General features: G+C 41.0%; 2 protein-coding genes across 3 annotated transcripts; both read left to right on the top strand.

Moving 5' to 3' along the window:
- Positions 1-64,409: 64,409 nt before the first annotated feature.
- fktn (fukutin) lies at positions 64,410-98,141 on the top strand. 2 transcript variants are annotated; one of them, XM_072258050.1, is made up of 10 exons: positions 64,410-64,466; positions 67,651-67,784; positions 76,077-76,136; positions 77,329-77,526; positions 79,722-79,987; positions 83,603-83,735; positions 87,926-88,055; positions 90,135-90,268; positions 92,245-92,369; positions 95,518-98,141. In XM_072258050.1, exons 2-10 carry the CDS (start codon positions 67,680-67,682, stop codon positions 95,729-95,731), a joined length of 1,365 nt encoding a protein of 454 aa, XP_072114151.1. In that variant the 5' UTR covers positions 64,410-64,466; positions 67,651-67,679; the 3' UTR covers positions 95,732-98,141. The 2 variants fall into 2 exon arrangements, with proteins under 2 accessions (XP_072114151.1, XP_072114150.1); XM_072258049.1 differs by having other exon boundaries at positions 79,710-79,987.
- A 9,512-nt stretch (positions 98,142-107,653) lies between these two features.
- LOC140198351 (T-cell acute lymphocytic leukemia protein 1-like) lies at positions 107,654-114,527 on the top strand. The gene is made up of 2 exons (XM_072259451.1): positions 107,654-107,864; positions 114,355-114,527. Exons 1-2 carry the CDS (start codon positions 107,654-107,656, stop codon positions 114,525-114,527), a joined length of 384 nt encoding a protein of 127 aa, XP_072115552.1.
- Positions 114,528-132,773: the final 18,246 nt, after the last annotated feature.

Genomic DNA, 132,773 nt, shown 5'->3' with positions numbered 1-132,773 from the left:
ATTAACTGAAATTTATCTAATGGGAAATCCTCCGGTTATTTCTTTGTAGATAGAAACATAGAAACATAGAAAATAGGTGCAGGAGTAGGCCATTCGGCCCTTCGAGCCTGCACCGCCATTTATTATGATCATGGCTGATCATCCAACTCAGAACCCCGCCCCAGCCTTCCCTCCATACCCCCTGACCCCCGTAGCCACAAGGGCCATATCTAACTCCCTCTTAAGTATAGCCAATGAACTGGCCTCAACTGTTTCCTGTGGCAGAGAATTCCACAGATTCACCACTCTCTGTGTGAAGAAGTTTTTCCTAATCTCGGTCCTAAAAGGCTTCCCCTCTATCCTCAAACTGTGGCCCCTCGTTCTGGACTTCCCCAACATCGGGAATAATCTTCCTGCATCTAGCCTGTCCAATCCCTTTAGGATCTTATACGTTTCAATCAGATCCCCCCTCAATCTTCTAAATTCCAACGAGTACAAGCCCAGTTCATCCAGTCTTTCTTCATATGAAAGTCCTGCCATCCCAGGAATCAATCTGGTGAACCTTCTTTGTACTCCTTCTATGGCAAGGATGTCTTTCCTCAGATTAGGGGACCAAAACTGCACACAATACTCCAGGTGTGGTCTCACCAAGGCCTTGTACAACTGCAGTAGTACCTCCCTGCTCCTGTACTCGAATCCTCTCGCTATAAATGCCAGCATACCATTCGCCTTTTTTCACCGCCTGCTGTACTTGCATGCCCACTTTCAATGACTGGTGTATAATGACACCCAGGTCTCGTTGCACCTCCCCTTTTCCTAATAGGCCACCATTCAGATAATAATCTGTTTTCCTATTTTTGCCACCGAAGTGGATAACTTCACATTTATCCACATTAAATTGCATCTGCCATGAACTTGCCCACTCACCCAACCTATCCAAGTCACCCTGCATCCTTCTAGCATCCTCCTCACTGCCGCCCAGCTTCGTGTCATCCGCAAACTTGGAGATGCTGCATTTAATTCCCTCATCCAAGTCATTAATATATATTGTAAACAACTGGGGTCCCAGCACTGAGCCTTGCGGTACCCCACTAGTCACCGCCTGCCATTCTGAAAAGGTCCCGTTTATTCCCACTCTTTGCTTCCTGTCTGCTAACCAATGCTCCACCCACACCAATACCTTACCCCCAATACTGTGTGCTTTAAGTTTGCACACTAATCTCCTGTGTGGGACCTTGTCAAAAGCCTTTTGAAAATCCAAATATACCACATCCACTGGTTCTCCCCTATCCACTGTACTAGTTACATCCTCAAAAAATTCTATGAGATTCGTCAGACATGATTTTCCTTTCACAAATCCATGCTGACTTTGTCTGATCATTTCACCGCTTTCCAAATGTGCTGTTATCACATCCTTGATAACTGACTCCAGCAGTTTCCCCACCACCGACGTTAGGCTAACCGGTCTATAATTCCCCGGTTTCTCTCTCCCTCCTTTTTTAAAAAGTGGAGTTACATTAGCCACCCTCCAATCCTCAGGAACTAGTCCAGAATCTAACGAGTTTTGAAAAATTATCACTAATGCATCCACTATTTCTTGGGCTACTTCCTTAAGCACTCTAGGATGCAGACCACCTGGCCCTGGGGATTTATCTGCCTTCAATCCCTTCAATTTACCTAACACCACTTCCCTACTAACATGTATTTCGCTCAGTTCCTCCATCTCACTGGACCCTCTGTCCCCTACTATTTCTGGAAGATTATTTATGTCCTCCTTAGTGAAGACAGAACCAAAGTAATTATTCAATTGGTCTGCCATGTCCTTGTTTCCCATAATCAATTCACCCGTTTCTGTCTGCAGGGAACCTACATTTGTCTTTACCAGTCTTTTCCTTTTTACATATCTATAAAAGCTTTTACAGTCCGTTTTTATGTTTCCTGCCAGTTTTCTCTCATAATCTTTTTTCCCCTTCCTAATTAAGCCCTTTGTCCTCCTCTGCTGAACTCTGAATTTCTCCCAGTCCTCAGGTGAGCCACTTTCTCTGGCCAATTTGTATGCTGCTTCTCTGGAATTGATACTATCCCTAATTTCTCTTGTCAGCCACGGGTGCACTACCTTCCTTGATTTATTCTTTTGCCAAACTGGGATGAACAATTGTTGTAGTTCATCCATGCAACCTTTAAATGCTTGCCATTGCATATCCACCATCAATCCTTTAAGTGTCATTTGCCAGTCTATCTTAGCTAATTCACGTCTCATACCTTCAAAGTTACCTCTCTTTAAGTTCAGAACCTTTGTTTCTGAATTAACTGTGTCACTCTCCATCTTAATGAAAAATTCCACCATATTATGGTCACTCTTCCCAAGGGGCCTCTCACGACAAGATTGCTAATTAACCCTTCCTCATTGCTCAAAACCCAGTCCAGAATAGCCTGCTCTCTAGTTGGTTCCTCGACATGTTGGTTCAAAAAACCATCCCGCATACATTCCAAGAAATCCTCTTCCTCAGCACCTTTACCAATTTGGTTCACCCAATCTACATGTAGATTGAAGTCACCCATTATAACTGCTGTTCCTTTATTGCACACATTTCTAATTTCCTGTTTAATACCATCTCCGACCTCACTACTACTGTTAGGTGGCCTGTACACCCACCAGCGTCTTCTGCCCCTTAGTGTTACGCAGCTCTACCCATATCGATTCCACATCTTCCCGGCTTATGTCCTTCCTTTCTATTGCGTTAATATCTTCTTTAACCAGCAACGCCACCCCACCTCCCCTTCCTTCATGTCTATCCCTCCTGAATATTGAATATCCCTGAACGTTGAGCTCCCATCCCTGGTCACCCTGGAGCCATGTCTCTGTGATCCCAACTATATCATAATCATTAATAACAATCTGCACTTTCAATTCATCCACCTTATTACGAATGCTCCTTGCATTGACACACAAAGCCTTCAGGCGCTCTTTTACAACTCTCTTAGCCCTTATACAATTATGCTGAAAAGTGGCCCTTTTTAATGCTTGCCCTGGATTTGTCGGCCTGCCACTTTTACTTTTCTCCTTACTACTTTTTGCTTCTACCCTCACTTTACACCCCTCTGTCTCTCTGCACTGGTTCCCATCCCCCTGTTGTGAACTAACCTCCTCACACCTAGCCTCTTTAATTTGATTCCCACCCCCCAACCATTCTAGTTTAAAGTCACCTCAGTAGCCCCCGCTAATCTCCCCGCCAGGATATTGGTCCCCCTAGGATTCAAGTGTAACCCGTTCTTTTTGTACAGGTCACGCCTGCGCCAAAAGAGGTCCCAATGATCCAAAAACTTGAATCCCTGCCCCCTGCTCCAATCCCTCAGCCACACATTTATCCTCCACCTCATCGCATTCCTGCTCTCACCTAGGTATTTCCAACATTTTCTTCTTTTGTTTCAGGTTTCTGGCATCTTCTGTATTTAACCACTTGCAGATGTCACTTGGAATTGAACTGAAAACCTCAAACTGCTCTGCTGAGGTTCAGAATCATATTCTCTGAAATACCCTTTCAGTATCGCAGAAACTACCATTAGTTCTTTGATCAAGAAGTACGGGTGCCAAGTAACTGAGGCAAGTTCAGGAAGCCCATATTCTGACTGCATTTGCTGATCATTGATGCATACAACATTCTTCCCCTCTGTAGGAAGATAAACAAACTCACTACTCTACATTGTATTCTACAAGCTCAAAACATTCCAAATTCAAGGAGCTAAAAACAGAGAATGCAGAATTTACTTACCAGGTCATATGGTATTTCAACAAAAGGAGTTGCAGATACCAGAAATCAGGATCAAAACACGGAATGCTGTAAAAACTCAGTGGTCAAGCAACATCTGTGGACATAAATGGTGTGACTTGACATTTTGGATTGAACCTGGCATCAGCACTTGACTCCCAATGTACCACTGTATTGCTGCTGCAATGTAGAGGAATGCAACAACTAACATGCCCACAGCAGGCTCGCAGAAGCAGCAGGACAATAATGGTGGCAAGGCCTGCAGTTGTAGAAATTAATTCTTAGAACATTTTAGATTTTGTGCCATAAAGCAGATTGATTTTTGAATGTAAAGACCTCTTCTTCAACTGGGTGCCATGACTTTTTCCACATTGGTTCTTCGTGTTTATGTATCCTTCATGGGATATGGTCATCAATGGCACAGCCAGCATTTAATGCCCATTTCTAATTTCCATTTAACCCTTCGCTTGTCAAGCACATTAAGAATTCTGTAAGCTTCAATGAGATTAAATCTCAAGCTTATGAACTCAAGAATGTATAGGGCTTTAAGCCCAGTTGCTCTATCTAAAAAGTACAAACATTTCTAATGAATTTTGATTGCAAGTCTTCTGGATCCACCACACATGGCTTGCTCTGCTCTTTGGGGTGGCTGTGGCAGAAAGACATTAAGGGGAGGGAGGTGATCAGACTCAATGAACTTAGTTGTTATCAGAAGAAAGGAAATGTTTATGAGATAATTAATGGTGCATTATTCTATACATGTAGACTAACCCCCTTTATCACAGACACATTCACAGACAGACAGACAGACACACACACACATACACACACATAAACAACAGATTATAGTTTCAACCGTTAGCAAAACCCAAATCATAATTTATGTTTTTCTTGTGAATGCTGCTACAAGGAAGATTTTCATTGCACCCATGAATACATGAACTTGCGCATAGAACAATAAACTCGACTTTGACTTTGAAACACAGACGCACAAGTCCATGTAGAGCAGAGACAATCAGAGAGCAGAGCACTTATACATAATTGTATAAGGGCTAAGAGTGTTGTAAAAGCAAGCCTGAAGGCTTTGTGTATCAATGCAAGAAGCATTCGCAACAAGGTGGATGAATTGAGTGTGCAGATAGTTATTAATAATACGATATAGTTGGGTTCACAGAGACATGGCTCCAGGGTGACCAAGGATGGGAGCTCAACATTCAGGGATATTCAATATTCAGGAGGGATAGACATGAAAGTAAAGGAGGTGGGGTAGCATTGCTGGTTAGAGAGGAGATTAACGCAATAGAAAGGAAGGACATTAGCCTGGAGGATGTGGAATTGATATGGGTAGAGCTGCCTAACACTAAGGGGCAGAAAACGCTGGTGGGAGTTGTGTACAGGCTACCTAACAGTAGTAGTGAGGTTGGGGATGGCATTAAACAGGAAATTCGAAATGCGTGCAATAAAGGAACAGCAGTTATAATGGGTGACTTCAATCTACATACAGATTGGGTGAACCAAATTGGTAAAGGTGCTGAGGAAGAGGATTTCTTGCAATGTATGCGGGATGGTTTTCTGAATCAACATGTCGAGGAACCAACTAGAGAGCAGGCCATTCTAGACTGGGTATTGAGCAATGAGGAAGGGTTGGTTAGCAATCTCGTCGTGCGAGGCCCCTTGGGTAAGAGTGACCATAATATGGTGGAATTCTTTATTAAGATGGAGAGTGACATAGTTAATTCAGAAACAAAGGTTCTGAACTTAAAGAAGGGTAACTTTGAAGGTATGAGACGTGAATTAGCTAAGATAGACTGGCAAATGATACTTAAAGGGTTGACGGTGGATATGCAATGGTAAGCATTTAAAGATTCCATGGATGAACTACAAAAATTGTTCATCCCAGTTTGGCAAAAGAATAAACCAGGGAAGGTACTGCACCCGTGGCTGACAAGGGAAATTAGGGATAGTATCAATTTCAAAGAAGAAACATACAAATTAGCCAGAAAAAGCAGCACACCTGAGGACTGGGAGAAATTCAGAGTCCAGCAGAGGAAGACAAAGGGCTTAATTAGGAAAGGGAAAAAAGATTATGAGAGAAAGCTGGCAGGGAACATAAAAACTGACTGTAAAAGCTTTTATAGATATGTGAAAAGAAAAAGATTGGTTAAGACAAATATAGGTCCCTTACAGTCAGAAACAGGTGAATTGATCATGGGGAACAATGACATGGCAGACCAATTGAATAATTACTTTGGTTCTGTCTTCACTAAGGAGGACATAAATAATCTTCCGGAAATAGTAGGGGACCGAGGGTCTAGTGAGATGGAGGAACTGAGGGAAATACATGTTAGTAGGGAAGTGGTGTTAGGTAAATTGAAGGGATTAAAGGCAGATAAATCCCTAGGGCCAGATGGCCTGCATCCCAGAGTGCTTAAGGAAGTAGCCCAAGAAATAGTGGATGCATTAGTGATAATTTTTCAAAACTCTTTAGATTCTGGATTAGTTCCTGAGGATTGGAGGGTAGCTAATGTAACCCCGCTCTTTAAAAAAGGAGGGAGAGAGAAACCGGGGAATTATAGACTGGTAAACCTGACAATGGTGGTGGGGAAAATGCTAGAGTCAGTTATCAAAGATGTGATAACAGCACATTTGGAAAGCGGTGAAATCATTGGACAAAGTCAGCATGGATTTGTGAAAGGAAAACCATGTCTGACGAATCTCATGGAATTTTTTGAGGATGTAACTAGTAGAGTGGATAGGGGAGAACCAGTGGATGTGGTATATTTGGATTTTCAAAAGGCTTTTGACAAGGTCCCACACAGGAGATTAGTGTGAAAATTTAAAGCACATGGTATTGGAGGTATGGTATTGATGTGGATAGAGGGTTGGCAGACAGGAAGCAAAGAGTGGGAATAAACGGGACCTTTTCAGAATGGCAGGCAGTGATTAGTGGGGTACCGCAAGGCTCAGTGCTGGGACCCCAGTTACTTACAATATATATTAATGACTTGGACGAGGGAATTAAATGCAGCATCTCCAAGTTTGCGGATGACACCAAGCTGGGCGACAGTGTTCGCTGGGAGGAGGATGCTAAGAGGATGCAGGGTGGCTTGGATAGGTTAGGTGAGTGGGCAAGTTCATGGCAGATGCAATTTAATGTGGATAAATGTGAGGTTCTCCACTTTGGTGGCAAGAACAGGAAAACGGATTATTATCTGAATGGTGGCCTATTAGGAAAAGGGGAGGTGCAACGAGACCTGGGTGTCATTGTACACCAGTCATTGAAAGTGGGCATGCAGGTACAGCAGGCGGTGAAAAAGGCAAATGGTATGCTGGCATTCATAGCGAGAGGACTCGAGTACAGGAGCAGGGAGGTACTACTGCAGTTGTACAAGGCCTTGGTGAGACCACACCTGGAATATTGTGTGCAGTTTTGGTCACCTGATCTGAGGAAAGACATTCTTGCCATAGAGGGAGTACAAAGAATGTTCACCAGATTGATTCCTGGTATGGCAGGACTTTCATATGAAGAAAGACTGGATCAACTAGTCTTATACTCGCTGGAATTTAGAAGATTGAGGGGGGATCTTATTGAAACGTATAAAATTCTAAAGAGATTGGACAGGCTAGATGCAGGAAGATTGTTCCCGATGTTGGGGAAGTCCAGAACGAGGGGTCACAGCTTAAGGATAAAGGGGAAGCCTTTTAAGAATGAGATGAGGAAAAACTTCTTCACACAGAGAGTCGTGAATCTGTGGAATTCTCTGCCACAGGAAACAGCTGAGGCCAGTTCATTGTCTATATTTAAGAGGGGGTTAGATATGTGGCTAAAGGGATCAGGGGTTATGGAGAGAAGGCAGGTACTGGGTTCTGAGTTGGATGATCAGCCATGATCATACTGAATGGCGGTGCAGGCTCGAAGGGCCGAATGGCCTACTCCTGCACCTATTTTCTATGGTTCTATGTTTCTGTGTTTCTATCAGAAACCGTAATAATAAAGAGAGAAATAGGCTAATAACAGACACACACACATCTATGCACAGAGATAAATACACAAAAGGAGAAACACGCTGACTCATAATACACAAACACAGAAATATTCTCAGAAACAGATCAACAAACTAATATGTAAGCATGCATACACCCATGCACACACACCCACACCACTGGTGACTGACATCAGTTTTCAGCACAGTCCTAATTGCAGAACTGATAAGAAGCAAATTTATAATAGAATTTATCCAAATTTGGAGCATATTAATATTATCCTTTAGATATCATACAGAAATATTTTATTTCCCATTCATATTCAGTGCTTGATGGTTCCTTCAAAGTGTGTGCATTGAGCAATCACCTGAAAACAAGCACTCACTTGCATAGAATTTTTGCTCTCAGTGGCCTTCAACAATGTGAACAGTGAAAAACCAAGAACTCTGATGTTGGTTAATGAAATTACATTGCCTTTAGATTAGATTAGATTGAACTTTATTATCATTGTGCCGAATACAGATATAAAGCCAATGAAATGCATTTAGCATCTGACCAGAAATGCAAAGAATAGTATTATTTACAAAATAACTGTGAATAAAAAAAGTGCTACAGCACAGAAATATTAAAGTACTGAGACAGTACAATACAGATGCAATACTGCTTAGTGCTGTGATGAGAGGTTCAGCAGTGTCACAGCCTCAGGGAAGAAGCTCTTCCTGTGCCTGCTGGTGCAAAAGCAGAGGCTCCTGTAGCACCTACTGGATGGGAGAAGAGTAAAAAATCTATGGTTAGGGTGAGATGCATCCCTGATAATGCTTTTTGCCCTGCCCAGGCAGCGTTTATGGTAGATGTTCTCAATGGTGGGCAATTGGGTGCCGATAATCCGCTGGGCAGTTTTCATTACATGCTGGAGTGCTGTTATTTTTTGTTGAGTGTCATGCCCTGACCAACGTATGACAGCAAATTCCTAACACAAGGAATTGCATATGGTGAATAAAGTTGATCCTTTTGATATCTCAGTAATGCTTTTCTATCCTAACCTAAGAACCCTTGATTTTCTTAATAATCAATAATCACCCTTTGTGTGAATACACTCAAAAGCTATGTTTCTGCTGCCCACTTGGGCAGAGAATTTTCACTACTCCATGAGTAAAGAAATTTCTCCTCGTATCTGCCTTGAATAGAACCATCACTCCTGCTTTTAGACACTTCAGCTGAGGGAAACTATCTCTGAATTTACCATGTCCAGCTCCTAAGTAACTTTGTACATTTTATGTTCCACAATCCACAAATGTTCCACAACTTTTCTGGGTTATTATCTCTCTTTTAAATGTCCTATTCTGAAGTATCCATCAGTGCCAAATCTAGTGTAATGAAATATTGTCGGATTAGGAAGAAACCTTATCTGTTTATCATTGGAAGCTGTTAGCTTTCTTCAATGGTCAAAGTAATGTAAATTCTTAGTAAGCTTACACGTTTTCCTTGTAGTGACGACTTTTCCAAAGTTATGAAGGAAATTTCAGGATTATGAACCAGAAACAATGAAAGAAGGCATTTCCAAGTGAGGGTGATGTGTAACTTTGAAGGGAGCGTGCTAGAGGAGGTGTTCAAAAATATATGCTGATTTTGTTTTACCTGGTGGCAGATATTATCAGATTGGGATGTACAGTATGTGATTTCCATGCTTGAGCTGTATCTTTAATAGGATGACACATTCTTGTATAAAAGTGCTGCATGGAGTGATTTAAGACGTACCAAAATGGCATCACAGGGACATTGTTGACATAACTTTGATTCTGAGCTAGTGAAAGGGATATTAAGACAGGTGACAAGGACTTAGTCAATGAAGGTGGTTTTTAGTTGCCATGGTTGCATAGCGGTTAGCACAATTCAGGACATTCTGGAGTTCAGAGTTCAGAGTTCAATTCCGATGCGTTCTGAAGGAGAATCTGTATGTCCTCCAGTGGAATGCATGGCTTTTCCCCAGGTACTCTGGTTTTCCCACACAGTCTAAAGATGTCCTGGGTGGGTTGATTGGTAATAGTAAGCTGTCCTATGAGTAGATTAGGGTCAATCAGGGTTATGTGGTTGCTGGGGCAACGTGGCTTGAAGAGCTGGAAGGCTCTATGCCATGCTGTTTCACTAAAGAAATAAAATACAGAACTTCATTTTTCATCGATTTTTATATTCTCTTACAACAAAGGAGGCCATTCAGCCCAATGAATCCAGGTCAGCAAGCCTATCGCTTCCATTCCCCACTTATTCCCCTGCTATCTTTCTCTCTCAAATGCCCAATAACTTTGTCCCAATTCTCCCATACTAGGGGCTAATTAGCATATTTACCATGTGTTTTAGGGTTGTGGGAGAGAATTAGAGTACCAGGAGAAAACACATGGAGAACTTGCACATCAGGTCACCAAAGCGGGATTATTTACTTTACCACTGTGCTATCCTACAAGGAGGATAAAGAGGCAGGGAACCAGAGTGGATTTGGCAGATACTTCCAGAGTTTAAGGCTTTGACAGCTGAAGGCATGGCTGCAATTGGTGGAGCAAAGAATATCAAGGACGTTCAAGATGTCAGCACTGAAGAAAGCAATCTTAAGCCACACGAATGAGCACCAGACTATTTCCGCTCCAGACAACATACATAAATTCCATACACACAAGTAGGCCAAACTTCTCCTGGGCTTTGATAAGTTGTAAAGGGAAATTCAAGAATTTTGTTCCCTGCGCTGCTTTCGAAGGTTTGAATATCACATTGAACCAGTATGAAGCAAAAGGTTTCTACTCCAGTTCCACTCCCTTTAAAATCAACTCTCCACTGGTAGCACAGGCTAAGTGGATTGACTTAATAATATTTGTTGGACCTAGAAACTCTTCAGGAAGATTACCTAGGCATTATAAGAGGTAAAAGGAGAAAATTCACAGCAGCAATACACATAATATTAAGCAGGTTAGGCTTCATTAACTGTTTCTCTTCCCACAGATACTGCATGACTGATTTAGATTCCCTAGCTTTGTCTGTTCCTATTTCACTTTTCAAAGTACTTACAGCCTTTTTGCTTTTAGATTAATAGAGGTTAGTCATCACTCAACAATTTCTAGCAATACACTGAAGCCCAACCTAGTGAAAGATTAATCCTATTGGAAAACACGTGGCTTTATTGAGAAGATTCCTTAACACTAATAAACTTGACAGGATGGGATATTAATGTAGTAAGTAAGAAGCTGAAAGCTATGCTGACAGTTGGTCCTTTAGAAAATATTGAATTGTATTGATTAGAAAGAAGTGTTCCATAAGGTTGCTCATGCATAGAGTCAGTCAAACTTCGCTAAGCATACAAAGAGCAAAAAGGCAGGTGCAGCCATCTCGTTCTGCATGGCTTGCTATCAAACAAGTACCACTCAACAAAACCTAACCTAACCCAACCCAGTCTTCCTCAACTGGCCCGAACACGCACCACTTATGAAAGATACAGTATATTTCCTTCTCCAGTTTCAGTATGAATCAATTAATTTTACATATCTTGTTTGACCAGATGATTTTAAAATTGCATTCCTTTTTTTAACATCATATGTTAGCTTGGATATTTGAATGGGGGTGGGTTGGAGGGGGGGCGTTGGAGGGACCTGCCAATTTCACTGATCCAAGTCTGGCCTAAAGAACATAGGATGTAGCAAGTTATAGAAAAAGAGTCTTTCCGTGCACCAGGTCTCTGGCAATCTGATCCATTTCAAATTTGAGAGTATTGTAAATGATGCTCATGATTAGGAGTCGGGTAAAGTACCATGGAACTGATTTAATGTTAGTCGGGTAATGTGAGTACAGCACACAGTCCTTTATCTTTTGTCAGGTTGGCTGGTTGGCATCCTCCTGTCTGGAAGGATAATTAGTGAACGTGATCATCATCACAAGCCTGGGTGGAAGGTATGGAGATCCTGAGATGCCCAGTCAAGATCCCCCTCTCGGCCTCACCAGCGTCGTCCAAAGGAAAGCTTATGAAGCAAAATGTTTGGCACCGGCTTGGCGACAGCAGCTGCCAGAAGGGTGCTCAATAACGTCCAGCCGCCTTAGGGGCTCCACTCCAGATCTGCTGCTTGGGTTTACTCCCTGAGGCTTTGTCTCTCCCAAGACTGCCCACAAGCAGTGGGGCTATTCACCCATTGCTGGGGATCTGGTTCTCAAACACCAGGGTGTGTCCACACACCAGTGGGCCCATGTGCTACGTGTGCAGGAGCCAGACCTCGGCCGCATCCTCTGTAATTCAGTCTGAGTCCAAAAGGAGTTCAGTTTCCGTGTGTCACCTGCGAGGAGGCACTACATGAGGCTTGCTGTTGGCGAGGCTATGTACTGGCAGGGAGAGACTTACACTTTCAGCTCTCTTTTTCGCAAAACTGCTGGCCAGCGTTGGAAGCTGAAAGTGAGAGTGACAAGCACTACCCTCTACACTACCACACTAGGCGCATCACAACAACCATTTTGACGCCTGCTTTGTCAGGTAGGTAGGCACACTTTTATCTCTTAAATTGGCATTTAGAATTAGGAGACTAAAGTAAAAATTTATCTACATTGGGAATCTTGTGCTGAAATGGAAATGCTTGGGCACCAGCTCTAATTATCTTTCACTTGCTAATTCTTACCCACAATTTTAGTAATGAACGGTGCACTTAAACATCACGCGTTTTTTTTGCTCAAATCCTGAAGAACTGTGAATAAGTTACAGAGATCTGCACAATAATTGGAATGAACATGTGCTGACTGAAGTCATACATACCATTAATGTCTTAAGAAGGAGAGTTTCGCAGCTGACAAACTCTGCTGCAACTCATTATGCACATTTGGTGGCATCTACTTTTGCACTGATACCATCCAGGGACCTTACTTCCACCCTCCTTAAGGAAGATAGTTTCATGGCAATCCGAGAGAGAAAATATTCACATCGTGTCCATCTTAAATGGCACTCTGTATTTTTTATCAGTGACATCTAGTTCTGGAATCTCCTAGAAAAGAATGTATCTTTTCATGTCCACCTTATCTAGACCCTTCATACTCTGAGATGTTTCAATCAAGTTGTGTCTCACTCTTTTAAATTACAGCCGATACATACAAGGATTATAACCTGAAAGGGTGGCCTGAGAGCAATGTCAGATGATCAATGACCTTACTGAATGGTGGAGCAGATCTGAAAAGCCAAGTGATCCACTCCTGAGGGCAGCTGAGTGGCGTAGAAGTATAGCTGCTGTCTCATAACTGCATCAACTTGGGTTCAATCCTCACGCCCTAGTGCTGTGAGGAATTTGCATGTTGTTCCTGTGATCTTATGGGTCTCCTCTAGCTTCTTCCCCCATCCCAAAATATGTGGGCTTGGTACGTTAAATGGTCAAATGGTCATTGTAAGTTGTCCTTGGAATTTAGAAGAGTGGTACAGTTTAGGTGTTGCGGTTGGTGTGTTGTGGGGGGGAGGGGAAGAGGGAAGCAAGGGGAGTTGAAGGGAATGTGGAAGCATAAAATGAGTTGGAGTATAATTAATGTAAAGATAGGTGTTCAATCGTTGTCAGAGACCTTGTGGGCTGAAAGACTATTTTCTGGGATCTCTTTCTTTATAGCTCTTTACATCCTACGCTCTTTAGGCCAGACTTTCTGAGGAATGCGTTTAACTCGGTCTAGGACAACCTTCTCTCTGAATGAGCAACCACGCATCAGTCTGGTTGCAACCACTGAGAACACTGAACACCAGCGGTAAACTAGGCAGAAGCAAGAGGCGCTAAAGTGATCATAGCTGTGACATGTTTAGCACGCTCACTTGCTTGGTTCTTGTACTCATTTGTTCAAGCAAACACAAAGGTGATCGGCAACAGAAATGTGGTACTATGAGAATTATGTCACTTTGGGGTTTACCTTTATATTCAATCATTCATTCAGGCGTAGATATCACTGGGAGGTCAACATTTAATGGTTACCATTAATTCCCATGGAAGATATTGAGGTCCCATCTTACTGACCCATTGTAAGTGGAGGAACTGTACTGAAGGACCACCTAGTTGGAACTGCCTATGTGTTTGTAAGCTGCTCATCGTCACTACCAAGGAATTAAAGAGGGACAGTGATATAATTCCAAGTCAAGATCGAATATGAAGTTGAGTCAAGCTTGTTGGTGTTAACAGATAAACTTGTGATTGTTGGCCTTTCTTCTTTAGATGATAGAGGCCCAGGTTTTTCAGTATTCTGCCAAAAAAGCCTCGAAGAATTGCTGATATCCACTTGGTAAATGCCAGACCTGCAACCATCAGGTTAATGATAGGCCACAGTCAGTGTGGATGGTGAAGAATAGAATTGCCCTTCATAGATCTTATTCAGTCCTGAGCGAATTCAAGCTTATTCAATATCACTGAAATTGTGTTTTATGAGTCAAGTCGGGAGCACTTATCCATGTGTTTACCTTCAGAGAGAGTACAGACCTTCTGAGTAACAACAGGTGCAGCACCAATGTTGCTTCTGAAGATGAGGACTCTGTATAGCTCCCAACTCAGACAGCTCCTAATTACGGTATTTGCTATTCTTCCATTCTAAACTTTAATCTGTCAGGGCTCCCTGCTCCCTTTGACCACAATATTTTGTAATCTCAACCAGTTTACATAATTACTTCCATTAGCACTTTGCATAGTCATCCACTTCACTGTACAGGATGGGGCGTGTATACAATCCCCACATTCTGGTTGCGGATGTCTTCAATCTCGTCCAGATGTGTTAAAGGGGAAGGAAACTGTGTCAACGTTCGGGATCGGGACAACATCAGGCTGAAGTTGTGTTTAAGGTATATGCAAAGGGAGCTGTCATCCTTTTACCCTCAAGCTTCACAATCAGAGGCTGTGGAGGGGAGAGGCAGGAAGTATGGGATGAGGCACGATCAGATTAGAGGCTGTGGAAGGGAGGTGCAGGCGTTCAACCCAAGATGCTGACACCTCCTTTCTCCTCACAGATGCTGCCTGGCCCATTGAATTCATCCAGGCGATGGTTTGTTAACCTGAGTGGCAAACTCAGGTGGCAAATCTGACACATGGTAGCCACCAGTAGTGTCATTATCTGCAAAAACTACAAGGAGGAAGGTTACCAGGCCAGGCACTGCCGGAAAAGTGACCTGCATGGGGAAATAGGGTCTACCCAGATAACATACTAGCACATAAAGTCAGATTTTCAAAAGTCATCCACAAAGGAAAACAGTTGTTCTTCTTCTCTCGCATAGAATACATCCAGCAGAAGAAAGGATAGTGAACACAGCAAGCTGCTAAAACCCAGCTGCCAACCACCAGCTTCTTGCCAAGTGACAGGGTCAATGGAAGACAAGGAAGCAGGTTCAAAGTTCAAAGTTAATTTATCATCAAAGTGTGTATGTGCTACCATATACTACCTTGAGATTTATTTTCTTGCAGGCATTTACAGGGGAAAAGTAAAAAGTACAATAGAATTTATTAAAAAACTATACATTAATAAAGATTGATAAACAGCCAATGTCAAAAAGAAGACAAACGGCAGATGAAAAATAAAACTGATTTAGAGCTAATACTGATTATAGGTGATGAAGAGGGGTAAAAAAAAAACTTGAAAAAGAGCCATCCAGCAATCCCAAGGTAAGTGGGAAATGCCCAGATAGATGAGAGATAATGAAGGTATATGAGGAAGCCAGCACCATAGACAAAGGGATGGAAAAGAAAAGATGCTGTAGCCTCGAATCTGTAAGCAAAGCAAAGAGTTCAGTATACTCCAGCTCTGTGAGTCAGGGAACAGCACAATATTGCTCTGCTGCAGAACAACCATGGCATGACAAGGTAGCCTAACAGTTAACGCAATGCTATTACAGCTCAGCACATTGGAGTTTGGAGTTCAATTCCGACACCATCTGTAAGGAGGATGCACATTCCTCCCCGTGAACACGTGGGTTTTCTCCGGGTTCTCCGGTTCCCTCCCACATTCCAAAAATGTACCGGTTAGTAGGTTAATTGATCATTGTAAATTGTCCTGTGATTAGGCTGATTAGGTTAAAATAGTTGGGTTGCTGGGCAGTGCTGCTCTTTGGGCCGGAAGAGTGGTTCCCTAAATAAATAAACAAACAAAGAAATAAACAGGAAGTGACAGAAGAGCACGGTACTCAACACGTCCCAGATCAGGGATTTGGGGCATAGCATAACATCCAACGTACCCTAGCTCCAGTGTCAAGGAGCTGCCCAGCATCCAGCACACTCCAGATCTGTGGGTCAGGGAACGGCAAAGCATTCAATGCATTTCAGATCCAGGAGTACTGGAGCGATGCCGTATACAATGCACCCTAGCTCTGGGAGTCCACTTGCATTGGGGACCTGGGAACAATGCACCCCAGCTACAGGATGCAAAGAACAACGACCTAGAACCTAGAAGATCAGAAGTACATAGAAGAGCCACCTGTGACTGAATCAAGCTGGTCTCCTCTCGGCAATGTTCCCAGCTCATTGCAGTAAAACTATCTCCCTGGGGGATTTCATGAGCTGTACCTCAGCCCAGCACAAGGGCTATGGTGTATGTGCATAACAGGGATGCTGACAGTGTATGATAACTTTGGACCTTAAATATACAAAACAATGGGTTTAAAGATCACATTGATTACAGGTCATCTCCATATAATGAATGGGCTCTGTTTTGACAGCCATTTTCAAGTCAATTTGATTCATGTCCAAAAATACACAAAAACCACTGATGTGGGAAACAGACCTCCAGAAACTTTTAATGAATGGCATAATATACACATAAGACTGATAAGAATGATTAAAATTGGAGAGAGAGTGAGAGTGTGTGTGTGTGTGTGAGAGAGAGAGAGAATGAGTGTGTGTGTGAGAGAGCGAGAGAGAGAAAGAGAGAGAGAGAGAGAGAGAGAGAGAGAGAGAGAAAACGAGAACACAGGCTATTGTTTATAACATTGAATACATGTATATTAATGGACAATTTCCATGGTTGTGCAGTGAGATATGCAGTGGCTATTGTTAGACGTTCTTAACTCGATGAAAGACACATTCAGGTCTGCATTATGCTCACCGTCTTCTGTTGTAAGAAGTTACCTACAAATGGGTTGCCAACTGGTACAGGACAACGTGCTGCAGGATAAACCTGGTACTGGAGAGCATTTAAAGGAAAAAGCCACTGTCTAGGGTCTTCCTATCACATGACACTGAGGAGCTGAACTCTTTATAACAACCTCTTCAGCTTAACAGTAACGAAAAGTTTGGGAAAGAAAAATTGGCTGCAAATGTAATAATCCACTTTGTACTGTGAATGAAGACAAAGCAATATGTCCCATATTGTATAACTGCATATTTTATCAATAGTTATTTTTTGGAGAATAAAACAAAGCGGGTTTTGCCATGGACATGCATCTCCACTTTATCTGATCTCAGACCCAAATAACAGTTGCATGTTTGTGATTTTTGTTCTCATCCTGGGAACCCTTGTGGATTTACCAAAATCTCTCGGTAGAGGTTCCATAAGATTAATTCTGGTTAGAAATACTGGGAATCAGCTGTTTTTTTGCAAAATACATAAGAATAATTTACAACTTAAACAGGCCAGACCATTAATGAGCAATAAATGGATCTTTATAGCAAAATGGGAGAGTTGGGGAGGGGAGGGGGGTTTGTTGCGGCTAAAAAACTTATTAATACCAGCATCATTTGGTTGATTAAATTTGTACCAGACAGAAAGAGGCTCAACAGCCTAACTAGTCTGTGCTGAACAAGGTGCTTTCCTGAGCTAGGCCCATTTGCCTGCATTTGGCCCACATCTCTCTAAAATTCAAAATTCAGAGTTTCATTTCTTGTCGTATGCACATGTACAATTGTGCAGAAGTGCAATGAAAAACTTACCTGTAGCAGCATCACAGATACATAGCATCAGAGACACAATATTTGCAAGATAAAAAAAAAACATACATTATACAAGAAAGGTTGCAAATTAGACAAAAAAAACAAAATCCACAGTAGTGCAAAGTGGTCATGATGTTGCTATATGGAGGTAGGATAGGGCAGGTTGGTTCAAGAACCATTTAGTTAAAGAGAAGTAGTTGTTCCTCAGCCTGATGGTGTAGGATTTCAGGTTTCTGTACCTCCTGCCTGATGGTAGGTGTGAGAGGTAGCTTGGCCCGGATGGTGGAGATCTTTGATAGTAGATGTTGCCTTTCTGAGGCAGGGCATTGCGAAGATACTTCCAATGGCAATGACCATGGAGAAAAACCTACCCTATCCATGAACCTGTCCAAACATCTCTTTTAAATGTTTTAATTGCACCTGGTTTTGTTACTTTTTCTGGTAGCTCATTCCTCAGGTATCCTTTGATGGAGACAGTCGTGAAAGCACAGAGGAACATCTGGAGAAATTTCTGAAACGCTGGTTCGCTGCCGCTGTTACTGGGCAATCGAGAATCTTCTGGAGGGAAGGCCCCAAAATCCCTGGCTTTGCCTGCTGCTGGCGACCGAGGCTGAGGTTGAATCGTTCGGATAGAGATGGTGCTTGGTACTCGGTGTCGGAGGGCTGATCGGAGGCTCAAAGTTTTCGGATGACTCAGTCGGACTGTGGTTGGGCATGGCAGGGAGAGTTTTCTTCCTTCTCCCGTCTGCGTGAGATGTGGGACTTTCGAGAGACTTTCAACTTTTTTACTGTGCCATGGCCTGTTCTTCATCAAGTTATGGTATTGTTGCACTGTTGTAACTATGTGTTATAATTATGTGGTTTTTGTTAGTTTTTCAGTCTTGGTCTGTCCTGTGTTTTTGTGATATCACACCGGAGGAATATTGTATCATTTCTTAATGCATGCATTACTAAATGACAATAAAAGAGGACTGTGTGTCCTCATAATCTAATCTAATCTAATAATCTAATCTAATCTTTCCTCTCTCACCTTAAACCTATACCCTCCAGGTTTTGACTTTTCTAGCCTGTAAAAAAAAATTGTGACCATCCATCTCATCTATGCCTCTCATAATCTCCATAAATTCAAACTTCAGCCTTCTTTACTCCACAAAGTACAAGCCCAGCCTAAAGTCTCTCTGTATAACTCAAGGCCTCTAGTCTCAGCAACATCTTTGTGAGTGTTTCCTCCACCCTCTCTAGGGTGATCAAAAATACACACAATATGTCTCACCAACATCATGAATAGAATCTGAAATACAGAAATGGACAGGAGAAACTTAGAAAAAGTTGCTCCTTGTGATAACGTTCCTGAATATGTCAGTGTGTGTTTCATTCAGAGCAACGCACACAAAATGCTGGAAGAACTCAGCAGGTCATGCAGCATCTATGGAAATGAATAGATAGTCAATGTTTCAGGCTGAGACCCTTCTGAAGGGAGAAGATGCCAGGTGGGGAGAGGGAAGGAGGCCAGCTAGAAGGTGATAGGTGAAGCCAGTTGGGTAGGAAAGGTCAAGGGCTGGAGAAGAAGGAATCTGATAGGAGAGGAGAGTGGAGCTGAGGAGAAAGGGAAGATGGAGGGGCCCAGGCAGAAGTAATAGCCAGGTGAGAAGAGTAAAAGGTCAGAGTGGGAAATAGAAGGTTGGGGGGGGCATTTGTTTACTAGAGGAGAAATCAATATTCATGCCATCAGGTTGGAAGCTACCCAGATGGAATATAAGGCATTGCTCCTCCATCCTGAGCGTGGCTCATCTTGGCTCAAGAGGAGGACACGGACTGACACATCGGAACGAGAAGGTGAAATATTTCATACAGAGTTTTACAGTATAAAAAGGGACCCTTTGGCCTACCACATCCATGCCAAACATGCTACCCATCTACGTACCAATATCATTCAATACTAACATAAGTTTTATTTATGTCTGGATAATTGCATTAGAGGACAATACCTGGTCATAGTGCATTGTTATTAGGTTCTGAAGTGATTATTGTAACAACGTTAACCTATAAGAAGGTTATAGGTTTCATTTGAAAAGAGCTAGACAGTCCCAAAACCTCTATGTCCTGTACATTTTTTTTGGTGTACACTATAACTCGTCTTTCAAGTAGGATTTAAGTCTCCCACTGAGGTGCTTACCTGATTTGGCCTCTCCACATGGGTGGCCTCTTCATTAAGTGGGTGGCCTTGCTGGTGGTGTCTGACCTGCTGTCTCCTATCTGGCTTTGTAAATGTGAGGCCACAAAGCTAATTGTCTCCGAGTTATCCGTAATGTACAGTCTAGTCTTACTTAAGTTTAAATCATTGAGTGAACTGGCTGTGTTAAGCATCTTTTGATCCCTGCAAATGTCCTTTTTTCAGTTGGCTTAACCACAAAGCCGTCTGCTGATGTTAACTTAGGCTTTTCTCCACGATCACTTCTTGCAAAGAAGCTCCATTAGCTGAGGCTTTGATCATTAATACGATCACACAGTATCAGTATATTTTCCAGTGGAAGTTTTAAAATTACTGCCTGAGGAACAAAGTTTACAGACTGCAGTGGTGCACAGTCGCTATCACTGAGGGCATTCAAATTAACAAACAAAATATTTTTGAAGGTACCCACTTGAATGTGGAATTTTTATACTTCCTTTCATTTTGAGTGCATTCTGACACTGGGATGCTGGTGGACCCAGAAAGAGACTGTAACTGTGCAGTTTCCCGAGCTCCATCTATTGGACATGAACCAGATTAGATTGAGTCCGCTTCAGCCACTCCTCTCATTTCAGAGGAGGGCAACAGCTCTGAGGGAAAGGAGAAAGATTCAAATTTTTTTTTATAACTGAGTTAACTATTGGATCATGTTTTCTTGATTGCTTTCTATTTAATTGCTCTATATTTTGTTATTATTCAATCTGGACCTCAGGGGAAAGTGTTAAATTGAAGAAGTCTAATTACCACAGTATTAGGCAAGGGTTAGGAGAGTAGGCTGGGAGCAGCTATTATTGGGTAAGTCCACACCTGACATGTGGGAGTTCTTTAAAAGTCAGCTGACGAAGATGAGAAATGCAATGCTTGGGAATCTTAAATGGTTTGCATATTTGGTAAAATAAGAAAAAGAAAACATATGCAAGGTATAGGAAGCAGAAGTCAGACAAGAACCTCAGAGAACACACATAACAGTTGCTGGTGAACACGGCAGGCCAGGCAGCATCTCTAGGAAGAGATACAGTCGACGTTTCGGGCCGAGACCCTTCGTCAGGACAAACTGAAAGAAGAGCTAGTAAGAGATTTGAAAGTGGGAGTGGGAGGGGGAGGGGGAGATCCAAAATGATAGGAGAAGACAGGAGGGGGAGGGATGGAGTCAAGAGCTGGACAGGTGATAGGCAAAGAGGATATGAGAGGATCATGGGACAGGAGGCCCAGGGAGAAGGAAAAGGGGGAGGGGGGAAAAGACCCAGAGGATGGGCAAGGGGTATAGTGAGAGGGACAGAGGGAGAAAAAGGAGAGACAGAAGAAGAATGTGTGTATATAAATAAATAACGGATGGGGTACGAGGGGGAGGTGGGGCATTAGCGGAAGTTAGAGAAGTCAATGTTCATACCATCAGGTTGGAGGCTACCCAGATGGAATATAAGGTGTTGTTCCTCCAACCTGAGTGTGGCTTCATCTTAACAGTAGAGGAGGCTGTGGATAGACATATCAGAATGGGAATGGGACGTGGAATTAAAATGTGTGGCCACTGGGAGATCCTGTTTTCTCTGGCGGAGAGAGCGTGGGTGTTCAGTGAAATGATCTCCCAGTCTGCGTCGGGTCTTGCCAATATATAGAAGGCTACATTGGGAGCACTGAATGCAGTATATCACCCTTGCCAACTCACAGGTGAAGTGTCGCCTCACCTGGAAGGACTCCTCTACTGTAAAGATGAAGCCACACTCAGGTTGGAGGAACAACACCTTGTATTCCGTCTGGGTAGCCTCCAACCTGATGGCATGAACATTGACTTCTCTAACTTCCGCTATTGCCCCACCTCCCCCTCGTACCCCATCCGTTATTTATTTTTATACACACATTCTTTTTCTCTCTCTCCTTTTTCTCCCTCTGTCCCTCTCACTGTACCCCTTGCCCATCCTCTGGGTCTTTACCCTCCTCCCCCTTTTCTTTCTCCCTAGGCTTCCTGTCCCATGATCCTCTCATATCCCTTTTGCCAATCAACTATCCAGCTCTTGGCTCCATCCCTCCCCTTCCTGTCTTCTCCTATCATTTTGGATCTCCCACTCCCCCTCCCACTTTCAAATCTCTTACTAGCTCTTCTTTCAGTTAGTCCTGATGAAGGGACTCGGCCCGAAACGTCGACTGTACCACTTTCTAGAGATGCTGCCTGGCCTGCTGCGTTCGCCAGCAACTTTTATGTGTGTTGCTTGAAATTCCAGCATCTGCTGATTTCCTCGTGTTTGCGTTTAACCTCAGGGAATCTAAAGAAAGCAGGAAAGAATTCAAACAAGGAATCAAGGAGGACTACAAAGGGGTCATAAAATGTCCTTGCTATGCGAAATCCCAAGGCTTTTTATACATATATTAAAAAAAACAAGAGGATAGCTAGTGGGATTGTTAGCTGATAACTAGCGTACATGGATTTAAGATAACAGACTAGGGAACTGGAGGCTGAGATGAGGAGAAGCTCCTTTTCACAATTTTGATTTCTATCAACTGAAATGAAGGGCATTAAAGAAAGAAAATGAAACATTTGTCCAACTCCTTACTCTTATGCATCCTGTTATAAATGTTTTCAATTGACATTACAGAAAGAAAATTAAATATTTTCCTACTTCTTACACTTACACATTCAGCTATAAGCACTTTCAATTGAATCGTTCTCTGTTTTCCTTTTTGTTTAATTAGACTAAGACTTCTCACTCATTTCTCTAAGATTTTCTCTAACATTTCTCTAAGAAGGAGAAGGAGAGAGGACATTTTATATAATTGGTTTGGACTGGATTTCTACCTGGAAGTGAAATTAGAAGAGCTAATTAGAAGAGCAAATTGCTGAAAATTTAAATATCAGTGTATCCACCAAGATATTAATGGATTTATATACATACGCAGTATTAGAAGTTGTTGAAATAGAAAAACACAACTTCATAAACATGTACTTTTAACATTAGCTTGGATCAAATTTAGTGAGAGATGACATAATCGTCATCCAGGTTGACTCAGGATTCAAAATCCTCTTCATTTTAGTTAAATGAAGGATTAGGATGCAAAAGGAATGTGCCAGTACTTTTAAAAAATAATTTTGCTTTAATGTTGATTTAAGTAGCATTTTCAGTAGGTTTTAGTTTTTTGAAAATATATTTTGAATAGACGATAAGATATAGGAGTAAAATTAGGTTATTTGGCCCATCGGATCGGCTCCGTCATTTCGTCATCGTTTATCTATTTCCCTCTCAGCTCCAATCTCCTGCCTTCTCCCTGTAATCTTTCACTCCCTGACTAATCAAGAATCTATCAACCTCTGTTTTAAACATACCCAATGACTTGGCCTGTGAAATCCAGAGATTCACCACTTGGTGGCTGAAGAAGTTCCTCCTCTTCTCCTTTTTAATATTTATTAATCTTAAACTTTTTTATTTTACTGAATTTTAATATTTTACAAATGTGGCCTATAAGACAGCGGTCCCCAACAACTGGGCTGCGGACTGGTGCTGGGCCACAAAGCATGCACTACCGGGCCGCGAAGAAACGATATGATTTGGCGATATGAGTCAGCCGTACCTTTCCTCATTCCCTGTCACGCCCACTGTTGAGCTTGAACGCGCACGAAGTCATTACTCACGCGTTATCCATGTCAGCGCAGGAAGGAGATCAACTCCTCGAGCTTGCAAATGACAGCGGGCTGAAAAGTATGTTTGACATACCATCTCTGCTGGCATTCTGGATCAAAGTCAAGGCTAAATATCCTGAGATAGCCACGAAAGCACTGAAAACGTTGCTTCCATTTCCAACATATCTCTGCAATGAATGCAACGAAAATTAAATTGCAGAATAGACTGGACATAAGGAACCCTCTTCGAGTATCGCTGTCTCCCATCACCCTTTGTTGGCACCGTCTTGTTGCAGGGAACCAGCCCAGGGCTCCCACTGATTCAGCGATATTAGTGTGTTGCAATGATTTTATATGTTCATACAAGGAAAATATGTGCCGTGTGTTTAATATCCAAACGTTACTTAAAATGTTATGATGTTATTGACTTATAAGTGATTTATATAACCATATAACAATTACAGCACGGAAACAGGCCATCTCGGCCCTTCTAATCTGTGCCGAACGCTACTCTCACCTAGTCCCATTGACCTGCACTCAGCCCATAACCCTCCGTTCCTTTCCTGTCCATATACCTATCCAATTTTTCTTTAAATGATAATATCGAACCTGCCTCTACCACTTCTGCTGGAAGTTCATTCAACACTTACTTCAAGCTCCCCTGTCCTCCCCTGATAATTGACTTATCACTATATTTATGCGAGGAAAATATGCACTGTGTGTTTAGTATTAAATTCATTAGACAAACCCTTTTAGAAACGAAAATGAGTGTATTAGCCACTTATCACCTATATTCTGGTCGTGATTAACACCTCCCCCCGAACAGAATCATCAAAAACGATTTGTAGAAAAAAATCGGCACGTACACGCATGCGCAGGTCACACACGTGCACACAGGTGTCCGCGCAAGGCTTCATGGTCATGGTAGTCTTTTTGGGGTAAACACAATGTATTTGACTGCTCCTCTTGTCTGTTGGCAACCCTACCCCTCCTCACTGCGCCCCCCCCCCCCCCGGGTCGGCCGGTCCGCAAGAATATTGTCAATAATAAACCGGTCCGTGGTACAAAAAAGGTTGGGGACCCCTTCTATAAGAGACCTTACTTAATGCAGCTTCCAAACCTTTCTGGATAATTTCCTAGGTAAGGCCTCCTCATTGCACCATCGGAGATCAAACTGCGGTCTAGACCTTGCTTTATGGTCCTGGATACTTTGCACCAACAAGACTGGCCCTCTGCATCCAGATCAGTGAGGCAGTTGACTGGAACAATTGGGTCTAGCCCAGTGCTTGCATTCACCAAAGTCAATCCTCAGAAAGTGAATTCATTTCATGAACCATGCACAAACCTTTCATTAACTGTGAATCAGAAATGATGAATTTCTTTAAATAAGCATGCCAGTTCTTGTAGATGACACACTATAGGATAACAAATGGTAAGGAAGCCAAAGCCATGAACACCTGTTGGGTGCAGTTTGAACGTGCATTGCACTTACTCAAAACCAGTTGTGCTTTGAAAGCTGAGGAAATGGAGTTAGTTGATCATCTACCACACAGATACAATGTACATGGTGCTGAGAGTTGTACTTCCTTCCCACTCACAGCTATCTCAAACATGAATGTGAGTGTTAAAGGTGCCTGACTGAGGCCTTGGTCTGAATTGTGCATGATCTAACCTCTGCCCATCCTCATCCTAATACTGTTAATGACCACATGTACCTTTTTTGGCACCGTGGATCCACTATTGTGAAGGCCTGGCTGTCTCTGTGTTTCCTTGAGACAGAGTGGGGTTGTGTGCAGCAACAAGGCCTCAGATAGTAGATCCTGAGGCCCTGCCATTGGACTGTCCTCTTGGCCTATTGACAGCTCACTGCTGTCAAAGGCCTTTGAACAATTTTATTTAACTGCTTCCAATGATCAGAGACATTTAAAAATAATCAAATGGATTTAAATAATTTTATAAAATATAAGATAATATTAAAAAGAGGTTATGTAAAAAAAAATAAAAAGCACAGCCTGGATTTGCCTACTTGAAGAAGGTTGGCAACTGCACTCAAATGGCTGAGGCTTTGCCATTACTCCAGCTATCCCTGTTGGACACGTGGCCAAGTGGTTAAGGCGTTCGTCTAGTTATCTCGAGGTTGCTATTTCGAGCCTCAGCTGTGGCAGCCTGTTTGTGCCCTTGAGCAAGGTACTTAATCACACATTGCTCTAGTCTGTGCGAGGAGTGGCGCCGCACACAGACTTCCAATCTGCGCCTTGTAAGGCACAAAAATGCCTGACGTAGGCTGACCCCAGCTATCCCTGGAATTAAAATGAGATATCAGTTGTAACATGCACCTGGCCCCTTAGTTTTGTTTTTGATCCAGACTGGAACTTGCAGGTAAAGACAGTACAGGTACACTTTACATGGGGGTTCTGTTCTGGGAAAAGAGTCCATATCTTGAATTTTCATAATGTGAAGTCATGTCACCTGCTCATGTGCCATGAAACATGATTTGAAAAAAATTCTAAATTTTGTGGGGTTTTTTTTCCAAATTAATTCTATGAAGGTGATTTTTATTTGGCATCTCAAATTTTTGGGTAGTAATTTGTGAAATTTGTGAAGGTGAATTTCTGTTACCTGAACAGCCATAATGTAAGGGTTGTCTCTAGTGGAGTGGGAACACATGCTCTAGCACCTAACCTCTAACTCATTTCTGTCATGAAAAAAGAAAATGCTTGAAATATTCAGCAAGTCAGGCAGATCTGTGGAAAGAAAAACAAAATTAATGCTTCATGTCAAAGACGTAATACCTCCCCTGAAAAAATGCATCTCTGAAGTGCAGGATATAAACTTGGGCATTGGAAAAATCCTGGAACTCAAGATGTTTAGGGTGAAGCGTAACGACCATTGGAGTCTCCAGGCTAGGCCATGACTTTAAAAGTGAAATCAATTAATCTTTCATCCACCTCCACCTTACAAAACGGGGATTCTAATTGAATCATTCTACTTTTTATTGGGCATGTATTATTCATCCTGTCTTGCTTAAAAAGCCAAAGAAATTTCAGTGTAAGCCACAATGAATAAGGAATTATTGCTGCAAGTCACTTGAAGCAATGAATTCAACAAAAATGTTTACTTGGAATATTCAGGATGAAAGGAGGAAACTTTGGCCATCCTTCTACATCCAGGAAGATGTAGAATCCTTGTGGGTAGAGTTAAGAAACTGCAAGGCTAAAAAGACCCTTATGGGAGTTATATACTAGCCTTCGAACAGTAGACATGATGTGGGATATAAATTACAGCTGGAAAAAGAAAAAACATGTAATAAGGGCAATGTTACAAAGTCATGGGGGAATTCAATATGCGGGTAAATTTGGAAAATCAGGTTGGCATTGGATCCCAAGAGAGGGAATTTGTAGAATGCCTATGAGATGGCTTTTTAGAGCAGCTTGTGATTAAGCTCGCTAGCAGAAAGGCAATTCTGGACTCGGTGTTGTGTAATGAACTAGATTTGATTAGGAAGTTTAAGGTAAAGGAACCCTGAGGAGGAAGTGATCATAGTATGATAGAATTCACACTGCAGTTTGAGAGGGAGAAGATAAGGTCAGATGTATCAGTATTACGGTCGATTAAAGGGAATTACAGAGACGTGAGCGGGGAGCTAGCCAAAGTTGATTGGAAGGGGATACTAGCAGAGATGACGGCAGAACAGCAATGGCTGAAGTTTCTAGGGGCAATTTGGAAGGCATAGGATAGATTCATCCCAAAGATGAAGAAGAATTCTAAAGGGAGAATGAGGCAATCATGGCAGATAAGGTAAGTAAAAGCAAAAGAGAGGGCATAAAACATAACAAAAATTAGTGGAAAGGTGCAGGATGCTTTTAAAAACCAAGAGAAAGCAACTAAAAAGACATATGAAGAAAAAAGATGAAATATGAAAGTAAACCAGCCAATAATATAAGAAAGGATACTAAAAGTTTTTTCAGATATACGGAGAGTAAAAAAGCAGCGAGAGTGGCTATCAGACTGCTGGAAAATGATGCTGGATAGGTAGTATTTGGGGATAAAGAAGTGGTAGATGAACTTATTTTGTATCTGCTTTTACTGTGTCTGTAGTCTGCCAAAAATATGAGAATATCAGGCTGCAGAAATTAGTATAGTAGATATTACTAAGGAGAAGGTGCTTGAGAAGCTGAAAGGTTATGGGGAGACGGCAGCAGAATGGAGTTGAGAGGGATAATAAATCAGATATTATGGTGGAGCAGATGTGTTGGGCCAAATGGCCTAATTCTACTCCAATGTCTAATGGTCTTATGTTCCAGTCAATGTCAATGCTTCAATCTTTGTATCTGATGCCATTAACAACTTAGTTTATTTTTTTCTTCCTCCTGAATCCCCTTAAATCAAACCCTGCCATCCATGGCATTGTGATTGTAAGTTGTACCTTCCCACCATTCTCTGTGTAAGTTTTCACCTGAATTCCTCATAGCCATTTCACATTGATCATACATTATAGAGATTGCACATTGAAGTTATGGAAAATGCTATATAAAAAAGATTTTATTATATGGATATACCATCTGCTTTTGCTCTTCTGCAGATATGGAAACATTTTAACTGTCGTATCTGCATAAAAATCTTGCATTATTGAAAATACCTTTATTAAGTCACTCCTTAGACAACCCTTTTCTAGAGAGCCAGGGCATACTGTATAGCTTTCCCTGACAGATATAATCTCTTCATTTTGGTACATCTACATCTTTTTCAATAAGTTTCAATAGGTACATTTAATGTCAGAGAAATGTATATAATATACTTCCTGAAATTCTTTTTCTTTGCAAACATCCATGAAAAAAGAATGAATGACAGTTGAACGTTAGAACCCCAAAGCCCCCCAGCTCCCCCTCCCACGCACAAGCAGCAGCAAGGCAATGACACCCCCCTCCACCCCCTCCACCAGCAAAAAAGCATCAGCGCTCCCCACTGTGCACTCAAGCATGCAGCAAAGCATCAATAAAGACAGGCTTGCAGTACCCCAAGGACTATCCATTCACCTGGTAATTCGACATACCACAGGTTCTGTCTCTGCCTAATAAGTGAGAAAGAGATGTTTCCGTTTCACAGCGAGGGGGGAGACATAACAAACAACCCACTGATTTATGATGTTAAAAGTCTGTTGCATTGCTTTTTCTGAGCTCTGCGCCAGAGAGTCGGCCCCAGAAAGGCTCAGGTCTCTGGACACACAGCCCACGGTAGCTAACCCGCTGCTCCCAATGTTCCATGAGTTTCTATAGATCATTTCTCTTATGTCAACTTGAAATGTGCACACACAGTTCTAGTTTTTCTTTTAAGTTCTACCCCTCTCAAATCCTGATCCTCAGTTTACTTATAGCTACAGCCCTATTACCCTGAGTCACACCTTATTAGTGGTTTGCATAATTGTGATCTCAGATCCCTTTCTTCTCTACCATACTGGGCTTCAAAATATTTAGATTGAAAACATAACTGTGTATCCCATCATTAATGAAAGCTTGCTACAGCGTTTCCACTTCATTAAAATTATTGTAAATCCAGGCAATTGTCAGAATGCATAAGGTTCTATATTGCTAAAGAAAGGAATGTTACAGGCTTATTAATGACATCGATTGCTGTGCAATGGTTTTATAGTAGTTTTCTCTTACAAGGTGTTGCATGAGCTTGATGTCTACAGGATTTCTAAAGGGCATTGTGGTTTGGTGAAACTGGTATTGATAAAACCAGTCCTTAGTTCAGTATTTACTTTGGCACAGCCTGAGTGATTCAACTGGCAAATGAAACAATTCCATTGCAAGACTGGATGATTCTCTTTACAGTGAATCTAAGTGATTATGTATCATAAAATGCAATGTAATTATTTTATGTGTTTAGATTTCATCCTCAGATGGTAACTATTTCTAAAACACAAGTTTTAAACAGTACACTTAAATATAACTTATTTTTATTGAGATATTATTTGGAAATTGTAGAGCATTTAATATTTCAGTAATATTTGAGTAATGTAAATATATTGCTTAAGTAAACATTCTTTGTTGTTCTACATGATTCATTATAGGTTATATGATGTATCAAGCACCTTTTCACTATGTCTTTTAACAAACAACAATTAACTTAGAATGGATCAATCATAAGTGCATTTATTTTACTTGCTGCAGGGAAGGGCTACCACTGCAGAAGAGCCAGTGATAGCTTTGAAAAACAGACAGCATAGTCTTTCTTATATACACACATGCTTTCTACCTGTACCAGTTCAAGGACAGTGTGCATTCTGTTTGTCTGCTAAATTAGTGTACTTGGCATTCTTCCAGTATCCGAATCCGCTTGTCTTTCTGCAGTTTATCACATACTCAAGGTCCATTGGCATAATGTTGCACAAACACTATTAGCAAAGCACTCTGGTACAATATGGGTTCCATTTTGTTACAAACAAAAGTGCTATTTTGTTAGTACAAATAAAGTACATTTCCACATTCCCTCCTTTTTGTCACTTCATGACAAACTATATTTAATCAAATATAGTAAATGTAGATATAAGCATATAGAGCAATGATGCGTTTTGAAGGCCGATCTCAAAATTCCCCTTTCATCCAAACACTTTAACAAGTGCCTATTCCTTTCCTTAAGCTCTCCTTCAGCTCTCCTTCATCCTGCTATTTTCTCACAAAAATCGTAAAAGAATAGCAGCCATTAGTATAACAGCAATAATTATACCATAGTACAGAATAGTTGCCCACCATCCTCCCAGCACCTCGAATGACCACCATCCACCTCCCGGAGTGTAGTGGCTGATACTGATCCACTACTTTCTTAATCTCTTTGGTAGCTTCTCCGATGTGATTTGCCAAGTTATATTTTCTGATTTGTCAGGTATGTAGGTACAGCATTCATGCTCTACCAGGGCCAAGTGGCCCCTTTTTTTGATAGAATAAAATCCAAAGCCATGCTGTAATTCTGTATAAACAGCTATCAGTTCTGTCAACAACTTGGTTAATGCTTGTTGGGTTTGATCAAAGCATATGCACTTTCATTCGCTATTTTCTCCAAAGCTGATGCCATATTAATCAGTTGCCGAGAAAATCTTGCAGTCCCATATCCTAGAAAGACAAGCGTCCAATCTCTCGGGCTCTATTACAGACCTTTGGTGCCACCGAACCAGAGAGTGGTGAGGTAGTGATACCAAGATAACAGCATCCCTTCGAGGGCCGCAACTCTCTCCACTTACCCTCTTACTGGGGGAACATGCCTGGCAGCCAAGGGTAGGCCCAGTAACCACATACCCAAAGAGTGCCATTCAGCAGATGGGGAGGCCTGAGATTTGTCAGTTTGGTACACGTACCTTTGCTGCTCCCTATATAGGTGCCCTTACCATTCCTGTTTCAGTGACATACCTGATCAATGCCTTCGGCTACTGCGTGAGCCATTTCATGTGGAGAATCTGGACTCCATACTTCTTGTGGTTGCACCAGTTACACTTAAAGGGGGGAACAGATTATCCATTAATGTAGTCATAACGGCAATCAGTGTCTGTCCTGTAACTGTTCAGGATTTTCAGTCCAGTTCCACTTGGTCCCGAGCTATTCCTGAATGTGTACACCAAACCCCTTTGGCTGGAATTAAAGGGAACCATCCACAGTGGGATTCCTTCTTCACTGTGGAGTGGAATATGGGTACAAATTCAACATGCCAAAATGTTCAATCATTGGTCATATTTGTAATCAAGTGAAAGGAAAGAGTTATGGGCAGGGGCACTGTTTATATGTGCCGAGGCACCGGTTAGTCCCAGCATCGCCAGTACAAGCAGGACGATCAGTGCAGTGTTGAGGGGTCGCATGTTATTGTTTGCTCATAAGTCTATTTACAGTGGAGGTGTGTATCTACGATGATTTCTCTCTTAACTAGATAGCTGTATTAGTCACCAGCATACCTGGAATGGTCCTTCAAACCAAGGTTGCAAATAATTCTTCCTCTTAAATACCCGGATAACCCGTAATCTCCAGGTTATATGTCATGAAACTTAATGTCAGCTGCTTATTGTTGCACTTCCTTCACCTGTTGATGATGCTTGGTCAAGGCTACACAATAGACCAATGTGCTTTCATCCAAAGTGTGTATGTCCATTTACTTAACTCCTAGAGGTGCATCAAATGGCCTGCACAATGGCCGTCCGTTATGACTTCGTAGGGGACAATCCAGTAGTCATATTGGCTGAGGACCTAATGCTCATAACAACCAAAGGTAATACCTGTTTCCATCTTAATCCAGTTACCTCACATATTTTACCAAGCGTGTTTTTAATCATTCCACTAAGCTTGCCAACTGTGGAAATGTTCGTCAGTCTGTAAGGCCTTACATACTTTTTTGTTACCTTCCCGGTAAAGTGGGTACCGTTGTCACAGGACAGGTTCCAAGGGATTCTGAACCTTGGGATGATTTCCTTCAATAAACATTTAGCTAACGTAACTGCAGCATTCTTTCTACAAAGAAATGCTTTAACCCAGTGTAAAAAAAACACAATAATGACGAACACATATTTACATCCTTCACACGGAGGTGATTCTATAAAATCCTTCGGCAAATGCACGAATTGTCCATATGAGATCTTTCCACCTTCACTCGTTTCCCTGGATTCTGTAAAATGCATATCATACATTGTTCACAAACTTGATTTACAGCTTGCGATAAACCAGGGGCATACCATGTTTGATCTATGCGGTCCATTAATATCCTCTTGCCCACATGTGTGAATTTGTGAGCACAGCAGTCAATCCCTTGTAACAATTCCACAGGGGCAACAGGCAATCCATCTGGGCGACACCAAAGGCCACTGGCAGTCCCCTGGCAATCGGATCCAGCTGGGTTCTAAAATAAGCAACAGGCCTTTTCTTATCGCTGTAGCCCTGGGTCAGTAAGGACAGCCTGCACAAACCCTTCCCTGTGGTGTACAGAGAATTGGAACTCTTTATTATATTCTGGTAGACCAAATGCAGGGACAGACAACATTGCAATTTTGATGTGTTTGAATGTGCCTCCATTTTCCTGTACTTCTACTCCCTGAAGACACTGAAGACTGCAGCACCAGTAGTGAGGACCGAGAAGGTATGAACAAGGGAAGCACAGGAGCGTCTACAGGACTGCTTTGAATTGGTGAATTCGACTGTCGTCAGGGATCCATCTTCGAACCTGGATGAGTATGCTGCAATTGTTACCGACTTCATTAAAACCTGTGTGGACAAGTGTGTGTCTACAAAGATTTACTGCACATTCCCAGACCAAAAGTCGTGAATGAACCAGGAGGTACGTCGTCTGCTGAAGACCAGATCTGTGGCATTCAAGTCTGGCAATCCAGGTCTGTAGAGCCAGGTATGATCTGTGCAGGGCTATTTCAAGGGCGAAGAGACAATTTCGAATGAGGTTGGAAGCGACATTGGATGCACAACAACTCTGGCAGGGCTTGAAAGACATTATTTCCTACAAAGTGAAAACCAATAGCATAAACGGCAGCGATGCTTCACTACCATATGAACTCAGCACCTTCTATGTACGCTTTGAAAGGGAGAATGCAACTACAACTGTGAAGATCCCTGCTGCACCTGATAACCCTGTGATCTCTGTCTCAGAGGCCGATGTTAGGCTGTCTTTAAAGAGAGAGAAAGAGAGAACCCTCGCAAGGCGGAAGGTCCCGGTGGAGTATCTGATAAGGCACTGAAAACCTGTGCCAACCAACTGGCGGGAGTATCCAAGGACATTTTCAACCTCTCACTGCTACAGACAGAAGTTCCCACTTGCTTCAAAAAGGCAACAATTATACCAGTGCCTAAGAAGGATAATGTGATCTGCCTTAATGACTATCGCCCAGTAGCATTTGCATCGACAGTGACGAAATGCTTTGAGAGTTAGTCATGACTAGACTGAACTCCTGCCCAGCAAGGACCTGGACCCATTGCAATTTGCCTACTGCCACAATAGGTCAACAGCAGATGCAATCTCAATGGCTCTCCATGCGGCTTTAGACCACTTGGACAACGTAAACACCTATGACAGGATGCTGTTCATCGACTATAGCTCAGCATATAATACCATCATTCCCAAAATCCTGATTGAGAAGTTGCAGAACCTGTGCCTCTGTACCTCCCTCTGCAATTGGATCCTTGACTTCCTAATCAGAAGTCCACAATCTATGCGGATTGGTGATAACATCTCCTCCTCACTGACTATCAACACTGGTGCACCTCAGGGGTGTGTGCTTAGCCCACTGCTCTACTCTCTATATACCCATGAGTGTGTGGCTAGGCATAGCTCAAATACCATCTATAAATTTGCTGGTGATACAACCATTGTTGGTAGAATTTCAGGTGGTGATGAGAGGGCATACAGGAGTGAGATATGCCAACTAGGGGAGTGGTGTCACAGCAACAACCTGGCACTCAACGTCAGTAAGATGAAAGAGCTGATTGTGGACTTCAGGAAGGGTAAGATGAAAGAACACATACCAATCCTTATAGAGGGATCAGAAGTAGAGAGAGTGAGCAGTTTCAAGTTCTTGGGTGTCAAGATCTCTGAGGATCTAACCTGGTCTCAACATTTTGATGCAGTTATAAAGAAGGCAAGACAGAGGCTATACTTTATTAGGAATTTGAAGAGATTTGGTATGTCAAGAAATACACTCAAAAACTTCTATAGCTGTACCATGGAGAGCATTCTGAAAGGCTGCATCACTGTCTGGTATGGGGAGGGGGGCTACTGCGCAGGACTGAAAGAAGCTGCAGAGGGTTGTAAATTTAGTCAGCTCCATCTTGGGTACTAGCCTACAAAGTACCCAGGACATCTTCAAGGAGTGGTGTCTCAGAAAGGCAGCGTCCATTATTAAGGACCTCCAGCACCCAGGGCATGCCCTTTTCTCACTGTTACCATCAGGTAGGAGGTACAGAAGCCTGAAGGTGCACACTCAGCGATTCAGGAACAGCTTCTTCCCCTCTGCCATCCGATTCCTAAATGGACATTGAACCCTTGGACACAACCTCAGTTTTTTAAAAGTATATAGTACTGTATTTCTGTTTCTTGCACGATTTTTGATCTGTTCAATGTGTGTATTCTGAATAAGATTTATTTATTTATTTATTTATCTATCTTCTATATTATGTATTGCATTGAACTGCTGCCAGTAAGTTAAAAAAATTCACGCCACATACCGGTGATAATAAACCTGATTCTGATTCTGATTTCTCAGAGGTCTAGACCAGTGGGTTTGTTGCTTTGCCAGTGAGATGTACTGGAGTGAACTGACTATGGCTGCATAATCTAAAATCCACTGTCTGCAATATCTTGCATCATCCAAAAAATGCTTCACTTCACAGTGTGTTTTGGGCCATGGTGCCTTGGTTATTCCTTGTTTTCACAAGACATCTCGGACAAGGTATGCCCTAAGTATATAATGAGTGATTGAACCTATTGCAGTTTCAGTTTGAAGAACTTATGTCCTTTTTTTTGTCTAGCTCACAAAGAGATAAGGGGAGTCTTGCTCACATGCCTCCTTGTCCAGGAAAGCCAATAAAAGGTCAACAACATACTGAATCAGGCTGACCCCTTAGGGAACTTCAAATTAGCAAGGTCTCTGTGGAGACATTGGGAGAAGATGGTAGGGTAGTGGCCTAGAGTAAGGCTAGAGAGCAGCCTTGAGGCAGCTTCATCCAAGCGTGCTGTCATCCTTTATAAATAAAGGCAAACGAGTACTGTGCGTCAGGATGGATGCGGATAGAAAAGAAGGCCTGGCACAAGCCCACCACAATATAAAATTTAGTGTCGCCAGGGATTGCTGACAAGACGGCAACAAGATTTACTTAGGAGCACCACATCATTGACAGCTCTCAGATCTTGCGCAAACCTCCAAGCTTTCCTTCCCGGTTTCCTAACTGGTAGAATAGGGGTGTTGCGATGGCTGGTAGCAGGTATAATAATTCCCTATTGCAGAAGGGATTCTTCAGCCTCTTCTGGGGAAGGAGAGTGCTGTGCCCTGCAGGGCAGTGGAGTGTTTGGGTTGATGGTCACTTTATGTGGATCAGCTGTGAGGAGATAACCCATTTCATTTGGCTGCAGGACCAAAAGTTGTGGTGGGACCTTGAAAAGTAAAGGATCCACATCAGCACTGACCAACAATCCTCCTTCAACTTCCTGTTTGCATGTTGTCTCTGCTCCTAATGTACAAGGGAGCAATAAAAGAAAGCCCATACTTCCTTCCAATCACCACGGACTACATCCAGTCATCTCCAGGACCTTCTATTGTGGCAGTCCTTGCAGACCAGGGGTTCATGGCCCACTCCATTAACGGTAAGGATCCATGGTATAAAAAAGGTTGGGAACCCCTGTCACCAATCTTTGACTATTGGTCGGAGGTCCGTTGCCGCCTTATCTCTGGAAACTGGTAGAGTTAGGTGGGTTCCCTGTTCTCTTGATCTTGTATCGTTGATTGAACCTCATGGGGAAGTCACGCTGCCACCATTATACCGGAATCACCCACATATATTTCAGAAGTCATAGAACAATTTCCTTACTAATATAAGGGTCCAATTTCTGCTGCATAAAATGGTCATTTCCAGCCAAGTCATGATAAGCCGTACAGAGAAGATAACAGTTCCACTTCGAGTTGTAGGTCTAAACAGAATCTGGAGAAATCTCCAAAGGCTTTCAAGGCACTCACATAAAAATGTTCCAAGCTCTTTGATAAGTGGGTGGTGAGTAACTGCCACTTCTACAAAATAGGCTGACTACTACTGAAATAGTATAATCCACAATGGTTTGCTGGTACAGTATACACACATTAAGTCCCTCAGGAGTATGGGTAATAGAAACTCACATTGTACACAATAAATTCCTTCTACATAACTTCACAGGCACATCCAGAGTAAGTAGAAAGGTATGACATAAATCCTGGTCTTCTATGCTAACCTCCACCACATGTCTGATTTTGGGACATTAATAGGCTGTCCCCCTATTCCAGTTTCAAACATATTATCCTTACTAGACCATGGAGTACAGTTATCCTATTTCATCATAGAATAGGTGGCTCCTGTGTCCTCCAGAAATGGCTTGTATTGTCCACTGACATTCAGGATTATGGGGGGTTCTTGAGAAGGTGAGGTAATAAGCACAGGTGGTCATGCTTGACCATTATGGGGCCCTTGGGGCCCACCAGGCTTCACAAAGGATTGTTGATTGTACAAATGGCACTGGGGAAATCTGAGGGCCATTTACACAAGGTGGATTCATCTGCCTGTAGGAGCCTGGACAGTCTCTCACCTAGTGTCTCACTTGCCCACATTTAAAACATTTCTTTCTCCCTGGCCTCTCCCAGGTGCTCAACCTCCACCTGTATAACCTCATCTTCCTCTTCTTTGGTCTGGTCTCTGTCCCTGATTCTGCTAGAAGGGTCTTTGTACAAGGACATGGCTTTTTCTTTTTTTCTATCCTCTAGACCTTTTAATACCGAGATCAGTTCTACCAGGGGTTTTGTTCTGGATCCTAAACAGGCTAGTTAGTGGGCAGATTGTGATTCGGGCTGAAGACCATTTATAATAATACAAACTGTAGGCCCTATAGGCTGCTCTTTCAGCAGTCTTGAATATTTTTGTGTTTTCTATATAATCTTCTGTAAATATTCTTCTACAGACTCCCCTCTATCTTGTTGTGTCTCCATAATCTTATTATGCCAATTAGCCTTTTTAGGAAAGGCAGCATGAAATGCATCGTACTGTTACGATGCTCTCAAAAGCCCTGAAATTAAACCTCATAAAATTCAAATTGGGGCCTAACCATGTCCTCATCAAGGTTTCCAAATCCATAGTACTAAGTTTGTGACACAAAACGAGAGTTTAAGTTTTTGAATAGCTTTTTCCAAACCTGTCTCCAGGTCAGTCAGTTCTTCTACCATTGCCCATTATTCTCCTGCTGTCCAAGGTCAATATACTCCCCTTGATTCCATATCCACCTGAGTGGGAAAATACCTTAAGGGGAACACTCCGAGTGTTCCTGGTTGTCCTTCTGGTCCTGACTCTGACCAGCGGTTGCTGCACTGCTTCTTAATTCCATACCAAACTGAGGCTTAGTGGGATGTGGGATGCAAACTTACTCTTTGGTGATCACTTCTCTGCTGGAGTTTCCCTGGGAGCAGGCAGTCACCAGAATCCTCCTTGGTCCACTCCCACACCTAAACATATGATTTTGGTGGACTTGCAAGTTCTGTTGAGCACCTTTTAGCTACATCTTACATCTAATAATGAACTCAGAGTGGATCAATCATAAATGCATTGATTTTAGTTGCTGTAAGGGAAGGTTACCACCACACAAGGGCCAGTGATTGCTTTGAAGAAACAGAAAGCAAAGTCACGCTTTTATATGCAAGTCTTAGCTAACCACGCCAGTTCAAGGACAGGGTGCATTCTGTTAGTCTGCTTAATTAGTGTACTTGGCATTCTTCCAGTAACTGAATCCACTTGTCTTTCTGCAGTTTATCACATACTCAAGGTCCATTGGCATAATGTTGCACAGACACTATTAGCAAAGCACTCTGGTACAATATGGGTTCCATTTTGTTACAAACAAAACTGTTATTTTGTTAGTACAAGTAAAATACATATCCACCTATGTACGAGGTATGTGAATGGCAGGAGATCAGAATGGCAATCAAGCTCCTAAAGGATGGTAAAGCTGCAGGACTTGATGGTATACCTCCAGAGGCACTCAAGAGCAGTATAGACATATCTACTGAAATGATGCACAACATCATAAAAAATGTCTAGGAAGCAGAAGAAGTACCCAAGAACTGGAGAACAGGACATCTGGTTAAAATCCCTAAGAAAGGAGATCTCCAGGAATGCAAAAACTACAGAGGGATAATATTGCTTTCAGTGCCAGGGAAAATTCTGAGCAGAATCATTTTAGAGAGATTGAAAAATGTAGTGGATGAGAAGCTTAGAGATGAACAAGCAGGATCTCGACAAAACAGATCTTGCACTGATCAGATTACAATTCTTAGGATTATCATTGAACAGTTGCTGGAATGGAACACATCACTGTACATTAATTTCGTAGATCATGAAAAAGCATTTGACAGCCTGGACAGGGAGACATTGTGGAAACTAATGAGGCATTTTGGGATTCCAGAGAAGTTAACTAACTTGGTAAAGATGATCTATGAAGATATGGAATGCAGAGTAATCCATATAGGTCAGTTGTCAGATACTTTCAAGGTGAACACTGGGGTATGACAGGGATGCTTACTGTACCCTTTTCTCTTTCTGCTAACGGTGGACTGGATTATGAAGCAAACAACAGATGGCAAGAAGGATGGAATACAGTGGACATTGTTCAGACAGCTAGATGATCTTGACTTTGCTGATGATTTGGCACTACTGACACACAGCCATGCTCAGATGCAAGAGAAAACAGATCTTCTAGACTCCAACAACAGGAATTCTGCAGATGCTGGAAATTCAAGCACCACACATCAAAGTTGCTGGCGAACGCAGCAGGCTAGGCAGCATCTCTAGGAAGTGATATAGTGCGACGTTTCAGGCCGAGACCCTTCGTCAGGACTTCGTCTTCTAGACTCCACATCGCAGAAAATAGGGCTACACATCCATGTAGGGAAAACAAAATTACTAAAAGTAAATGTATGAAACAACACAGTTATCCTGAGAAATGCTCCTCTAGAAGAAGTTGAGTCATTTGTCTATCTGGGAAGCATTGTCAACAAGGAAGGAGGTACAGATGAGGATGTAAAGACCAGGATCTAAAAAGCCAGAGGAGCCTTTATAATACTACGTCCAGTTTGGATGGCAAAAGAACTAAGGTTAAGAACCAAATTGAGAATCTTCAACTCAAATGTCAAATCTGTCCTCCTATATAGCTCTGAAACTTGGAGACTGACGTCAGAAGTAATCAGAAAAATCCACACCTTCATTAACAAATGCTTGCGTCAGATTTTGGGGCTAACATGGACAGATTATGTGAACAATACAGAATTATGGCAAAGGACCAACCAGACACCAATTGAGGCAGATATCAAGAGAAGGAAGTGGTGCTGGATAGGACACATTGAGGAAGCCCCTGAATAGTATCACCAGACAAGCTCTCACATGGAATCCACAGGGCAAGCGAAATCGAGGTAGGCCCAAGTCCACATAGAGAAGGGAAGTGTTAACCGACGCCAGGAGAGTGGGAATGACATGGTCACAGCTGGAGAGATATGCACAAGACAGGTTGATCTGGAAAGAGGTTGTTGATGGCCAATGCTCACTAGTGAGTTGAAAGGCAGAAAAAGAAGAAGAAGATGTGAATGGCATACGTCATTATGCCACTACATCCTATATGTGCATCCCTAAGAAACTAAGTGCACAAGCATCCCAGTTCTTGTGATTTTCTTCCAATTAGCTTCTGAAATTATAAAATATAACAGTCTCGATGAGGTAGTTTTAAAATGAACCTGAGATGACTACCCACCTGTTGAACTGCAGTGAATCATTGGAGTTAAAAAGAAGCGCAGCACTTTTCTCTTCAGGAAGGGGGAAAGAGGGACGTTTGAGTTAAAAAAAAACACAGCACGCCTTTCTTTGAAAGGGATGAGGAAATGGTTCAGTTTAAAAAAGACCGAAAATGGATGAAATTCAAGGGTTCATAAACAGTGAATACAGGGTGATAAGAAAATATATATATATATATAAATAAATAAGCAGAAATAAGCAGGATAAATGCATGGCTGAGGGATTGGAGCAGGGGCAGGGGGCAGGGATTCAGATTTCTGGTCATTAGGACCTCTTTTGGGGCAGGTGTGTCCTGTACAAAAAGGACGGGTTGCACTTGAATCCCAATATCCTGGTGGGGAGGTCTGCTAAGGCTATTGGGGGGAGTTTAAACTAGAACTGCTCGGGGTTGGGAACTGAACTGAAGAGACGGAGGAAGAGGCAGTTGGCTCACAAATAGAGAAAACTTGGAGACAGTGCGAGATGGAGGATAAGCAGGTGATAGAGAAGGGATGCGCTCAGGCTGATGGTTTGAGGTGTGTCTATTTTAATGCAGGGAGTATTATGAACAAAGCGGATGAGTTTAGAGCATGGATCAGTACTTCGAGCTATGATATTGTGGCCATTACAGAGAACTGGGTGGCTCAGGCACAGGAAGGTTACTTTGAGTGCCAGGCCTTAGATGTTTCAGAAAGGACAGAGAGGGAGGCAAAAGAGGTGGGAGCGTGGCACTGTTGATCAGAGATAGTGTCACGGCTGCAGAAAATGTGGAAGTCATGGAGGGATTGTCTACCGAGTCTCTGTGGGTGGAAGTTAGGAACAGGAAGGGACCAATAACTCTACTGAGTGCTTTTTATAGACTACCTGATAGTAACAAGGACATCGAGGAGCAGATAGGGAAACAGATTCTGGAAGTGTCTAATAATAACAGGGTTGTTGCGGTGGGAGATTTTAATTTCCCAAATATTGATTGGCATCTCCCTAGAGTGAGGGGCTTAGATGGGTGGAGTTTGCTTGGTGTGTTCAGGAAGGTTTCTTGACACAATATCTAGATAAGCCTACAAGAGGAGAGGCTGTACTTGATCTGGAATTGGGAAATGAACCTGGTCAGGTGTCAGATCTCTCAGTGGGAGAGCATTTTGGAGATAGCGATCACAATTCTATCAGCATTGGAGAGGGATAGGAACAGACAAGTTAGGAAAGTGTTTAATTGGGGTAAGGGGAAATATGAGGCTATCAGGCAGAACTTGGAAGCATAAATTGAAAACAGATGTTCTCAGGGAGATGTACAGAAGAAACGTAGCAAATGTTCAGGGGATATTTGCATGGAGTTCTGCATAGGTACGTTCCAATGAGACAGGGAAAGGATGGTAGGGTACAGGAACCGTGGTGTACAAACGCTGTTGAAAATCTAGTCAAGAAAAAAAGAAGAGCTTACGAAAGGTTCAAGAAAATAGGAAATGATAGAGATCTGGAAGATTATAAGGCTAGCAGGAAGGAGCTTAAGAATGAAATTAGGAGAGCCAGAAGGAGCAATGAGAAGGCCTTGGTGGACAGGATTAAGGAAAATCCCAAGACATTCTACAAGTATGTGAAGAGCAAGAGGATAAGATGTGAGAGAATAGGACCAATCACGTGTGACAGTGGAAAAGTGTGTATGGAACAGGAGGAGATAGCAGAGCTACTTAATAAATACTTTGCTTCAGTATTCACTATGGAAAAGAATCTTGGCGATTGTAGGGATGACTTATAACGGACTGAAAAGCTTGAACATATAGATATTAAGGAAGAGGATGTGCTGGAGTTTTTGGAAAGCATCAAGTTGGATAAACCACTGGGACTGGACGAAATGTACCCCAGGCTACTGTGGAAGGCGGGGGAGGAGTTTTCTGAGCCTCTGGCAATAATCTTTGCATCATCAATGGGGACAGAAGAGGTTCTGGAGGATTGGAGGGTTGCAGATGTTGTTCTCTTATTCAAGAAAGGGAGTAGAGCCAGCCCAGGAAGCTATAGACCAGTGAGTCTTACTTCAATGGTTGGTAAGTTGATGGAGAAGATCCTGAGAGGCAGGATTTAGGAACATTTGGAGAGGCATAATATGTTTAGGAATAGTCAGCATGGCTTTGTGAAAGGCAGGTCGTGCCTTACGAGCCTGATTGGATATTTTGAGGATGTGACTAGACACATTGATGATGGTAGAGCAGTAGATATAGTGAATATGGATTTTAGCAAGGCATTTGATAAGATACCCCAATGGGGACATTGCTTTGTGGATCCAGAAGTGGCTTGCCCACAGAAGGCAAAGAGTGGTTGTAGACAGGTCATATTCTGCATGGAGGTCAGTGACCAGTGGTTTGCCTTAGGGATCTGTTCTGGGACCACTACTCTTTGTGATTTTTATAAATGACCTGGATGAGGAAGTGGAGGGATGGGTTTGTAAATTTGCTGATGACACAACGGTTGGGGGTGTTGTGGATAGTGTGGAGGGCTGTGAGAGGTTACAGTGGGACATTAATAGGATGCAAAACTGGGCTGAGAAGTGGCAGATGGAGTTCAACCCAGATAAGTGTGAGGTGGTTCATTTTGGTAGGTCAAATATGATGACAGAATATAGTATTTATGGTAAGACCGTTGGCAGTGTGGAGGATCAGAGGGATCTTGGGGTCCGAGTCCATAGGTCGCTCAAAGCTGCTGCGCAGGTTGACTCTGTGGTTAAGAAGGCATATGGTGCATTGGCTTTCATCATCATGGGATTGAGTTTAAGAGCCGAGAGGTAATGTTGCAGCTATATAGGACCCTGGTCAGACTATACTTGGAGTATTGTGCTCAGTCCTAGTCGCCTTACTACAGGAAGGATGTGGAAACCATAGAAAGGGTGCAGAGGAGATTTACAAGGATGTTACCTGGGTTGAGGAGCATGCCTTATGAGAATAGGTTGAGTGAACTCGGCCTTTTCTTCTTGGAGCGACGGAGGACGAGAGATGACCTGATAGAGTTGTGTTGGATGATGAGAGGCCTTGATCGTGTGGATAGTTAGAGGCTTTTTCCCAGGGCTGAAATGGCTAGCATGAGAGGGCACAGTTTTAAGGTGTGTGGAAGTAGGTACAGAGGAGATGTCAGGAGTAAGTTTTTTAAGCAGAAAGTAGTGAGTGCGTGGAATAGGCTGCCGTCGACGGTGGTGGAGGTGGATATGATTGGATTTTTTAAGAGAGTCCTGGATGGATACATGGAGCTTAGAAAAATAAAGGGCTATGGGTAACCCTAGGTAATTTCTTAGGTAAGGACATGTTTGGTACAGCTTTGTGGACTGAAGGGCCTGTATTGTGCTGTAGGTTTTCTATGTTTCTAAATAGCTAGCTACATCAGAAAGATAGTCACATTCAATTGCACAACAGATTATACTGAATGAATTAAGCAGTACTTTGAAGCAAATGAAATAGTCAGTGATACTGGGTGCAATTGATGAAAGCATACAGTTTGCTTTGAAGTTTAACTACTCTAACCAAACTAGTCAAAATGAGCTTTGCTGAAGAGATTATCCAAGCATTGTCAGTTCAGTGATTGGCTTAATGATTCATTTAGTTTATCCAATCTTACAAGAAAGCATTCAGAAATGGCTCCTAACCAAAGCACAACTCACATTTAAAAGAGCAGTTGAAATTGCTGTATCAATGGGAACAGCAGCCAGAGATGCAACTGAGTTGCAGTCAGGAATAAAAGTGATCGTGAACAAAATCGCAGCATGTAAACGCAACCTACCTGGTGAAACAAATCGTGTTACCATTGTAGCGGGACTCACATACACCACCCAATGCAAGTTTAAATGTGAAACTTACAAGAAATGCAACAAAGTAGGACAGGTATAAAAAACATTGGGCAGACAAAAATAAATGACTGCACTAGGAAGAAAAAAAGATAAATGTCAAGTTCTTTCAAAAAGAGCACTAATCTGCATGCTGTTATTTGAACTCTGAGTTTAGAAGACATATTTAAAACTTGTGGCCAAGTCTGAACACTAGAATGTTGCATCTTATTAAACAGTTAAGCTACACCAGATAGCTTAACTTCAATGATCTACTAAGAAGAGACAAGCTATAAGTAGCACAAAATCTATGTAGACAGTATGTTTCAGGTTTTGATTTTTAAAGCTTTGCAGTTTAGTTGATCTCATATAAAGTCACAGTTAAAATGGTATAACTAGCTGCATTTCTCTGGAATAAGAGGCAGGAAAGTTAACGAGAGTTAACAATTACCCTTGGGCGAAGCCTGATATAAAAATACAAATTTGTGTATTTTTATTACAGTGGTCATCACAGGATTAACAAATCAACTCTTTGTGCTTATATAGTCAGCAGCTATGCACCCAGTAACCACACACAGATTATGCAATTTAGAAAGTACTAAGCAGTTATCAACAAGTGACCAAGTTGGCAAAGAACATTATTATTTTAAATACAAGAGTTTCTGCGGATACTGGAGATCCAAAGGAATAAGCACAAAATGCTGGAGGAAATCAGCAGCTCAAACCAGATCTTATGCCATCAACATTTCCTGCCTTAAATCACTTGCTTTTAAGTCCTATTGTGAAGATGCTCCAAATAAATTGTTACCTTTGTGACTAAAATCCAGGCAAAGATAAACAGACAGCCAGTGAATAATAAAACCTGGATATTACATCCTGTCCGCTCTAGTCCCACACATCTCTTTTAAAGCTCATTCTCAGGGAAGAAAGCAGGCTTACATCAAGAGGATTTTTGTCTTGAATAACATTCCGCACCTTTACAAAATCAACTCCTAGCTATAAGCATGCTTCATCTATTCTGAATTAGACACGTTTCAGCCTGGATTGCTGATTATAATTGCCGATAAATGAAGAATTCATAAATGCAGATTTCAATTTGAGGAAAGCCTACCAAACAAGGAGAAAATTGATTTTAATTGACTGTTATTTACTTTGGAACAGATTGATTCATGACACATCAAGAAGCAAGTGAAAGCTCATGTTTCTATGTCAAATGGAGCAGAGCATTTTTCTTGTTCTGGTGACTCAATTGCCCTGAAAATCTCCTTTTATTTTCAAGCCATTTGCTGCCAAAGAAAAATGTTCAATACCCTAATCATACTGAGTGAGGATGTTTGTGCATGAAGCAACATGACCTGAGCAAAGCACGATAAAGTTTGATCAGGTCTCTGTTCATCTGTACACTACTGGTTAAGTGACCAGATTCAATATCCTAAGGGCTGTATTGATGTTCGCTTGTAAAGATTGGATAAAGCTATAGTGACTTGTGGGGCTTTTTCAATTTCTACCTCAAATATGTTAATACAGTGTGCTAGAAATGACAGGCTGAATAAAGGCATCCACCTTCTAATACTCAACACCCCAGCTTCTCTTGCTTTAGTGCTGATGCACATTAAGCGTATGTGGAATTACAAAATGAGTCAAGAGCTACAGATCACAAACATGAGAAAGTCTGCGGATGCTGGAAATCCAGAGCAACACACACAAAATGCTGGAGGAACTCAGCAGGCCAGGCAGCACTCTGGAAATGAGTAAACAGTCGAGGTTTTGGGGCGATACCTTTCTTCAGGACTGAGAAGGAAGGGGGAGGATGCCAAAATAAAAAGGTGGGAGGAGGGGAAGGGGGCTAGCTGAAAGGTGATAGGTGAAGCCAAGTGGCTTCAAAATTCAAAAGGCTGGAGAAGAAGGAATTTGATAGCCGAGGAGAGTGGACCATTGGAGAAAAGGAAGGAGGATGGAGCCCAGTGTGAAAGTGATAGGCAGGTGGAAAAGAGGTAAAAGGTGAGAGTGGGGAATAGAGGGGGGGGGAATTGAAATTTTTTACTGGAAGGAGAAATCAATATTCATGCCATCAGGTTGGAGGGTACCAGATGGAATATAAGGTGTTACTCCTCCACCCCGAGGGTGGCCTCATCTTGCACAAGAGGAGGCCATGGACTGACATATTGGAACAGGAATGTGAATTAGAATTAAAATATTTGGCCACCAGGAAGTTCCTTTCGTAGTGGATGGAGCAGAGGTGCTCAACGAAGTGGTCCCCCAGCTTACAATGGGTCTCACCAATGTACATACATCGGGAGCACCAGACACAAAAGATAAACCCAGCAGATTCACAGGTGAAGTGTGCCTCACCAGGAAGGACCTTTTGGAGCCCTGAATGGAGGTGAGGGAGGAGGTGTATGGGCAGATGTTGCACTCAGACCACTTGCAGGGATAAGTGCCAGGAGGGAGATTAGTGGGGAGGGATGAATGGACAAGGGAATCACGGAGGGAGTGATCCCTGTGGGAAGCGGGAGGGGGGAGGTAAAGATATGTTTAGTGGTAGGGTCTCTTTGGAAACAGCAGAAGTTGCAGAGGATGATGAGTTGGATGTGGAAGCTGGACAAGAGGGAGGTATGGACAAGAGGAATTCTATCACTGTTAAGGTGGCAGGAAGATGAGTGTGGATGTTCAGGAAATAGAGATGTAGGTGAGGGCAGCATCAATAGTGGAGGGAAGAAAACCCAGTTCTTTGAAGAGGGAGGACATCTCTGATGTCTTGGAATGGAAAACTGTGTCCTGGGAACGGATGCGGTGTAGGCGAAAGAACTGAGAAAAGGAAATAGCATTTTTCCAGGAGATGGCATGGAGAAAGGTATAGTCAAGATAACTATGGGAATCAATAGGTTTATAAAAGATGTCAGTTGATAGCTTATTACCAGAGATGGAAACAGAGACATCAAGAAAGGGGAATCACGAGTTTCACTATTTGGAAAAGTTTCTGATAAACTCTGACTTCATGAGAAGCTCTCAGAATGCTAAGAAAACAGGTTACTGCTTATATGTTAATTGCCTATGTCTTCACTCTACCACATGATAAGTGTTCAGCTTGCTTAAAGTAAACTCAAAGTTAGACCTGCATTTCGGACTCCTGTATCTTCCTTTGAAGTAGCTGAATGTTTTGAAGTTAAAAAATATAACATTGGCAACGAGGTATTTTTAAAATGAATCTAAGATGGCTACCAATCTGTTAAAGTGCACCAAGATGTTTGAGAAAAATTGAAGCGAGGAACAGTCAAATTTTAAAAACAATAAAAGCAGCCTAGCATCTGTTCTTCAGAAGGGATGCCATAATTGATTTTTTAAAAAGAATGTCAGAAAACAGAAGAATACACAGCTTTGTAAAAAGTGAGTAGTGGGTGATAATAATAATCATTAAAAAAACAGAAATGGCTGGCTGCATCGGAAAGATTGACACATTTGATTACACAATAGGTAACTAGATTTTACATACTGAGCAAATTGAGCAGGATTTTGAAGCAAATGAAATGACCAATGAGAAACAACTATCAGTTTTGCTGAGTTCATTCGGTTTAAAGACATACAGCTTGCTTTGACATTTAACTGCTCCAACCAATTCATCAGAAATGAGCTTAGCTGCTATTGTAAAAGTAATGCAAGAACACTTAAGCCAAAGCCATTATTAACTGCAGAATGTTTTAGGCTTCATAAGCAGAATCAAAAAGAAGTAGGTGAACTGATAGGTCATTTAGTTTGTGGAATCTTACAAGAGAGCTTTCAAAAATGGCTCCTAACTGAAGCACAACTTACATTCAAAAGTGCAGTTGAAATCGCTGTTTCAAAGGAAACCACAGAGATACAATTAAATTACGGAAAGTGAGCGTGAACAAGATTGCAATGTCTAAACAGAAACCAGCCTGGCTGAACAATTTGTGTTATCATTGGAGCAGCTGCTCACATACACCAAACAAATGCAGGTTTAATGGTGAAATTTGCAGAAAATTCTTTTTAACATCATAAACCAGCAGGTTGTTGTTATGTCTCCCTCTCGCTGTGAAAATGGGGGACACCTCCCTCTCCCTTGACAGGGAGAGAGAGAACCTGTGGGTTGCCGAATGCCAGATGAATTGCGATTGCAAGGTCTGTGTCTTTGCTATCGCTTAGCTCACGCTTGTGCGGGTGCGCTTTTTGTTTTGCTGGTGGGGGGGAGGGGGGATTGTTGCTCGCCGCTGTTTACGCGTGGGAGGGGGGAGCTGGTGGGGCAACTTGGGTTTCTCACATTTAACTGTCATTCATTCTTTGGGGCATTTCTCTGTTTTCATGGATGCTTTGCGAAGAAAAAGCATTTCAGGATGTATATTGTATACATTTCTCTGACATTAAATTAAACCTTTGAACCTTTGAAAATGCAACAAAGTGGGACACATATAAAGAGCATGTCAGGCAGACAAAAGTAAGTGGACCGCACAGAGAAAAGATAAAAGTCAAGTTGCAGTTTCAAAAAGAGCACTAATCTGCATGCTGTTGATAAAACTCTGATCATGATGAGATTGAAACAGGACTGGGTACTCTTGAGATTCACAAGCTAACAATAGAAAATTAAACACAAAATACTCTGCAGACGCTGGGGCCAAAGCAACACTCACAACACGCTGGGGGAAACTCAGCAGGCCGGGCAGCATCCGTGGAAACGATCAGTCAACGTTTCGGGTTGGAACCCTTCATCAGAACTGAAGAGGGAAGGGGCAGAGGCCCAATAAAGAAGGTGGGGGGAGGGTGGGAAGGAGAAGACTGGTAGGTGCCAGGTGAAAAACCAGTAAGTAATAGAAAAGTAAAATGTCTTATGTCCGAAGTGAATGGTAAGTTTATTGATATGGAATTAGACACTGGTTTGGCTGTCCAAAATATAAAAACAGACAGTAAAATTTTTTGTAATTATATAAAGTGGAAAAGGGTGGCTAAAGTGAGCATAGTTCCCTCGGAGGATGAGAAGGGGGAATTGATATTGGGCAATGAGGAAACGGCCGAGGTTTTGAATGACTATTTTGTTTCGGTCTTCACAGTGGAAGACATGTCTAATATGTCAAAGAGAGATGGTATGGATTCAATGGGAGGTGAGAACCTTGATACAATATTTATCCCTGAAGAGCTAGTGCTGAGCAAACTTGTGGGTCTAAAGATAGACAAGTCCCCTGGTCTTGATGGAATGCATCCCAGGGTACTGAAAGAAATGGCAGGGGTTATAGTAGAAGCTTTGGAGATAATTTACCAAAATTCTCTGGGCTCTGGGCAGGTCCCAGTGGTTTGGAAGAAGCCAAATGTCATGACACTGTACAAAAAAGGTTGTAGGCAAAAGGCAGGTAACTATAGGCCAGTTAGTTTAACATCTGTAGTTGGGAAAATGCTTGAAACTAACATTAGAGAAGAAATTAGCGAGGCATCTGAAAAGAAATGGATCCATCAAGCAGATGTAGCAAGGATTCAGAAAAGGCAGGTCTTGTTTGACAAACTTACTGGAGTTCTTTGAGGATATAATGAGCGCAGTGGATAGAGAGAAGCAGATGGACATTATTTACATGGATTTCTGGAAGATGATTTTATATGTTTCTGAAGGTGCCACATTTTATATGTTCTGAAGGTGTCACATAAAAGACATATCCGTAAGATAAGGATGCATAGAGTTGGGGGTGATGCATTAGCATAGATAGAGGATTGGTTAACCAATAGGAAACAGTGAGTTGGGATACATGGATGTTCCTTCGGTTGGTGGGTGGTGTGCTGCAGGGGTTGCTGCTGGGCCTGCAACTTTTCATGATATACATTAACGATCTGGAAGAGGGGACTGGGTGTAATGTAGCTAAGTCTGCTGATGATACTAAATTGAGTGGAAAAGCAAATTGTGCAGAGGATGCAAGGAGTCTGCAGAGAGATATAGATAAGAAAAGTGAGTGGGCAAGGGTCTGGCAGATGGAGTGCAATGTTGATGAATGAAAGGTCATCCACTTTGGAAGAAAAAATGGAACATCGGGTTATTGTTTAAATGATAAAAGATTGCAGCATGCTGCTGTGCAGAGAGACAAGGCAGTGCTCGTGCATGGATTAAAAAAGGTTGGTTTGCAGGTGCAGCAGGCTATCAAGAAGGCAAATGGAATGTTGGCCTTCATTGCTACAGGGATTGAATTTAAGAGCAGGGAGATTATGCTGCAACTGTACAGGGTACTGGTGAGGCCACATCTGGAGTACTGTGTGCAGTTCTGGTCTCCTTACTTGAGGAAGGATCTACTGGCTTTAGAGGCAGTGCATAGGAGGTTCGCAGGTTGATTCCAGAAATGAGGGGGTTAGACTACGAGGCGAGATTGAGTCACCCGGGACTGTACTCACTGGAATTCAGAAGAATGAGAGGAGATCTTTTAGAAACATATAAAATTATGAAAGGGATAGACAAGATAGAGGCAGGAAAGTTGTTTCCCCTCGTGTGAGACTAGAACTAAGGGACACAGCCTCAAGATTTGGAAGGGTAAATTTAGGATGGAGATAAGGAGGAACTGCTTTTCCCAAAGAGTGGTGAATCTGTGGAATTCTCTGCCCAATGAAGCAGTGGAGACTACTTCAGTAAATATATTTAAGCCGAGGTTGGATAGATTTTTGCATAGTAGGGGAATTAAAGGTTATGGGGAAAGGCAGGTAGGTGGAGATGAACCCATGGCCAGATCAGCCATGATCTTATTGAATGGCAGAGGAGGCTCAATGGGCCAGATGGCCTACTCCTGCTCCTATTTCATATGTTTTTATGTTTCAGACATCCCACAAAATGAGTTTGAACAGTATTTCAAAGATATCAAACTAAAGCCCGCAGATAGAACATAGAACATAGAATAGTACAGCACAGTACAGGCCCTTCGGCCCACAATGTTGTGCCGACCCTCAAACCCTGCCTCTCATATAAGCCCCCACCTTAGATTCCTCCATATACCTGTCTAGTAGTCTCTTAAACGTCACTAGTGTATCTGCCTCCACCACTGACTCAGGCAGTGCATTCCACGCACCAACCACTCTCTGAGTAAAAAACCTTCCTCTAATATCCCCCTTAAACTTCCCACCCCTTACCTTAAAGCCATGTCCTCTTGTATTGAGCAGTGGTGCCCTGGGGAAGAGGCACTGGCTATCCACTCTATCTATTCCTCTTATTATCTTGTACACCTCTATCATGTCTCCTCTCATCCTCCTTCTCTCCAAAGAGTAAAGCCCTAGCTCCCTTAATCTCTGATCATAATGCATACTTTCTAAACCAGATATCTATCTAACAACTTATACTGAAGTAAAGATGAGTCCTGTGGGAATGACATTTGTAACTGTGAAATACAACAATCAACAAGCCACATTGGGCATGCACGTGGTAAAAGCAGAAGGACCAGCATTGTGGGGATAAGATTGGCTGAAACAATTACAACTTGATTGGAGATATGTCCATTATTTGCATGCCACATCCCTACAATGACTCCAACTGAAACTGAACTAAGAAAGTTACTGAATGATGCCACAACTGTCTCCACGTTGTACACCATGAATCATTGCTGGAAGGAGCATGCTGCTTAGAGGAATTATGAAAGTGACAAAAGCAGTGGTCCGACTACAACAGGTTTTGTTGGCAACATATCTGAGAAAGCTTCTCATATGTTAATCAGGCAGTTACCTGTGAAATGTGGCTCGGTTTTAAACTGGAAGAGAGTTCAAGGAACTTCAGGAAATTTGTAAGCATTCAGCTTTTGTGAGTATAAAGAACCATAAGCTACTCTGCGTACATTAAGATTATTGCATGAACTTCAAGTAGGAAGCAAAAAGCTGCTTGTAAATCTAAATGCACAGACCAAAGCCCAGCTGGGTGAATGGAAGGCCAAAAAGAAAGGAGTCAATGGGGATATGAAAACAGGATTCCACAGATGATATGGAAGATGACGAAACCAAGAGAAGAGATCAGATCTTAAAGGGAGCAATAGGAGGATTAGTAAGAGAATACGCCAAAGAAATAAACATACCTTCCCAAGATCAAGATGCGCAAACTAGAAGAAGAAAAAAGAGGGAAGAGATGGAGAGAATGAATGTGTCTGAAAAATGAGAAGAAAGGCATTCAGAGCTGTCAGAATGAACCACTTCCTACAGTCTCAGAGTCAACTCATACCACCACCATCTCAAGGCCCCAGAACTTGAGATTGTTCTCACAGCCACAAATCTCACCTGCCAAACTGTACTGTTGCTGCAAAAAGCTGAACTTCCTGGCAACAATACCCCGTATATGTGTGCCTAGAGCAATAATCTTGAACTTGAATACTTGGAATTAAATTAATGAGCAAATTACTTCAATCACTCAGTAAATAAATGGAGAGTGAATACCAGTGAATTCAATTCATATAATAGTTAATACAGAATTAGTTCATAAATTTTATTATTTCAATTTTCTTTCGACCAACTACTTTAGCTCATACAGTCATACACACGAAGTGGTCGTCCTGCCCATTGCTCTTGTTCTGACTCTTCTCGAGCTACTTTAGACAGATTTATTTATCACATGTGCATCAAAACATCCAGTGAAATACATCATTTGTATTAATAATCAACACACCCAAGGATATGCTGGGGGCAGCCTGCAATTGTTGCCACACACTGCTGCACCAGCATAGCATGCTCACCATGCTTGGCAGAACGACTTAGAATATAAGGAAACAGAACACACCGTACTAAGCAACAAAGCAAGAACAGCAAAAACAAGCGCTGTTCCTCCCTCCCACCCACACGCATACACAATCCTCTAACCCCAGGGCAGGCCATCTTCCTCGGCTTCCAGCTCCTGGTGGACTTGTTGGCTCACAGATATTGGACCTTCTTCTTCCCCAGCAGACTTGGGGCTCCAGCCATCACATCTCGATTTTTGATCTATTGATCGATCTTTGGTATCGACCTAATGACTTAATTAATTTTTTGGCCAATCACTTAATCAGACACTGCTCTCTGACTTCATCCTAAATGAAGTCCTTCTCCCCTATCACCCTTTCCCTTGTTAACCAACTCAAACATCTGCCTGGTCCAGATTGCAAGAAACTGCAGAAGGTTGTTCATTCAGCTAGCTCAATCACAGGCATAATTCTCCCTGCCATTGAGGACATCTTCAAGAGGCACTGCCTCAGGAAGGCAACATCCAGCATATATGGGAGGAGGTACAGGAGTCTGAAGACCCACGCCCAGCAATTCAGAATGGCTTCTTCCCCTCTGCTATCAGGTTTGTGAATGGTCCATGAACACTACCTTGTTATTCCCGTTTCCTACATTATTTATTTATTGTTGTGATTTATTGTCGTTTTATGTCTTTGCACTGCCACAAAATAAACAATAATTCTGATTCTCATTCCCTCTCTAACTTCTATGTGAAGGATGCACTTGCAGTCAAGAGGGTACAGAGGAGATTTAAAAAGATGATGCAAAGCATGGCGACTTTTAGTTATGAGGAGAGATTGTAATGGTAAGACTAGATTTTTTTTGAAGTGACAAGGCTGAAATGAGATTTAATTGAGGTGCAATGCACACAAAAAATGCTGGTGAACGCAGCAGGTCGGACAGCATCTATATTCAGTCCTGATGAAGGGTCTCGGACCGAAACTTCGACTGTACCTCTTCCTATAGATGCTGCCTGGCCTGCTGCGTTCACCAGCATTTTTTGTGTGTGTTGCTTGAATTTACATCATCTGCAGATTTCCTTGTGTTTGCATTTAATTGAGGTGCATAGGATATGTGAGCTCTTGGCAGAATTAACATGGGAACCCATCTCCTTTATTACTGAGCTCATTAACAAGGTGACATGAATAACTAGTAGATAGATTATGTAGAATGGAGAAATTAATTTTTCAACCAAAGAGCATGACTGGAAGTCTGGCTGAAAGAGTGTGATGGGTGCAAGCACCCCCAGAATGATCACAAGTGAACATGAGGTGCTATAAATTATGAAGTTGCCCACTAAAAGTTGAGAAGTGGGATTAGCTTAAAGAGCTCTACTTTCTTTATTGTAAATAGCAAGGATGCCATGATCCTTGTGCAATTTTACATTGCCAAAGCATTTTTCAGTTATGTTTGATCCTAACTGGAAGAGAATTATTACCTCAGAGGAAAGCTTGCTATTCTTTCAATTCTCATTCAAATATTAGTCTGTAGTGAGAATCTGCACATCTATCATTTGGTTTACTGTCATTAAATTATGCAAAATGTATCACCAGTAACATTTCCTGAAACTGAAAAAAAATCTGGCTTCATTTAAATACTTCTGATTAGTGCCTCTGTAAAGCAAAAGAATTACAGGGAAAGTGAAATATTTTGGAATTAATCCCCTGCCCCAAATCTCTGATCAGCATTTTGCACATTGGGTGTACTATCCTCTGACGAACAAAATGCCGAAAACTTCAATTGCAGTTATTTTTAATGTAATCAAATGCTCCCCCTTGTGGTAACATCTTTTCTCTAGTAAACATATTTGAGGGAAATTTTCAGTTTTGCTATGCCCCATAAACTGATACATAGATCATAATCAAGCAAAAAATGGGACCAAAATTTAGTGGAGCTGGTATCAAGATGTGATTGCTGACTATGTCTTACTTAGTGCCTCATTAGAAAATTTAAATATGCAAAATGCAGTATCATAATCAAGCCATCATTCTCCAAACCTACCCCACTATCCATTAAACTTTGATGAAACAATGGTTTTCCCTGGGAGAGTAATGCAAATATATATATATTTTTTATTATGAACAAAGTGTATTGTGTTAATAAAAAGCAATTTACATCAAGAACAAATCTCTCCCCATCATTGGTAGTATCTACATGAGGTGCTGCCTTAAGAAGGCAAGATCCACTATCAAAGATCCCCACCATCTGAGCCATGCCATTTCCTCACAGTAACCACAGAGCAGACAGTACAGAAGTCTCGATCCCACACCACCACGTTCAAGAACAGCCACTTCCCTCCAACCATCTGGTTCTTGAACCAACCTGAACAAATTTAATTTTGTGTTACTACACGTCAGTATAGCAATAATATGACAACTTTGTTTGATCATATAAATGATGTAATTGCAAAAAAAGCATGACATTTCCTATATTTCCTTAGAAGGCTGTGAAGATTTGGCATGACATCAAAAACCTTGACAAACTTCTATAGATGTTCAGTGGAAAGTGTATTGACTGGCTGCGTTACAGCCTGGTATGGGAAAACCAATGCCTTTGAACCGAAAATCCTACATGGATTCAGGCCAGTACATCACGGGTAAAACCCTCCTAACTATTGAGAGTATCATTGTTCTCGGAACGCAGCATCTATCATCAAAGATCCTCACCACCCAGGCCATGCTCTTTTCACATTGCTGCCATCAGACAGAAGGTGCAATTGCTCAGGACTTGCACCACCAGGTTCAAAGCCAGTTACTCGCCCTCTACAATCAGACTCTTGAATAAAATAGGATAAATACACTCACTTGCCCATCTATTGAGATGTTCCCACAATCAATGATCTCATCTTAAGGACTCTTTATCTTGTTATTTCATGCTCTCGTTATTTATTGCTATTTAGTTAGAGTTGCATTTCAACAGTTTGTTGTCTTATGTGCTCTTGCTGTTTCATCGATCCTGTTTACAGTTACTATTCTATAGATTGCTGAGTATGCCCACAGGAAAAAAGAATCTCAGGGTTGTATGTGGTCTGTTAATAAATTTTACTTTGAACTTTGCAGTAAAATGGATTTTTATTGTTCTAATGGTGTTCTTGTAATTGTGTTATGTAAAACTTGTGTATATGTTTAATTTCTGTATTTTTCTTGTGAATACTGTTTTTATGATGCTATGCGCCTGTGACATTGCTGCAAGTTGTCACTGCACCTGTGCATAGAGGTAATTGTGCATATAATCAACTGGACTTTGCTTTGTACTCTATCCAATATAACATACTGTATTCATTACTCACAGTGCGGTTTTGTCAACTCTGAGCAAAACAAAAGCAGGTTGACAGACTATTTGCAGAAAAACTTCCATTTTCTCTGCATGCATGACCCTACGCTACCAGTCACCGATCAACTGAATTCTTTTTTTCCACTCAAACCCTGACCTCACTCCCCTTGACCTATTGAACTGTTCTTATTTAATCTTTATGTGAATAGAAGAAATAGCACTTTGCCTTCTGATCGAACATATTATAACCTTTCAATCCTAGCACTAAGTTTTACATTTCAGATAATTAGCATTTCCAATGTACACTCAGTGGCCACTTTATTAGGTACAGGAGTAGAACCCAGTGTGGTTTCTGCTATCAACACACATTAAAGTTGCTGGTGAATGCAGCAGGCCAGGCAGCATCTCTAGGAAGAGGTACAGTCGACGTTTCAGGCCGAGACCCTTCGTCGGGACTAACTGAAGGAAGAGTTAGTAAGAGATTTGAAAGTGGGAGGGGGAGGGGGAGATCCAAAATGATAGGAGAAGACAGGAGGGGGAGGGATGGAGCCAAGAGCTGGACAAGTGATGTTTGCCAATCAAGTCCTTCCTCAACCTTCTACACTCCAAAGAATAAAGACCCAACTTATTCAACCTTTCTCTGTAACTTAGGAGATGAAACCCAGGCAACATTCCAGTAAATCTTCTCTGTACTCTCTCAATTTTGTTGACATCCTTCCTATAATTCAGTGACCAGAACTGTACACAATACTCCAAATTTGGCCTTACCAATGCCTTGTACAATTTCAACATAATATCCCAACTCCTATACTCAATGCTCTGATTCATAAAGGCCAGCATACCAAAAGCTTTCTTCACCACCCTATCCACATGAGATTCCACCTTCAGGGAACTATGCACCATTATTCCTAGACCCCTCTGTTCTACTGCATTCTTCAGTGCCCTACCATTTACCATGTATGTCCTATTTTGATTAGTCCTACCAAAACGTAGCACCTCACATTTATCAGCATTAAACTCCATCTGCCATCTTTCAGCCCACTTTTCTAACTGGCCTAAATCCCTCTGCAAAATCCCTCTGCAAGCTTTGAAAACATACTTCATTATCCACAACTCAACCTATTTTAGTATCATCTGCATACTTACTAATCCAATTTACCACCCCATCATCCAGATCATTAATATATACGACAAACAACATTGGACCCATCACAGATCCCTGAGGCACACCACTAGACACTGGCCTCCAATCTGACAAACAGTTATCCACCACTACTCTCTGACATCTCCCATCCAGCCACTGCTGAATCCATTTTACTACTTCGATATTAATACCTAACAATTGAACCTTCCTAACTAACCTTCCGTGTGGAACCTTGTCAAAGGCCTTACCGAAGTCCATATAGACAACATCCACCGCTTTACCCTCGTCAACTTTCCTAGTAACCTCTTCAAAAAATTCACTAAGATTTGTCAAACACGACCTTCCACATACAAATCCATGTTGACTGTTCCTAATCAGACCCTGTCTATCCAGATAATTACCATCTCTAAGAATACTTTCCATCAATTTACCCACCACTGACATCAAACTCACAGGCCTATAGTTGCTAGGTTTATAGATAAGGAAATTTCCAAAGAGAGAAATATACTAGTTAATAGACTACATAATTAAAACAATTACATCACCTGGGCAATGTGCTCAGAGAGCCAATGAAAAATGAGAAAGGTGATAAACCATTAGTTTAACTGCTATACCACTTTCTGGCTGTAAGTGGGGACAAACTACCACATACTGTGAAAAATACATCAGTTTGGGGACTGTTTTGTTGAGGATATCGGCTCCATCCACCAAAAGTGGATTACCTGATGGCTAATCATCTTAATTCCTATCCCCATTCCTGTTTCGACATGTCGATCCATGGCGACCTCTCTGCTATGTTGAGGCCACTGTCAGGATGGAGGAGCAACACCTCATATTCTGTCTAGTTAGCCTCCAACCTGGCGACATGAACATCGATATCTCCTTCCGGCAATTTTTTTCACTCTTTTTTTCTTTTTCCTTCTCCCTTCCATCTTCTTCCATTCTCCACTCTGTCCTCTTACCTCTTGTCCTCACCTGCCTATCACCTCCCTCTGGTCCCACTCCTTCTTCCCTTTCCCCTATGGCCCACTCTCCTCTCCTGTCAAAGTATTACTTTAAAAGGATTAAAAATATTATATATGAATGCACAGAGTATAAGCTTGAGGCTCAGTTGGAAATTGGCAAGTATGATGTTGTGGGAATAACAGAGACATTGCTGCAAGAGGACCAGGGCTGGGAAATGAATATTACAGGATATACATCCTATTGAAAAGACAGACAGGTTGTCAGAGGAGGTGGGTTGGCTCTGTTGGTGAGGAATGAAATTCAGTCACTTGCGAGGGGGGACATAGAATCAGGAGATGTAGGGTCAGTATGAATAGAACTGAGAAACTGTAAGGGCAAAAAGACCCTGATGGGAGTTACCTACAGGCCCCCAACAGTAGCCTGGATATAGGGTGCAAGTTAAATCAAGAGTTAAAATTGGCATGTCGCAAAGGTAATTCTACGGTTGTTATGGGGGATTTCAACATGCAGGTAGACTGGGAAAATCAAGTTGGTCCTGGACCCCAACAAAGGAAGTTTGTGGAATGCCTCAGAGATGGATTCTTACAGCAGCTTGTATTACAGCCTGCCAGGGAGAAGGCAATTCTGGATTTAGTATTTTGTAATGAGCCAGATTTGATAAGGGAACTCGAGGTAAAGGAGCCATTAGGAGGTAGTGACCATAATATGATAAGTTTTAATCTACAATTTGAGAGGGAGAAGGAAAGATCAGAAGTGTCAGTATTACAGTTGAATAAGGGGGACTATGGACCCATGAGGGAGGAGCTGGCCAAAGTTGACTGGAAAGATACCCTAGCAGGGATGACAGTGAAACAACAATGGCAGGTATTTCTGGGAATAATACAGAAGGTGCAGGATCAGTTTATTCCAAAGAGGAAGAAAGATTCTAAGGGGAGCAAGGGGCGAACGTGGATGATAAGGGAAGTCAAGGACAGTATAAAAATAAAAGAGAGGAAGTATAACATAGCAAGAATGAGCGGGAAGCCAGAGGATTGGGAGACTATTAAGAAGCAACAGAAGATAACTTAAAAGGCAATACAGGGGCAAAAGATGAGGTACAAAGGTAAGCTAGCCAAGAATATAAAGGAGGATAGTAAAAGCTTCTTTAGGTATGTGAAGAGGAAAAAATTAGTTAAGACCAAAGTTGGGCCCTTGAAGACAGAAATGGGTGAAATTATTATGGGGAACAGGGAAATGGCAGACGAGCTGAACAGGTACTTTGGATCTGTCTTCACTAGGGAAGACACAAACAATCTCCCAGTTGTAATAGTGGCCAGAGGACTTAGGGTAACAGAGGAACTGAAGGAAATTCACATTAGGCAGAAAATGGTGTTAGGTAAACTGATGGGACTGAAGGCTGATAAATCCCCAGGGCCTGATGGTCTGCATCCCAGGATACTTAAGGAGGTGGCTCTAGAAGTCGTGGATGCATTGGCAATCATTTTCCAATGTTCTCTAGATTCAGGATCAGTTCCTGTGGATTGGAGGGTAGCTAATGTTATCCCACTTCTTAAGAAAGGAGGGAGAGAGAAAACAGGCAATTATAGACCAGTTAGTCTGACATCAGTGGTGGGGAAGATGCTGGAATCAATTATAAAAGATGAAATAGCGGCATATTTGGATAGTAGTAGCAGGATAGGTCTGAGTCAGCATGGATATACGAAGGGGAAATCATGCTTGATTGATCTGTAATTTCTTGAGAATGTAACTATGAAATGGACATGGGAAAGCCAGTGTACTTGGACTTTCAGAAAGCCTTTGATAAGGTCCCACATAGAAAGTTAGTGGGCAAAATTAGGGCAAATGGTATTGGGGATAGGGCAAACACGAGGAAATCTGCAGATGCTAGAGTTTCAGCAACACACATAAAAGTTGCTGGTGAACGCAGCAGGCCAGGCAGCATCTCTAGGAAGAGGTACAGTCGACGTTTCGGGCCGAGTCCCTTCGTCAGGACTAACTGAAAGAAGAACTAGTAAGAGATTTGAAAGTGAGAGGGGGAGGGGGAGATCTGAAATGATAGGAGAAGACAGGAGGGGGAGGGATGGAGCCAAGAGCTGGACAGTTGATTGGCAAAAGGGATATGAGACGATCATGGGACAGGAGGCCTAGGGAGAAAGAAAAGGGGGAGGGGGGGAAAACCCAGAGGATGGGCAAGGGGTATAGTGAGAAGGTCAGAGGGAGAAAAAGGAGAGAGAGAAAAAGAATGCGTGTGTATAAATAAATAATGGATAGGGTACGAGGGGGAGGTGGGGCACTAGCGGAAGTTTGAGAAGTCAATGATCATGCCATCAGGTTGGAGGCTACCCAGACGGAATATAAGGTGTTGTTCCTCCAACCTAAGTGTGCCTTCATCTTTACAGTAGAGGAGACCGTGGACAGACATATCAGAATGGGAATGGGACGTGGAATTAAAATGCGTGGCCACTGGGAGATCCTGCTTTCTCTCGCAGACAGAGCGTAGGTGTTCAGCGTAATGATCTCCCAGTCTGTGTCAGGTCTCGCCAATGTATAGAAGGCCACATCGGGAGCACTGGACGCAGTATATCACCCCAGCCGACTCACAGGTGAAGTGTCGCCTCACCTGGAAGGACTGTTTGGGGCCCTGAATGGTGGTGAGGGAGGAAGTGTAAGGGCATGTGTAGCACTTGTTCCGCTTACAAGGATAAGTGCCAGGAGGGAGATCGGTGGGGAGGGATGGGGGTGGGTACGAACGGACAAGGGAGTCGTGTAGGGAGCGATCCCTGCGTAAAGCAGAGTGGGGGGGAGGGAAAGATGTGCTTAGTGGTGGGATCCCGTTGGAGGTGGTGGAAGTTACGGAGAATTACTGTATATGTTGGACCTGGAGGCTGGTGGGGTGGTAGGTGAGGACAACAGGAAACCTATTCCTAGTGGGGTGGCAGGAGGATGGAGTGAGACCAGATGTGCGTGAAATGGGGGTGATGCGTTTGAGAGCAGAGTTGAAGGTGGAGGAAGGGAAGCCCTTTTCTTTAAAAAAGGACATCTCCCTTGTCCTGGAATGAAAAGCCTCATCCTGAGAGCAGATGCGGCGGAGACAGAGGAATTGCGAGAAGGGGATGGCATTTTTGCAAGAGACAGGGTGAGAAGAGGAATAGTCCAGATAGCTGTGAGAGTCAGTAGGCTTATAGTAGACATCAGTAGATAAGCTGTCTCCAGAGATAGAGACAGAAAGATCTAGAAAGGGGAGGGAGGTGTCAGAAATGGACCAGGTAAACTTGAGGGCAGGATGAAAGTTGGAGGCAAAGTTAATGAAGTCAACGAGCTCAGCATGCATGCAGAAAGCAGCGCCAATGCAGTCGTCGATGTAGTAAAGGTAAAGTGGGGGACAGATACCAGAATAGGTTTGGAACATAGATTGTTCCACAAAGCCAACAAAAAGGCAGGCATAGCTAGGACCCATATGGGTGCCCATGGCTACACCTTTAGTTTGGAGGAAGTGGGAGGAGCCAAAGGAGAAATTATTAAGAATAAGGACTAATTCCGCTAGACGGAGCAGAGTGGTGGTGAAGGGGAACTGGTTAGGTCTGGAATCCAAAAAGAAGCAGAGAGCTTTGGGACCTTCCTGATGGGGGATGGAAGTATATAGGGACTGGGCATCCATAGTGAAAATAAAGCGGTGGGGGCCAGGGAATTTAAAATCATCGAAAAGTTTGAGAGCCTGAGAAGTGTCACGAACATAGGTAGGAAGGGATTGAACAAGGGAGGATAAAACCATGTCGAGGTATGCAGAAATGAGTTCAGTAGGGCAGCAGCAAGCTAAGACAATAGGTCTACCAGGACAGGCAGGTTTGTGGATCTTGGGTAGGAGGTAGAAACGGGAAGTGTGGGGTGTGGGAACTATAAGGTTGGTAACAGTGGATGGGAGATCCCCTGAGCGGATAAAATCGGTGATGGTGTGGGAGACAACGGCCTGCAAGCAACAGACATAAAAGTTGCTGGTGAACGCAGCAGGCCACAGCAGCATCTCTAGGAAGAGGTACAGTCGACGTTTCGGGCCGACGTTTGGAGGTAGGGTACTGACGTGGATAGAAAATTGCTTGGCAGACAGGAAACAAAGAGTAGGGATTAATGGGTCCTTTTCAGAATGGCAGGCAGTGACTAGTGGGGTACCGCAAGGCTTGGTGCTGGAACTGCAGCTATTTACAATGTACATTAATGATTTAGATGAAGGGATTAAATGTAATATCAGCAAATTTGCAAATGACACAAAGCTGGGTGGCAGTGTGAAATGTGAGGAGGATCTTATGAGAATGCAGGGTGACTTGGACAGATTGGATGAGTGGGCAGATGCAGTTTAATGTGGATAAATGTGAGGTTACCCACTTCGGTGGCAAGAACAGGAAGGCAGATTACTATCTGAATGGTGTCAAGTTAAGAAAAGGGGAAGCACAACGAGATCATGTTCATCAGTCACTGAAAGTAAGCATGCAGGTACAGCAGGCAGTGAAGAAAGCTAATGGCATGTTGGCCTTCATAACAAGGTGAGTTGAGTATAGGAGCAAAGAGGTCCTTCTGCAGTTGTACAGGGCCCTGGTGAGACCACACCTGTAGTATTGTGTGCAGTTTTGGTCTCCAAATTTGAGGAAGGGCATCCTGGCTATTGAGGAAGTGAGGTTCATGAGGTTAATTCCCGGGATGGCGGAACTGTCATATGTTGAAAGATTGGAGCGACTGGGCTTGTATACACTGGAATTTAGTAGGATGAGAGGGGATCTGATTGAAACATATAAGATTATTAAGGGATTGGACACGCTAGAGGCAGGAAACATGTTCCCGATGTTGGGGGAGTCCAGAACCAGAGGCCACAGTTTAAGAATAAGGGGTAGACAATTTAGAGTGGAGTTGAGGAAAAACTTCTTCACACAGAAGGTTGTGGTTTTGTGGAATGCTCTGTCTCAGAAGGCAGTGGAGGACAATTCTCTGGATTCTTTCAGGAAAGAGTTAGATAGAGCTCTTAAAGATAGCAGAGTCATGGGATATGGGGAGAAGGCAGGAAAAAGGTACTGATTCTGGATGATCAGCCATGATCACAGTGAATGGCGCTGCTGGCTCGAAGGGCTGAATGGCCTACTCCTGCACCTGTTGTCTATCGTCTGTCATTCCTTCTTCTCCAGCTCATTACCTTTTCCACCCACATGGCTTCACCTATCACCTCCTAGCTTGACCTCCTTCCCTTCTCCACACCTTTCTATTTTGGTGTCTTCCATCTTCCTTTCCAGTCCTGATGAAGGGTCTTGGCCTGAAGACCCTGACACGTCGACTGTTTGTTTATTTCCATAGATGGTGCCTGACGGTTGAGTACCTCCAGCATTTTGTGTGTGTTGTTATGGATTTCCAGTAAATGCAGAATTACTAATGTTTATGATGTGAAATCTATTGTTTTGTTGAAGTAGTACAGTGCAAAAACACAATATTAAAATAATTATTTCACAAAACACTATTATTTTGTCATTTAATCACTCAGTACAGCTTTCCCATTTCATTTCTCTGTACATTCTAACATGTTTTCCTCAAACTTTTCTAAATTCTGATGGAAGATTATCAACGAGAAATGTTTCTCATCCATAGCTTTTGATGATCCCTTTTCACTTGTATTATTTGAAAGATGATAAAAAGCAGGGCACTTGCAGGTTTTGTGAGTTCAAACATAACAGTGGAACACACAAGATGCTGGAAGAACTCAGTGAGTGGGCTGGGGAGCCTGTATGGAGAGAAATGGACAGTCAACATGTTGAGATGATACTCAGTTGTGCTAACACCCTGGGAAAGTAATTGTATTCATTTGAGACATTCCATTATTGCCTACAAACTACAGAGACAACATAAAATGAGAAACATTTATAATACGAGATAAAGAGAATGATCAGTGGATCACGAACAGCTTTGAAAGGAGTGAAACAACAGGCTGGATTTTAGTATTCAGTGTTGATTTGGCAGAAATACAGTGAAAAGTGGTGGAGGTGGAGTGGCAGGAATTCCATAAGGGTTAGAAGCCTTTCAGATGGGAAGCCTATAGACAAAGGTTCAGGGAACTGAGATACTATCGCTCATGGGTCTTCATGATTTGGCAAGTGAAGTAGATGTTGAATGGGGAGGAGGAGAAGAGTACATAATGATTGTGATGGTGATGCGCTCTGAGGGTAAGGGAGGAGGGGTGGGGATAGAGGGCGTTGAAGCAGGTGGAGGCAGTGGGAAGGGGAAAGGACGGTAGCAAGGAGAATTGAAGGGCAAAGGTAAGGAAGAGATGAACGGAGGGGGAAGGTTGAGTGTCGCCTGCATGGTGAGAGGCCCTGATGGGCTGGGGTGTGAGAAATAGGAACTGGTTGGGACTCCCGTATTACACAGACAGACAGACTCGACCCTCCCGTATTCAAAGCGCAAACACTTACACTACCCGCCTACGTACCGAGATCTCGCGAGAGCGCCGCGCCAGAGCTCGCGAGAGCAGTAGCGCCGGGGGCGGGCCCTGGTTGCTGGGAAACGGATGGGACCCGTAGCGGGAGCTGGCCGGCCGAAGGTAAGCGGTAGTTACCGGGTTTAATGAGTAGTGTCTGGGGTGGTCGGATAGAATCCTCTGGATTCCCAGGGCCACGGGGCAAGGAGTGTAGGAGCGCTAGAGTGCTCGGTCAAAGGCGGTAGGAATCCCCGCTAGCCCGTCACTCCCTCCTGCAGGCCACATCTCCCTCCAGAGGTGAGGCTGTGGTTTGTATGGCAATTCGCGAGATGCCGGAGGAGCTCGGTAGGTCAGGTAGCATCTTTGCAGAGCACAGTGACGTTTCGTATCGAGACCCTTAATCTGCCTGTTTTAGAGTTGCGACCTAATGCCTCGCCTTAGTAGTAGTAGACCTAAACACGCATTGATGGCTGTTGTTAATGACGCCTTGCCAATTTATCCCCACTCTCACCCCCACAGCACAACCAAATGTGTCCTTATCTTATATATTCTTTCCCTACTATTTTGTACAGGTGACCAGATCAGGTTAGTTTGTTGTCATATTCATCAGGATGTAGTGGAATTTCTCGCTCGCCTGAAGCTCACGGAGTTAGCAGTGTACGTGGTGGTAATAAATACAACAATAAATAAACCGACAAGCACAAAATGATGGAACGCTGCAAAATGAAATGTTAAAGTGACAACGTAAGCTAGAATTAAGCGTTCAAGAACGTCGAGGGATATATGAGGGGGTTGATTGCTTCAGATCACTGATTGCAGTCGGAAAGACGAACATTCTTCAGCCTGCTCATCTGGGCTTTCTTTAGAAGATAGAAGAGAAAAATAGAGACTGGAGTGAGGGGAGTCCTAATAATACCGTTAGCCTTCCTAATGTAAGGCGCCGTGATAATAGGTTGGATGGAAGGACATGAGGAGCAGTTTACAACCCTTTGCAAGTTCTGACAGTCTGGAGCAGAGCTGTTGTCATACCTCCCCATCAGGATGCTTTTGATAGCACTTGTGTGGAAGTCTGAAAGAATGCTGATCTATCTGGAGCAAAAATCATCTCTGGTTAAGGCAGCAGTTTGCACCATTTTGCTGTTTCACACTTATATTTATTATTACCATGTATAGTGTGCTCTGTGAGCAAACATCAAATTTCATTGCACCTTGCTGTATGTGATCAGTAACACTTCATCCCCCTTTCTGTTCTTTTGACCCAGTAATCTTAAATCTTGATACTGGTTCTCCTTTCACTTGCTAGAGTGCAGGGAAAACTATCAAAGCCCCTCATAAATTTGAACTTCAATTAAATATTATTTTAACTTGCTCTATCCTCAGAAAGTGCTATGGTTTTTGCTAGTTTCTGAATACATTTGCAATTTCCTGGTGCTGCCTTCTTTCTTATTTATTCAAGAAAGATAGTAGTGATAAGCAGCGTAATTACAAGCCTGTGAGTCCAATGTCAGTGGTAGGAATGTTACTGGAAGTTTCTGAGGAATAAATGAATCTACACTTGGAAAGGTTTATGGGAGATCTAATCCAAAATTAGTGTGCTAAGAGGCTGAAGGTGGACAGCCAGTCTTGTAATCAGAAGCATGACACAAATAGTGTACCGTAAATTAGTGGTGAACACTTACTGTTTATTGTATACATTAACAAGTTAGATATGAATATCGGAGGTATAATTAGTAAGATATTGGATGACAAATATTGGTGGTATTCATAGTGGGGTAGTTGGTTTTAATCTACAGTATGCTATTGATCAATTGGTAAGATTACAGATTGATAGCAGATGGAACTTAATTTTGAACACTGAGGTAATGTACTTTGGGAGGACTAATAACAGCAGATCATGCAACAGTGAGTGGTAGGCCCTAGAAAGTATTGAAGAACAGGAGTACAAGTACAAGGATGACCAGATAGCGTCACCAACCAACAGTTAAATTTTGCAGACAGCTCACTAAACTACTGGATACTCTAGTAGATATACTTCTGAACTGCAGCCTGTAATTTCTCTTTTAAGGATGCTCTTTTGAACTGACTAAATGACCACCTAAGGGATTTAGCAAACTAGACTCTTGGGAGTGCAGGTACGGCTGGGGCAACCATTGCTGGAGGTGGACACTGTGTCGAGGCCTGATGGCAAAAGGCAAGCTCATGGTTGGTTTCATTACTCCATATCGATAAAGTCGAGCAAGGTTAAAAAAGTTGAGAACTAGAGTGGAAAACGTACGGGTGTTCAGCATCGTCTGCCTGCATTTGACTGGTCTCCCTCTCCTCTTGTGTCAGGCGGAGGTGAAGGAGTCTTGGGTCCCATGCTGCCAGGCTCGGAAGCAGTTGTTGCCTGTAGCCATCGGGCACCTGGACGGGCTTCACTCAGCTCAGTGATGAACAGGCTCCATTGCTGTGGACTCTGCAGTTCACGTTCCGTGTGTTTTCGTTTACTTTGTTTTTTTACTCTTTGCGTGATTTGATGGAAGTGTCAAGGCTGAGGATGAAGGTTGAACTAATGTTCAGCTCACTGCTGTACGAGATTTACTGGGTTCAGCGCTGACTGGCTCTGCGGTTATGGTCTGCAGCTATCGGACTTCTGAACTGGCTTAACTCACCTCAGTGCTGATCTGGCTCTGACTGTGGACTCACTTTCGGGACTCTGTGTTTTTATTTGTTTACTTTTTTATTATTTGCATGATTTGTTCTTTTTTCACACATTGGGTGTTTGACAATGTTTGTTATGTGGAATTTTTTAATAGTTTTGAGGTTGTCTACAAGAAAACGAATCTCAAGCTTATATACTGTGTATATACTTTGATAATAAATGCACTTTGAACTTTGATCCTTGAAAGTGGCTGCACAGGTAGGTGGTGAGGGAGGTGCCTGGGGCATTGGCCTTCATTTGCCAGAGCATAGAATAGAAGAGCAAGGAGATTGTGATGCAACTTTATAAAATTTGTTAGGCTACAGTCTTGAGACTGTGTGTAGGTTTTGCCACCAAACAGTTGGAAGGATGAGATTGCACTGAAGTGGGTACAGATGAGATTCACCAGGATGTTGCCTGGGATGAGGGCATTTCGGTTCATCAAGACCTGTATTCAAAAACTGGATAGTTTTTCAAAACGACGAGAGATTGTGTTTGCAGGGTACTTATGATGACTTTAGTTTGCGTCATTTGGTGGCTGAGCGCTAAGGAAGATATTAAAATTGCAGCAGTGGATTAAGGTTATTGGAATCTTTGTAGTCATTGAAGGCTTTTATTTTCCCCCAGGAGCTGGAAGACGGCACAAACAGCAATCAATGGCTCGAATCAGTAAAACTGCAATATTGAGCTTGCTGTCTGTGATGAGTTCAATCTTTCTGTTATTTCAGCTGTATTATTACAAACAATACTTCTCAACAAAGGCAAGTGCATTATATTTCCTTTTTCAGTCATTTTGACTCTAAAATTGTTGTGAAGTGGAAGCACTGAATTTTCATTTTAAAAATCTTTTTATTGATACATAGTCTTCTACAGCTTTAAAATGGTACAAGATTACAGCAAATTAATATATTAAAAGGCATCTGTTAGTCTTGCAAGACCATGGATCTGCGCCTGGAAAGTCTTCACTCTCCACGGCTCAGGCCTGGGCAAGATTGTATGGAAGAACAGCAGTTGCCCATGCTGCAAGTCTCCCCTCTCCACGACACCAATGTTGTCTAAGGGAAGGGCATTAGGACCCATACAGCTTGGCACCGGTGTCGTTACAGAGCAATGTGTGATTAAGTGCCTTGCTCAAGGACACAACACGTTCCCTTGGCTGGGGCTCGAACTCATGACCTTCAGGTAGCTAGTCCAATGTCTTAACCACTTGGCCACGTGCTCACAAATTAATATATATACAGTTAACAAAGCTGAAGAAAAGAAACTTATCAAAAAAGAATAATATGACAATGGAAAAAATATTTTTTATGAAGAAAAGAAGGAAAAAGAGAACCCCAACTACTAAAAGAGGAAAAAAAACAGTAACTACAAGAGAAAGAAAAGGAAAAAAGAGAGGAAAAAACCCATTAGGAACCAACTCCCGGAGCAATACGACTTATAATCATCTATATAAATAAAGAAGAAAAATCATCAACCACCAATTCACATTTATATAAAATAAGATTGGAAGGAAACCATATAAATTAATTCAAATTAAATGATAATATTTGGCAAAAGAACCCTACCTTCTCTCAAAATTGAATCAAGGATCAAAAGTTGTACTTCTAATTTTTTCCAAGCTAAGACATGACATTACTTGACAAAACCATTGAATTAATGTAGGGACAGAGGTATCTTTCCATTTCAATAAAATAGCTCTTCTTGCCAATAATGTGACAAATGCAATTACATGTTGGTCTAAAGATGAAATACCCTGAATATTGTGTGGAACTATTCCAAATAAGACAGTCAATGTATTAGGTTGTAAATTAATTTTCAGAGCTTTAGAAATTGTAGAAAATAAAGATTTCCAAAAAGACTTTAATGAAGAACATGACCAGAACATATGTGACAAAATGGCTACGTCAGTTTTACACCTATCACAATAATTGTCTATGTTAGGAAATATTTTAGATAATCTCTCCTTTGTTAAATAATAATGGTGAACAATTTTAAATTGAATTAAACAGTGATTGGCACATATCAAAGAAGAATTAATCATTTTCAAAACTCGCAACCAATCTTTATTAACAAAGGTCATATTAAGTTCTCTCTCCCAACCTTGTTTAATCTTTAGTAAGAGGTTATCTTTTTGTAGTAAAAATAAATTATAAATTCTACCAATGGAACCTCTCACTAAAGGGTTCATATTTAAAGTAGTATCCAACAAATCAGATTCTTGCTTAAATGGAAACTTAGATAAGTATTTTTGTAAAAAATGTCTAACCTGAAAATATTGTAGGAAGTGTGTCTGAGAGAGAGAATATTTGCTAACTAACTCTTCAAAGGTCATCAATCGACCACCACAAAATAAATCTGCAAAAGAACAGATCCCGTTATTTCTCCATAAGAGAAAAATGGGATCGGTTATTGATGGTTTAAATAGAAAATTTCGATATAAAGAGCTAGACAATTTAAATTGTTTCAAATTAAAAGAGTTACAAAACTGAAGCCAAATCTGTAAGGACTGTTTAATAACAGGGTAGAGATTTAAATCTGGAATTTTAGCAAGTTGTAAAGGTAATGGAGCTCCTAGTAATGAGGTTAAATGAAATTGTTTGATAGCTTTTAATTCCAAATCAATCCAAGCTGGTTTTTGGCTCTTATCGAGCCAATATAGCCAAAAACATAATTGTCGAATATTAACAGCCCAATAATACAATCTTAAATTAGGCAGTGCAAGTCCACCATCTTTTTTAGATTTTTGTAAATGATTCTTATTAATTCTTGGTTTTTTATTATTCCAAATAAAGGACGAAATAATAGAATCAATTTGATTGAAAAAATTTTTAGTTAAAAAGATAGGTATATTTTGAAAAATATATAAAAATCTAGGTAAAATCATCATTTTCACGGCATGAATACCACCTATTAAAGAAAGTGTAAGTGGGTTCCATCTAGAAAATAATTGTTTCATGGAGTCCATTAAAGGAACTACATTAGCTTTATAAAGATCTTTATATTTTTTAGTAATGATAATACCTAAATATTTAAAAGAATTCACAATTCTTAATGGAATATCGTTATAACAGGAGCATTTAATGGAAACAATCACTTTTATTTAAGTTGAGTTTATATCCAGAAAATTTTCCAAAATCATTTAATGTTTCCAAAAGATTGGGAATAGATTCTTCAGGGTTCGAAATATAAACCAAAAGATCATCTGAGTAAAGAGAAATCTTATGTGTGGTCCCATTTATAGAGATACCATGAATATTTTTAGCTTCACGGAGTGTTATACCCAAAGGCTGCAGTACAAGATTAAATAATAAAGGACTTAATGGACATCCTAGTGTAGTACTTTGTGAGAGTGAAAAAAAGGAGACCTGAAATTATTAGTAATAACAGTAGCAATAGGATTCTTGTAGATCATTTGAATCCACTTATTAAAATTATTACCAAAGCCAAATTTTTCTAATGCATTAAACAAATATGTCCATTCAACTCTATCAAATGCCTTTTCTGCGTCAAGAGAAATAACACATTGGGTATCTTGGATAGTGATGAGTATATAATGTTCATCAATTTCCAAACATTGGAGAAAGAGTAACGGCCTTTAATAAAGCTTGTTTGATCCGTAGAGATCATTTTAATTAAAATAGTTTCCAACTGGTTGGCCATTATCTTAGAAAGAATTTTTGGGTCCACATTTAATAGCGAAATAGGTCAAAGTGATGAACATTCAGTAGGATCTTTATCTTTCTTAAGGATTAAGGAAACAGAAGCTTAATTGATTATGGCTTAATTGAAATTTGGAGACATATGCATCCTAGTGATAGAGAATATTCCTTTTTCTCACATGTGCATATTAAATATTCGAGAATCGACTATTTTATAGTCGACCCTTGACTTCTATTTAATGTTCAGAAATGTGAATAGGGTGCAATTGTTATTTCTGATCACACTCCCTTAAACTTAATATTTGATTTGAAAGATGTTGCTTCTACAAGACCACCTTGGCATTTTCCAGAACGTGTTACAAAGCTCAGAGTTTGTTGAGTTTAATGAAACTCAGATAAAAGAGTTCTTTCTCTTTAATAATACAGGAAATATCTCAAAGTTAGTTACTTGGGATACATTAAAAGCTTATTTACGTGGTTAGATTATTTCGTATTTAGCTAAGCTGAAGAAACAGACAAGAATGGAATTAGATAAAATTTCTAAACAAATTAAAGAGTTAGATAACATCAAGCCAATTTCTTGAAATATTGGTTTGTATAAAAGAAGAGTGGAATTACAATCACAATATAATTTATTATTAACTTATCCTATTGAAGGATATTTGTTTAAATTGAAAAGTCAGTTTTGTATTTTTGGGGATAAAAATAATAGGCTCTTAGCTTCCCAATTAAGGGCAGCTAGGGCTAAAAGACAAATTTTTAAGATTCGTAAAGATAATGGGGATATAGTAAGTAATCATGAAGACATTAATAATATTTTTCAGGACTTTTATTCCGATCTTTATAAATCTCAATTTCCTGCAGACTCCTCCAAAGTGAAGGCTTTTTTTTACATAAGATTAAATTTCCTCAAATTACTGTTGAAGATCAACAGATCCTTGATTTTCTAATTACTGAGCATGAAATTCAGAAAGCTGTGTTGTCAATGCAATCAGGTAAAGCTCCTGGACTTGATGGTTATTCGGTAGGATTTTACAAAAAATTTGAAAAATTACTTTCTCTTTCTTTTCAAAACTTTTTGTTGTATATATATATATATATATATATAGGAAAAATAACATGAGTACATCGAAGTAACAACACTTACAATGCCTCAAAAAAAAATCATCTTAAAGATTGAAAACAAAATTTTGTGATAACAAAAAAACTACTAAGCAGGAAAGTGAGAAAAAAAAGAGAACTCGTTAGGTATACAACCCCGGAGCCATGCGTCATATAAAAAGCTTCTAAAAATAAACATCAAACTGCCAGCAAGAAAAGAAAATATACTAAAAGAGTTTACAATTAGATCGTGGAAAAATTATATCAATTAACTCAAATGATAATAACGAGCAAATGAGCCCCATCTTTTCTCAAAATCAAATAAAGGTTCAAAGGTTTGACTTCTAATTTTCTCCAAACTAAGACATAGCATCACTTGAGAGAACCATTGTGACAAAGTGGGAGCTGATGTATCCTTCCACTTCAACAAAAAGCTCCCTCCCAGCTATCAATGTAACAAATGCAATAACATGTTGGTCAGACACAGAAATACCATGAATATTTTGAGGAACTATTCCAAAAAGCACTGTTAATTTATTAGATTGTAAATTAATTTTAAGTGCTTTAGAAATTGTCAAGAAAACCGACATCCAGAACTGTTCCAATATAGAACAAGACTAAAACATATGTGTCAGTGTAGATATCTCAGTTTTACATCTATCACAATGACTATCAACATTAGGAAAAATTTTAAAAAGTCTCTCCTTTGTCAAATGATAATGATGTACAATTTTAAATTGAATCAATGAATGGCTAGCACAAATTGAAGAAGAGTTAACCAACTTCAATATCCGCATCCAATCCTCCATCATAAAAGTCAAATTAAGTTCCTTTTCCCAATCCTGTTTAACCTTAGACAAAGGACGCTTATCCTATTGTAATAATAAATTATAAATTCTTCCAATAGAACCCTTAATCAAAGGGTTCATACTCATAATAGTATCTAACAGGTCAGCCTCCAAAATGTAAGGGAAATTACTTAAATATTTTTGTAAAAAATGTCTAACTTGAAGGTATTGCAAAAAGTGTGAATATGAAAGAGAATATTTATCAGTTAATTGTTCAAAGGACATCAATCTATCTTCTTTAAATAAATCCAAAAAAGAATTAATACCTTTATTTTTCCAAAGTAGAAAAATTGGATCACTCGAAGAAGGTTTAAAAAGGTCTCTCTTTATGTTGATGATTTATTGGTTTATATATCTAACCCTGACGAATCCATTCCTGCCCTGTTAAAATTATTTAATGAATTCGGAGGTTTTTCAGGATATAAAATTAATTTTAGTAAAAGTGAATTATTTCCTTTAAATGATTCTGTTTCTATATATGATAATACTCCTTTCAAAGTTTCAGACTCTTTTAGATATTTAGGTATTATAATTACTAAAAAATATAAGAATCTTTATAAAGCTAATTTTGTTCCCTTAGTAGACTCTATGAAGTATTTATTTAGTAGATGGAGTCCACTTACATTTTCACTTGTTGGTCGTATTCCTATAGTTAAAATGATGATTCTACCGAAATTTTTACATTTATTTCAGAATATTCTTTTTTTGACAAGGAAGTTTTTTGATCGGATTGATTCTATTATTTTATCTTTTATTTGGAATAATAAAAGACCAAGAATTAGTAAATGTCATTTACAAAAATTGAAAAAGGATGGCGGTCTTGTTTTGCCTAATTTTAGAATGTATTATTGGGCTGTTAATCTGCGATATATGTCTTTTTGGTTATACTGGGTTGATAAGACTGATTGGCCAATTTGGGTAGATCTGGAACTAAAAGTTGTAAAACAGTTTTATTTAACTTCGTTATTGGGGGCTCCTTTACCTATGCAATTAGGTAAAGTTGTTAATTTAAACTTATATCCTGTGATTAAGTATTCTTTACAAATTTGGCTCCAGTTTCGCAATTCTTTTAATCTTACAAAATTCAAACTTTGTAGTTTAATTTACCGAAATTACTTTTTTTAATAATTACCTTCTCCATATCTTTTGGAAATATTTCATGAATCTTTTGAGAAGGGTAATTGACCTCCTTTTTAGGAAGCACTGAATTTTAAGACAAGGTGGAACCTTCACCAGATGTCTCAGTAAAACAATTTTGTTTTCCCATGCCTCCCTACTTTTTTTTGGCACAAAAACTACAAATATTGTGAATTTTGATTTCAGTCACACTTGCAGATTTATAGCCCCTGAAAATTATTTTGGACATTTATACAGATAGTTTTATCTCTGATTGAAACATGCTCACACTTGCCCGTTATGCTGCTGGCATTTAAGGGCAGCAATGAAGATCCTTCGTTTCTGGTGGTGTTTAGAGCTTCCTTCATTGTGCCAATAGCTTGCTGTCGGTTTTCACTCATGTCTGCCGTGAAAGTCCTGGGTGGAGCCTAAGTAATACCATCGCACTCAGATGTAGAAGGATTCTTCATTGCTGTTTCTGTAACAGTTTTGTTTTACCAGTCAGGTTGTTAGTCCTGAGATGAATCCCCAAACTTGGGGAACTGGTGGACCACTCTTAGTCTGTCCTTTACCCTTTGACCTGTTTGTCATGGGTGACCCTACCAAGAGCCAAAGCACAAAGCCCTGACTCCAGCCAACATAGCCCTACGGGTCATTGAAGCACACAAGCCTCCAAATAATGACAAGGTTGTGGTCCTCTTGGAAGAGATACACTCACGTTTATCAATAAAGATTAATTACATTTTTTAAAAAATGGAACTTAGCCCGATTCCTGTTCGCCCAACAAATTCAATGCTTCTTTAAGTATCCATGTATTTATCTAAATTTTTAAAAAATGTTATTATCATATCTGCCTCAACAATTTCCTCTGGCAGTTCTTACCATATACACACCACCCTTTGTGTGAAGAACTTGTCCCTCAGGGCCTCTCACCTTCAATCTATGACCTCTAGTTTTCAGTTCCCTTATTGAATTATTGAAAGTTATGGAACTAGCATGGTGGGCATGGACAGCTTGGAATGAAGGGCCTCTTTCTGTGTTGTATTTTCTGGCTCAATGACTCAAATGCCTTTTTGGTTTTAAAGTTCTCAAACACGTTTTCAGTGTAATCCATTGTTTAGCCCACATCCATTTTTAAAACACCTCAGCCTTGCTGGAGATCTCTGCATCTTAAATTCTGACCCTTTGATCATTTTCCCCCTATTTACCTACTCTGCTATTGACAGCTCTGTCTTTAGCAGGCAGGTCCTAGTCTCTGGCATTTCCTCAGGTTCCCCTTTTGTTCTTTATGTCTGCTCCTTGGACAAGATTTCTAATCAGCTGGCTTACTATTAACTGATGTGGCTTCCCTGAGGTGAGTTGGGACTTCTTGGAAATATTAAAAGAAGTTATAGTCACTGGAGAAAATACAGAACTTTATGCTTTTGTAATTTATTAAAATGTCTTAAATATGAAATCTAGACACCACAAGTGATGTGCCCACAAATGTGTGTTGTCAGTGATATTTTAATAATTAATGTTTTGTTCATTGCCTTTGTCCATAAAATTATTGACTGATTTTTGCAGCTATTACAAGATATCTTTATATTTTTAGATTTCTGATTGTTTAATAAGTTGTGCTGATCACAGTAAAGTATTCATGAAGGACTTATGAAAGAAATTGGCTTACAGGATAGATGAAAAATATAGCGCTCCTTTGTAATGTTTTAGTAAAAATTAAAGCAGCCACTAGAGGACGCATCTTAACAATGAAAGTCAAATGCTATATTGTAAAAGAGCTTGTGCATTTTAATGTGGAGCCTTACTCTTCTGCTAATGAAGTCCTATTCAAAAATCATGACAGTTTTGGTTTTCTAATCTGAAAGTCTATTCACATTGACTTCCAACTACACATCACCCAGGTTAAGTATTTCATCCTAACTTTCAAAGCTCTCAATGGGTTTACTTTTCTAATCGCCTCTTGTTCTACAACCCTTCAAAATTTGTGCAGCAGCTAAACTTGACCTCACGCACATCCCTAATTTTAAACTGTTGTCTCCAAAGTTCTAGATTCCAAGGTGCTAAAATCTGGAATCCTCTTATAAATGTCTCTCTCCCTCTTTCCTTCTTTAAGACATTTTAAAAACTACTTTTAAAAAAAATGTTGGTTACTCTTTATAATGTCTCCTCAAGGCTTCTGTTTGGTATTTCTTTGATGCATCTCAGAATATTTTGGCATATAAAAATTGCAATGCAATTATAATTTCTTTGCAAGTTGTAATACTGTGACATGTACACAGAGGTGGATTTGCTCATCATTGGTTTAACAAAATGTTTTGGCTTATTTCAGAATGGAGCAGACACTTCTGATTTCAAAAAGAGTTATTCCTCGGAAGATAGCGTGCCCTGGGTATGTAGTTTTTTGGACAGACTACAATTTCGTGATTTTATAGAGAGTAAACACACATTAGTAACATGCACACATGAGATTCTGCAGACGTTGGAAATCTAGAGCAACACATACAAAATGCCAGAGGAACTCAGCAGGTCAGGCAACATCTATAGAAACGAATAAATAGTTGACATTTTGGGCCAATGGCAAACATGGATTGTTTATTCCTTTCCATAGATGCTTTCTGACTACTAGGTTTTTGTAGCATTTTATGTGTGTTATTTAGCATCTTCTACTTTATCTCATCTAAGCTTCTCAACTGTTTGTGGAAGTTTTGCATCATTTTGTCAGTATTTTTCTGCTTGTGACTATATTTAATGTTTAATTGAAATTCACGTCTTTTAAGAAATTTTGGAATGCTTGCTTCATTAGTGTAATATATTAAGATTTGTTAGTCTTATTGTTAAATCTGATGCTTTACTCTGGACTTGTATCCAATCTTGATGTGTGTAAACTTCAGAGCTTGTGAATTGCTGTCACTGGCATTAAAGTGTACTACGCTTTGATTGGCCACAAATACTTTATACTTTATTGTCGCCAAACAATTGACACTAGAACGTACAATCATCACAGCGATATTTGATTCTGCGCTTCCCGCTCCCTGGATTACAAATATTAAATATTAAAAATAGTAAAAATTAGTAAATATTAAAAATTTAAATTATAAATCATAAATAGAAAATAGAAAAATGGAAATTGAGGTAGTGCAAAAAAACTGAGAGGCAGGTCCAGATACTTGGAGGGTATGGCCCAGATCCAGGTCAGGATCCGTTCAACAGTCTTATCACAGTTGGAAAGAAGCTGTTCCCAAATCTGGCCATATGAGTCTTCAAGCTCCTGAGCCTTCTCCCAGAGGGAAGAAGGATGAAAAGTGTGTTGGCTGGATGGGTCGTGTCCTTGATTATCCTGGCAGCACTGCTCCTACAGCGTGCGGTGTAAAGTGAGTCCACGGACGGAAGATTGGTTTGTGTGATGTGCTGCGCCATATATATACATCTTCTTTCTATTCCATATCAGATGAAGTATGAACAAGTGCTTGATAGTCATAGTTTTGATCAAAGAAGTTTAATTTGGTATATGGAAGTGTTGTTTAGTTTCTGCCTGGAGGGCTATTGTAATTCTATTAATGCTGATGTCTGTTTTATTCCAGAAAGTGGTCAAAAAGTTTCTTGGCTTGGTATCAACCCACAACATTCCTTTGTATTTGATTGATCCTTTGGTTTTGGGACAAATGAATGAGAATATTCACAAGGACACAAGCACAGCCAGTGGTCTAAGCTGCCAGTATCTGTGCACTCCCAGAGAGGTTACCACATTTGCACTGTTGGGCAGATTCTGGAAAAATGAAGTGAGTGCAAGTAATTTATTGATACGATGATAAAAGACACCTAGTGGGCATCATAGGACAATCAGATAGAAGAAGCAATTTTGCCTCATTTTCATGAGGTATTATATTTAATGTTTTGGATTCAGAATTGCAAATAATAAAAAAAGCTTAGAATTATTAAATATGGATTTAGTAATTGGAAGCTCATGTTTCTATAATAGAAAGAAAGCAGGTTTGAAGCCCACATAGACAAAAGAGACTGCTCATGTTGAAAATTGAAGCACAAAACGATCTGCTGAAGGAACTCAGCATCACCTGATCATTTATGGGCTGGGTGTGGGGGAAGGAATTGACGTTTTGATAGTTTGAATTGAGGCACTGCAAACCCATATAATTCTTTCATCTGAGCAATAATTGGGAAGGGTAGGTAATGGGCACAGAGAATTTCTGAGTTAATTGAGGAGAGCTAGCACAGATTTGACAAGCTGGTTGAATTTTGTGGTGAGAAAATGGGGAATATTGAGGGATTGAAGTAGCTGTTGTAAAATGGATTTGTCGAAGATATTTGATAAAGCCCCACACAAAAGATTGGTCAGCAAAATATTTGGCTCATGATATTAAAATTCCGCTGCAGGATGGATAGGAACTTATCAGAGAAGCTGAGAATACATTTATGCCCTAAAAACACTCATGGGTATACGCTCAGAGTGAGAATATACTTTAGGAAAATATCTGCCTGATTGTATGCAGGGAACCTGACACTTGCGGCAATGAATGTTGTTGTTGGATGGGTTGGTCAAATGGTGCAACAGCTAAGATGTTGGATTAGGGCTCCAGCTTGGCCTGTCCATAACCTTTTGGATATGATGCTGCTATTTGCTGGAGATCAGTACCAGATTATTAGTTTTGTTTTTTCTATGTTAATGTCTTCGGCATAAGAGTGTAGGATAGAACTTCAAATTTGCAAATGAGCAAAGCCTGAAAGTGTAGTAAATGAAGAAGATGGCTATTGACTGTGGATTACAGAATGTGAATTCAACTATCTGATCAAATTTAATACAGTAATTTGTGAAGTGATATACCTTGGGAAAAATAACAAAGATTAAATGACACAATTTCAGAGGATGTACAGGAACAATGCAGTCTGGATGCGTATGTGCATATGTCTTTTAAACTGCCAAGTAAAACGTATGGGATTTATAATTACTGCAAGGGAGTTATGTTGAATGTGTGAAAATACTGGTTTATCCACATCTGAAGTTCATAGGAACTTTAACAAGGATATGGAGGTCCTTAAGTGGGATGGAAGATATTTAAAAAAACAATTCTAAGACTAAGCTAGTTCAGGAATTGGGTTAGACTAGGGAAACTGGGGATTTCAAAAAAGTAATTGGATAGGGGCTTGAAAGAGGAAAATTTGCAGTGAAACTGAAAGGAACGCACTGATGGGATTGTTGCACTAGGAGATCACATGGACTCAATTAACTGAATAGTCTGTGATGAAGCAGTCCTATGGTTCTAAACCAGATATTAATTTTATTGATTATCAGGTGTTTTACTTGTGTGTTAAATGATTTAATATCCACTTGCGTACATATCAAGCTCTATATAGCTAGATGTAATGGTTGATTCAAAACTTGTCAAATTTTAAAAACTGAAATGCTGCAGATAAGAGCGTAAGGATTAAGCTTTTCGGCTTATTGAGTCTGCACTGCCATTCAATCATGGCTGATTTTTATTTCATCCTCATTCTCCCACCTTCTCTATAGACTTAATCTTATCAATCAAAAACCTATCAATCTGTCTTAAATACACCTTCCACAGCCCTCTGTGGCAACAGATTCCACAGATTCACCACTTGCTAGCTGAAGAGATTCCTCCTTATCTCAGTCCTAAAGATATCCCTTTATTCTGAGGCTGTGCCCTTGGATTCTAGACTCGGAAACTAATGGAACATTGTTATGGGGTGAATTATGCATTTTATTTGTTTTTGTATAATTTTGTTTATCACATATTTAAGTTTCCTCTAATTCTGTTTAGTTAATGGTAACCTTCTTGGCAAGATGCCCTGTGGCTTTGGTGAATGAAAAAGAACCTCTTGCACAGTTTTTTGCTGTCTTTCAAACGGTGTTTGAAAAGTTTGTTGGGAGATTTGGACTGTCATGCTACTGGACTATTCAAAACTATTCTTTCAATTCACTGAGGTGTTCCTGAAGAGAGAAGCTGAAGAGCAGGGTTTCCAGTGGATGGAGCTAAGTGGTAAAGATCCACGACTGGCTGGAATGGATGGTCTTTCTGGAACTGAGATTCCACTACACTACATCTTCAAGCTGCAGAGTCACGCCATCCACCTGGTGGTGTTTTATGAGAGGAGCGGTAACTACCTCTGGCACGGGCAGTTGCGGCCGAAGCAAAATGCAGACAAAATGTTCATACATTTCCGAAAATTGCACTTTGGTCGTTACCCTGGAGCCTATAACAAGTAAGAGTAAACTGTGTGATCAAAGATTTGCTTTACTCATCAAAATCTAGATCTCATTTTAAAATTCAGAGTATATGTGGTTCTGTGATAATGCATGTTTTCATAATACATTTGGATAGCCAAAGTTGACTTTCTTGTCATATGCATAAGTACACGTATGCACAGGGGCAATAAAGTGTAATTGCAGCAGCATCACAGGCACATAGCATGTAAGCAGCATTCACAAGAGGAACATAAATTAGACAAACTTTTCCCATAAAAAAGCAAAATTAAAACAAAAGAACTCAATTTTAGTACAAACTGATCAAAGTTATCATAGCTTTGCTAACTGTAGTGATTAGGGTTTTGTAGGTTGGCTCAAAAACCAAATGATTGAAGGAAAGTAGCTGTTCCATCAGGCAGAAAGTACATAAGCCTAAGGAGCAGGGTTTATTGTGTTATTTTTTAGGCTTCTGTACCTCTTGCCTGATGATAACTGCAAGAAGATGGCATGTCCTAGATGGTGAGGGTCTTTGATGGATGCTGCCTTCTTGAGGCAGTGCCTCCTGTAAGTACCAATGGTGGGGAATGATATATCCGTGATGTATTGGGTAGAGTTCTCTACTCTCTGCTGTTTCTCGTATTTCTGTGCACTCCCACTTGATAAATTAGGAATCACTATCTCTATTAAATGGGTGGAATTGATTATAATGTGAATTCAATCAGGAACTAGAGAACTAAAGAGTTACTTTGGAAATTGATGAGCAGAAAAAAATAGTTGTCTTGAGTCTGAAAATACCTGTTTGTATGTAACCTTCCTGCAGCAATTAAGCACTATTGTCTCTTAAGATTACAGGCTGATAGTTTAATTGTTCATTGAAAATTGATAATTGGCTTTATTGACACTTTTGCAAATATATTATTAAGCAATATAACATACAGCCTTTAGGATTTTTAGCTTGCAGTTACAGAATAAATTTAAAGCCGTAGGTTTTTGAAAACAAACTTGGATTATTTACTCAGGAGCATCAGAGACTGAGGGGAGATATGACAGGTGTCTAAAATGGTAAGAGCCATTGATAGATTAGAGATGTACAACACTAAAGGACATTAAGGTGAGAGGGGAAAATTTAAGGGGGATGTGTGGAGCAAGTTTTTTTTTCCCACATATTGGTAGGTGCCTGGAATGGGGCGGTAGTGGAAACACATGCTATAGTGGAATTCAAGAGCCTTTTAGATGGAAGCATGAACGTGCAGGGAATAGAGGGATATGGATCAGGGGCAAGCAGAGGTTTTGTTTGATTTGGCGTAGACATCGTGGGTCGAAGGGGCTCTTGCTGTGGTGTAATGTTCCATGTTCTATTAAAGGTTTATAGGCTTAAGATCAGAGGTAGAGAAAATAAAATGAATTTCAAGAGCATCTATGGAGAGAAATAAATGTGGTAACCTGCCTCAATGACTATCATCCAGTAGCTCTTATGTCCGCAGTGATGAAGTGTTTTGAGAGGTTGGTGATGAATCATATCAACACCTTCCTGAGAAGCGTCTTGGATCTACTCCAATTTGCCTACTGGCCCAACAGGTCTGCAGCAGGAGCCATTTCATTGGCTGTTCACTCAACTCAGGAACATCAGGATGCTCTTTATTGACTACAGCTTGGTATTCAATACTATTATCCTCTCAAAACTAATCAATAAGCTTCAAGACCTTGGGCTCAATACCTTCTTTTTGCAATTTGATTCTCGATTTCCTCACTTGCAGATTCCAGTCAGTTCGGATTGGCAATAACATCTCCTCCACAATCTCCAGCAACACAGGTGCACTACAAGGCTATGTGCTTAGACCCTGCTCTACTCGTGTCGCTTTACACTTCTGACTGTGTGGCTAAGCATAGCTCCATTGCCATATTTAAGTTGCTGATGACACCACTGCCGTGGGCCAAATCCGAGGTGGTGACAAAGGAGGGAGTCTGAAAATCTGGTTGAGTGGTGCTACAACAACAACTCAGTGTACACAAGACCAAGGAGCTGATTATTGATTTCACAAGGAGGAAGCCATGGACCATGAGCCAGTCCTCATTGGGGGATCAGAGGTGGAGAGGATTAGCAACTTCAAATTCCTAGGGGTTAACATTTTAGAGGACCTGTCCTGGGCCAGTACGTAAGTGCATTTATGAAGAAAGCACAACAGTACATTATTTCCTTAGAAGTTTGTGAAGATTCAGCGTGATATCTAAAACTTTGACAAACTTCTACAGATGTGTCATGGAGAGTATATTGACTGGCTGCACCACACGCCGGTATGGAAAAACCAGTGCCCTTGAACGGAAAGTCCTGCAGAAAGTCCAACCAGTCCATTGCGGGTGAAGTCCTCTCCACCATTGAGCACATCCATACTGAGCGTTGTCACAAGTAAGCAGCATCATTGTCAGGGACCCCCACCACCCAGATTGTGCTCTCTTCTCGCTGCAGCCATCGGGAAAAAGGTACAGAAGCTTCAAGACTTGCACTACCAGGTTCGGGAACAGTTCTCCTCAACCATCAGGCTCTTGAACCAGAGAGAATAACTTCTCTTGACTTAATGTGCCCCATTACCGAACTGTTCCCACAATCCATTGACTCTTCATCTCATGTTCCAGATATTTGTTGTTTATTTATATATTTATTATTAGTACTTTTTTTTATCTTCCTTTTTGTATTTGCACAGTTGGTTGCCTTTTGCACACTGGTTATCACTCTGTTGGTGCAGTCTTTGATTTTTTTTTAAAGGTCATTGGATTTATTGACTATGCCCGCAAGAAAATGAATCGCAGGGTTGTATATGGTAACATATATGTACTTTGATAATAAATTTACTTTGAACTTTTTAAACAGTCGACATAAATGTGGCCTGATCTGCTGAATTCCTCCAGTACTTTGTGTGTGCGATGGTATTTGATTTATTCAATTTTATTTGGGCTGTATATTTTACATGGACAATAATCCAGTGGGCTTCACAGTTATCACATGGAGCTTCTTAAATAAACTTTATTGTGCAAAATCAGACTTGGCGGCACCAGGTAATGTCAGCCAGGGAGTCCTGGTACCAAACATGTTCATTTGTTATCATTGATAACATAATGCATAATTGAACATGCACACCGTGACCATGTGAGTTTACCCTGAGGCTTCAAATTTCACCCACATCTCAAAGCTGTACTGGTTAGTGGTTAATAGGCTACTGTGAATTTCCCTCAATGTAGGTGGGAATCACATTGGATGGGCCTGTGGGCATATGTTGTGGCTTCGCAGTGACACTTTTGATAGTGGTTTTCTTTAAGCTCCAGTGACCTGGGCTTTGATTCTAAACTAAAGTGCTGTTGCTGTGGAGTTAACATGTTCTCTGTGACAGGGTTTTCCTTCAAGTATTAATGGGCATGCTTGGAAAGAATAGGTTATATGGAATTAAGTAGATTGATGGTATTGCTCAAAGAGCTGGTGTGGATTCAATAGGCCAAGTGGCCTCCTATGTGATGAAATTATTTCATATCTTCTTTTACTACATAAGGAAATATGGAAAAAAAATTCAAATAGGATGGAGTAAAGAATCCAATTGCTTAACCATAAATATATTTGTTTTTTTTATGTATATATATAGACCTGAGCTACACCTAGCTTTAGTTGATGGACTGGAAATCCATGTCCCTAAGGAAATAGCACACTTCCTTGAGGAGTTTTCTCACTCCAGGTTTGTTGAATGTAGATACAAGGAAGCAAAGATGTTTTATCAGGTTAGTATGATGAAAAGGTAATTCTGCCTGGGTAATTCATTTGTTTTTGACAGGAAGTTTTAAAATCTAAATGAATTAACTATTTGTGTAGAAGTAAATCAAAATAATTTTGGTCAGAAATTGAATTGCACTTTTTGTATAATTTACCATGGACATTCTGAGAAAAGTAATGAGCGAACAATTTAAGGTTGAATATTTGAGAGTATGTAAGCCCTTAACTGAGAAGTGGGAGTCAAAAAATAACTTAAGTCATTAACATTAGTTTTATAATTGTGTGCTTATTTAGATATTGATGTACAACTCTGGAATAGCTTTCTGAAAATGTCCTGTGTACTTTTATATAGCTAAGGTGCTACGGCTTTTGCACAGTGCTGTAGTAATTTTATGTATGGCACTGTCCTGCTGCCACAAAAAAAAGTTGTCATGACATGTGAGTGATGATAAACCTGATTCTGGTATGGATGTCTATTGTAGACTGAGAGAGGGAGGGGGTCAGGAAGAGGGGAATAATTGGGAAAGGGGAAATGGAGAAGGGAGGGAGCAGGAAGCACCAGAGAGACCTTCTGTAATGATCAATAAACCAATTGTTTAGAATCAAATTACCTTGCCTGGTGTCTCAGTGCTGGGTGTGCCTGTACCTACACCACCCCCTGCCCCTGGCACTACTCTGCCACCTGTTCCAATCCATTCTCACCATTTCCAACATCCATTGCTCCTGCCAGAGTTACAAACTGGCTCTCCACTCCACATTGACAAACACAGTACTGTGCAAAAGTCAGGCACACTAGCTATGTAACTGGGGTCCAAAGACTCTTGCACGGTACTGTATTTAGTGTTGTTCTGTAAATATATACAGTAATAATAACAGTTTACTTCATGAAACAAAGCAGGGAAATTAGTGACATTAGATTCTGCGGATGCTGAAAATCCTGAGCAGCACACACAAAATGCTAGAACTCAGCAGGTCAGGAAACCTCAGTGGAAATAATAAACAGTTGACATTTCAGGTTGAGACGCTTCTTCAGGACTGGAAAGGAAGGGTGAGATGCAGAATAAAAAGGTGCGAGGAGGGGAAGGAGGATAGCTGGGAGGTGATAAGTCAAGCCAGGTGGGTAGGAAAGGTAAAGGGCTGGAGAGGAAGGAATATGATAGGAAAGGACGAAGGAGGGGCACTGGGAGATGTTATAGGTAGGTGAAGAGAAGGGGTAAGAGGCCAGAGTGGGGAACAGAGAAAGAGGGAAGGGGGAGGAAAAAAAATAAATTACCAGAAGGAGAAATTGATGTTCATGCTATCAGTTTGGAGGCTGCCTAGGCAGAATATAAAGTGTTGATCCTCCACCCTGAGAGTGGCCTCATTGTGGCAAAAAAAGAGGCCATGGACTGACATGTCGGAACAGCAGTTGGGGATAGGAATTAAAATGGTTGGCCACTATGAGATTCCACCTTTGGCAGATGGAGCAGAGGTGCTCAACAAAGCAGTTCCCCAATATAGCCTCCAACCTGATGGCATGAACATTGACTTCTCTAACTTCCACTAATGTCCCACCTCCCCCTCCTACCCCATCCGTTTATTATTTATATACACACATTCTTTCTCTGTCTCTCCTTTTTCTCCCTCTGTCCCTCTGACTATACCCCTTGCCCATCCTCTGGGTTCCCCCCCCCCCTTTCCTTCTCCCTGGGCCTCCTGTCCCATGATCCTCTCATATTCCTTTTGCCAATCACCTGTCCAGCTCTCGGCTCCATCCCTCCCCCTCCTGTCTTCTCCTATCATTTTGGATCTCCCCCTCCCCCTCCCACTTTCAAATCTCTTACTAGCTCTTCTTTCAGTTAGTCCTGACGAAGGGTCTCGGCCCGAAACGTCGACTGTACCACTTCCTAGAGATGTTGCCTGGCCTGCTGCGTTCACCAGCAACTTTGATGTGTGTTGCTTGAATTTACAGCATCTGCAGAATTCCTGGTGTTTAAGTTCCCCAATGTACGTAGGTCTTACCAATGTACAAATTTGTGCACAGGGACATATATATAGCTAAGGTGCCTCACGTTGAAGAACTGTTTGGGGCTCTTAATAAAGGTAAGGGAGGAGGTGAATGGGCAAGTGTAGTGTTTCAGTCATTTGTAGGGATATTTGCTAGGAGAAGTTTAGTGGGAAGAGAGGAATGACAAGGGAACAGAGGGAACAATCTGCGGAAAGTGGAGAGTGGGGGAAGGGCATGAAGATGTGTCTGGTGGTAGAAAATGAAGATGGCAGGGGTTACAGAGAACGATGTGTTGGATGCAGAGGTTCATGGGGTGGGAGGCAAGGACAAAAAGAACTCTATCCCTGTTAAAGTGACTGGAAGATGGGGTGAGAGCAGATGTCCATGAAATGGAGGAGATGCGGGTGTGGGCATCAGCCGTGGGAATCGGTAGGTTTGCAGGAGATGTTGGTAGACAGTTTCTCTCCAGAGATGGAGATCAAGAAAGGGGAGAGAGATGTCAGGCATGGACCAAGTGAATTTCAGGGCAGGGTGTAAGTTGGAGGCAAAGTTGATGAAATTAACAAGCTCAGCTTGGCTGCATGAAGTAGTTGTCAATATGCTGAGGCCTCTGTTGGTCAGAGTTAACCATGGATATTGCATCCTAGCTGTCTAGATACACAAGCCTGGGCAATACGATATGGAGAGCAAGCTGTTGTCCATGTAGCAAGCTCTCCTTCTTCACGCATCTGATGAACCCAAAAGAATGGCAGAGACCGATACAGTTTGGTACCAGCGGCGTCACAGGAATTACCAGTCAGCATTGAGCTCAATGTAGGACTGCCTTAGGACGCCAGCTCCAGATACTTCCTGTGGGGTTTACTCCCGAAGTCTTTCCCATTCAGGATATAGCTGCAAGGCAGCGGAGGTTTGAGATCAGTTTTCCTGTTAGATGAGCTACCAACCACAGCTGACGAGCCCCATCTGCTTGAAGCAGCTGGTTTTAAGGTGCTGGTAACCCACCTTCAGGCTTAGTAGCAAAGCCACACACTTAGGCCAGGAGCTGGATTTGGTTGTCAGAGACTATTTGAGGTGAACGCTATTGGGAGTTTTTAATAGGTAGTGGGAGCACGTTCCCATTACCACCCCACCCCCCAACTGTAACAACCTTAAGGAACCAGTTTTCAATATAGCGCAGGAAATTAGTGAATATATTTGTTGTACATCAATATCCAAATAAGCACCCAAGGCTTCGGAATTAATTGGCTACACGTTCTCACTCCACAAGTTGTAGGTCAAGATTATAGAACATCGAACAGTACAGCACAGCAACAGGCCCTTTAGCCCACAATGTTGTGCCAAACTTGCTAAAAAGCACCTTTTTAAAAAAACAAAAACAAATCCCTCCTACCTGCACAATGTCCATATCCCTCCATCTTCCTCATATTCGTGTGTGTATATAAACGTACATTGTGTTTGTTTCCATTCGCTTGTGTGGGCACACCTCCCAACTATGCCCACATGATCCTTCCAGTGCAAAGTATTTTTTTTTATCTCATTGACTTCCTTAAACATTGCCCCTCCCCTACTGGCGTATTATAGCTGCAGCATGTACCATCTAGGGAAAAAAATGCACTGTAGTTTCTTGCCACCTCTTAGTGCTACCATCAAGGACAAGAGTAGCAGGCTTATGGGGACAGCACTGTTTTCCAAGGGGTATACTGTAATAGCAGCAAAATAACTTCATCAGTTTGATAAAATGAGTTACTATCATATTTTCTGTCCTGATTATGGATAGACAATGCCCTCATCCCAGATGAAATGAAGAGCTTAGCCAATTAAACCCCACACTGTTAAGAAGAATGTGAAATTGAGATCATTTTAATTATTGTACATAAATCAAATAATTAATGATTTCATTAGGGAAGTAGGTGGGCAGATGGTTAAAATGTTGCAAGGAATTTATCATATTTCTTGGAAAAATATATTTTTGTTTGGATATCATTCTTTAATGTTTATTGCTCATTTGCTTTAATGTCATTTTATTCTAATAATTGTGTATATCATTTATCTGTGTATATCGTGACATTGTAACAGTTTGTTTTGGGTGGGAATGTTATAATTAATATCAAATTATATAAATAAAAAGTCTAAATTCATAAGGGCACATCAGTTCTAAAAGAGGCTCAGTTTTACTCTGCTTATGTACCATGTGCATTTCATTCATAATAGGTATACCCTGAAGACACAAGTCAAGATGCCACGGATTTTAAGAAAAAAGCTAAGCATTTGCTTCATCTGGCTGCAAGGACATTAGATAAACAGAAGGTGCCATTCTGGCTCAGCAGTGGAACGTGTCTTGGTGAAGCATCTTGTGCATATTCTGGAGTAGATTACTGAAAATTTACTTAGGATTGCTGGACAAATATAGAATTGCACTTAACTTCATGAAATAAGGCAGAGAGATTGGAGAATGTATTCATTCAGAGTCCCAACAGCTTATGAAGTTCAGTGGTCTTGTGGCTTTAAGATTGAAAGAATTAGAAGGTGTATGGTCATAAAAGGAATTTGAGAATTTTGCTGGGAGCATGAGAGGACCATAGGTTCCTCAAAGATCATTTATAATAATATAATTTAACCTACAGTCAATTTGTTGGAGGAATTTCAGGAATGACCGAAAGATATTCATGCTGGATTTATGAAGACCAGGAAACTCAAGGCTATAGGGATCATTTGAGACACCGTGAACTTGTTGAATGGTGAAGAAGACAGATATTTTTTGGACTTTTCTTGTTACTGTTTATTAATGGTAATATGTGCCATTAGGAAAATATACATCAGATTTAAAAGCAATCAGCCCAATTAATACTGAAATAGTTCTTATAAGAAACTTCTCCTTCCTAACGTGCATCTAGTTTATAGTCAGCTGCTCAGAGAAACTAAATAAATGCTGTCTTGTAAAATGAAGAAGAGAACTTGGAAATTTTGGTCCGCTGTGATTAAAAGAACCAAGGGTACTAAAATTTGATTAGTATAAACTATTAGTACACACGTTATTCCAGAGGCTTGTGTATACATATCTAAGTTTATTCTTCAGAGATTTAACTTAAACCACCCCATCTGGCACCAACAATCATTGGATAGTCAAGTCACTTAGATTACATGTCTTCCCCCATTCTGATGTTTGGTCAGAACAACAACTGAACTTCTTGACTATGTCTGAATATTTTTATGCATTGAGTTGCTGCCACATAATTGGCTGATTAGATATTTGCATTAACAAGCAATTATACCTAATAAAGTGGCCATTGAGTGTCTATAGGGAGACTGTGACAAAGACTAAGTTTATACAGTGCATCTGGAGGAAGTTAGAAGTACAAATTAGTGAGAAGTGGAATAGGCTGAGCAGGAGAGGAAACAGTACAACAAGCAAGATATAGCAGAGAAATTTTGGGATAGTGAAGAGTAAGGAGGGCAAGACTGGTAAAAGGAATACTGTCAAGAGTTGAAGCAAAAGGCACTATGGAAGTAAGGGATATCATTAGAATAGTGAATTGCATTGATAAATTTGCAGGCAGTGCTACTGATAATACTGGGTATCAATGTTTTTTGTTAGCACAAAACCAAAATATTGTACTTGCTAAAATCTGTAATAAAAACAAGAAATATGCAGAGTACAGGCAACCCAGAATACGGTTCTTTGTGTTACTTAAGTTCCCTTGTGGAATTCACAAATGACTACCCATAAATTTAAGAGGTGGAATTTGCTGTCACAAAATTTATGTAAGGATAAAAAGTAAACATATAATGTTTTCAACTTGTGTTTCATTAAGCATGCACAAGTAATGGGCTTTACATTATGGAAAATTGCAATATTAATAGTTTTCTAGGAATGCAAAAATCCTCATCCTTGTAAGGAAGGGGTTCCCTATACTTAGAAAATCAGGTAGCATTGGTAGATCAAAAAATTAGTAAAGTTTTGGGTCAGTGACCTATTCAAGCATTTTTGTCATGGCTGTAATGGAAAAGCCCAGTACTGTAATTTCAGAAACAAAATGAGATCTTAATATTGCATTGAACTAAGTTTTGCAAAGCCAAGCAAAGTTCTTATCACATCTTGCTGTCAAATCAAATTGTTTATATTTATTAAATTTATATTCAGATTATTTATATGTATATTTATATTCAGATTATTTATATTTAATGTGTTTTGTCTTTTTTATTGTATTCTTTATGCTTCTTGTGTTTTTTTATGCTGTATAGATCCATAGTAACAATCATTTCATTCTCCTTTACACTTGTGTACTGAAGAATGATATTAAACAATCTTGAATCTTGAAATTGCTAACTTTTGCTGATTTTTCATGAATCATTACAACGGCTACAAATTGTCTCTGATGTTTCTTTTGTTGTCTTGAATTTTGATGTCTGATTTTTCTAGGATGGTTCAGACAATGTAACATAATCCCATACAGTAAAGATGTGGACCTGGGAATAATGATAAAGGATTATAAGCCTGATATCATCACTGAGTTCCAGAGGGCAGGACTAACACTGAAACACAAATTTGGCAAAGTGAGTCAACCAGATGATTTGCTATTATAGAAAATGATATATAATTAAGCAATTTTCCTAAATAGTTTACTTTCATAAAGTATTATCTTCTTTGACATCACTTTGAGCTAATACTCAGATATTTGTAAGCCTGGTCACAGCACTTAAATGAACTATGTCAATTAAAACCATGCTAGCACTCATTATAGAGCCAAGAAACAAGCAATCAAACTGTAACAAGCTATAAAACAATAAATTGTAACAACTATAAAAACAACTAGATCTTCATGTTGTTTTTTTGAACTTGCCAATATGTGCAGCCTAAACAATGCAGGTGTCTTAGAATTATATCACTCTAGAGTGTTCTGAAAGTTTTATTTCTGGACAGTACTACCTTTCTTTTTTTCTGCTGTCAGGTCTAGGGCATGAATTCTGCTGTAGATTTTGTCTGTTGACAAGCTGAGAGAACATTGGACAAGAGATTCCTCACAGGACTTTTGTGTTTTTGTCCCTTTTCTGTGGAATGTTATCTACAATGAATTATGGCAATCCCTATTACATTACAGCTAAGCAGAAAGCCTAACAATAGAAATTAGGTGGCAGGAGCACTCAGGAAGCTGACATATCAAAACCGTATCAACAGGTTAAACTATTAAATTGTGGTGTTAGAAGTTTTATTTTTGTGCCATGAAGGGGACCTATTGCTGAAATTGAAGGAATGGTTAGACATTACATTATTACTCAGACAGTGTGTCCATCAACTGTGTACAATAATAAATGAACACATCCTCATTGGCAGCTGAAGCAGCCTCACACAAACAAGAAGTTCAACGTGACAACAAATCCACTGTGGTGAAGGAAATCTTTGTGCTAATAATTGAAAACAAAGTATTTATTGTGAAAAAAGAATAGAATTAATTTTTTTTTAACCTGCAAGAGCACAAATCCACTTTGGCAAAAAGAGCAAAACGAAAGATTGTAATGTAATATAATGTAGCATAACAATAAAAGAAATAGGAGTGAGTGTAGATCATTTGGCCCTTCAAAGCTTTGAGGGAATATAATGCCATCTACGTCCTAAAGTTAACTTGTGTTATAAATGTGATTCTTTTTACAATTAGTAAATTCCATATTTTCACCTGCCTGCAGTTTAGTTTACCCAGGTTGTGACTCACCCAGTTGGAACTTCTCCAGCATTGTAATTAAGGAATCATAATCACTTATTTATACTCAAGATATTCTAAGAATCGCCACAGTTTGAGCTTAGCTGATTGTTTCTTATATGGAACTTCATCAAATGCTGTTAAAGTGTCCATTTATGTTAAATTATAAAGCCCAACACAGCCAACTTGGGGCACCATTTGATCAGCGTTTGGAAAGGATTTTCTGTGGATGGACATTTTTTTAAAATTTAAAGTTATGGTAACAGATCCCACTGGCCCAATGAGCCTGCACTGCCTAATTACACCCATGTGACCAATTAACTTACTAACCCGTACATCTTTGGAACATGGGAGGAAACAGGAGCACCGAGAGGAAACCCATGCTGTCATGGGGAGAACGTACAAACTCCTTACAGACAGTGGTGGGAATTGTATCTGGCTTGCTGGCACTATAATAATGTTCTGCTAACCACTATGCTATCATGCTGCTGGAAGTATTTATACCTTTTTTTTCAGTTGTTTTCTATGTTAGTAATTCAGTATTTAACTTCCAGTCGAAGAGCTTTTGGGGTTAAAAATTTTCCAGTTTAGATGTTGAAAAATAATTTGAACAAATTGGCATCACTTCTCCTCCCCGCAACAAACTCCCAATCCCTTTGTCCCTATATGCCATTCCTTAGATCATTTAAAATCTAGATTCTAATTGGGATTGGTTTCAACCAGGCTCAAATTGGATAGGACTATTTGCCACATTTGTTTTAATTCTATTCTCTTCAAAACATTGCAAGAAGCTAAAATTAGACAGACTATTTTATCTGTTCTGTTTTGTTTCAGGAAGACGACAGTCTTGAACTTTCCTTTCAGTTAGCTGATTTGAAGCTGGATATATTCTTTTTCTATGAGGAGGATGATTACATGTGGAATGGAGGAACCCAGGTCAAAACTGGCAAAAAGTTCAAGTATGTTATTTTTTTCTATTTGTTTACTGTTCTTGATTATTCTTTTCCAAGTGCAGATCCCAAGTGGTTAACCAATAGCAAAATAATTAGCATTTCCAACATTTGTAGTAAAAATCAGAAAATACTGGATCTTCTCAGCAGATTATGAAGCATCAGAGGACAGAGAAATGAATTTAGTGTTTTAGAAAGTTATGATAAAAAGTTCTGATTAAATGGTATTGATCAGAAACTTTTTGACCTGCTGAGTATTTCCAACACTTTTTGGGTTTATTCTTAAATGTTCCTTGCTATAAGATGACATGCAATGCTAAACAATCTCTAATGATCAATCCCTTCAAGGTCATACTTTGCCAAAATCAGGTGTCCATCTTAAAAAGATAAAATATACATCATGTAAAATCTACCTTGTTTGTTACAGACATCACTAACATGCTACATACTCCTAATCTTAGAAAAAGAAAAGAACAATTGGATTTTTAAAGGAGATTGTGATCATTTTTGACATTGTTGCATATTCAGTATTCTTTATGTGGCATTATATACAATATGTGCCTTTGATTCAAGTTTGTGTACTGAAAGCAATTGTATCCTAACCATTGAAAACATCAATCAAAAACTGACTTAGGTTACATATTAAGGCATTATTTAGTAAAAGAAAGACACTCCCTGACCTGCTACATGCTTATAGCATCGTCTGTTTTTATTTAACATCACAGTTTTTCTCTTGATTATGATGTTTGGAACCCAGCTATAATAGGGACAAAAATAATTGGAGTCACAACAATATTTCAGATTTCATTGAATATTTTTAGATTTTCTTTCCCTTTGATATAATGGGAGAAAGGGATTTGGCAGCAAAAGTAAGTTTTAATAAACTAGGATTAACTCTTTGCATTTGAAGAGACAATGCAATTGACAGCATCCTCTATAAAATCTATAATCTCATAATCTCTATAATCCACAAATGCGCAGTTAAATGCAGAAACTATGGACATCTGGAAAATAAAACGCAAAGTGTTGGAAATACTCAGCTGGTCAGCTACCGTTCATGAGCTTTTGTCAGTGTAGAAATCCCAAAATGTTATCAGCAAATTGTTTCTCCTAAATAGAGTGTACTGTTTTTCACTTTTCACGGGTGCCAACCAACTGGTGGGAATATTCAAAGACATTTTCAATCTCACTGCTCCGATCGGAAGTTCCCACCTGCTTCAAAAGGGCAACAATTATACCAGTGCCCAAGAAGAGTAGTGTGAGCTGCCTCAATGACTGTTGTCCAGTAGCACTCACATTTACTGTGATGAAATACTTTGAGAGGTTAGTCATGGCTAGAATCAACTCCTGCTTCAGCAAGGACCTAGACCCACTGCAATATGCCTATCACCACAATAGGTCTACGATGGACACAATCTCAAGGACACAAGGTGTACACAGCCATGGATCACCTGGACAATACAGATACCTCAGTTAGGAAGCTGATCATTGACTGTAGCTCAGCACTTAACACCATCATTCCAGCAGTCCTAATCAAAAAAAAAACTACAGAATCTAGACTTCTGTACCTCCCTCTGCAACTGGAACTTCAACTTTCTAACCTCCAGCCTCAATCTGTGCGGATTGGTAATAACATCTCCACCTCACTGACAATCAACACTGGCACAGCTCAGGAATGTGTGTTTAGCCCACTGCTCTACTCTGTCTACATCCATGACTGTGTGGCTAGGCATAGCGCAAATGACATCTATAAATTTGCTGATGATCCAACCATTGTTGGCAGGATCTCAGATGGTAATGAAAGGGCATACAGGAGCGAGATATACCAACATGTTGAGTGGTGTCAGAGTAACAACCTTGCACTTAACATTAGACCAAAGAGCTGATTATGGACTTCAGAAAGGGTAAGACAAGGGGAACACACACCAATCCTCATAGAGGGATCAGAAGTGGAGAGAGTGAGCAATTTCAAGTTCCTGGGTGTCAGTGTCTCTGAGGGCCTAACCCAACATACTGATGCAGCTATAAAGAAGGAAGACTATGGCTATATTTCACTAGGAGTTTAAAGAGATTAAAACACTCAAGCTTCTACAGATGTACTGTGGAGGATATTCTGACTGGCTGCATCACCATCTGGTATTGGACGGGTGGGGTGCTACTGCACAGGATTGAAATCAGCTGCAGAAAATTGTAAAATTAGTCAGCTCCATCATGGGTACTAGCCTCTGCTAGGCTCGATCATCTCAGTTTGTGTAACCTCACAATGAACAGCACTCATTCTTAGTTTGCCTCCTAGTTTGTTCATTTGTGTACACTGAGTTTGATTGTCAGATTTCCAGTGGGAGCACAGTTAATATCAGCAACAAGCCTTTTGCATATGTAAAGCACTTTTTAACATCTAAGGAGGTTTGCAGGATCACTTTTGGATAAAGGGGTGTATGGTGCTGTAATGTAACTGGTAGAGCTGCTGTCTCATGCCTCCAAAGATCCAGTTCGCTCTTAACATCTGCTGTCTGTGTGAAGTTTGCACATTCTTCTGACAATATGGGTTTCCACAGGGTGCTCCAGTTCCCTCTCATTTCCGAAGATGTGGGTTGCTGGGATAATTGGCCACTGTAAATTGGAACTTGTGTGTAGGTGAGTGGTAGAATCAGGAGTGGGCTGATGAAAGTATTGAGATAGCAAACTAGGAATAATGTAAAGGGGTGTTTGGTCAGTGTGAACTCAGTGGGTCAGTCTGTTTCTGTAGCAAATGGCTCCATGAAACATTGGCAGTGAACCACAAAAGGATATAATAGAACAAGTCAAAACACAAGAGATAGAAGAACTGAAAATTATATGCCATGAATTGCTTAAGACATATCCTTTCTAGATAGGGAGAAGAAATATGGGTTGCTCAAGAGACCAGAATTAAATAACCTCATTAATCTCAACCATAGTTTAAAGGTGTGCAAAATACTGGTGTTTGATCTGTGGGCTTCAAAGTGGTCAATTCATAGAGAATAATGACTTCTGGACAACATACAGTTAGTGTGAAAGGCTGTTTTCAAAAGTGAATGCACATTATGTTGATTTTATATTATTGCACAAAGTAACTCTTGCTGTTACAAAATATGCTTATTCTGGCTTCCTGTTCTCTTTGCAAATTGTTTTATAGATACATATTTCCTAAATTTATTCTCTGCTGGACTGAATTCCTAGAGCTGAAGGTTCGAGTCCCCTGTAAAACACTTGCATATGTGGAAGCAAACTATGGCAAGAACTGGGAAATTCCTGTAACCAGCTGGGATTGGAAAAGTTCCCCATCTAATGTTCAAGAAAATGGAATTTGGCCTCCCAGTGAATGGGATGAAGTTATCCAGATCCATTGAACAGCACTGCATCTGATCCCCGGGGTAGCAATAGAGAAACAATGACCACCACAACAACCTAAAAAACTGGTTAATGTGGTTAATTATCTCTGGGCCAATCACCGACCATGAGAGGGTTTGTAGCACTGAAGATAAGGTGGTCAGGTGACAGCTGTCTACTGGCATCAATAGTGTTGACAGTTTCCTTTTGATTTGTCAAGGAAGCCTCTTCATTCATGAAAAGTCAGTTTGGATACTGACTTTCAATACATTTCATGATTAGGATAACGTCTAGTGGTAAGTGTTCAGTTTTTGAATTATTTTATAAAATTTACGCTACTGAACACCAAGGCAAATTAAAGTGTTAACTTATTGAAATGCTTAAATTATCTATTTATTAATTAACTGAATTCTACATAAGTCACTAGATTTTGGAAAGAAGGTACAATTCGAAGGTACAATCCTAACTTTAATTAGTGACAGGTTGGATGTGCCTAAATGTAAGGATATCATACACTGGGTGTCAGGATGCTCTTGTGTTTACTAAATTTGAGGAAATGATCTAGCTAAGAAAGCTTGTTTTTACTTTTGGTTGATGTATTTATTTGACGACTTCCTTGTCTTCCTTGCAAACAAAAAAAGGTTTGCTTAGTCTTTGTCAACATTTTTTTTTGCGTCTGGAGCAGAGAGATTTCAGTAGTCGTACAATTAACCTTTGTACTAATGTTAGGTTAAAGGGCCAGTGACATTTCTAGTACTTATACACTGTCATTGAACTGGAAGCATTAATGGTTTCTCTCTTCACAGATGTTGCTTAACCTATTGAGAGTTTTCCTTTTTTTTATTTATTAAAATATATTGTGTTTGTAATACTTTGTAAAACTGTAAGAATTAAAGAAATGGTTTTCAAGGTGCTATCCACTATCAGGAATGGACTACAGTATATATGAGTGATAACCACTTAATAATGTGTATGTTCTGCAGTAAAAACTGCATTCTGACTTGTCAGTTTTTGCAGTGAAATCTGTTTTCTGTATTGAAGATGTGTGTTCTAAATTTTTATTTTGTGTGGCAAATGATTCAGATTGACTGAAGCATCTAAAAAAAAGACATTAAAAATGAACTTAAGAAAGTCCACTTTTGTGCATTGTTGAAATGTGAAAAAGACAGGAAATGTGATTTAATCCTAACTTTAATTAGTGACAGGTTATATGTGCCTAAATGTAAGGATTTTTTTTTCAAGCAGAAGCAAAATGTTTTATGATGGACATGAGAGAAAGTGCTCAAAGTAACATATAATGTTATGTTCTTAAACTCAGGACTTTTACTGCACCAGCACAAAATTGTATTTTTATTTAATGTAATACATCATGTATGTGTAAGTGAATATGACGTGGAATTGTCTGACTTAAGTTAACATGAAATTAATTACCTTATATTGTGCTGAATTGTTTGGAAAACATATGTGGTGGCTCTGTCTTTTTATGTTATTGTTACCTACAAATTAAGCGTCTCATAAATAATCAAGATGGCAGCTCGTCAGTGTTTGCATTCTTTTGGATATTTGTTTTGAGTAGATTTCAAATATATTTATAAAGGGAACTATAACCTAGCTAAAATAAATCATCTATTTAGTTTTATCAAAATAAATCAAGTAAATAATCATCTAAAAAGAATGTATTCTCACAAAAATTTCCATGATCACTTTTAAAGATCTGAGAAAAGTGCCAGGTGAGTGAGTAGGGAGCTGGCATCTGGCCTGGATGGCTTTCTCATACACCATAATTTAAAATCAACTTTATTGATACCTCTGGAAAAACCTCATTTGCTTTTCTCCAGAACACAAATATTCCAGTTAAGTGTCATTACAATATTATTGCTAAGCTAAAGGAAGTGATAGGGTCATCCTCTGGTGTCAAACCGTTTAGTAAAGGAAACTTCTCAATTTAAATTCTTCAAAGTCCTTTACAAATTGTGTGCCATCTCAATATTCTGCAAATCAGAGCTGCGCTGTTGGTTGACTGAACACAAAATTGCTGTTATTTCTAGAGAAGTTGATGGCTGTTATCTTAACCCAACTGTCATGAAATAGCTGCTTTTCCACTTCATACCATGTCTTTCTTAATTAACAGAAGGCGGAGTCTAAGTAAGTGAGTCTTGTAGGGAATCCCCCATGATCTTTACTCCACTTTGAACTGAGGCTGTGGCCTGCACCAGCTGCAGTGATGCTTGGCTCCGTGTTTATTGTAAAAATTCAATTGCGAATGCTATTTGCTTTGTTTTATTGTTTGCACATTTGTTTTTTTTCTCTTTCTGCACATTGGGTGTTTGACAGTCTTTTTTAAAAATGTGTTCTTTCAAGGTTTCTTTGTTTTGTAGCTGCCTGTAAGGAGGCAAACCTGAAGGTTGTATAATGTATCCATACTTTGATAATAAATGTATCTTGAACCTTGAAGCATCAGTTTTTGGCTTTCAATTATTTTTTGTTTACAGTCAGTGGCCACTTCATTTGGTACACTTGTACACCTGCCTGTTAATGTAAAATCTAATCAGCCAATCACATAGCAGCAACTCAATGCTTAAAAACATGCAGATGTGTTCAAAAGCTTCAGTTGTTGTTTGGACTAAACATCAGAATGGAGAAGAAATGTGATCCACTGTAAGTGACTTTGTCCCTGGAATAATTGTTGGTGCCAGACAGAGTGTTTCCAGTATCTCAGATACTGCTGATCTCCTGGGAATTTCACACACAACAGTCTCCAGAGGTTATAGAAAATGGTGCGAAAACAAAAACATCCAGTGAGTGGCAGTTCTGTGGGTGAGAATGCTTTGTTAATGAGAAAGGTCAGAGGAGAATGGCCAGACTGGATCAAAAGCTGACAAGGTGACAATAATTCAAATAATCATGGGTTGCAGAAGAGCATCTCTGAATACACAACATATTGAACCTTGGAATGGATGGGCCACAGCAGCAGAAGACCATGAATATACACTCAATGGCCACTTTATTAGGCACAGGAGGAGCCTAATAAAGTGGCCACGGAGTGTATATTGACAACTTAGAAGAAGGGCAGGAATAAGATGTGTAAATGTGCCCATTGCATGAAAATAGATGGGAAGAGATGTTGAAATGGTGAAATTTAAATCCTGCAACAGGATATAAATGGCTAAGTAGATGAAAGCTTGACAAAATATATTTAAATTAAAAGCTTTGAGAAATGGGTATGGCTGCTAATCTTTCTTATCCATTTGTGCTCCATTCATAACCAGGCCAGATACAATGATCCCCTTTCGAAACTATCTAAAGTATAACCTAATATGGATATGCATAATTTTATAACTCAAAATTATAGCCTTTGTGCTGTTTTCGGATGATAATTGGAAATCAGGTTCTGCTTATTCAGCACAGCTAATGATGAAATTAAAAATATAATAATTGATCCAATGTATTTGCTTCCAATAAGTGACTGTAATTTTACAGCCGGATTCTTAAATCAATCATGACAGAATGGCAGAGCAGAGGCTCAGTAGACCGAATAGCCTAATTCTTTTCTTAGGTCTAATGATCTTGATGTCATAAATTCCTTCATCAGTGAGATGTTTCGTTACTGGCAAATTTGTATGTGTTCTTGAGGTCTGGAAAACTTGGCTATCGTGGCCTATCAGAAACTCTTTAGGGTTTATGTGTGAAATTATATATAAATTTATTAAACTTCCAATAATCAAAGCAGATTTTGAACATTTGTAATTTCAAATTATTCAAATTCATTTGTTTATCACATGTACATCAAAATATGCAATGAAATGCATTGTTAGCATCAACCAACACAGCCTAAGGATATGCTGAGGCAGCTTGCAAGTGTCACCACACATTCTGGCGCCAACAGCATGCCCACAATGTTGAGAGGAACAACACAACAACAGATTCAAGTACATTTATTATCAAAGTATGTATAGATTATACAACCTTTGAGACTTACTTGCTCACAGGTAGCCACAAAATAAAAAACCCAAAAGAACCCAATTAAAGACGGCATTAAAACAACAACAGCGAAACAAGTCCCTGTCCTCCCTCCCACCCACACACACAGACAGGCCCAGGATAGGCTGACTCCAGTCATCCTGCCTCTAGTTTCTGGTCTGGATTCTTGAACTCTCACAGCCTCGGGCCTCAGACTTCTAGTTATGCTGACCCAGGTGCTTCATCCACTGGGCCTCCATTCCGGATATGCTGACCCAGAGGCTTCAACTGTCGAGCCCTGACTTCTGTCAGCAGTAATTATGTAGCTTCCTATTTGTCACTGCTATTCTAGACACACGCAAGTCTGATAAGTTGGAAATATTAGAATATTCTGAAATAGAAAAGTATTTTTTCTAATGAAAGACTTAATGTAAAAAGGCTGACTGTCAGTTTTCGTTCAGTAAGATCACACAGGTAGCAATGAAATAAATGACCAGATAAACATTTTCATTCTTTTGTTGGTTAAACAATGAATGTTTGTTGGATTTCTATATTTTCTTCAAAATGATAGCAAGGGTTCTTTACATCAGCTAGAGCGACGACCACAGTTTAGTTATCCCTGTCACCTGAATTCTGCATTCCTTTCTAGACCGGTATGTGAGATATGTGAATTTAATACTGGTTGGAAAGTAAATAATTGTTTCAGACATATGGGAGATAAAGGTGATCTAAAACTAGAGCAAAAAAATTCGTCAAGGGCAGGTCATGCCTTATGAGCCTGATTGAATTCTTTGAGGATGTAACAAAACACATTGAAGGTAGAGAAGTGGATGTAGTGTATATGGGTTTTAGTAAGGCATTTGATAAGGTTCCCCATGCAAGGCTCCTTCAGAAATTAAGGAGACATGGGATCCAAGGAGACCTTGCTTTGTGGATCTAGAACTGGCTTGCTCACAGAAGGCAAAGGGTGGTTGTAGATGGTTCATATTCTGCATGAAGGTCAGTGACCAGTGGTGTTCCACAGGGATCTGTTCTGGGACCCCCTCCTCTTTGTGATTTTTATAAATGACCTGGATGAGGAAGTAGAAGGGTGGGTTAGTAAGTTTGCTGAATACGCAAAGGTTCGGGCTGTTGTGGATAGTCTGGAGGGTTGTCAGAGGTTACAGTGGAACATCAATAGGATGCAGAACTGGGCTGAGAAGTGGCAGATAGACTTCAACCCAGATAAGTGTGAAGTGGTTCATTTTGGTAGGTCAAGTTTGAAGACAGAATATAATATTAATGGTAAGACTCTTGGCAGTGTGGAGGATCTGAGAGAGCCTGTGGTCCGTGTCCATAAGACACTCAAAGCTGCTATGCAGGTTGACAGTGTTGTGAAGAAGAGGTATGGTGTGTTGGTATTCATCAACTGTGGGACTGAGTTCAAGAGCTGTGAGGTAATGTTACAGCTTTGTAAGACCTTGGTCAGACCCCAGTTGGAGTACTGTGTTCATTTCTGGTCACCGCATTGCAGGAAGGATGTGGATACTATAGAGAGAGTGCGGAGGAGATTTACAAGGATGTTGTCTGGATTGGAAGGCGTACCTTATGAGAATAGGTTGAGTGAACTTGACCTTTTCTCCTTGGAGCAATGGAGGATGAAGGTAACCTGATAGAGGTGTATAAGATGATGAAGCGCATTGATCGTGTGGAGAGCCGGGGGCTTTGTCCCAAGGCTGAAATGGCTAACATGAGAGGGCATAGTTTTAAGGTGCTTGGAAATAGGTACCAAGGGGATGTCAGGGGTAATTTTTTTCACACAAAGAGTGGTGAGTGCATGGAATTGGGCTGCCGGCAGCAGTGGTGGAGGCAGATACAATAGGGTTGTTTAAGAGCCTCTTGGATGGGTACATGGAGCTTAGAAAAGTAGAGGGCTATGCGCTAGGGAAATTCTAGGCAGCTTCTAGAGTATGTTACATGGTCAGCACAACATTGTGGGCCGAAAGGCCTGTAATGTGCTGTAGATTTCTATGTTCTATGTTCTAAAACATATTTCGGTGACTTAGAGAAGTAGGGTTGTGTTCCTCCAAGTTTCACAAGGAACATTTAAAACTCACACCCTCCTGCCTATGCCAACCATCCACATTCCCTTCACTGGAATCCATGTGAAACATCTTTTCCATGATTTAACTTATTTTAATGATAATATTGCCTTTTAACAATGTCTAGCGGTTACCTTTCTTCACAGCTACCTCAAGTGTACATCCCCATCTACCACTCACTCCTCCCACTGTCTGCCATGCAACTGTTATTGCTGCCTCTTAGCCATCTATCGGGCACTTGAGTTTTTATCATATTAGTCATTTAACCTATACTTAAGCTAATGCTGAAGAGCAATAAATGCAGTACCAGTAACACAGAATCTGCTGGAACTATTTACTGCTTTTATATTCTATTTGTTTTCTTTTGTTTATATGTAAAAAAAATAAATCGGAATATAAAAGCAAGAACGTATTGCTGAGGCTTTATGAGGTATTTGGAATCTTATGAACAGTTTTGGGTTCCACGGATAAAATATACGCCAGCTCCTTAGAGGACTCGGAGGAAGAGTAATTCCAGGAATGAAAGACTTAACATATGAGGAGTGTTTGATGTCCCTAGGCCTTGACTTAATGGAGTTCCGAAGGATAAAGGGGATGTAATTGAACCTGCCAAATAATGGAGAATCTGGAAAGAGCAGACGTAGAGATGATGCTTCCATTAGTATGAGATCTAATATTGGAGGCATAGCCTCAGAATAACAGAACATCCCTTTAAAACTGAGATGAGAATGAATTTCTCCAGACAGAAATTGGTGAATCTGTAACTTACTACCACAGAGAACTGTGTAAAGCAAGTTAGTGGGCGTATTTAAGGCAGAAATTATTAAGTTCTTGATTGGTAAGGGTATTAGCATTAAAGTGAAAAAGCAGGAGAATGGGGTTGAAAAGAATCAGCTCCTATATTTATTGTCTTCTGCTAGAAGACCTCAATGAGTGGAGAAGCACCTTCTGGAGGAAGTGAATTGTTGAGGTTGCTGACACCACCATTCAGGACTGTGCCGTTGCTGTACCAGTACACAAGTACTTAATCCCTGATGTACAAACAGATGTCCAAACCTGTTTTGGCAAAGGCTACGAACCACCAGGTTCGGAGCCAGTTATTTTCCTGTAACTATCGGGCACAACTCTAATCCTACCTCGATGACAGAACTGCAAGGACCACATTTGCAGTACTGTGGACTTGACTCTAACTGTGTCTTTTTTCTTGCATTAAGGGCTAGCTTTTTCCCTCTTCAGTATCTTGCTTGATTTATATATCATTTGTATTCTGTATTGTCTGTACCCTACTGTACGTGCCTGTGATGCTGGTATCAAGCTTTACCTGTATCTCACTGTACTTGTGCACAAGACGAGACTGGACTCGAACTAAAATTAACAAATATAATACGCCTGCAGCTGTTATAAACTTTCCCTTGCGTTCGTTTTCCGCATCCACGCGTTTCTATTGAAAAGGAAATTCTCCCTCCGAGGAATGTTAAATGCGTCCACTTGGATCTGTGATTTCAGCCCGAACGTCCAACAGTAATGAATCAACTGTGCATCTGTTTTACAATGCAAAGCGGTAGTGCAGCCCAACTGATAAACCATCCCTGTTTCTTTTTTTACTGACTGCGGTAACAATTAATCCTTAATTAATAATTGCGTCGTTTCCTTATCACTTCCTACCAGGACCCCTGGAATTCTTATCAGCAAAAGGCAGCTTCCTTGAATGATCCCCTCACCACTCAGAATGGGAAAATCAAAGAACCAGGCTCACAATAAACTGTCATCTCCAACAAGCGATTGTGTGAACATCTCACCTACATCCCTCTTTCAAAGAATTTCACAACTCCTTGTACACACTTTCCCCTCAAACCTTCCACATCTCTCCTCTCAATGACTGATTTCATTCGAGTCTTTACTAAGGCAACCTTCAGCTAAGATCAACACCCCGCTGATTGGAGTTGTACGGAGGTAGATTTGTTTAAGTAGATTTATTGTATGAACCGCGCCGCCGACTGACTTCGGGCTGACTGCACCCACTGCCTTAACACTGCACCGTCACCTCGGAAAGTGCTGAGGGACGAGGCGAGTTGGCCCTTCTTAAAGCAACAGATGACCCTTTAGATAACATTAAACGTCCAAAACGTTCATTTTCAAGACTAATCCAGATGAATCAATTAAAAGCGAAAAAGGGATTTCCACCCCGCCTCCTAAATATTAGAGCCCACTAGAGTCCTGGAAGTATGTCGGCCAGAAATGCAGGTGCGGTCTTTTGCTGTACAGAGTGCAATGAATAGTAAGGATCCTTTTTTATGTAACTCAAACCCATGGGGCAGTTTTTGCAACCCCATGATAATCGCCCTAATCGGATTATGTAAATTCCTACTCCACAAGGTAAAACGCCATAGCAGGCTGGCTGTCAATTTCAAACAAAGCACTTAAAGGGAGGGAGAGAATTTATAGTATAAATTAGAAACTAGTTAAACTCGCGATAAATTACAAGGATCGCTGAATTTTTTTTAACCCGAATAGAAGTAGTTTTTTGCCTAACTTTTTAACTTGCGGGTCCTCGCGGCAATATGTATCCCGCTTCCATTCTATGAAATACAAGTTAAAATTAAGTTTAAGAACTGGCCGTATATTGGTGCACCAGGACATCGCCCTCTAAGGATTCTAATGAAAGCACACAATTGTTTCTGAATGATGATTGAGGTGTTACGTTCCAGCAGCATCACATGTCAAGATAGAAACTGTCTGAAACATTAGCGGTCTTTCCCTTAGCAGTTGTAATTTCGAAAGGGTTTAGGCACAATTGAGGTGGTGCGAATCCACGCGCCAGTACTCCAGTCAGTATAGCACTGCCTTGGCTTTTAAAGTAATTTTTCCAAGAGCATCATTCACCGTCACAAGCCAGCTGACTGACACTTGTAAAATTGTCAAAGATGGAAAGCATTTTTTTAAAATGAGGGAACAAGATGTCAATGAGCGAGAGGGGAAACGGAAGGCTCTTCTTGCCGAAGGAGACTGAAATACATTCACTTGTAGCTCGAAGTGGTGACACATGTCAAACAAAGGGACAGGCACGCTATAAATGACAGGAGCCCTCCCACCCCACTCTCTCCTTCTGACGGCTCTGCACCGAGTTGGGCTTCACGGCTTCAGCAGCATCCTCATCGCGCAGGACTCCACTCCAACTTTTCCAGCCACTGCAGGCGCGAATCCTCCTGCCAGCACCTCCGATATCAGGTAAGAAATGATCCTGTGCATTCAAAACATTAGTCTGGGAAATAAATAAAACGGGGCAGCCTTCTGCATCGCAGGTGTAAGTATTTCTCCTCGCAGTAACTTGCTTTCATTATAATAAGTCCTGTTTCGAATGTTTCTTCTTCTTCGAGTTATTTCTGTATTTTTGTTTAAATTAAAAATTTGCCCATGGGTCGCTTATTTTGCATTAGTTGAAAGGCAGCGGGAAGTACTGTATTGGATACTAGAAATGGCATTTCGTTTAATAAGGTTAATGCAATGCAATTCTGTGGTGGGGCCGGTAAGATTTCCAATCTATCAGTTTGTGAATAATGTAATATGTTCAGGAACTCCATATACTCTGTCTGCTATTTTGATGTGAGAAGAGTGTTCCTGTGTGAGGAATTGTTCCCTTTATTATATGACTGGCTTGTTAGAGTGCTTTCTTTGCCACAATGCCATATTTTTACTATCACCTTTAATGGGTTTCAAAAATATGGGATCATCATGGCTGAGGTCGTAAAATAATCAGTGTCTGTGAAGAGACATGAAAGGCCTGATTAGACTGTGTTATTGATTTAAGGCTGAAAAGGTTTCTCTAAATCTGAGGTCAACCATCAATAATAATTTGATGCACTCTGCTCAATGCAATACCTTTGGTTCCTTGTGCTCCATATGTGCCCCAACCAACACCTCACCTCAGACCTGGTGAAAGTGTCATCGCCTGTAAGTTTCCCTTTCTACTCATTTACAATTCTCCCTTGGAAATGTACTGCATCTTTGTTGGTTCATTGTCACCAGGTCCAAATCCTGCAGCTCCCTGCCCAAACATGCTGGGTCTGACCTCACCATACAGAGTGGTTCAAGATGGAAACTCCCCATTACCTTCTCAAAGGAAAGTGGGGCCAGACAATAGACATTGTCAGTGATTGAAATGCCTATGCCTCACAAAGTAATTTTTAAAACAGCTGCTTAAATAAATAAATATTGCAAGATTATCAATTATATCTATATCGTGTTGGCACGTGGCCAAGTGGTTAAGGCGTTCATCTAGTGACCTGAAGGTTGCTAGTTTGAGCCTTGGCTGAAGCAACGTGTTGTGTCCTTGAGCAAGGCACTTAACCACACATTGCTCTGCGATGACACTGGTGCCAAGCTGTATGTGTCCTAATGCCCTTCCTTTGGACAACATCGGTGGCATGGAGAGGGGAGACTGGCAGCATGGGCAACTGCTGGTCTTCCATACAACCTTGCCCAGGCCTGTGCCCTGGAAACCTTACAAGGCACAAATCCATGGTCTCATGAGACTAACGGGTGCCTATATATATAAATCTATCAATACTATCTTTCAATATCTATCAATACATTTATCAATATCTATCAATTATTTACAAAGCCCATCTTATTATGAATGAATGGAGCAAAAATAAATTTGAGGAAGCCATTTATCTAACCAGTTCTGCTGTACAGATAGACCACATTGATCTGCTTCTTATCTCTTCCTACTCATCTAGATTCTAACATCCTTCAGTAATTTGTCCAACAGAAGTGGCTTGACCTAATGAATGAATCTTTGTCCTAATTGTTGTATCGAGTGGTGAAAGCGCTTAATGGTTATATCCTAAACAAAACTATTTAATGAATTTATGCAACTAATTAACTGATTAATCTTGTACATTCAAATCTAGTGCTCCTGATTTAACTCTTTTAGCTCTGATATAATCATATTTAATCTGCGATCACACTCCCGCCTTCACTTTCCCTACTCGATCTCAAAACAGTGCGGAGAAATGAGGTGGTCTTGGACCAAGTCTCTAAGGGAACAAGAGGCAGGTGAATAACCTAGTAGCATTTATAACATTATGAAAACCAGCCTCCCCTCCATGGACTCGGTTTATATTTCTTGTTGCCTCAGTAAAGCAGACAAAACAATTGAAGACCCCTGCCACCCTGGCCATTCTCTGTTTGTTCCCTTCCCATCCAACAGAAAACACAAAGTATGTACCATGATGCTCAAGGACCGCTTCTATCCAACTTTAATAAGACTATTGAATGAACCTCTTTTACAATAAGATAGACTCTTGACCTTACAGAATGATCTGTGTGGATGGCATGCAAAAGAAGGTTTTTCCACTGTACCTTGGTCCGTGTGTCAATAATAAACCAATTTCCCAATTCGTCTTCAAAGTTGCACAGATGGGCATTCTACCATTGATACTCTACATTGAGCATTGATTTATTTAACAGAGGAAGGATTGCAAGGTCAACTAAACATGATAGGCATTATGGGGAGTTGGTAACCGAGTTTGTGAGTTCAACTTTTCCTCAGTAAGCATGACCCCGTACACCATTTTGACGCATGTTAGGGAAATCCTGCACAAGGGGAGATATCATCTTCACAATATGATGCTAAACCAGAGGTGATCAGCCCTCTCAGTTGACATAAAAGATCTCATCTTGGAGAAGAACAGACAAATTCTCCTCATTGTCCTGGGGTAGATTATTATTCCTCACTCAATATCACATGATTCAGTTATTATGTCACCTGTTGATTATGGGAGTTTGCAATGTGCAAATTGGCTGCTGTATTGCCTTCAATATGACAGCAACTCTATTTAAATAGTCCCGTATTAAAATGGTTTGGTCCGAAATATCATTGCAGAGTTCCAAGGCAAGATGACCAGAAAGGTTTTTAGCAACACCAGGGAGAGATGGAGGCAACAGAATGTGAACAGCGCCTTTGCTGAGCTGCGGAAACTCGTCCCAACACACCCCCCAGACAAAAAACTCAGCAAGAACGAAATTCTTCGCCTGGCAATGAAGTATATCGATTTTCTGGTCAAGCTGCTAAAGGATCAGGGAATTGGTGAAGAGAGTACAGGGTCAAGTAAAGTTGAATCTTTCCCTGAAACTTGGCAAGAGGGGTCCCAGAGAGAAGGGAGCACAGAGGGTGAGAGTAATATCCCATCACCACCATTGGGGTGCTGCAGCAGTTGGACGGAGAGATCACCTGAGGGACATTCCCAATCAAATGATCACACAATGACTCCCAGCACTACAATTTTGTATCTTAATCAATTTGCCCTGCTAAAAAACCTGCAGGTTTTGACCCATTAGATACCAGTGCGACCAAATGTGTTTATTAATGTGTCTTTGGGTCTGTTTGGCCCCTCAGTGATTTCTCATTTACTGACCAAGATGAAATACTTCACCAGAAAAAAAAACATTTAAAAATAAATAGTTGAAAATATCAAATTAACTGAAAATCTTAATTTTGATGTGACATTCCTGTAGTTAACACAATGAATAGATTTACATTTGAAGGTTGATTAGTTAGTGCATTAATCTCCTTTCACATCTGTTATATTGAACATTAGCTATTTTGTTGTATCACTGGATCCTGTCTATTTTCAACTTGCTGCCTTTCATAAACTGAGATTGGCAGGGAGGAAAAGAAGCTCCATGCGTGAGCAATGTTGTTGGATTCAATGAAAATTGAAATCTGGTGATTTACATAAGGGACAGTTAAAAGACCAACATTTTTGCTTGCTATATTCTGTGCTTTGTGGCATACATGGGCAATGGACTGTGTGGTCAGTGTGCAATATATCTCTCATTTTCTACAATTGCATAGCCCTTCCAGTTTAACAGTTGAGTTTGGTGCTTGATGCCTGCCCACAATCGCTGGAGGAACAATCAATCTGAATGAGTTTATAGCAGTCCCACAGCAAGTGGAGAACTGTTTAGAATAATAGAGGGCAGCTTTGAAAATTTGTCTAATATTTCACACTGAATTTTATACATTTTAGTTTTAATTATTATTAAAATTTAATTTATTCTTGTGGTTTGGAAGCTGATGAATAATATTTTGCAATGTTGTTTTTTGAAGGCTCAATGCAAATATTGACTTAATTTATTTTGCTTACCTATTACGCTCCTGTACGTTTGCGAAGCATTGCACTGAAGTTGTGGTGGGGGACAGTGCAAGGTAAGGGTGACATCATGTTAATGTTTAAACCCTTTGCCAAGGCACAAGACCTTCAGACCTGAATCAATCACAGCCTGCTTTACAATTCAGCAGAGAAATAAACATCCTCATCCTGTATTTAAATAGCAAAGCCTTTCCATTAATGGGTATAAAGGTATTAGCTTTCTCAGTTACCAATCAGAGCAGAACAGGCTGCCCAGTTCTCAAAATAAACAATAATCTTACTTATTCTTATTTCCAAATTAAGTTATTGTTAATGTTAATTAATTTAAAAAGTATGTTTCTATTAAGAGAGAGTGTAGAGGATATTTACTATATTGGCCCAAAGAATGAGGTCTTACAGTTTTGTGTACAGAATGGATAATCTCACAGACATGTTCAAAATCCAGAATGTTCTGGATGAAGTGAATAAAGGGGATTTCTTTTAAATTAGGAGAATTATTATGGACCAGAACTGATTTAAAGTCACTGTCAAAAGAACCAAAGGAGAGATGAAAATTAATGTTTACTTACAACTGGTAGTTTTGTTCTGGAATTCACTGCCTGAAGTGTGGTGGAAACTGATTCAATTGTGGTATTAAGATGAACAGAGGGTGGAATGGGCTCCCTCTACACTCTAATCGTCCAGTAATTTCATTCAACGTAATTACAAGGTGAACATTTTTGGTTGAACTAGCCAAAGTGTCTACCAATGTACAAAGCGCTTGAATTTCACATTGGGAATGCTCAAATGAAGGTAAAAATAGAATGACATACAGGCATTGAAATCTGGCAGCTCTAAATTAAATATATTTATTGTTAAATAATATTAAAACAATAATGCTGCATTCTTGTGATTAGTGATACTTTCAACCAAGTATGTATTTTGTGTAATATGCTAAATGATTTTGACCATTTGTAACCATTTATACTGGATGTTGTAAACGCATGTGGAAATAAAGAAACAGAGTTGAGATTCTCTACCTTTCTTTTTGACCAGCCGTTTTTAGGATAATAGAGTCATAAAGTCAAGGAAAAGTACAGCACAGAAACAGGCCCTTTGGCCCATCTAGTCCAGGTCAAAACCATTTAAACTGCCGACTCCCATTGACCTGTACCAGGGCCAGAGTCCCCCATACCCTACAATCCATGTACCTGTCCAAACTTTGCTTAAGTGTTGAAATCAAGATCATATCACCACTCGTGCTGCCAGCTATTTTCTCACTCTCATGACCCTCTGAGTGAAGAAGCTTCCCCTCATATTCCCCTTAAACTTTTCACCTTTCACCCTTAACCCATGACCTCTGGTTGTAGACCCATTCAACCTCAGTGGAAAAAGCCTGTTTGCCTTTACCCTATCTATACCTCTCATAATTTTGTATACCCCTGTCAAAACTCCTCTCGATCTTTTATGTTCTAAGGAATAAAGTCCTAACTTATTCTCTCTTTACTTATAACTCAGGTCCTCCAGACACAGCAACAACCTTGCAAATTTTCTCTGTACTCTTTCAACCTTATTTACATTTTTCCTGTAGCTAGGTGACCACAACTGCACAGGATACTCCAAATTAGGCCTCACCAATATCTTATATAACTTCTGCATAACTTCCCATCTCCCATCAACACACACAAAATGCTGGAGGAAGTCAGCAGGCCAGGCAGCATCTACGGAAAAGAGTACAGTCGATGATTCGGGCCGAGACACTTCAGCAGGTCTGGAGAAAAAAAGATGAGGAGTCAGAGCTAGAAGGGATGGGAGCAAGAACTACAAGGTTTTAGGTGAAACTAGGAGGGGGAGGGGTGAAATAAAGAGCTAGGAAGTTGATTGGTGAAAGAGATATAGGGCTGGAGAAAGAAGAATCTAATAGGAGAGGACAGAAGGCCATGGACCCTCCTACTCTTCCTGGATACCCCGCTCTTGTCTTCTGCCTGCTCTGGATCTTTTCATTGCCATCTGCCGAGGAGACATCAACCATCCTGACTTCAGCACTCCTCTTTCCAATTTCAACCTCACTCCTTATGAACACACTGCTCTCCACTCTCACCACACCAATCCTAACCTCACCATCAAACCTGCAGGTAAGTAGGGTGCTGTGGTTGTCTGGCGTACTGACCTCTACCTTGCTAGGCCCGGCAACAATTGTCAGACATTTCATCTTGTTTACCCCTCGAACAGGGTCCCACAGAGGAGCACCAGCCCATTGTCTCCCACACCATCACCAACCTTATTAACTCTGGGGATCTCCCATTCACTTCCACCAACCTTATAATTCCCTCACCCCGCACCTCCCATTTCTACCTCCTACCCAAGATCCACAAACCTGTCTGTCCATGTAGACCCATTGTTTCAGCTTGTTCCTACCCCACTTTACTCATATCTCATACCTCGAAACAGTTTTATCCCCCATGGTTCAGTCCCTTCCTACCTATATCCATGGCACTTCACATGCTCTTGACCTTTTTCAATGATTTCAAGCTCCCTGGCTCCAAGCATCTTATTTTCTCCATGGATGTCTAGTTCCTATATACCTCCATCCCCCACCAGGAAGGCCTCAAAGCTCTTGATTTCTCTCTGGACACTAGACCCAACCAGTTCCCCTCCACCAGCACTCTCCTCCATCTCGTGGAAATTGTCCTCACTCTCAATAATTTCTCCTTTGGCTCCTCCCACTTTCTTCAAACAAAAGATGTAGCCATGGGTACTCGTATGGGTCCCAGCTATGTCTGCCTTTTTATCGGCTATGTGGAACAGTCTATATTCCAAACCTACACTAGTATCGCTCCCCAGCTTTTCCTACACTACGTCGATGACTGCATTGGTATTGCTTCCTGCACCCATGCCAAACACGTTAACCTCATCAGCTTTGCCTCCAACTTCCAACCTGCCCTCAAATTTACCTGGTTTATTTCCAGCACCTCCCTCCTGTTTCTCGATTGCTCTGTCTCTATCTCTGGAGAGAGCTTATCCACTGATGTCTATTACAAACCCACTGACTCTCACAGCTATCTGGACTATACCTCTTCCCACCCTGTTACTTGTAAAAACGCCATCCCCTTCTCTCAGTTCCTCCGTCTCCACTGCATCTGCTCTCAGGAGCAGGCTTTTCATTCCAGAACAAAGGAGATATCCTCCTTCTTCAAAGAAAGGGGCTTCCCTTCCTCCACCATCAACACTGCCCTCAACTGCATCTCTTCCATTTTGCACACATCTGCCCTCACCCTGTCCTACCATGGATAGGGTTCCCTTTGTCCTCACCTACCACTCACCAGCCTCCATGTCCAGTACATAATTCTCCATAACTTCTGCCGTCTCCAACGAGATCCCACCACCAAGCACATCTTTCCCTCCCCCCACATTCTGCTTTCTGCAGGGATTGCGACCTACGTGACTCCTTTGTCCATTCAACCCTCCCCCCATTGTCTCCTTTCTGGCACTTATCCTTGCAAGTGGAACAAGTGCTACACCTGCCCCTATACCTCCTCCCTCACTACCATTCAGGGCCCCAAACAGCCCTTCCATGTGAGGCAACACTTCACTTGTGAGTCCGTTGGGGTGGTCTATTGTATCCGGTGCTCCCGATGTGGCCTCTTGTATATTGGTGAGACCCCACGTACATTGGGAGACTGCTTCGCCGAATCTGCCAGAAAAAGCAAGATCTCCCAGTAGACACTCATTTTAATTCCACTTCCCATTCCGAGTCTGACATGTCCATCCATGGCCTCCTCTGCTGTCGCAATGAGACCACACTCAGGTTGGAGGAACAACATCTTATATTCTATAGCCTCTAACTGGATGGCATGAACATCAATTTCTTGAACTCCTGGCAATGCCCCCTCCACTCTATTCCCCAACCCCTTTTCCTTCTCTCACATCTCCTTGCCTGCCCATCACCTCCCTCTTCTGCTCCTTTCCCTTTTTCTTTCTTTCATGGCCTTCTGTCCTATTAGATTCACCCTTCTCCAGCCCAGTGTTTCTTTCACTAATCAACTTCACAGCTCTTTACTTCACTCCTCCCCCCTCCTGGTTTCACCTATCACCTTGTGCTTCTTCCTCCCCTCCCCCTGCCTTCTTACACTGACTCCTCATTTTTTTCCTCAAGGGAAGGGTCTCAGCCCAAAACATTGAGTGTACTCTTTTCCAAAGATGCTGCAGAGTTCCTCCAGCACTTTGTGTGTGTTTCTTGGATTTCTAGCAACAGCAGATTTTCTCTTGTTGTGATTAGAGTCTGTCTCCTGTACTCAGTATTTTGATTTATGAGAGCAATGTGCCAAAAGCTTTCCTTATGATCCTATCTACCTTTCAATAAATTATGGACTTGTATTCTCAGAGTATTTTATTCTACCACTCTCCTGAGTGCCTCACCATTCACTGTCACGACCTACTCTTGTTGGTCCTACCGAAGTGCAACATCTTGCACTTCTCTGCTTTAAATTCCATCTGCCATTTTTCAGCCCACTTTTCCAGCTGATCCAGATCCCTCTGCAAGTCTTGGTAGCCTTCCTCGCTGTCCACAACACTCCAATCTTGGTGTCATTTGCAAATTTACTGATCCATTTAACCACATCCAGATCATTGACATAGGTGACAAACAACGGACCAGCACCAATCCTTGTAGCACTCCACTGGTCACAGGCCTCCAGTCAGAGAGGCAACCATTTACTACCTGGCTTCTCCCACAAAACCAATGACTAATCCACTTTATTACCTCATCTTGAATGCCAAACAACTGAACCTTCTTGGGTAATCTCCCATACAGGACTTGTCAAATGCCTTGCTAAAGTCCTTATGGACAATATCCACTGCCTTGCATTCATCTACTTCCTCGATAATCTCTATAAGATTGGTTGGACATGACCTACCACACATGAAGACATGCTGACAATCTTTAATCAGTTCATGTCTATCCAAGTACTTTAATCTGGTCCCTTGGAATATCTTCCAATAACTTTCCTAGCCGATAATTTCCTGATTTATGTTTAGAGCCTTACTTAAACAATGGGACAACACTGGCTATCCTCCAGTCCTCTGGTACCTTCCCTGTCGCAAAGGATGATTTATATATTTCTGCTAGGGCCCCGGTATTTTCTGCACTTCCTTCCCATAGGGTCCAAAGAAACAACTTATCAGGCCCTGGGGGTTTATCCACTCTGATTTGCCTCAGGACAGCAAATACCTCCTTCTCTGTAATCTGTACAGGGAGCTATGCCTGACCCGGAGAGCTATGCCAGCTGGAGTCAGGGCTTTATGCTTTGGCTCTCGGTAGGGTCACCCATGACAAACAGGTCAAAGGGTAGAGGCCAGACCAAGGGTGGTTCACTGGTCCTCCAGGTTCGGCGGGTGAGGGTTGGTGGGGTGGTTCAACTCAGGCTAACAACCCTGACTGGTCAAACAAAACTGTTGTGGAAACAGCAATGAAGAACCCTACATCTTCGTACGACAGTATTCCTGAGTCTCCACCCAGGAGTTGCATTGCTGACAGTAGTGAAAACCAGGAGGGAGCTACCAGCATGATAAATGAAGCCTTGGATACCGCCAAGGAGATGGAGGACCTTCGTAACTGCCCTAAAAGCCAGCAGGCATAATGGGCAGTAAGTAAGTAAACACTATGGCATTACATGCTAAACAAATCTAGTTGCTTTGTTACAACATGGTTCAATGCAAGCTTGAGGAAAAATACCTTATCTTCTCTCTGGACATGTTGCGGAGTTCATATTATATATTAATATTATATATTAACTCCTGCAACAGGTCTCCAACTTCCTCTGCTTGCATCAGAACTGTCTATGTTTGCTATTTTCCCTCAATTATTCCCATTCTATTTGTTTAGTCTAGTCTGATAGGCATGTCCCATAGCCCCGCTGTTAGCAATACCTTAAACAATGATGAATAGCAGACTCTTCAAGTCATTTGTTCTCACCCTATTGGAGATATACTTGTTGCTCTACCCATCCCTTGCCCACCTTCTCTGCCACTGACTCATCTTCTCTTGTGCACAGAATTATGAGGGGTATACATAGGGTAAATGCAAGCAAGCTTTTCCCACTTAGGTTGGGTGGGACTACAACCAGAGGTCATGGGTTAAGGGTGCGAGGTGAAAATTTAAGGGGAATATGAGGGGAAACTTTTTCACTCAGAAGGTCGTAGGAGTGTGGAATGAGCTGCCAGCGCAAGTGGTGCATGTGAATTTGATTTCAACATTTAAGCAAACTTTGGATTGGTACATGGATGGTAGGGGTATGGGGGGCTATGGTCCTGGAATAGACAGTTTAAATAGTTTTGGCCTGGACTAGATGGACCAAAGGGCCTGTTTCTGTGCTGCACTTCTCTATGACTCTGTGACTCTGGTTTCCAGTTCTGATGAAGGACCTTTGACCTGAAACTTGAACTGCTTCTCTTTCCACAGAAGTTGTTTGACCCACTGAATGTTTCCAGCATTTTTTGTTTTGACTTCAGATTTCCAGCAGCTGCAGTCTTTTTTTTGATTTTCAAATCTAATGGTTGATGGTTCTGCAGTGTCAGATTAAATGGGACCTAGTCAAGCCGATGAAAATCCATGAAGTTAAGCAAATAATAACCAGGTCAATGCCACCAAAACTCAGCCTGGTGAAAGCTAGCTACAGAATAGATAAAGCAAGGGGATTAGGAGAAATTGAATGGAACCTGTTTACAAAGCCAGAAACTCATTAGTTGGTGTGAAGATTGGCCTAAGGGGATTTGAAATATCCTACCAGAAGAGACATGGCTCCTTATCGAGATAGAATTTAAGGTCAGAGTTGGGAGGCAGTCTTGGCCACTCTCCTAAAAATCTGAAGATATTGATTCAAGCAGTTTGATAGGAAATCTGTAAAAAAAATGTTGGGGGGGGGAGCAAATCTAGGCAACATAAATATAAAATAATTCCTAATAGAGAATTCACATGGAACTTCTTTATTCAGGGTTCAGTGAGAATATGGAACTTTCTCCTACAGGAAGGAATCAAATCATATACTGGATTAAACAAAAACTGAGGCAGAAAGGAATAGGGGGATATAATGATCTAGTGAGATGAAACAGATTGGGAGGAGTTTTGCATGGAGCATAAAGCCAGTGGCACTGCTGCAGACAATATAGGCAATCAATGCCATGCTTTGGCATTCCTTGTAATCCAGTTGCTGGGAAAATTCAGACATCAGCATGCAGTGAAATTCATGCGAGGCTCACAGAATAAATGGCCCACATGGTAAATAAATGCAGTATAAGAATGAGAGCAGAAGAACAGAATGGTACTGTTGTGCAAACTGAATACAAAAAGAAATGCAAAAAGAATAATAATGGTAGAGGTAGAATTAAGGGTTTGAGGAAATCAGAATCAGGTTTATTATCACTGGCATGTGACATAACATTTGTTAACTTAGCAGCAGCAGTTCAATGAAATATATAATATAGCAGAGATAAAAAAAATATATATAATAATAATAATCAATAAACAAGTGAACCAATTACATATATTGAATAGATTTTTAAAATGTGCAAAAACAGAAATATTGTATATTTTTAAAAAAGTGAGGTAGTGTCCAAAGATTCAATGTCCATTTAGAAATCAAATGACAGAGGGGAAGAAGCTGTACCTGAATCGCTGAGTGTGTGTCTTCAGGCTTCTGTACTTCCTACCTGATAGTAACAGTGAGAAAAGGGCATGCCCTGGGTGCTGGAGGTCCTTGATAATGGATGCTGCCTTTCTGAAACACCGCTTTGTAAAGATGTTCTGGGTACTTTGTAGGCTAGTACCCAAGATGGAGCTGACTAGATTTACAACCCTCTGCAGCTTCTTACAGTCCTGTGCAGTAGCTCCTCCATACCAGACAGTGATGCAGCCTGTCAGAATGCTCTCCACGGTACAACTATAGAAGTTTTTGAGTGTATTTGTTGTCATGCCAAATCTCTTCAAGCTCCTAATAAAGTATAGCTGCTGTCTTGCCTTCTTTATAAATACACCGATATGTTGGGACCAGGTTAGATCCTCAGAGATCTTGACACCGAGGAACTTGAAGCTGCTCACTCTCTCCACTTTTGATCCCTCTATGAGGATTGGTACATGCTCCTTCATCTTACCCTTCCTGAAGTCCACAATCAGCTCTTTCGTCTTACTGATGTTGAGTGCCAGGTTGTTGCTGCGGCACCATTCCACTAGTTGGCATATCTCACTCCTGTATGCCCTCTTGTCACCACCTGAGATTCTACCAATAATGGTTGTATCGTCAGCAAATTTGTAGATGGTATTTGAGCTATGCCTAGCCACACAGTCATCTGTATATAGACAGTAGAGGTGCACCTGTGTTGATAGTCAACGAGGAGGATATGTTATCACCAATCCACGCAGATTGTGGTCTTCTGGTTAGGAAGTTGAGGATCCAATTGCAGAGGGAGGTACAGAGGCCCAGATCCACTGTGACTGAGGTGTGAAAATGATGATTCGTTCAAGAGGCTAGTAGCAGTGGGGAAGAAGCTGATCTTGAGTCTGGTCACCCATGCCTTCAACCGCCCGAATCTTCTCCGGGAAGGTAGAAGCAGGTACCAAGAATGGCCAGGGTGCAGGTGTCCTTCACGATACTGTTAGCTTTCCTGAAGCAACGCACCATGAAGTTGTCAGACCAGGCTGAAGTGCTACCCAACAGTAGACCTAATGAAGTCCAAGAAAATCCTTGTGGACAGGATAAACCTTCTCCAATGCCTACCCTATACATCTAACTCATGGCAACAGCAAAACAATGTGGACTGATCATTTGTGAGGCTGAAAGGGTGATAGATTAGATATATTGAGAAGTAGTTACACCCAGGCTGCAGGACACAGGAAAGTGGGTGACAGTCAGGAAGGGGAAAAGGGTTGACCCAGTGCGGAGTATGCCTGATAGACGGGTATACCACTTTGGATACTGTTGGGGGGTGTTGACCTGACAGGAAAGTCACAGCGGTCAGGTCTCTGGCACTGAGTCTGCCTCTGTGATTCAGAAGGCAAGGGAGGAGAAGAAGCACACTGTAGTGACAGGGGATTTGTTAGTTAGGGGAATGGACAAGAGGTTCTGTGGCTGAGGGTGAGATTCCCGGATGGTATGTTGCCTCCCCGATGCCAGGGTCTGTAGATAGCTCAGATAGAGTCCTCAGCATTTTTAAGTGGGAGGGTGAACAGCCAGAAGTCGTGGTCCATGTAGGTACCAATGACGTGGATAGAATGAGTGACAAGGGTCTGCATAGAGAGTTCAGGGAATTAAGTGCTAAATTAAAGGGCAGGACCTTCAGGGTTGTGATCTCAGGATTAGTACCTGTGCCATGTGCTAGTGAGGCCAAACTAAGAAGATTAAATAGTTTAATACATGGCTAAAGATTGGTGCAGGAGGGAGGACATAAGATTTTTGGATCATAGGGCTCTCTTCCAGGGAAGGAGGCACCTGTACAGAAGGAACGGTTTGCACCTGAACTGGATGGGGACTAATAGCCTAGCAGAAAGGTTTGTTAATGCTGCATGGTGGGGATTAAACTAGAGTTGCAAGTGGATGGGAACCAGAATGCCAGAACTGTTAGTGGAGAGGTTGTGGAGGCAGATGTTTCTCAGACAGGGTTAGGAATTGAAAGGTTGAGCTTGGTGTGACTCGTGTACTGAGCTGCGTATATTTCAATGCAAAAAGTATTGAAGGAAAAGTGGATGATTGTGCTGAAGATGAGGTAGCTGGTTTACAAACAGAGGCAATGTGTAGTGAAGAGAGACTGTTGATAGGGCAAAACTGCAGCCAACAGCATAAGTTGCAACGTAATAGGTGGATAAAATTGAAAAAGGTGAATACAGGACTGAAGGTGTTCTATTTGAATGTGCGCAGTATGTGGAATAAGGTAGATGAACTTGCAGCACAGTTGCAGATTGGCAGGTACGATGTTGTAGGCATCACTGACTCATGACTCAAAGAAGATTATAGCTGGAAGCTTAGTGTCCAAGGATACACATAGTATCGAAAGGACAGGCAGGAAGGCAAAGCGGGCAGTGTTGCTCTGTTGGTAAAAGATGAAATCAAATCATTAGAAAGAGGTGACATAGGAACAGAAAGCATTGAATCTTTGTGGATAAAGCTGCAAGGGTAAAAATACCTTGATGGGAGTTGTATACAGACCCCCAAACAGTGGTAAAACTGTGGTCTACAAATTACAACTGGAGATAGAAAATGCATGCCAAAAGAGTAATCTTGCAATAGTCATGGGGGATTTCAACATGTAGGTAGATTGGGAAAATCAGGTTGGTGCTGGATTCCAGGAGGGGGGGTTTCTGGAGTGCCTATGAGATGGCTTTTCACAGCAACTTGTGGTTGAACCCACTAGGTGTTGTGCAATGAACCGGAATTGATTAGAGACCTAAGGTAAAAGAATCCTTAGGGGAAAGTGATCATAATAGATCACAATAGATCATATAGATCATAATAAGAGGAATAGATAGAGTGGACTGCCAGTACCTCTTCCCCAGGGCACCACTGCTCAATACAAGAGGACATGGCTTTAAGGTAAGTGGTGGGAAGTTCAAGGGGATATTAGAGGAAGGTTTTTTACTCAGAGAGTGGTTGGTGCGTGGAATGCACTGCCTGAGTCAGTGGTGGAGGCAGAGACATTAGTGAAATTTAGAGACTACTAGACATGTATATGGAGGAATTTAAGGTGGGGGGTTATATGGGAGGCTGGGTTTAAGGGTCAGCACAACATTGTGGGCCAAAGGGCCTGTACTGTGCTGTACTGTTCTATGTTCTATGTTTATAATATGATAAAATTCACCCTGAAATTTGAGAAGAAGGCAAAGTCATATGTATCAATATTACAATGTAGAGGCACGAGAGAGGAGCTGGCCAGAATTGATTGGAAAAGAACACCGGCAGGGATGATGGCAGCGCGGCAATGGCTGGAATTTCTGGAAGCAATTCAGAAGGCACAGGATATATACATCACAAAAAGGAAAAAATATTCTAAAGGAAAGGTGACACAATTGTGGCTAAGAAGAGAAGTCAAAGCCAGCACAGAAGCCAAAGAGGGAGCATATAATAGAACAAAACTCAATGGGAAGTTAGAGCATTGGGAAGCTTTCAAAAACCAACAGAAGGCAAGTAAAACAGTCATTAAGAAGGTAAAGATGGAATAGGAAAGTAAGCTAGCAATAATATTAAACAAGATACCAAAAGTTTCTTCTGATACATAAAGTGTAAAAGAGAGACAAGAGTGGATATTGGACCACTGGAAAATCATGCTGGAGAGGTCGTAATGGATGACAAGGAAAGGACAGATGAACAGAATAAGTACTTTGCATCACAAACATGAGAAAATCTGCAGATGCTGGAAATTCAAGCAACACACACACACACACACATACACAATGCTGGAGGAACACAGCAGACCAGGCTGCATCTCTGGAAAAGAGTATAGTCGATGTTTCGGGCTGAGATCCTTCATCAGGACACTTCATCTGGGGTCTCAGCCCAAAAATAGATGGTATTCTTTTCCGTAGATTCTGCCTAGCCTGCTGAGTTCCTCCAGCACTGTATGTGTGTTGCAAGTATTTTGTATCAGTCTTCACTGTGGAAGATACTAGCAGTATGGTGGAAGTTCCAGGTGTCAGGGTTTATGAAGTGTGTGAAGTTTCCATTATTAGAGCGAAGATTATTGGGAAACTGAAAGGTCTGAAGGTAGATAAGTCATCTGCACGAAAGGTGTACACCTCAGGGTTCTGAAAGAGATGGCTGAAGAGATTGTGGAAGTCTCGCAATGATCTTTCAAGGATTACTAGATTCTGGAATGGATCCAGAAGACAGGAAAATTGCAAATGTCACTCTACTTTTCAAAAAGGGAGAGAGGTAGAGGAAAGGAATCTATAGGCTAGTTAATCTGGCCTCAGTGGTTGAGAAGATGTTGGAGTCGATTATCAAGGATGAGGTCTCAGGGTAGTTGGAGGCACATGATAAAATAGGCCGTAGTTAGCACGGTTCCTCAAGGGAAAATCTTGCCTGACCAATCTGTTGGAATTCTTTGAAGAAACAGCAAGCAGGATAGAATATAATGCAAGAGGACTAGAATATAAAAGCAAGGATGTAATGCTGAGATTTTATAAAGCACTGGTGAGGCCTCACCTGGAGTATTGTGATCAGTTTGGGGCCCTTATCTTAGAAGGGTTGTGTTGAACCTGTAAAAGGTTCAAAGGAGGTTCACAAAAATGATTCCAGGTTTGAACGGCTTGTCATATGAAGTGCTTTTGATTGCTCTGGGCCTGTATTTAATAGAATTCAGATGAATGAGGGGGTGACCTCATTGAAACCTATCCAATAGTGAAAGGCCTTGATAGTGTGGATGTGGGGAAGATGTTTCCTGTGGTGCAAGAGTCTAAGACCAGAGGACAAAGTCTCAGAATAGAGGGGTGGCTTTTTAGAACGGAGATAAGGAAGAATTTCTTTAGCTAGAGAGTGGTGAGTCTGTGGAATTTGTTGCCACAGACAGCTGTGGAGGCCAAATCTTTATGTATATTTAAGGCAGAGGTTGATAGATTCTTCATTAGTCAGGGTATGAAGGGATATGGGGAGAAGGCAGAAAATTGGGACTAAGAGGAAAATTGGATCCGCCATGATGCAATGGTGGAGTGGACACAATAGCCAAATGACCAATTCTGCTTCTATATCTTATGGTCTTATGGTCTATACATCTACCCCACGACAACAGCAAAACAACGTGGACAGACAAGCCAAATCTTCTCCAGTGCCTACCCTATACGTCTACCCCATGACAATAAAATAGCGTGGACTGACAAGCCAATTTTTCTCTGGTGCTTACCCTATACATCTACCCCATGACAACGACGAAACAGTGTGGACTGACAAGCCAAATTTTCTTCAGTGCCTATCCTATACATCTACCCCGTGACAACAGCAAAACAACGTGGACTGTAAGTCTGAGGAAAAAGCAGAAAATTTTAGAAATGCTCAGAGAGCCTCAGTGAGGAGAGAAACTGAGTTAACACTTCAATTTAATGACTTCTTTACTATCTGAAAAACAAACACTTTTTATCTCTCATTATATACAGTATACTGTTTATCCTGATAATACTTTCTAACTATCCGAGTTGGGGACCTGTGGTAGGGAGAGAGAAAGAATAATGATTGCATCTATGGCGTACTGTAACCTCTTTCTTTAGACAGGAGTTGATAGAAAATAACCTTCATTGATCCATATTACAGTAAATCTTCCTTCGATGGAGGAAGAGTGAAGACTTGCACCATCAGACACATTCTATGACACCCACAGCTACCTCAACAGGTACTAAAGTATTCTTCAGCCAAAGAAAACCTGCTTGTAATTTTGAAAGTGATGGAGTCAATGCGTCCACAGAAAGATCCCATAGACAGGAATGTGGCAATGACCAGATCACTTATTCCAGTAATGTTTAAGTGTAAATTTAGATCAATAGACTGTGGTAATGCTAAGATTTCTTGAGATAATGGCCCCGTCCGCATCCACCCAAGTGGGAAGTGGAGCCATGGCTTAATACTGCATCCAAAACAGAGAAGTGCCTGATGGTGTATCGTGCGTCGGCACTGCACTGGAAGTGGCACACTGTTTCCTGTGTTCTCATCACTGGTGTAGGCTGTTATAGCAGTCTTCTAAGACAATGGTGCTACCTACTGCAATATTATGATTAGTTCAATGTGTTTGTAGACCTTAAATTTTAGGATAAGTGTGTGAATATGGCACATGACTGCAAATTTATTTTCTATATCAAAGACATCTAGGAACCACCATCAGTTTCAAAACTGAAAGCAAAGCAGGGCTTGGAATAGCTGGAATCTTGTACAAAATCTAATAGTGACTGTAGTTAAACAAAAGTTCAGCTTGCCTTCAAATTGGAAACCTATTGCCTGATCTTGTAAATAGTAATAGCTGCTGAATTCACATGAATGGAAATTAGATGAGTAAATCATAAAACTCAATTAACTAATAGATTTCTTAATTGATCTTATTTAAACCAAACTGGAAAGACAAACAACGTTATCTTCTTTCCCTATATTTCTCATTGAAGCCTCTAATCACTTTGGAGCTTACTTTGCACGGCCTCCATTGTAAACTGCCATCAGTCTGAGAAATGACAATAAATCCAAGTAAGCAAAAGCACGATAAGTCAAACCAACCATCATATCTGCAAACATGCACATTAATTTATTGATGTTGCTGATACAACAGATATTTATTGAGATACAGCACGGAATAGGCTTTTCCAGCCCTTTGAGCCACGCTGCCCAGCAATTTCCCGATCTAGCCCCAGCCTAATCACAGGGACACTTTACAATGGCTAATTAACGTACCAACCAGTATGTCTGTGGACTGTGGGATGAAACCAGAGCACCTGGAGGAAACCCACGCAGTTGTAGGGAGAACGCACAAACTCCTTACAGGCAGAAGCAGGAATTGAACCTCGGTCTACTGTACTGTAACGCGTTGTGCTAACCACTCCGCTACTGTGCTGCCTCAAACTTATTGGGAAACATTTTACACCAAAATACACTGATAAAATTCTTCCAATAAAGACACACTGAAGGAAGCACTAAGAAGGACTGTACACAATAAAGAAACCTCAGCCAAAGGTTAACTAAGAGTGCACCACCTGTTGCTCAGACCGGACAGTATCCTATTCAGAGATAAACAGTACTAGTTTGTAAGGTTGATAGTAAAGAAGGCAGAGAAGGTTTTTGCAACCTGCTGCTTACTGAAATAAGGTTGGCCATCAAACCCTTTGAAAGGACCATAATCCTGAACGTCAGAATGGAAACAACACACAAAAAATGCTGGGGTCATTTGACTTTGTTAAGTCTCCCCAGCCAGTGTGTGGTTCCAGTGTGATGACTACCTTCAGTCTGTCTCAGTCCCTTGGCTACTTTCTTAACAAAACTCCACCAGTCTCATTTCTAACATTGTCAATTGACCAACAGTTTCAACAGCTTTCTCTGGGATGTGAATTCCAGGTGTCCAGTGCCCTTTTTATGAAGACAGTGTAGAAAATAGTTTCTCTTTCACAGAGATGTTGGAAGTTAGAAGACAAGGGTAAGGAAGAAGAGATTTAGAGTGGACCTGAGGAAGAATGTTTCCATCCAGAGATAGGTGGTATCTGGTCGGCAGGAGAAACCGCAGATGGGTAACAGCTTCTTCCTCCAGGCTGTTAGACTTCTTAACATCCTGCTGCCACCCAGCACACACTGTACACCCTGTCTGAATGGCCTGCCATCCCCATCCCCCACCCCTCCCAACTCCCCAGCACACCAACACTGACTCCTCAAAGATCACCTTCATCTTTTATTGCTGCTGTTTCACATACTTATGTGACTGCTTGTTTTATTATAACAGTGCCAGTAACATTTATATTGCCTTATATAATAATGCAGCTCACTTCTTATGTGAACCTGTCAATCTCCAGACTGTGCCCCTCAGGGACACGTGCTAAAGTTATTTTGTGACTGTATGTGCTGTGTGTGATTATATGTACTGTGGGCCCTGAGGAACAATATTTTGTTTAGTTGTATACATGTATAAACTTGAGTATGAACTTCAACGCACTGCCTTAGTGGGCAATGGAGCAATTATTCTGACATTTAAGTAGTACTAGATGAGCACTTGTTTTGTCAAGGCATAGAATGCAAAGCAATGAGAGAAATGTGATTTGCCTTTTCAGTGACTTTCAGGTGTGAGATCAATAGGTACAGAGTGGGTTTTATTCAGTCTTATCTCCTTTATATGGAGTGGTCTTTCATCAACTTCTCACAACTGCGGAGGACTCTTCGGACTCAGCCCACAATGTCAGCTGTTCACTCCTCTCCATCGATGCTGCCTGTCCGGCTGAGCTCCTGCAGCATTTGTGGGCATTGCACAAGATTTCCAGCATCTGCAGGATCTCTTGTACCTAAAATTCTTACAACTGTTCATCTGTGTGTGAAAGAGAGAAATAGAAAAAGGGAGAGAACTGTGCATGAAAAAAAAACTGATGCTGACCCTTAAACCACTACTAATTATAGAAAATTACACAACCCTTAGTATATGTTGGACTTGAAACTCAATGGATCTAGAAAATGATGCAGGTTTTTGACCAAAAACATTGACATATTATAGAAACATAGAAACATAGACAACCTACAGCACAATACAGGCCCTTCGGCCTTCAAAGCTGTGCCGAACATGTCGTTACCTTAGAACTACCTAGGCTTGCCCATAGCCCTCTATTTTTCTAAGCTCCATGTATTCATCCAGGAGTTTTTCTTAAGACCCTATTGTTTCCGCCTCCACTGCCGCCGCCGGCAGCCCATTCCACGCACTCGCCACTCTCTGCGTAAAAAACCTACCTCTGACATCTCATCTGTACTTACTTCCAAGCACCTTAAAACTCTGCCCTCTCATGCTAGCCATTTTAGCCCTGGGAAAAAGCCTCTGACTATCCACACGATCAATACCTCTCATTATCTTGTACACCTCTATCAGGTCACCTCTCATCCTCTGTCACTCAAAGGAGAAAAGGCCAAGTTCACTCAACCTACTCTCATAAGGCATGCACCCCAATCCAGGAAACATCCTTGTAAATTTCCTCTGCACTCTTTCTACGATTTCCATGTCCTTCCTGTAGTGAGGCAACCAGAATTGAGCACAGTACTCCAAGTGGGGTCTGACCAGGGTCCTATATAGCTGCAACATTACCCCTCAGCTCTTAACCTCAATCCCATGATTGATGAAGGTCAATGCACCGTATGCCTTGTTAACTACAGAGTCAACCTACGTAGCAGCTTTGAGTGTCCTATGGACTTGGACCCCAAGATCCCTCTGATTCTCCACACTGCCAAGAGTCTTACCATTAATACTATATTCTGCCATCATATTTGACCTACCAAAATGAACCACCTCACACTCATCTGGGTTGAACTCCATCTGCCACTTCTCAGCCCAGTTTTGCATCCTATCAATGTCCTGCTGTAACCTCTGACAGCCCTCCACACTATCCACAACACCCCCAACCTTTGTGTCATCAGAAAATTTACTGACCAATCCCTCCACTTCTTCATCCACGTCATTTATAAAAATCACAAAGAAAAGGGTCCCAGAACAGATCCCTGAGGCACACCACTGGTCATCGACCTCCATGCAGAATATGACCCGTCTACAGCCACTTTTTGCCTTCTGTGGGTAAGCCAGTTCTGGATCCATAAAGCAATATCACCTTGGATCCCATGCCTTCTCACTTTCTCAATAAGCCTTGCATGGGGTACCTTATCAAATGTCTTGCTAAATTCCATATACATTTATGGCTCTACCTTCATCGATGTGTTTAGTCACATCCTCAAAAAATTAAATCAGGCTCGTAAGGCACAACTTGCCTTTGACAAAGCCATGCTGACTATTCCTAATCATATTATGTCTCTCCAAATGTTTATAAATCCTGCCTCTCAGGATCTTCTCCATCAACTTACCAACTACTGAAGTAAGACTCATTGGTCTATAATTTTCTGGGCTATCCCTACTCCCGTTCTTGAATAAGGGAACAACATCAGCAACCCTCCAATCCTCCGGAACCTCTCCTGTCCTCATTGATGATGCAAAGATCATTGCCAGAGGCTCAGCAATCTCCTCCCTCACTTCCCATAGCAGCCTGGGGTACATCTCATCTGGTCCCGGTGACTTACCAACTTGATGCTTTCCAAAAGCTTCTGCACATTCTCTTCCTTAATATCTACATGCTCTAGCTTTTCAGTCCACTGCAAAGTCATCCCTACAATCGCCAAGATCCTTTTCCGTAGTGAATATTGAAACAAAGTATTCATTAAGTACTTCTGCCATCTCCTCTGGTTCCATACACACTTTTCCACTGTCACACTTGATTAGTCTTATTCTCTCATATCTTATCCTCTTGCTCTTCACATACTTGTAGAATGCCTTGGGGTTTTCCTTAATCCTGTCTGCCAAGGCCTTCTCATGGTCCCTTTTGGCTCTCCTAATTTTATTCTTAAGTTCCTTCCTGCAACCCTTATAATTTTCTAGATCTCTATCATTAACTAGTTTTTTTGAACCTTTCGTAAGCTTTTCTTTTCTTCTTGACTAGATTTACAACAGCCTTTGTACACCACGGTTCCTGTACCCTACCATCCTTTCCCTATCTCTTTGGAATGTATCTACATAGAACCCCATGCAAATATCCCCTGAACATTTGCCACATTTCTTCTGTACATTTCCCTGAGAACATCTGTTTCCAATTTATGCATCCAAGTTCCTGCCTGATAGCCTCACGTTTCCCCTTACTCCAATTAGACATCTTCCTGACTTGTCTGTTCCTATCCCTCACCAATGCTATGGTAAATGAGATAGAATAGTGATCACTATCTCCAAAATGCTCTCCCACTTAGAGACCTGGTACCTGACCAGGTTCATTTCCCAATACCAGATCAGGTATAGCCTTCTCCTCTTGTAGGCTTATCTACATATTGTGTCAAGAAATCTCCCTGAACACACCTAACAAACTCCACCCCATTTAAACCCCTCACTCCAGGGAGATGCCAATCAATATTTGGGAAATTAAAATCTCCCACCACAACAGCCCTGTTATTATTACTGCTTTCCAGAATCTGTCTCCCTATCTGCTCTTCCATGTCCCTGTTACTATTGGGTGGTCCATAAAAAAACACCCAGTAGAGTTATTGACCCCTTCCTATTCCCAACCTCCACCCACAGAGACTCCATAGCCAACCCCTCCATGACTTCCTCCTTTTCTGCAGCCGTGACACTATCTCTGATCGACAGTGCCACTCCCCACCTCTTTTGCCTCCCTCCCTGTCCTTTCTGAAACATCTAAAGCCTGGCACTTGAAGTAGCCATTCCTGTCCCTTCCTCAACCAAGTCTCTGTAATGGCCATAACATCATAGCTCCAAGTGCTGACCCACGCTCTAAGCTCATCAACTTTATTCATAATACTTCTCGAATTAAAATAGACACATCTCAAATCATCGGTCTGAGTGTGTCCCTTCTCTATCACCTGCCTATCCTCCCATTATTCATTAACATAGACACATCTTGCACAGATGCTACTTGACCCATTGAGCTCCTCCGGCAGATTGCTTCTACCCAGGATTCCACCAGCTGCAGTCTCGTGTCACCATTGGACTCAAAGCTGCCTGAAGCCACTCGATGTCCCTGTTGCTACAGTTGACACCACAGTTGCTGAAGAATCCAAGTGAACTTTCCATGCATCTTGCCATCCCAGTCACACCATCCCATTCCCATATCCCATTCTCAGAAAATGGCCTGGGCGGGAAGATTTTCTCCTGGACACATCTTGCCAGTTGTACCACTAACAGGAAGGTTACACCTTATAGTGTGTTGGGATGTGAAGCTTGGTCAATTATACACCTGGAAGCCACTATTTATTTTTACACTACAGATGTTTGATACTTTTAATGTTAGTTTTATCAAGAAACGAATGATTCAATTTTGCAGGTTTAGTTACTGTTAGACTATCTCTGCAATGTTCTCTTGACCTTTTATGCTCGGATACCCCTTCATTATTTAAATTTTGACTTTTGATTACCCTTAAATTTCATTGTTCCATCTTAAACTGCAAAAATCCCAAGCTTGGATTTCCCTCTCTAAACCTTTTTTTTTGTGTCTCCATGTCTCTCTTCTCCTGTAAAGTGATCTTTAAAATCTAATGTTTTAACCTGGCTTTGCCCTACCTTATGAGGCACAGCAGCATCAAATTTTGTCTGGTTACCCTGTGAAACTCTTTGCATTACTGTACAATATTTATGGTGCTACATAAATGTTTGTTGTACTTCATCATATATTCAAATGTATAACATCATAATGGAAGATGATGCTGTTTGATTGTTTATTATTAATGGATATTTTGGCCCAATGCTAGTATACTTCTTAGGAGAATTGTACTGACAACTAATTTTCTATTTATTTATGTCAACTTATTTTTATCCTTTTTTTTGTATTTAACCTTTACTTTAATCAAATGCCTCAAGAGAATAACTGCTGGTGTATTTTCATTTGATTTTCTTGGAGAGCATTAGATGTGTAGAAAGGACTACGACCAAATCAATTATTGTTACACTGATTCTCCAACTCTTTGTCAATAAACTGGCTTGAACTGGAACTCAAGGCTCAAAGGATTAGAATAAACAGAGATGATTTAAATACTCGGTAGGAAACAATAGTTCTTATGCTTTTGGGAGAAGGGTATTATAACTAAAAGGCTTTTTCTTTCTCTGTCTTCATTATTAAAATTAAAATTAGTATTCTCTGTTAATATTAAATATTAAGATATTTTTTAACCAGTAGGTTAGAGGCAGAGTGGTTCTTCTGTCTGAAAATATGAATCTGCTGTTAACTTACAGCTTTCTCCTCCAGGGGCTCTCAACACAATTGAAAATACTGGATTTACAGAGTACGTGAGATTGAATGGACGGCATTGACAGAACCCTTTGTAATATTCCTCTATTCATGAAGTAATCATTAAAAATTTAAGTAAGAACAGTTGAACTGCAGTGACAAAGATTCCTCACGCATTACCTACAATGCAAAGATTCAACTGACAGTCACAATCTTTATATCTTTTTTCTATGCAGAACTACTGTGCATAATTTACAGCAAGCCTCTCACCCAGTATAAGGAATGTGAGCAAGGCTATAAATTACATGACTCTATATAAAAAGAAAATTAAAATACAATCCAAACCCAACATGAAAATTAAAAATAAACTGCAGAATGTAAAATTTGAAATAAAATGCTGGAAAATATTAAGTCCAATTTCTGGTCAATGGTGACTACCCGGAGAGACTTTATGATGGTAATACCACAGACTTCGATGGTGTGGTTGGGGCGGTTATACAAACGTAGTTTCGCTTGTTGGAGCTGATCATTGTCTTGGTCTTGTGTATGACAGAAGCTATTTTCCGCTTATCAGCATTTGTCTAAATGTTGTCCAGGCAAATCTGCATTGCCCTCGTTGTTGCTTCATGCCCCTAAAAAGGTGGTGGCGAACCACTTTCTCAATCTTGTACAGTCATCTTGGCAGAGATGTGGTAGTTCCACGATGTGGAACCCTGCACTGGTGAAAGAACAGCAGAAATTTTACAAGTCAGGATGGTGTGTTACTTGGAGAAGAAATTGGAGATAGCAGTGTTTTCATGCACATAATTCCCAAATCTTTATAACTTTAGAAATCTATCTTTCAAGAAAGCCGTGGTGAGATTCTATAGAACATTTTGTAGATGGTCTTGCTGCAGCATGGTGGAAGAAAGAAATGTTTAGTGTGTTGTAGCAATGAATCTATTCCCAGTACTTGTGAAGAAGCTTTCACTGAATCGTTTTTGTAATGCTTGGATAGACTGGTTGGGCCGAAAGGCCTGTATCACTGATGACACGAGCAGTTATTCTCTTGAGCCATTTGATTAAACATCCTGTTTTATCTTTAACTTTTAGCACAAAAACAACCAACATGATCGTCTGTGGGTTTTATTTCTCACCGGCTTCACTTTTGGTAACCCTGCAAATGTAAACACACTTTCTGCATAACCCTACTGAGTTGCTCGAAAGGGTTAAAGACCTAGGTTTGGGAAAGATTGACCAGCCTCTGTCTTTACTTACTGGAACATAGGGCAATGAGGGGCAATCTTACAGAAGTGCTGAAGGTTATGAGAGGCATAGACGAAGCAGATTGTAAGATTCTTTTCCCCAGGTTAGAGCGGAAAGATTTCAGGTTCAAGTTTAATTGTCATTCAACCTTACGCAGCTACACAGCTAAATGAAACATCATTCCTCTAGGGTAAGGTGCAAAACATAGTACATACTGTCACACACAACACATACGGTTATGTTCCAGTCACAAAATAATATTAGCACAAGTTCCTGAGTGGCATGGCCTGGAGATTGATGATGCATGGAGCGTTGTCATGGAGATATGTTTTCTGTAAGAATAAGCACACAATAGTTCCTCAACTTGTACTGGGCCAGTTGCAGGTGAAGACAATCCAGCTTGTCTTCCAGGAGCGAACACTGCAGGGTAGTACCGATGAGAGACCTGGCCTGGAGGGCCCAAACCCCAAACCGCCAAGGATTCCAGCACACCCCCTGCACCTCTGTTCTCTCTCTCCCCTCCTTTAGTGCCTCCTCTCCTGGGTAGCTACAGCAGGCGATGCCGCGGCATGAGGGCCTCATCTGTGCAACAACCCAAGGCCAAGCAGCTCCTCGGCTGTCGTTTTCGCCAATGAACCGGATTTACAATATTATCAATGTCCTAAAGGGGCCTGCAATCACAAGAAAAACATTTAAGACATTTGTTGGATTCGGAGAGTCCATCCCAACTAACCTGCCATCTTACCTGAGTTTCAAAAGGACTTGAGGGATAACTTTTTCACACATAGGGTGGGAGCCTCTGGGATTGGCCGTCAGAGGAAATGGTTAGGGCGGGTACAATAGTATCACTCAAGAAGCACTTGGATAGGTACATGGAGGGGCAGGGCATAGCGGGGTATGGGCTGAATGCAGGAAGCTGGGACTAGCTGGGTGGGCACTGTGGTCAGCATAGACTGATTGGGTTGAAGGGCCTGTGTCTGTGCTGGACACAATTGCAATAATCACAAACTTTCTGTCATCTCTGATCAGTAATTTAAATGTAATGAGGCCCAATAATATTGATCATATTAGGTCAGGATGTTGCTTTTTAGCAGCCAATGTTGATTGATTTTGAAATCAAGCTCCTAAAAGGCACTATTAGATGAAATAAGCAGTGATTTTAAGACTGTTGCACTATCTCTCCTCTCCTGTCAACCTTTCTCTAGCGTGCTACATCATTGTAAACATTACCTAGTATTTGATTTCCCTGCAATGCTTTATTATATAGGGATATACTGTTATTGAAATAATTATCTAATGATTGAATAAGTCACAAGCAAATTATAAAATCACAATAAAAATAGTTATTTGGTGGAGTGGTTGTTAGCAAATATGTTATGTGCTTAAAGCATTTCTTGTGGTGTGCAATGAAATGCAATTTTAGTCCATAAACATTAACAAAGGTGAATGATAGATGGATCAAATCTACAATGATCAATCTCACAGTTACGATGTTTTGTGGTTTAATAATAATAATAATTCCATTATTTCAGAAGGTTCTTTGATTCTCTGAAAATCTTCTTGTGTACTAGTGTTAGAAAATGCTGCAAAAGCAAGCTAGTTTGTCAGCTTTAGTATAAAGAGTTCTGCTAGAAATCTGTTCCTAACTGCATTTTATTCTAGTTGAAGTTGAGGGAGGAGAAGATGGCGTGACGCAGCGCGTGCAGCCGTTCCGAATGAATATCGATGTGTGTAACTAGGGGGCCGTGCACAATCCGGATTTGATGGGGACAGCCATGAAAGTGCAGAGGAACATGTGGAGTAACTTCTGAAATGCCTGCTTCGCTGCCGCTGCTACTGTGCGATCGAGAATCTCTGGAGACGAAGGCCCCAAATCCTCGGCTTTGCGTTTCACCTGTTGCCAGGACCGGGGTCAAAACGCTCAGCAGAGATGGTGCTTGGTGCTCGGTGTCGAATAGGTGGTTGGAGGCTCGGAGTTTTTCGGACGGACTCGGAGTCCGACTGTGGTTGGATGCTTCCGGGATGCTTCATCGGCAAGTTGGCGGTGCTGGAGGTTTACCGTCTGCGTGAGATGATGGGACTTTCGAGAGACTCTGAGACTTTTACTGTGCCATGGTCTGTTCTTATCAAATTACGGTATTGCTTTGCACTGTTGTAACTATATGTTATAATT

The sequence above is a fragment of the Mobula birostris genome, chromosome 5 (genome assembly GCF_030028105.1).
Source record: "Mobula birostris isolate sMobBir1 chromosome 5, sMobBir1.hap1, whole genome shotgun sequence".
Classification (NCBI taxonomy): domain Eukaryota; kingdom Metazoa; phylum Chordata; class Chondrichthyes; order Myliobatiformes; family Myliobatidae; genus Mobula; species Mobula birostris.
This window is presented reverse-complemented; position numbering and strand designations above follow the sequence as displayed.

Bases quoted from the DNA above. Each gene is read 5' to 3' on its own strand.
- fktn (XM_072258049.1), top strand. From the start codon at position 67,680: ATGGCTCGAATCAGTAAAACTGCAATATTGAGCTTGCTGTCTGTGATG. The intron at 67,785-76,076 runs GCAAGTGCATTA...GGCTTATTTCAG, and splicing joins AACAATACTTCTCAACAAAG to AATGGAGCAGACACTTCTGA. The intron at 90,269-92,244 runs GTGAGTCAACCA...GTTTTGTTTCAG, and splicing joins TGAAACACAAATTTGGCAAA to GAAGACGACAGTCTTGAACT.
- LOC140198351 (XM_072259451.1), top strand. From the start codon at position 107,654: ATGACCAGAAAGGTTTTTAGCAACACCAGGGAGAGATGGAGGCAACAG. The intron at 107,865-114,354 runs GTAAAGTTGAAT...TTGTGGAAACAG, and splicing joins TGAAGAGAGTACAGGGTCAA to CAATGAAGAACCCTACATCT.